The sequence below is a fragment of the Watersipora subatra genome, chromosome 1 (assembly GCF_963576615.1).
Source record: "Watersipora subatra chromosome 1, tzWatSuba1.1, whole genome shotgun sequence".
Classification (NCBI taxonomy): domain Eukaryota; kingdom Metazoa; phylum Bryozoa; class Gymnolaemata; order Cheilostomatida; family Watersiporidae; genus Watersipora; species Watersipora subatra.
In genome coordinates this window covers 2,691,878-2,814,430 of record NC_088708.1, presented here as the reverse complement: position 1 = coordinate 2,814,430, position 122,553 = coordinate 2,691,878, and the positions used below count along the sequence as shown (strand labels likewise).

Below are 122,553 nucleotides of genomic sequence, written 5' to 3'. Positions count from 1 at the left end.
ATACCACATCTTGTAACCAAGGGCCTAAAGATATGCTGGAACTGTTCTACTGATGGGTTGTTGTTCCAGCCTCCTGAAATAATGACAGTTATCCTTTGTTGCAATTGGAAATAAAATGGAAATGGTGCTAAAATATGGACTGAATAATAATTATTTTTAAAAGAAAATTGTTAGGCAGGTAAGGTATCGGCCAAAATGTCCCCATTACACTCAAATATACCAAGAAAATAGATTCATAGTCGAGCGATATCATGGTGTCCAATAATATATGAAATGATTATAGTGTATTTAGGTTTTGGCACCCATTATCTTGAAGCTTGGTGATATCATTTGTTATATCATCCTTGATTTGGCCCACTTGATCTATTTTGCTTGAAAGCGGTGTGTAGTCTGAAAACCTATATCCAGCAGGTGAAATCACATACTGCAAAGCATAATATGTGGGTTTTCAGCTATACTTGAATGAGATGAATTAACAAGCACTGTACTACATACCACACCTCCGCGCAGCATTAAAGAACAACTCTAGATGGTCTTGTGAGAACTTGCACATCAGCAGGTAATCTAAATGACCAGGCTTCAGTAACTTCTCAACTAAACCGAGCACTACATCAGCAGCACACACCAATCCAGTATAGCAAACATGCCTACAAACAAACCCCCAAAATATGTCAATACATCAACATTGTTAATTTTTTTACTGTACATGAGGGATGCTCAAATAGCGGCCTGTGGTGGCCAACTATCAAATTTAACGTGGCCCATTTTACAAGGTCTCCAAATAATTACTTTTTTCACATATTTGGAATGCAGCCCATTTTAGGCTGGTTTGTAAGGCTTTATGTAGAGTATTTCTCTATACAATTGGCGCACATATTCTGTATTTCATATTCACTAAAAACAGCTAAACATAATTTGTTATTGACATGTGGATGTAATTGTAAAGTAATATAATATATATAGTTATAGAAATACAATAATGTTCTTAAACTCATATACAACTTCAGTTCATATCATCACACATCTTGTGGCCAAAATTCTCCAATATTAAATATTGGCCCTCAATTAACGACTTTTGGGCACCCCTGTTGTACATCATTATAAGTGAATGAAAGCTTATAACAACTATGCACTAATATCGCACCACATTACATGATGCAGCTGCTAGTCTAGAAAACTAAAAAGCAGAACAATACTTACACAAAAATCATAAACTAGAAAAGGGAACAATAAACGAAGAATATTTAACCATAGAAACAAACTGAAATATTGTGAAAAGATAACCGACTATGTCAGATCACTAAACAGTAGATCATTACTAGAATATTATGTGTGTAATTCTGATTCAATCCAAAATTTGAATTAGTATTTCAGTCTACTTCGACTATAGCGAAGAGCAAGGAAACGAACAGTAAAATAAGCAACAATTTTAACAAAAAAATGTAGTACCGCATAGTGTTGTATAAAGGTGTATCATCGTATCATCCATTGTTCTCAAACTCATAAGATATGTCTTTGTGTCTAGTAAAAACGGAGTTAGACACTCCAAGACTAGACAATCATATAGGCCGTTTATAGCCACGGCCTGCAACTGACCGACTATTGAGTATATCAAATAGTCTATCAACTTTCTGCAGAAACACAACAAAAAACCACATTTACTAATATTGGCTGAATTTTAATATCTGCAACTTATATAAGTTAACCTAAATTGTTCAAACTGTGATCACACTGCCATGCATGACATCAAAATTTCCAATAACAAATCTTTGCATTATTAAACTGCAGTTACACATGGGAAAATAGACCCACACGCACTAACCTGAATGAACTCAACTGTGGCATCACAGTCTTGAAGCTGGCAAATTTATTATTATTATTATTATTAAGAATATTTATTGAGGATTGCAAACCAAGTATATAAACTCCTACAGAATAAATAAATTTTTGTCCTCACAAAAAAAAACACAATATGAAAGATATGTTACGAAACATACAGTCAACGTAATTGTCAAAACAATACAATAATACAATGCTACAATACAACTCAATGCAACAATACAATAATACAATGCTACTAAGACTATGTGCTACAAATACCACTCAGAGCATATGCAACACCTAACATATACTAAGACTATATGCTACACTACATTACACCAACTATTGCTAACACGATATAATACCAAAAAGCACAAGAGACCTGAACAGAACGATTAAGCGGAAATAATCCTAGGTGACTAGAAGACAAGAGTATTTGGAATGAAGGCACTTATATAGGCATTTAAGAATTATCCTTTGAACAGAATGAGTATTGAAAATGATTACAATATTAAGAAAAGCTTATAAGAGACCGCGGGTCAGAGTAACCGGCGGATAAAAAGAGGTGATATTGAAATGGGAAGGAGCTCTTTCTAGTGTTTGAACGCACGTAGGGCTTGATAACTTTATGGCTACTCCGTAAAGACATGTTGTGTGTGTGCATATCACTGACCAGTTTCACCAAGTAATTTGAGGCTTTTCGTTTTTGCGCTTTGTTTTGGGTAAATTTTTTAAATAAATACTGCCTACGGCTAGCAATTGTTTGTAAATTTAACAGTCGGCGACCACAATTTACTGAGAGCTGAAAGTATAATACGTATTGCTCGATTTTGAATTTTTTCAAGAGATGTAGATTTTGCTTGCGAAATAGTTAAGAAGAAGGAAGAACAATACTCTAAAACAGTCCTTACTATGGATGTATATACCAGCTTAGCTTGCTCTACAGTGAGGTATTTTCTGAATTTAGACGAGAGGTAAACTAACTTGTTCGCTTAACTCAAGTTTTCAGGGTAATTAGAGAAGCAGCCACTGATGCAGATAACAATTGGGTAGCAAGAGCAACCAATAAAAGTTATAAGCATACAGATAAGCACACTAGCTAAACTAAATTGGCTAACCAGCTGCTAGCAAGCTTCTAACCAGCTACTAGCAAGCTTCTAACCAGCTACTACTAGCAAGCTTCTTCTAAACGGCTACTGCTGTACTAGTGCTACTAATGAAGGAAAAAACGCTAAACTCACTTGTAAAATGATATATCATTAACCCTCCGTGTTTCAGGGTTGTCGTGGTGGTAGCAACTAATAGCAAAAACACTGATTTTCAGCAGATAAATAAGTTTTTTTCTTGGGATAACTATGATCAGCCATTTCACTAACTAAAACCGGAAGCCCATGTAGCATTTTTCAAGATGGCGCTCAAATTGTCGCACGGAAGTTCATTGATTTAGATATGCCAATGCCATTCTAGTGGTAGTATAATTCAGTGGATATGACCGAAGGTCAGGCTACTTTTGGGGTTACTTCTATGTTCTACTCAGATTAACGCGAAGAAGCTAGGGCGAGCTACAGAAGTTACCGAACACTGCGAGATTACATATAGGCCGTAGGCCAAGGCAGTTTATCTTGCTATTTTGCTATTTTCGTTGGCACCACTTTTCAGTGGCAATTTTTTGCACTTAGTCGATAGATTTGATGGTTCAGAATTTATATCCAATGAGTTGCTATGCCTACCATTCCCACTAGTAGGAGAATTTTCCCATTTTAGGTTAGGTAGGTTTTAAGGAGTTGTCTCCTTTCATATCAAAATGTAACTGGCTTGTTACGGAGTGAGTCACACTTTGGCCAACTATTGTCGAAGTCAAAGCATTGTCTGCTGAAATTTATTTTCTTGTTCTGCATTCATGGTTTGAGCTTTGAAATGGTTCGTGTAGCCCACATAAATGGTCCTCAAGAAATTAATTTAATAAACATTGACTAAGCACACAAGTCAAACACCTAGTCACTGTCTAGAAAGCTAGAAAAACACTTTTTAAAGGGCCTGAGCGATCTGCTTCTGTTGTATGCGCATGTGTCTGCCTTGTGCCCGCTCGTATTGCAGAAACTTAGGTTACGTATGCCAGTCCGATTTTGAGAGGTCGCACCGCAAGTGCGTGTGCCTATAGGAGTCGACCATGTGGACGACTACGGAACCATATAAGCATGTGACGAACTGCAGACGCGTCTTTTCCCTTGTGGAATATTTGGTGAGTAAACATATATAACAGTTTCCAATGGGGTATGCCTTCAACCTGTCTACAAGGCTCCCATATTCACAGGACATGCTATCAGAGGCTGACTAACAACAGCAAGATTGAGGTTGCTAGGAAAAAACACAGTGAGGTGAGTGAGTATTTTTTTAGACTTGTTATACTTTACCACTCGAACATTTAAAGTAAAATAATGTCACATATAATTATTCTATAAAATAATTATTATGTAATTTAATTGCATAATTAATTATCACTGAGATGGAAGAAATGCTGACATTGTAATCTGTACAAGCCAGTAGTGGTGGCTACTGATCAAGGTGCTTGTATTAAGTTTGAAAAATAACTAAATTGCAATATAGCAAGGCATTAATCATTAGTCTTGCCCTTTTTATGAAATGGACAAAGCACGCATGTATTCACTCTAGTTTATTGGTCTAAGCTAACTAAGTGATAGTAAATTCTCTAGTCAATGTTGTCCTGGCATTCATTTAGCCACATGAAGAGAGTTGCAAACCCGCTACTCATGATGCACCTCGTCAAGATGAAGATGAGCGACTAAAAAAACTTACAATGATTCAATTCAATTCACAATTCAATGATTTGTGAGAAAAAAGTTTGGTAATACTCACACAAATGAAATACTTGCAAAGCTGTCCTTCATGTCGCCAAAACTGTGTCTGCTGGTCCATCTATGCTTAAATTAAACTTAAAGGTTGACTTGCAACAATAGTTGATGAGGAACAATAGATAACGATGAGGCTACTCATAGAATTAAAGGTTGACTTTCAACAAAATTCACATTACAGTTATTTGGTATCAAAAGATTCACCATGTCTTACTCTGTTGTGTTGTAGGTGCAAAATATGTGGGAATGTGATTACAAACTCTTAAAAGCTCAAAAATGAACAGTTAATGGCAGCCACACGAGACCGCTGTAGTTTGGATTCTCTTTCCAAAATGGCTCAAATATGACGTAGCTGTGGTAGATGGTTTCGGTTTAAACTTTCATGCAACCATATTCGTCGAAATATTTTCACAAATATACTTCACGCATTCAGTAAAGCCATGTCTATTGTTCTTACGCGTCTGTTTTATCGTCATTGTAATGATGTCACTTTTAGCAGTGATATCTTATAACTTACTGTAAAAATTCATTTAATTTTTTAACCTTACCTCAAAGGCGTACGTATCATTATCTGATAATCATGATGAGCCTGTTGGTCACCTGTGATAATCGGAAAGTGCTGCAAAAATTATTTTCGAAGTATTTGGTCACATGATCAGATTACGACTTGACGATTAGTTCAAGCCGAAACAAAACTGTAAAGTAGCGAGCATCTATATTTGATATGGGGTCTTCAGTAAAACCCGAAGTGTTTGTCATAAACTAGTGCTACGATAAAATTATATTGAGCTTTTTATTGGCCTTTCATTTCACGTGAGAACATCACGTGACAAGACAATAACCAAACTGTCATGGCAACGTCAAAGAAATAAACGAATTCCAATCTACGGCGGCTTTGTTTTTGAGCTTTTAAGAGCTTGCAATCACATTTCCACATATTTGGCACCTACAACACAACAGAGTAAGACATGGTGAATCTTTTGATACCAAATAACTGTAATGTGAATTTTGTTGCAAGTCAACCTTTAGGATATGATTTCTTCAGTTGCTTTGGCTATGAATAAGTAATTGATAAGCAATTGATAAGCAGTGCCCTGTATTGTTTTGCAGTTCAACTTGTACTGGTACTGCACCAATGATTGGCATCATATAATCCAACTATGGCGCACCACAACTGATTTAAACTCCTATCGACATGTTCAAGCATGGTTCCGCATAAAGAACTTTGGTAATTTTGTGAGTGGGGCACCTGCCCACATATGCAGATGGATTGAAGAATCCTGCTACCATCAAACAGGAAGAACATGTAAGTGGAGAAAATATTGATCAATCTTGCCTTGACAGAGATAATTAAAAATATTGTTCCCCACTTACCTTGGAACTTGTTTTGTAAAGGGACAACCAGAGAGCTGTGCCTTTAACTGTAGTTTTTTAATATTACAGCTCAGGTTCCCAGAGGGCAACTGAGTTAGAAATCTTCTCAGAGGACCAGTTCATATCTATGTCAGACTTGATCAAACTACCATAAATGAAGTGACTTCAAGCTATTGAAGATGTGGGGCCATCCTTACGGATGCCATGGTGCTTATCCAAGCCCTGCCTGCCAGTGCCATTCCTTCAACATTTCGTCAACTGGCTGATACCATTTTTGACGTGCTTATTGCTCATGCTAAGAAGCACAAGGTTGCTTGTGTGGATTTTGTGTGATCGACAACTATTGCAAGAATAGAATCATGGGGAGTAAAAAAGTGAAGGTGAAACAAAAGGTGATAAGAATCTACAAAGCCATCTTCATTTTAGTAATAAAGCTGTGAAGGTACTAAACTGAAAAGCCTCTGTAAAGTCTGGAAGCAACATATGATGTTTGCATTCATTGTTTCACACTGGAAGATTACAGTCAAGCATGATACCCTGATACTTTACACTATAACAACAATATCATGCTACTGGCTTAATATTAACCCTTACGCTCACCCCACCACCAAAGAGGTGCCTCCTTTGGCTTGCGATTACAAGGAGGCAGACACGCGTCTCGTACTGCATGCATCTCATGCTGCTGACGGCTATTCACAGGCAGTGGTCGAATCTTTTGACATTGGGGTTGCTATCATGGCACTTGCCCATGGTAAGAACATTAATTGCCGACTCCGTTTTTCTTATTGGACAGAGAGACTAGAAGTGGCTATTAGATGTCAGTGCAATGGCTACTAAGCTCGGAGATAATCTACCAATGTAAAGATCTCATATTTTTGCACGGTTTATCTGGCTGCGATGCAGTTTCATTCTTTGCTGGCAAAGGGAAAAAGAGTCATAGGAAACTCGTCAAAACAGAAGTCGACCTTCAGCAGGCAATGAAAGGACTCTGAGAATCATTTGAGTTTCGGCGCAACTTTATTCTCGATGTGAGACTGACACATGCAACTCTATGGCCAAAAAAATAGCACTCAGGAAAATGGCACAGACTTCAACTTACTAAGGTACAGGCTTTTTGTGTCCAGGTCTGGGGCAAGTCAGTCCCTCCCTTCCTGCCTTCAGTCGCTGAAAGAACATGTGCATTGTGCCAACTATGTAGCAGCTACCTACGTGTATATGGGAAGAGGCAACAACACAACTTGCCAATGCACCATTTCCTTCTTTACATGGGTGGATACTGGGTAAGAAAAACGATGAATATGCAGTAGTGTCATATTAGAATCATTGTCCCACCTGGTATTCTACAAGCAGTTCTAGGTAAGTGTCGAAAATCCAGCTGCCGAGGGAGCTGCCGGTATTATAGTAAAGCTGCCTTACACAGAGCTTTGCACATGCATGCGCTGAAACAAATAAAAACTGGAGCAGCAGTAGTAGAGGATGCTGATAGTGAAGACAATGATAAAGAACTCAACAGATTGAACAAATGGTTAGGGTATGCGATATTTTGAAATAAACCAGCTTGTTTTGTAAGACTGTTGATATTAGCTACTAATAATAATACTAATAATAATGCTTGCAGTGTTCTTATTATTGTCTTTGATTCATCAGTGTCAAGTTATAAAACATAATTACAGTATTTTGAATTTTTTTTCAAAATAAAGCTATTAAACCTTATGTAAAAACATGTATTAAAAACATGTATTAAACCTTACACATGTAAAAACATGTATATACATATATGTATATAGTTTACATGTACATGTAAGAATCGTAGGGTATGGAATGTTAGAAAATAGATAAAAGATAAATTTTGATTTTACCACTGACATCCTAAATCACTGCAAAATAGTTATGAGACAAAGTTGAAAATCTGATACTTCTATCGAAGTAATCCTATTTACATGGGAGATAAAACCGAAAAAGTCAATTTCATTAAATTTTGTGATAGAAGTGGAAATGGCAGCGGCGGCACCGCTTCAGTTTTTAACTCTCCACACCAAAATTAGTCTAAATCACATCCCAAATTGCCACTAAAAGGGAGCGCCAACAGAACATCATTTCTAGAGCTCTTTTGCCTGCTCAGCCCTCAGCCTATTAGCTGCAGAAAGGAAAATGCTATTTAGTTTATCGGACCATTAGAAGCGGGCAATCAGTGAGTTCTATTACTGGTTGTATACCTGTGCCATTATACAAAACTTATGACACGACTCAATCGATAGATTACCGTATATTGTAATTAAGTAAGTAAGAGTAAGTTAATTTTGTCTCAATTGCTTTAACACGCTGTGACAAATTTAGTTGAAGTGATAAGTGTACCTCAGATACTCATATCAGTTGTTTTTAAAACTTTTACATATGGACGGAGACCACAAGCACCCCGTTCGGGCCGATAAGCACGGCGGTGAGACGGATGAGCAGAGGATAGGACCATACGTGGTACTACAGGTAACACATACAGGTCCATCGTCACCCTCACTGTTGTTGGGTACAATAGCTGTGAGGGTGACAAAAACCAGGCAAAATAGCTGTTGGTTTTCATATACGTACTCTGAGGGAAAGCCAACTACTTTCTATGACACATTACAGGTTCACATAACAATTATAGTCTCTAGAATGGAAATGTTCAGTGTCTCAGATCTCTTTTTGCTTACCAGTTTAACTAGCAAGCTATTAATCAAAGCTGCTAGATCATCATTGCCAAGAGATCATGTGACCCAAGCCTGGGCATGGCTCTCGTATGGGAGAGAGAGCCTGGGACACATAGCAAAAAAGGTAAGATAGCTTCTGCAAAACTAGCGACATATATTACATATGACGCTCAGACTGATACTAATGGAAGCGTGTCGTTAGATTCAGATCTCACGATATATTAGACGTGGAGTGTTTAAAAGTCTATCGTCATGGTCAAACGTTGAACTACTGCCTTTTACTAGATTGAGCCCCCCCCCCCCCCCCCCCGCGAGAGCCATGCCCAGGCTAATGTGACCCCATCCATGTTGCAATGCTATCACACCTTCTTGCCAGTAAGAATTATTCTGCCACAGGTAAATATCTCCGGCTTTCACCATGACCACATGCATTATGTGGAGCAACCAGAGAATTATCTCCCCCTAGAGTGATAACTGTGTCTTCAACAACACAAGCGTTTCTGGTGCCAACAAGGAGCGTTTAGGCCGCGCCCCTTTTTTGTGCTAGTCAATCGTAGTGATTGATAGAACAATAACATCAGCCATGAGAATGATCATGAATTTCCACAGTTAAGATAGTAATTATTGCTCATATTAAAGAAATGATGATTATAGTTTATTACTCTAATATATGCTTATTATTTAAAGCAATTCAATACCTAGTATTACCTACGTGACTTGCAAAGGCACTGAATAGATAGTATTAAGCAAGTGAGTTAATGCAATCAGCTACTCCAATGATATACAGCCCTCACACATGGTGCCTGTATATCATTGGTTACTCATAAATAAGATAGATAGCCATACTGGGGTTGTATTACATTGGTGTGATGGGAAGCTAATCGACTACCATCAACTGAAAGTATTGACATTGTATGGTGATAGAGTGATTAATTGACACCACAGTCCACAAACAGCCCTTGCATGTAATATTAGAGTTCATACATATCAATCAAATGCATAGACTAGCTTGAAGCAAAGATGTCCACTAGTTAGTGGACATTTTTACTTGATGTAAGCAAGCAAAAAGTTTGAAAGTTAGAGTGGCAAATGTTGTTATATGTTAAATAAAAATAAATTATACTTAATCATACTAAATTATAGCTCTTTAAAAATAAAATAAACTTTTTTATTATTTTATGTATTAAATAATTTTTTATTGTAATCATAGCAAAACAGATTATATATTTAGCCATTACCTGCTAATTATTTCACATTTACATTTAAACACATTTGCAGTCTCATTTTTCTTCCTAATTTATTTCAACAAAACACTTCTTTCATGATATGAAATTTAAAAGTTGTAGTTGTTTGAAAAAGCTTGAAAACTTTTACAGTTATTTTCCTTTTCCTCTTAATTCATTTGTACTGCTTAAAAATATTTTCTCATGATATGAAGTTTAAAAGTTAGAATGGCAAATGTTATATAAAAATAAACTTTCTGTCCAAAGACTTTTTGATTACTCGGGCAACTCGGGTAGTACAGCTCATAGTTGATGGCAGTCGATTAGCTTCCCATCACACTAATGTAATACAACCCCAGTATGACTATCTATCTTATCTATGAACAACTGATTGCATTAACTCACTTACTTAACACCATCTATTCAGTGCCTTTGCAAGTCATGTAGGTATCAGGGATTACGTGTATGTCACAATTTCCATTTCCATAACATTTCCATAATTCATTTCCATATTATTTCCATTTCCATAACATTTCCCTACTTCATTTCCATAGTATTTCCATAACATTTCCATAATTCATTTCCATATTATTTCCATAATTCATTTCCATATAATTTACATAACATTTCCCTAATTCATTTCCATATTACATGTATTTCCATTTCCATAACATTTCCATAATTCATTTCCATAATTAATTTCCATATTATTTCCATTCTCATAACATTTCCCTATTTCATTTTCATATTATTTCCATTTCCATAACATTTCCATAATTCATATCTATATTATTTCCATTTCCATACTATTTTCATATTTCTAAAATAAAATTTTCATATTACCAGGGGGAGATAACTCTTTAGGAGCAACCTCCACTGCACTGTTATGCCCACTACCAGTAGGCATAACTTAACTTCTCTTCACTTCTTGTGCTTAGTCACATTGTCCTTAGGTAGGCTTTCTAGTGATATTGACTTAGGATTTGCAATTGAAGTAATCTACAACAGACTTGGATGTCATTAGTAAATAGGTACATATTCAGATAAGAACATAAAGTAAGAAAATTTGGAGGTAAAAGTGATGACAATTTGTTGATCGATGTAGTTGGTTCAGTCTTGAAGCTTTCATAAAGGAAGCTTCACTTAATGCCAGTATTTATGTGGGTTGTTAATTGTTATAGCACCTGTTCTAGTTTAGGTTTGAACCGCTGAATAGGTCTCAATACAGATAACGCTTACTTGCAAGCAATCTTTGAGGATTTTCTCTGCGGTGAGATGTCAAGATGATGACTACAAGATCAAGAAGAGTATTACACTCACCACGAGTAGCAGAGATGGTAGGGTGGTCATCTGGTCGCAGTTCTCCATGTAGGCTACTAAGCATCCTGGGACGTTATGACATCATTATTCTCTGCTCTTGATTGAATGACTTGGCATTGTCTTAGATGTACTATCACAATCCATATTAGTCCTCATTAATTTCGATTTCTGTATTATCTAACAACTAATACCTATCATTATATCAGATGACATTGCCATTAAATGTTGGACAGTCAGCTAGGTACAGGCTCCTAAAGATGTATTAATTAATACCTTTCATATTGAGCACGTGTGAAGACCTTTCATATTGAGCACGTGTGAAGACCTTTCATATTGAGCACGTGTGAAAACCTTTCATATTGAGCACGTGTGAAGACCTTTCATATTGAGCACGTGTGAAGACCTTTCATATTGAGCACGTGTGAAGACCTTTCATATTGAGCACGTGTGAAGACCTTTTGTTAACAGATTGCAACTGTTTGACATGTGTTAGTAAATGTAGCAACTGCACCACTGAATAATACTATACAATGGGGCAATAGATGATTTTGTAGGTAAAAGTTTTGGTTTTGGTTTCAGCTGCCCTTGGTGTTCACATTAACATCAACAACCCCCGATTCACTTTATTGCATACTGAATATACTGTGTATAGAATATGGTTTTCAGGGATGAGAAAGCGTTTATCACAACTACCAAGTACAGTATGTGAAGTCTATGTCTGTATTTGAATCTGTTACCAGTTTATATTGGCACTATTAATTGAGTAGCAGAAAAAAGCCTGAGCTTAGCGTTTAGATGCACACATAGCCTCACTTTTGGTTAGATTGTATAATGTGATAGTATTCAAGGTCTTCACGAAGCAGCTGCTGGCCTATAGGTTTAGTGATGGTTCAATAGAGTAAAGCATCAACAGCAAATAAACCTTGCTCACTAACATACGAGATGCATTCATGTCTTTTGTAAATATTAAAATAAGATGGTGGTCTAAAAGAAGCCCTTTGGAACACCTGGAAATGTGTGAAAAAAATAGTTTGGCAAACAGAACTAAGAAAAGCATAGTTATTTAGCCAACTTTTTATTAACTTTTTTGACAAATGAAGGTTTACACTTTTGTGTGTTTGTACCTGTTTAGAAATGTTCAAGACATGAAGGGCTTTTAAAGCATCTAAAATTATTGTATCGGTATCTACATTACATCAAAACATTAGCACATCCAATTGTGATGTGTACTTATTTGCAACTCGCCAGACGCTTTGACGACCTAATGAAGCAACAAGTTTATTTAGGTGCTCATGTATGTAGTGAGAAATAATGTACCGTATTCAACTTGTTTAGATAATAAACTGGTTAGAAAAATCGTGGGAGATATTGGGGTTGGCTATGCGGCCTCCATGTGTGCACCTCTATTTCTCTCAATTTGGAATGATAATAGCTGAATGTAGTAGGCGTATCTATGCAGTTTCAAAAGATAATGCAATGATAACAGCAGAATATCTGGAAATATACAGTGGTTAGGCTTTCCAAAACAGAGTCTTTTTTAGGTCAAGATTTAGAAGTATTCTTTCAACACCAGTACTTATTATGTTATATAGAGCATAGGAAAATACATTCTCATCTAGAACCCACCTGTAGTTGGTAAATACGGTAGAGATCACATTTCAAATGTTTACAAAAATGTAGTAGTAATAGTGTTGCAGGTGCTACGCAAGAATAAATAAAAGCGAATTTGTCATGTTTATACCAAAACTATATTTCTATTACTGTTCACTAGCGAGAAGTGCTAGAGTAATTAAACTGTGTTACTTGGAGACTATTTGTGTAAAAATTAGAAGAAAATTTACATGAGAGGATGACTTCAAATAAGTAATGCAAAATAACTTATACAAAAATAAATGGATTGATACTATATACAAGGGTTTAGGCCTGAAGGCTGGATTCTCTATGAGTATTGATTGTGGCAAGATCGATTGTTAATTAATAATTGGATGACTATAATATGGTCTGTATCATCTGTCTGTGTAAGTATGATTGATGTTTACTTCTATGGTTTATCTGCAGTGGGTTAATTATGTTTTCAATTGACTCCGTGCTTTCATGTACAAATTCTAGCAGATGTTGATAGTTATGAGGGTTAAGGAATTTTTTTTATAGATTGGTGTAATTCCTGCATCTGTATAGGTTATGGTCTACTGTTTCGTCCTCATCCAGGCATGTGCATGTTGGTGTACATATTAAACTGAGTTTGTATAAGTGATATTGTAAGGTTGTGTGGCCTGTGAGGAGGCTGGTTAAAATTGATATTTGTCTTTTTGGTAATATAAGTGGAATAGGTTTTTTCTCAAAATGATCTGTTTCTAAGACTTATAATAAACTAGTGGAACAGTGTCCTGTTATCAGATAAGTTTTCCATCAGCATTGCCAATCATTAATTAGTTGTTTTTGAATAGTGGATCATCTAAAATGACTTGCTGACATATCTGCTATAGTTGTGTGTTTACCATTTAAGCTTACAATGTGAGAACGTATTTTCTTTTGAAGTTTGCTTTTTGTAGGTAACAAAGTTTTTGCGAAATAACTCTGTCCTATTGCCATTCTACAGTATGTGTATATGTCTCTGGAACATAAAGACTCAGCTGTAGGTATGTTTGTGATATGGTGGAATACTTCCGTCGAGGGATTAGTTTTTACTCCTAGTATGTCTGTCAAACAACTATGGAGAGATGTCAGCTTTTTAATCCCATAAACATAAAACTATTGAAAAACACTTTCGGTACCATGGTTGATTCTAGTATCTTTTTAGAATAGTATGGCTTAAACCCTGCATTGATGAACGGGAGAAGAAGTCTCCATTTTTTGGCCAATATCGCTTTTGATTCTTTCTTTGTGTGTTGAATGCTAACTTAGAGTCTAGGGTTAAACCTAAAACTTTGGTAGAATTGATAATGTTTATGTTTTTTCCGCTGACTTAAATTTGTTTTGGGTTGCAGTTGAACCAAATAGTATCTGTCTTGGAACAGTTTGCTTTCACACGCCATTGCTCTAGCCAGTGTGTGAGCTTCATGCAGTTGCATTCCATTGTTTCATATAGTTGTTCTTCATTTGATCTTGAGCAGATAACTGAACAATCGTCTGCATATTGAAGTGAGGTTCCATTCCATGAGTTCAGCATGTCTCTGTGTAAAGTATAAAAAGTATAGGGAATAAGAAACTTCCTTGTGGCAGTCCTATTTCACATTGTTTTGGCTGCGATAGATGGTTGTTAACTTTAATTCTGATTGTTCGTCGTGTGAGAAAAATAAATGTTTTATTAAGGAATGGTCCATTTATTCCTAATTCAGCAAGTCTGAACAACATTTCTTGGTTTAAACCATTTTTAATAAAATTTTGTGTTCCTTTTTAATTATAACTATTAATTTTTACTCTAGTGATCTAGGTTTGGTTACTAAAACTCAATTACTAAAACCAATCAGGAGCCAAGATTTCACTGCCATAAGTAAATCTGTTTGGGAACAAGATTTCGACCCTGGGGGCCAGACTTATAACATGTCTGATGTACACGATCGTTCGAGAAACAATTTAAACTCGTATCTCAAGTTTGTACTGCAATTCGAAGTTGTCTACTCGTAAAAATATATGGCGACAATATCTATAAATACGTTTGTCAAGAATTTTGTTGGTCCGTCCAATGATATACAGCCCTCACTGGGTGCTGTATATCATTGGTCTGTCTAACTTCTATATCTACTTGTTTCGTGGCAGCACTGCTGTAATAAACTACAATCATTATTTTCAAGATTTTCCAAGATTGGTTAATAAATAATACGTAAATACAGCCAAAACAGCTTGTTAGCAATGATATACAGCCCCCGATATACAGCCTCCCAATGGGGGGGGGGGGAGGGCTGTATATCACTGCTGTTAGTACGTGTGTATTGGCCTGTATTATGTACATTGTTACAGAATAGCATCCTATAGCATCAGTTGAATATTATTTGCAATCATAGTTTATTTAACAAAAAATATTGAGTTGAAAGCGTTGATATTGATTTGAAGAAAATTGATTTGAAAGTACAGTAGGATACATGTACCGGTACATGTAAAAGAAGAGAAATAGAACTTAAGATTGGGTAGACAACTCTTAAAACAATTACTGATATCCGTCGCGGTTGAATCAAATGCAATGCATGAGAACATGTACATAGATATACATGTAAGTACAGCCCATTAGTTGCTCCAAAATCAAAATTATTTATTAAGCACACAGTAATTAAAAACTGCAAGTTTTTAATAATATTGTCAAATAATAAAATATGTTCTCTGTATAGGTATACGTAATGTAACTGTAAAATTCAATCATTATGCGCGTATTTTAATAGCGCATGGATCAAGTAATTTGGTTAGTATTGAATACGTAATTAGGTTGACGCCAGCCTGTATAAAGAGAGATAACTCCTTGCTTTAATTTAACGTGCTTGTGTGTCAAGGAAAACTATATTTCGAACAAAACTATTTCGATCTGTAACAAAGTCATGTATGAACTTGACCAGTTAAACATGACAAGCTTTTTACATAGGTAAGACATATTTTGCTATTAAGATGATGTACATAAAAATCATTTAAGCACAATGAATTTTAATTATACACCAATTGACATCATTTTGTATAGTATCGGGCTACGGTAGATTCTCAACAGTGTTGAGCCAACTATGTGTGTTTTTTAAAATCCTGTTATACACAATTGTTCTGCTTCAACACGTAAATCGAAGTTGCTGAAGCAAATTCAATACATTGAATTTGCTTTGTCAGTTTATTCTTGTGTAAACTAATTTGATTAATATTGGTTCAGACACTATTGAATGTGCTAAAGTATAAGCAATATTATTATTTGTCAGTAAATGATACATCTTTATTTGTAGAAATTCAAAATATTAAATATTCAAACTCACAAATTTTAAAAAAACGTTTTAAAATTTCACAAAAATATTCAATTGATGAAAGTTACACCTTTACGCGAACAGTAATTGTCTACGGTTTTTGCTCAGTCTTGTACGTCTACAAGTTTCGACAAATAAAAGAGAGGCATCTCAGTTATATAAGGAACGAGGTTCAACAGTTGAGAAAGAAAGCTTCTTAGCTGTCAGCAGTCAAAAGAGGTAAAGCCATTGGAGGTGTTCTTTTTTATAGATGTCTCCGTTATACTGAGAGAATATGTTTATGAGCCCTGGTTCTGTTTTTATGCTGTGTATAGTTGGTACTTGAGTGGAACTATATTGAGTACACAATGGAAATGTGCTGGTAGAAATGATGACGAACTCCTGTTATTTTGGTATTGTCGGCTAGCGGTTGACAGAACTGTGTACTTGTCATCAACTCAAATTTCCTTTGGTGGTTTTATGATATGCCAAATGACGCATCGTCTTCAATTGGTGTTTTTGAGGATCCTCTGATGTCCGAGATGTTTTGCTAATTGAATAAATTGCACGTATTTCTTGTGACTCAAACTATTTTCTTTTTTTTGTATCCGGTTTTGCTGATATATACATAAAATAGTGTAGGCCTATTGGGAGCCTAACAAGAAAATTGTCCAACAACCTATTATTCTCTAATTATTATAGAGGCATTAAATGAAGTAGATAATATGTATGTTTTTTGCTATTACCAAACATTTCAAATTATAAAAAGTGTAGTAAATTGCTATAATAAAAGCATTAGTACTATGCATCAAATTTTCAAACAGTGTATCCCTGTAGCAGTGGGTTACTTCAGTCTGCTACAATTTTATTCATTCATATAAATGTGTAGCACTAGAAAAACTGCCACTTTGACCACGTGACCAGCACGTTTAGCGAATTGCGGGAGATGTTTTCCGAAATATTTTCAATATTAACTCATTTGGGCTCATGTATCATCTAGTAGACAACTAAACTGCTCCAACGTATAACTTTATTGCGACTGGAGGATGACCTTTTGGGTTGGTTAACGCAAGTATAGAGTTGGTTTTGTGCAAGCTGCTGGCATTCGTCTGCGGTGTCTTCCGTCAAAACTTACGAAATTTGGGTATAAATATCTGTATTTCTCTCTTCTTATTTTCGAGTGGACTGTGTCCTAAGATGTGCAGCATGTTTTTTGTCAGTTTCATGTACATGTAAAGTTCCACTTTTGTCATAAATGAAAATACATGCTGCATTTTCAACTCCTCAATGTTAATTATACCTAAAATCCTGTCATTTAAGTTGTAGTGAACATCACCTAAACTGTACAATACTCTTGTCCAGACAAACCTTATTGTTTACTCATATGAAACCTATCATCATGTGACACGAAAAAAATATGATATTGAGTTTTAACATTAACTGAAAAACTATTCTCTTTTGGTCATTTTATATTTTATCTGAACACTTTGCCCAACTATTTCAAAAGTTATTGAGCTAAATTACAAAAATGTGAATTAAAAGGATCACGATCAAACTTAGTTTAAAAGCTTTTCTGCAACTTTCCATTTACACTTGAACTTTCTGTAGCTCGTAAGTAGCCAAAAGATCTTTCTTAAAATATTTAAGCTAGTTTGCCTTTCTGAGTAAATCGTGATATTTGAATGACCAGCAGCAACTGCTTTTTGGCTTAACCAAAAATGTGCCATTTTATAGCATAATTAGCAAATTGTTTGTCATAAAAAGCTAGCAATTAGCAAAATCTTTGTGTTTTGTTGCTTATGGTAGAATGAGTAGTTGATGGTTGTTTGAGGCACTTTGGTTATAGATGTAACAATAATGGCTTGCGAAACTTTCTGATTATTAAACCAAGGTTGGCTATCATAGAACCATATATATATATATATATTGATGTCACAAAAGGAGCCTTTGAAAGCATTATTCACAATTGAGCCATTCCACTTAATATATCAATATGCAGCCAGCTTGTCTTTTCAGGAAATAATATAAAACAAATTTATTAACAACACAATAAAGAAAATTTCTCTAAATTTCTTCACTGAAGTCTCTCAACAGCTTTTCTATTGTTAGCAAAATTTCCAAGGTTTGTGAAAATCATGGTATTTATGAAAGTTACTCTCTTGTAGTTGGACCAGTACTGTCATTAGCTTTAAGAACAATCATTCTAACAATACAATTGGATAAAGGTTTGTTATCAAAAACATACCAAAACCTTATGGAATTACAGCATTTGGAAAAATTTAGTTGATTATCTACAGCTGGTTACTGAGAACATTTAGCAAGCATTCACATGAAAGAGCAAAAAAATTTTTTGGAACAGTGTTCAGTGGTGTCACACAAAATTCAATGCAAGGTCATATTTAGCCTTCGGCTTGCATAGTAGCAAACACCAATTCAGTAAACATGACAACTTTGATCAAATCAGCGGTTGCAGCTGAAATTCTATGTAGAGCAAAATTTTGTTTGAAGCCTCATATTTTTATTTACATCGCCAAGTTTCAAATGCATGGGTCTAAATTACTAAGGAAAGGCCATGGCTTACACAGATTGCATGAATAATTTTATTGTGATTTGTACAAGGCTAGTCTTTTGTCCTGGCAATTTGGTCTTAGCAACCCTATTAGCAAAGCTTTGGGTTTGGTTGTTCTTAGTTGGGGTTCAGGTGATGGTGTTTAGTGAGATGAGAATGAGCTCATTGAATGAGTTTTTCTGACCTCCTTAAAACAAGTTGCAACTCACATTGTTTTAGAAATAGAAATTAATTTCATAGAACCTTGATCTTGGTTATGGAAATGTGAAAATTGTTTTTAATTTGTCAGCTTATCATTTCTTAAGAAGTTCCAAATGTTGACAAGCCTATGTGCTTTCAATTTGCTTGAAAATGTCTCATAGCCGGGCTTACGGATGCAATTTTTTTTGCAAAATATTTCTGTGGTGGTTAGTCATGGCATACTCATGTTTCTTGTTTATAGTTTCACGATTAAAAAAATCTTAACTTTGTTGTTTGCAGTTTATTTTGTCACTTCACTGACACCTTGAGGACTAGTTGCTTACTTGTATTGGTAACCCCAGAGCCTTGGTGCTTTTGCTAGCTTTACTAAGGCCTTCAACCACTTACTTTTTTGAATAAATCATCATATCTACACATCATTTGAAACTTGAGGCTTGCTCTAAATGAACACTAAATCACCGAAGCTTTAGAAACGATCATCTTTTTCATTTTATTTGTAGGCATTTTCCTGTTCAAACTCATCCATTTGCCCTTAGCAGTGTCTCAAGGCACAAAGTTTAAAAAATATTACAGTATTTAGCTCAAGCTTATTATCATGAAACAATAAGGTTCAATTCTGAAGTGGACCTTTAGTCACAAACGTTTTTTTATATCAGAGCTAAAATCTCATTCTAAATACCAGAGATTTACATTATTTATTCAACCAGAAATGAGTTCTTGAGAGTCACAAAACTAAAACTTTGATTGGAAAACTTTAATGGGCCATTTGACTTTATATACAAACCAAAGCGAGTAACAAATACCAATAAAAGTAGTCACAACATAAAAGCTAAGATGTTGTATTGATCATATATGATCACAGTCTGAGCATGAATGTATAAAATGAGAAATGAAACGCGTTGACAGTTACCAAATTGAAAACGAAAGATATAATGTAAGAAGAATAAACCTTGTGTTCACAGCATAGAAGTAAAATTAAACAGCAAGTATTGACAGTTGACACAGGTAGTCACAAATTTAGGATTAAAATGTTGGGTTTATCAATTAAGAAGTCCAAGCATGACCAATTATGAAAATTTAATGAAATGAATATTCACAGCCGCAAGACGGAAACTAATCTTTGAGTGCTCAATAAAACTTAAAACTTCTTCATTTGTTGCGTGAGCCACTTCATCAAAACTCACTCTTGTTTCTTGTAGGTCTCGTTTGTTATCAAACATAAAACACTGGGCAATACACTTGACTGAATGTTATCATTTTATTAGAATAAGCCACAAGCTTTAGCCAATTAACGACTAGTGAGACGAAATAAACAAAAAAGTGGCTTACAAATTTCCATGAACCTTGATCCATACTTAGAAATTTCAGTTATTCACATCAATATCATTCGTGCGCTGCAAAACACAAGTAATGTTCTTATGGTAATTCTTCTGTCTTATAGACTAGTTTGAGAAACTCTGAATATCACTCTCATCAAATATCGAGCTATCCTAATACAATAAGAGTGGACTCGGATGAGCTACATCGAAATTCACGCTTGAAACTTACGTAAGTTTATAAAGGAAAACTCCTGTCTCAAGCGTTCTCAGTTAACGACGATTTTCCACCTCCATTTCTAGTAGAATAGCTAAAGAACCAGTGGTCACTCTCTACATTGAGGTCACTTCTAGAATCACTCAATTTTACCAACAGCTCCCGATGCCATATTTTAAAATACTGGAAGCGATTAGCCTACATGTCAGGAGAATGGCTTGTTTTTAAAAAGTCAGTCTACATATAAACAATAGTGACAGGGCGTTATTGATCTAGATTAAGGCTAAAAGTCTACTGTTGATGCTTGGAATAAACACGTTCTTATTTGGTCAATAGGAGCTAAAATATTGTTCTGGCCGTTGTAGTTTTACAACATTATTATGCCCTAGAAAACCTCAATGCGTGATGTTTTGGAACATTGTTGAGCCTCAAACTGTTAAAGGTTGACTTGCAACAAAATTCACATTACAGCTATTTGGTATCATAAGATTCACCTTGTCATAAGCCTGGTTTCCATATAACAGCGCAATGATCAGGCGCGGACCAGTGATCGTGCGCAATGCATTTCTTGGGCTGCGATGCAGTGTTTCCATATCGCGCGTAGGCGCCCATGCTTGCATTGGACAAGGTAGATATTTTCCTTTTTCGTATGAAAGACATATTTCTTCGGAAAAACAGCCCTCTGTTGCGAAATTGCGCTGTCATATGAAAACCAGGCTTACTCTTTCGTATGGGAGACCGATTTCTTCAGAGCCACAGCCCTCCGTTTGAATTGTGGGATAGGTTGAAAAGGTCTAGCGGTGTATTGTGGGATACATCATCACACGCACCCATCGCAAGGATCCATTCTGTTGGATCCTTGCGATCAGCGTACGCACGTCGCGCGATCGTCGTGCACTGACGTTTCCATATCACAGCTGGCCTACGCACAGCTGCGTGCCTTGCACTGTCATATGGAAACCAGGCTTTACTCTGTTGTGTTGTAGGTACAAAATATATGGGAATGTGATTACAAGCTCTTAAAAGCTAAAAAACGAACAGTTAATCGCAGCCACACGAGACCACCGTAGTTTGGATCCGCTTTCCAAAACGGCTCAAATGGGACGTAGTTGTTACAGGATGGTTTCTGTTTACACTTTCATGCAACCTCATTCGTCAAAATATTTTCACAAATACACTTCACGCATTCAATGAAACCATGTCTATTGTTCTTACGCGTCTGTTTTATCATCATTGTAATTCTGTCACTTTTAGCAGCGACATCTTATACCTTGCCGTAAAAATTCATTTAATTTTTTAACCTTACCTCGAAAGAGTACATATAATTGTCTGATAATCATGACGAGCCTGTTTGTCACCTGTGATAATCGAAAAGTGCTGCAAAAATTATTTGCGAAGTATTGGGTCACATGATCAGATTACGACTTGACAATTAGATAGTGCCGAAACAAAACTGTAAAGTAGCGAACATCTATATTTGATACGGGGGTCTTCGGTTAAACCCGAAGTGTTTGTCATAAACTAGTGCTACGATAAGTTTATATTGAGCTTTTAATTGGCCTTTCAATTCACTTGACAAGACGATAACCTAACTGTAATGACTACGTCAGAGAAATAAAGAGATTCCAATCTACGGCGGCTTTTCGTTTTTGAGCTTGTAAGAGCTTGTAATCACATTTCCACATATTTGGCACCCACAACACAACAGAGTAAGACATGGTGAATCTTTTAATACCAAATAACTGTAATGTGAATTTTGTTGCAAGTCAACCTATAACTATATATGTAGGTTGAAAAGGGATTGAAAATTGAAATGCTTTCAAACAAATTCAACTATTAATTTTTTAATGAGAGAACAATTCTTTAAATTTTAAATTAAAATTGTTGGTATTTAAATTACTTTACGTACTATATCTAGCTGTTAGGGACAAGCAATAACAGGTACCAGCTTGATGTTGTTGCAAGCAGCAATACCTCTGTATCCATATATAATTGACTTCTGAATGTTGCAGATGTAGATCCTGCCTAGGACTAATAATTATATAATTAAAATCAGTGCAGTGACCTAGTGATTGACAAACTTCATCTGTCATTTCAACTAACCATGTGTTAAGGGCTAAGTGAGTTAGCATTGTGGAACTGCTTATTGAGGCAGTTATTTTAACTGGAATTTGTTTGATAATCGTTTCCCCTAGGACTCAGCTGCTTATAGTGACGGATGTTATTGAGACGTCTACTGGCTTCTGATTGGCCTTTGTGAGCTAGTCAATTGCTAAGTTTTGCACTTTCAGTATGCTTTTCATAAAACACCAAAATAGCCGTTTTACCAGTGCTTCTTGTACAAAAGCAGATCAACTCAATCTGACATCTCTGCTATAAACACTAATTTGCAATTATTTATTAAATGACTTGGCTTAGCAACATGTTTCAAATTACAGTATTCACAATGTTATGTCTAACTTCGTTGAAAAATCACTTTGAAAAACTATTTCGGCTCCGATAATTTCAGTGTTATTACAAATCCATGAGATATAAGCTGTGTGTCATGGTGTTAATTCTGTTTATGCATTCACATCAGAGGTGCAGATTTGTTCAACACCATTCTTAGCTCCGCCATCAACAATAAGGCATACACATAGATTAGATGTAAATGCAAGAGAATAATAAGCATTCATTGTTTACCTACAGTTTACAACTGTTGCTTAGCAGCGGTAAGGCGCTATCAGCAGCCAAAGATTAAGCAAAAACAGGTTCACAATTTTTTTAGCAACGCATTTTGTATAAATGGGATGAATTGTAGGGGATTAATTTATTACTATCATGTGAAAGCATTCTAAACATCTTTTAAAATACCATATCATTAGTGTTCCTTCCCAACCCCAAAAATGCTAGTTTGTCTTGCTTGATCCAATCAGATAAAATATAATCTCTGCTTATGCAATTGACAGAAATTCTGTAAAAAAGTTCCATTAACTTGACACAGTAGTAACTTCACATACTTTCAGTGTATGCTTTAAACCACTTTTACACTTGTTTCTCATAGCCTCATAGTCCATATGATGGTGCGTTCAATATCCTGTTTTCTATGCATAATTCATGTAAGCGTATATATGTATATTGCATATATGTACTGTATATTGCATATATGTATATGGTAGCTAAAAAATTTTAACAACCAAAAGTAGTTAATTTTACACAAAAATAGAAGATGAGAAAAATAAAAATGGAATTATATTAAACATTGTTGGGCACTTGTCACTACTTGTCACAATAGAGAATAGGGTGTTCATGATGCATTGTGCACATCAGTGTACACTGTAACATTGTAAGGATGGCAAGCTAGATTATTATAACACTGATACTTCAAATTTGTTATTCACATCTGCCATTGTACCTGCGCATGCTCATACAAGTTGCTTCATGAGGACATAACTCCTGATTATATCCCAAATGCATAGACTTCACTGTTGTCCCTCCTTTGATTCTTGGCTCTCATTAGACATTCTACGTGCTGTTGAAGTGCTTCTGCTGTAAAAGTTTTTTGCATATCTTGCTGGTTTGGCTGCTCTGTAAACTCACTGTCTTTGTATTTCGCATTTAGCAATATCCTTAATCTTGGATTTACAGGGTCAGCATCCAAAATAATTTGAACTAAACTGTGATTCAGACTAATACAATTCACTGCTATTTTTCTATGCAGTTGACAGCTGTGAGGTTGTCCTTGTCTGTTCTGTTGGACAGATAGCCATCCATTATGCCCATTTCCCAAAGCTAGTCTTACGGGTAGCTGCGGTAATGTTTACATTATATCAAGGCTAGGTTGATATTTGAAATAGGTGTGTCGATGCATTAGTATTATTTGTTTTGTGCCGTTGTGCGCGGTGGCTAACAGTTCACTGATCGTGTATTTATCATGAAGGACACAAGTTTATGTAAACTTGAATTGATATTTCATATAAATAACAAAGTTAGAGTTATTCGTTTATTTTCTATTGAACTTGGCTGATTACAGCTTTCAAGGATCACCGTCATGCTAATTGCTATTGAATTAAATTTAACAATAATGCATCCAATATATACAGGAGTCGAATGGCTGGAGAATGTCTCAGTAAAATCATTTCTTTAAACTTTATCATATTATCATATCATACGAACGCAGCGTTTTTTGTAGCTAAGCTTGTCTCTTGCAGAAAATCAGCCAAATACAATTTATGAGTGAGAAGAGTACGAGCACACAGCCTGGCAAGACCCCTGACCAGAGTCTTGAATCTAACAAGATATTTTATGCTACTTAATGGTAGAAGTAGAAGATGCTTCCACGTTAACAGGTTTCTTATCCATCTTGTTTAGAATTAGCTACAGGAAGCAGAGCTGACGGAATATCCTTGTATAGTGATCGATTTGATAAATATTTGATCAACTGTATAAATTTGAGTGGGTGAACTGGCAAGCAGCTATAAGTTACAATACAATCATGACTTGGGCGACATTAGCAACTACTAGGGTCTTACTACCTGCCAGTCGAATGTTTCATTCTTCATGACAGCTTCTTTCTTTATAGAACCGCTTCTACCATAACCAAATATGCCATTCTAATTCCAGGTTCATAATTTCTTATATTATTATAAATTATTCTCTGTGTGGTGTAACTTTTTACATGTTAGCGCATTGTAGAAAGTTGGTCGCACTTTTTACTGTTGGAGTTAAGATTACTGATTAGACTGCACGCATTTCCATAAGGTGATTTATTCGCTGGTTTTCTAGACGTGTGTACCAGTGATCACCTTCCAGAAGTGGAACTAATCTCTCTGGTCACTGAAACTCTTCCAAGATACAAGCTCAGGGCTGATTCAATCACCGACTTTGGAACATACAATCACCAAGATTGGGGCATCCAAGAACCAGTTATTCTCGCTGAACATCTCCAGCTCTCCAACGAACAGATTCAAGAAGTTTTTAAATATTTTTGTAAGTACAGTAAAGTAGGTTACTAGTGTGAGTAGTAATTGTAAGAGTGTTATTTAACAGGTGCTAGCCAATCATTATTCTGATTTTAAAACACAAAGATTACTTTCTGTTGAACTCACACATGATCCTGTAAAGCGTCTTACAATATATTCCAGCCTCTTGCGAAACTCAACCGCAACGTACTTTATGATTCGCTGGAGCAGGAACAAGCAGGTTTATATATACATGTATATATGTACTGCGTATTTATGTATGGGCCAGTTTTTCCTTTTTTATTTTCCTAATCATACAACACAGTAATATACAAATTGCACACATGTGTCGGTGTATATATGATAAACTCTTATTCAACTGACCTTCTGAGTAGTAGCCACCCTAGCCAGTGTACATGAGAGTCAACAGATGTAACAGTGTCATCATGGAACAACTGTACATCATGTTGACTTTATGATGCAAAGAGTGTAATGCTTCTTTCTAAGACTCCATAGATGTATGTATACCATGTTGTGTGGCTGCAGAGGATTTGGGAGTCAGAGATGGACAGCAAGGCGGCATGGGACCTGTTCAATAAGGGTATAAAGTATATGGGTGCTGCCAAAGCTTCAACTCACTAACTCTTCTGCTGTTTTAGGTTTACAAGCGTTATAATCTTATTGTTATAATCCATTCTATTTTGTTCAATTGTTTTGTTTGATTCACTGCTTTTCTTGAATTTACAGTTGGTGTGATAGATTCACAGCGGGTAGGCTTGGCTAAACAGCCCGCAGTGCTCGCTAATGCATTGAATATAATGCTGCAGCTGTAACAGTCAGTTCTTGGCCGGCACCATGCCTCTGACCAGCTTTATTGTGCACATTCACATTGTATTAATGTGTCACAATGTATATGCTTGTTAGCTTTTTTTATATAGATGAAAAAATCTCTTAGTGTGTCTACAATATTGCATGCGTCTCTTTGTTTAGCTACCAAATACTACATGTATATGGGCTCCTTAATACTATATGGGCTCCTTCATATCTGATACCAAACGGCATAAATGCTGTTGAGTTATTCTTTCAGACACAGCGATCAGTCAATGTTGAAATGCAAGCTATAGCAACAAAATTCATAAATCTTCTAGCCGATTTGGCAATTCTGGAGTAGTTCCTCTTTTGGCTTTTATGAGTAAAGCGTGTCAGAAGTTTTGAAGCTGCTGTTTCCAGATCACTGAACAGATCTGTAATAATCGTTTTGTATCAGCGGCTTGTCATCACTTCAACAGGCTTCAACAGTCTCGCTGATGTGGTTGGGAAAAGGCTATAGTTCAGAGGTCAGCACCTAACCTCTGACGGTTTGGTTCCATATTTGTATGAGGCCGGTGCTTAGTCGTAGCCGATATACCATTAGGTGTCGACACCTATGCTGTGTAAGCAGCTCTCGCTGGGTTCACTAGGCATGCATCATTCAGGTTGTTCTACTATCACTTAAGAATGATCATCTCTATCTTGCAGTAGCCTGTGGTGACCGTGTTTGTCAGATGACGAAAGTATATGATGACATAGAGGCTGTCACTCATCTCCTCGAAGAGGTACGGATCTAGCCTAGTAGTAACTTAGTATCACTTTTGACTAACTGGACTGCTTTTGTCAATCGCTCCCTCGCTAAGGAGTGGTTAATGGTAGAATAGACAGCGAGCCTACGTGTTAGTCCTCAAGTACACTTAGCGTGAAAGGCAATATCCAGCTGCTGTCTTATCTTCCATTTTGTGATTAGGCTGTAACACTTAGTGTTTCATCTGATGTAGCTATAAAACAGCATAGTGTTTGCAAAATTCCTATCACACTCAACCTTGTGATTGCTTGCAAACACGTTTCATTTGTATAACTTGGAAGCATTGCTGTTTCATCCAATTGATTTTACGCCATAAGAATCACTGTGCTTCTAAGCTTAGAGGACATGCTCCGTAGGAATCATTATTCCCTTGAAGACATAACGGTAGGCTGGTTTTCATACAGTCAGAGAAGATAGTGTGCAAGATAACGTGATTCTAGTCATCGGCTGAAAGTAGATCAGATTCATTAGCGAATAGAATGAGCACACTTCACTGGATATTGAGGTGCAGCTAAAAATGAGAGAAATTTATTTTTTGTTTTTATCATATTTGAGTAAGTTGAACGAAGGCCATGTCAAATTGAGGAGTATTAAGCTTTATTGGTATATGGCAATAGTCCTGCATTATAGCAATAGTCCTGTGTTATGGCAATAGTCCTGCATTATGGCAATAGTCCAGCATTATAGCAATAGTCCTGTGTTATGGCAATAGTCCTGCATTATAGCAATAGTCCTGCATTAAGGCAATAGTCCTGCATTATGGCAATAGTCCCGCATTATGGCAATAGTCCTGCATTATGGCTGGTATGCATGGTGCTGTATGAATGCTATTCAAACTGGTGCTGACTGTGACATGGCAAATTTATGCTTACATATATATATACAGTGAAACATGGATAACTCGTCCACGGATAGCTCGAACACATGATTAATTTGAACAGTTTTTTTGGTCCAATCCCACGTAATGATAAATTGTTATAGATAACTCGAACTCAACGCTGTTAACTCGAACTGTTTTTTTCCCAACGGCTACCGAAACAGTTGTTATCGCTTTAGAAAATCACTTTATTCCAAGCCATAGAGGCAGTGTCTGAAGTGGAGAGAGATTCTTGGGGGTACTCTCTGTCATGCCAGGAGGGTAGTGTCCAGGGCCAACGGCCCTGCTCGCGGCTCACAGGGTGAGTCTGAGAGGGGCGTGGCCTCTCTCAGTAGAGGGAGGTCCGGGGGTACTCCCCGAAATTTTTTTTAGCATGAATGCCCCTAAATTATGCTGTTTTCCATAACTTAAAACCCTGAGTTGTGTTCAGTAAGAAATTAAAAGTGGGCTTAGTTGCGCAACCTGTGTTCTCTATGACTATGGAGACTCCAGGTTGTGATGTGAGTGAGTCAAAAAACCCTATGGGCAGTCCACACAGACCCCAGACACAAGACAGTTCCATCTCCAAGCCACCATGAATATTATTATATGATAAGCTCAGTCACTCACTATTATTTTAAATACAGACTCTAAATTCATGGCAGTCACTAATTCTTACTCACCTTTAAATAAGTTATCTATTGGCCCATGCTGTTTCATTATGAATTCATAGAAAACTGATTGGTTCTCAGGTTTTTAATAAAACAATCTAGTTGATCAGCTATAATAGCACAAAACTGACTGAAGAAATTAAAGAACAGTAGCGTAATTCTCTCATCCCGAACACGCGCACTGTTTTCAGTGTAACGAACTCGAGCTAATATAAGTTCAGGAAGAAAAGAACAAAACGCGTGAATATTTCACTTCATTCCTGTTTTACCGCATTTAATAAGATACTAGCTGTGCCACCCGGCGTTGCCCGTGCAATAGAAGAGTATTTGGACAGAAAATTGATTTGTATTTAACATATTACAACATTTGCCATTCTAACTTTCAAACTACATATCACGAGAAAAGTTTTTTGTCTTATAAACAATGAGAAGTAGTGAGAGTTTTGCTATTAGGCAGCGAGCGAACAGGTGAGCGAACAACTTCTCGTGACGTTGTGCTATGACCCACGTCATACGCAAAGCAGTTAGGTATTGCTCTAATATAAAGCCTTATATTGGATTGTTAGCAATTTGACTTCCATAGTCCAGTGGTCTAGGTGTAAAGGTCCGGCCACACGTAACGAATTATTCGTTCAATCTGACCGAATCCACGAATTTCACAGAATTCACAGATCTATTCTGCCGAATATCATAGATTCGTCTGAGCTGTGCATGCACACCGAATTCGTTACCGAAACGCGTTTAATTGGCTAACCAATTTTTTTAGCGAGCACGATTCTATTAGCTTTGACAAGTGATATAGTCCAAGACACGTACGACGACACACAATAAAAGTATCACCGCGATATGACTTGATACATACGATGCAACTGCCTATATGCGCTAGAGATAGCGACTGTTTTTGCGACGGAGCTTTTGCTGCATAAAAAGAAATTATTATTATTGAAAAAGAAATAATTCATGACTTCTAAAATATCTAAAAGAAATTTCTGGATACACGATGAGAAGTTCCTGTCATGGTGAACCAACGAGAGAGAACCAACAATAGCGCATATAGGCCGTTGCATCGTATGTATCAAGTCATATCGCGGTCATACTTGTATTGTGGGTCGTCGTATGTGTCTTGGACTATACCACTTGTCAAAGCTACTAGAACCGTGCTCGCTAAAAAAATTGGTTAGCCAATTAAAAGCGTTTCGTTAACGAATTCGGTGTGCATGCACAGCTCAGACGAATCTATGATATTCGGCAGAATAAATCTGTGAATTCTGTGAAATTCGTGGATTCGGTCAGATTGAACGAACAATTTGTTACGTGTGGCTGGACCTTTAGACTTGTGAACGGCTTGGTCCGAGATCGAATCCACTTTGGTATGGAATATGTGTTTCAAGATTTTAAGATCCCTGAAAACCAGTCATATACTGGTATACGATATGATGACATACTTAGAGAAATATATATAGATGAGCAACCTGAAATGAGGGGGTACGCGTCCTAGGGAGTACCCCCACTAATTTTTCTTAGGGGTACGCCGTACCCCCATTTCGAACACTGCATAGAGGTAAGCCTCAATTTTTCGTAATTCATAGGCGTTGTTATTACCACCATCCGCAAAATATTTTTGTCAACGACTTTTTTAAAGGTTTGGTGAAATTTGATTTATACCAAACATCCGCTTATATTAGCGATATTATATTAGCGATCGCCCTTTGGAAGCAAGGTAAAGTGAGGTAATCTTTGCATAAACTTCAAGAAAAATCGGCAAAATTGATCGTGGGTAAAACGCTCAAAAGAAAAAGATGTCTTTTCTTTTGAGCATTTCAACAACGATTAAGTTTTGCCAATGTCAATCTAAAAAATGTCCTGGCACTTACGTCACCTCAAACAACAAACCAATCTCAAGTGATAGAAAAATCTCTATACTTTTTGATAAAAACGTTTTAAACTTAACATTAGAAGCATTTAATTTGAAACAAGCCATTTGTGCTTTTGATTTATATTATAGTTTGTATATGTACATGTATCTACTAATAAATAAGTAAATACATGGACTTGTGACAGTGCTCTGATAACTTGAACGCTCTGATAATTCGAACACTTTCGCTCGGTCCCGTGAAGTTCGAGTTATCCATGTTTGACTGTATATATATACTAGTTGAATGCCCGGCATTGCCCGTGTAAGTCTGCACAGAAAATTTATTTTTATTTAACATGTAACAACATTTACCATTCTAACTTTCAAACTTCATATCATGACGAAAATGTTTTTTGCAGGTCAAAAAAATTAAGAAACAAAATAAAACAATTATAAAAGTGTTTAAATGTAAATGTGAAATAATTCGCAAGTAATAGCTAAATTAAGTCTGTTTTGCTACGATTACAATAAAAGGTGATTTCGTAATGATACAGTTAATACGAACTGAAAAAACAAAATAAAAATCCTGAATATGTTAAATTAATAATAACACTTTGTGCATAGAGGTGTGTGTATAAAAAAATTACTGTTGTTAAAAAACTTTGAATACGATGATACTGGTATCTCTCGATACTGGTGCAAATGTAAAAATGAGATATCGGACTGTCTTTGTCTGATGCTTTGTCTGACCGAATGGAGAAAGAATGTAGAGGCTATTCCTACTCAAGATAATACAATTGTTTTTGTGAAAAGTATTAGCCTTTACTGATTTAGCAATTGAACCTTACGAAAAGCCGGAAATAAAGTTCAAGAAAACAAGTAAAAGCATCATGTTTCATAGAGTTCATAGAGTTTCAAATAATACGTCATTTACTATTTGGATATAAGGATGTCTATATACATGTCTATATACATGTATATATACATGTATACATACATGTATATATACTTGTATAATATACGTGTATACATACATGTATATATACTTGTATAATATACATGTATATACATGAATATATACATGTATATAAATGTATCTATACAAGTATACCTATATGTATATATACATGTATAATATATACATGTATATACAAACAAGTTATAGAGCGACTAAAATTTATTGCACTGCAATATTGCTTCGTATGGTTTACAGTAAAATCGAAAGCACAGCTTCAAATCTGAGCAAGCCACACACGTCAGGTGCTAAAACCATACTAAGTTAATGCAGTTGTACATATCAGCTACCAAGAGTCAAGCCTAATGTTTAAACAAATTATGTGTTTGTTTAAACATAATAAACAAATGCGAATCTAGATTTTGCCTCTAACAATATACTTTGCACAAATATTGTATGGATTTCAGCTGGCACAAAAACTTGTTTTTTCTGAGGCAGTCCCTTTTGCAAATGACTAGAATTTACATTATGCTGATGATGGAGTTCAGCCTTCGAGCTGGAACAGGCAACTTGCATGAAAGATATTATAAAATATATCTAGTGAGGAAATGTATTGACACAGGGAAATTTTTTCTGGCATAGCTATTTGTGACACCTACATCATCACAGCCTAACCTCTACATATGAAGTTAATTTGCTTTAATATTTGTTTCATATGTTGAATCTATTGTATATTGAACCTATTGTATGTTGAATCTATTTTATGTTGAATCTTGTATGTTGAGTCTATGGTATGTTGAATCTATTGTATATTGAACCTATTTTATGTTGAATCTATTGTGTGTTGAACCTATTTTATGTTGAATCTATTGTGTGTTGAACCTATTTTATGTTGAATCTATTGTGTGTTGAATCTATTGTGTGTTGAACCTATTGTATGTTGAGTCTATTGCTCGTTGAATATATTGCATATTGAATCTAATGTATGTTGAATCTATTATATGTTGGAGCAATTATTTTTTGAGAATGTATTGGGTTTTTTAATTTGTTTCAGTCTTAAAATAACTAGAAATTCCACTGTCATACAGCCCACGACCTTATAATGGAATAAGTGATAACGGAAAAAAGAAATGGCAGTGCTGGTTGTTGAAAAAATAGTTGTCAGCAGGAATTGGCAGAGTATAGTCTGTATAGTATAGTAATATAGTATAGAATCGCTTCACTCGTGTTTGGTCGTGGGAATATTAATTAAAGCTGTAGGCCTAACCTACTGTAATGTATGTAATTTAATAACAACAATAAGAAAATATGTTTATTATAACTCTGAAATGTACAATTAGAAGTAAAAGGGCAAGCTACTCTGTACTATACACAGTTTGAAAGTTACAAAGACTTGGTAACATATTTAAATAGGCTTATATGTGTTTTGTATCGTTATTATACTTTAACGACTCTACAAAACGATGGTTAAATTTGTTGATGAGATTTCGAAACAACAATAAGGAAATATGTTTATTATAACTCTGAAATGCAAAATTAGAAGTAAAATGGCAAGCTATTGTGTACTATACACAGTTTGAAAGTTACAAAGACTTGGTAACATATTTAAATAGGCTTATATGTGTTTTGTATCGTTATTATACTTTAACGACTCTACAAAACGATGGTTAAATTTGTTGATGAGATTCCTTAACAACAATAAAAAAATATGTTTATTATAACTCTGAAATGCAAAATTAGAAGTAAAATGGCAAGCTACTGTGTACTATACACAGTTTGAAAGTTGGTTGTGTTGAATGTAGAATGGTTTTGATAGCGATCTTTAACAGAAAGCACGTATGAGCGTTTACGCGTCTGGAACCTTTCTGCAAACTGCAGCAAAATAAAAAACTTTCTCGTCATAAAGGGGCTTTGTAGTTCGTCCCTAGCTTGTACGTAAGTTGTAAAGAATTTCGGCTAACGTTTTAAATAATTTAATGAAACCTTCGGTGATTGGACAAAAAAACATAGGCTGATAAACTGTGTACCACAATTTCGTACCTGTAAATCGGTCTACGCCTCAAACGGTCTACGTTTATTACAGAAACCTTCGGATAATTTCGATTACAGGTAAACAATGCCATAGACTGGTGAAATGGGCACGGTTTTCTCGTGAACTGCGCACTGCTAAATAGTTCTACTGGATAGTAAATAGTTCTGCTAAATAGTTCTGCTAGATAGTTCTACAATCTGTCGCACGGCTTTATTGACGTATCGTAGGCCGGTCTTAACTTTTATTAAACCAAGCTTTTCAAGCGTTTTGTGGCAATTTTCGGCCAAATTAATCTGTCTATTTGTGTATAATCCGATCAGATGGGTAAGTTTTAAGATGCTGTCGACAATTTGCAAAGACTTGGTAACATATTTAAATAGGCTTATATGTGTTTTGTATCATTATTATACGTTAACGACTCTACAAGATGATGGTTAAATTTGTTGATGAGATTTCGAAACAAGGGTTTGCGACATTGTTGATGGATAATTTTCGTAAGTTGTGTGTACTTGCATTTATCATAAAAACTCTCAAACTTCGCTCCGCTCGTTTGGTCGTGGGATGATAAGTATTTAATGTAACTACATGTAGAGTTCAATCGAACCTGGTATATAGAGCTGCTAAAGAATCGGATGTAAAAGTCTCAATCTATATATTTCTCAAAGTTTGTGTGTGTATCCGTGTATTCGTCTGTCTGTGTGATTGTCTAGCTATTGCTATTAAAATCTTAGATGGATTTGAACTCGCGGAAATTGCAACCATAAATTTTCATTCCACGCGCTCTACCACTAAGCCACACAAGGCCTAATGATCAAAGGCACTATCATTTATGGTATACCGTATGTGCACGCTTCTGTGAATTCATGTTTCGTGTTTTTTTCTTTTTTGTGTTTTCTTGAACTTCTATTTTCGGTTTTTCGTAAGGGTCAATTGCTAAATCTGCGGTCAAGGCCAATTCTTTTCACACGGATAATTGTATTAACTCCATAGGAAGAGCCTCGACATTCTCTGACCGTTCGGTCAAACAGAGACAGGACGTTATCTCATTTTTACATTTGTACCAGTATTGAGAGGTACCGGTATCGTCATATTCAAAGTTTTGATGGATAGCTTCTGCTGGAACAGTAACCTTTTTTATATACGCACACACTTCTATGTTTTTATATACGCACACACTTCTATGCAAGGATTGTTATTATTAATTTAACATATTCACGATTTTATTTTGTTTTTTCAGTTCGTATTAACTGTATCATTACCGAATCATCTTTTATTGTAATCGTAGCATAACCGACTTAATTTAGCTATAACTTGCTTATTACTTCACATTTATATCTAAACCCTTTTATAGTCGTTTTTTTGTATTTGACTTGCACAAAACATTTTTCTCATGATATGAAGTTTGAAAGTTACAGTTGTTTGACGAAGTTTTAAAACCTTTACAGTTGTTTTAATTTTCTCTCCTAATTTATTTCAACTACACAAAACACTTTTCTCATGGTATGTAGTTTGAAAGTTAGAATAGTAAATGCTGTTATATGTTGAATACAAATCAATTTTTTGTCCAAAGACTTTTTTATTACCCGAGCAACGCCGGCCAGCACAGCTAGTTATGTATAAGAACTAAATTAATAAAGTAGTGAAAAGTAAAATGATGTTTTTACTGTTTATTTCACTTCGGAGAGAAATGAGTAGAAGGTAGAGCGATAAAATATGCGATGTAAATAACTCCAACTTATATTTACCTTTATCACTTTTTGTGCTTTATGGCTTTTTGCCAGCTTGTTTTCTAGTCATTACAGAACCTAATGTTTTTCAAAAACTATCATATGTCGGAAATTATCCAGGAAGTCAACCCAAATGTATGTAGGAGTAATCTGCAGCAGGCAGCTCCCTCATGATCTTCTCCAATAGTTTGATCAGATATTTCATGAATTTTCTTAGGCGGATTCTGAGGTGGTTTCTCGTAGCCTGCCTCAGGTTTTCTGTCAGAGTTGTCGCCCTTAGCACATGAGCAATTTAGGACTGGCTGCCCTTCTTAACATCATGTGGCAGGTCTCAAACCTCTGACCTGTCCCTTGGCAGTCCAGATTAGCAAATGCTGCACCGCTGCTCAAATATAGCCTGAAATTTTATATTATTTGTCGACAACTTTGCAGAGGTGATCATAAGCTGAGGTGTGACCGTATTCATTTGTTAGATGCGCTCTTTATGCATACATAGTGCATATTCTACCACTGTTTACGTACTCAGTCAGTTGAAGTCTGCTAAATGAAATGTAGGAAAATTCAACACGTAAATTAATATTGGTAGCGCTTTGTAAAAATATTCAGAATGTTTTAAATTAATTTAAATATATAAGAAGTATGCTGTAATTTGACTACAGTGATACCATTCGACATTGTCATATTTCACATTGATTTACTGGTTTGATAAAGTTATTGTAAATCAAGTGCTCCTCTTTGCAAATTGCAATGCAATGCACAACAGGCGTACGTCTACTCATCCATTGTTCACACCTTAAATATTATTTACTGTTCATTTGATGTTCAAAAGTCATATATTATGAACCTCGCTTCAAATATGCTTCTTAGAGGGAATCACAATTAGATATATCAGTAGCAGGATTGCTCCCTTTTTGTTTATAATAATTAAAGAGCTAGTAATAACATCTTGTAATAAGTTCTATGAAGATCTGGGTTGTAAAGACCATGATAAACAACTATAATCTATTCTACTAGGGAGCAACCATCGATTAAAATCCATTTGTCTGTCTTGTAACTGCTTTGACGAAATGCATTGCCTTGTGCCTTGCTAGGCCTCGTTTAAGATAGTATATTTTAGTTAAGATGGTCTAATTTTTTGGTCTACTCTAAATTAAAATTGGGCACTCCATAGCAATAACAGATGTAAATTATTTGAGACCCTGAAGCACTACTCCATAGCAATAACAGTTGGAAATTATTTGAGACCCTGAAGCACTACTCCATAGCAATAACAGTTGTAAATTATTTGAGACCCTGAAGCACTACTCCATAGCAATAACAGATGTAAATTATTTGAGACCCTGAAGCACTACTCCATAGCAATAACAGTTGTAAATTATTTGAGGCCCTGAAGCACTACTCCATAGCAATAACAGTTGTAAATTATTTCAGACCCTGAAGCACTACTCCATAGCAATAATAGTTGTAAATTATTTGAGACCCTGAAGCACTACTCCATAGCAATAACAGTTGGAAATTATTTGAGACTCTGAAACACTACTCCATAGCAATTATAGTTGTAAATTATTTGAGACCTGAAGCACTACCCCATAGCAATAACAGTTGTAAATTATTTGAGACCCTGAAGCTTAAATGTAAATGTAGAAAATGTTTTATTCGTTTGGCCAAAGTCGACGTCACGATGAATCCAAGTGAAGGTTTTATTAAGCCTACCGATTCCTTTGTTCACACAGAAAGAGAAGGACTTGGAGTTAGCTGCTCGGATAGGTCAGACTCTGTTGGAAAGGAACAAAGAGCTTGTTATCAAATGTGAGCAGCTAGAGTTAGAGGTCACTGCCTTCCACGAACAGGTACATCTTCATTTTCCTTTGTAAATATTAGCAACAGTAAACGTACCAATAACTGGATGTACTCATCCTTGGATAGAGGATGTTGTTAGCACGTTCTTTGTTTTTGTTTTATTAATTTAGTTTGACTTTGTAATTCCCCGAAGAATGCGAATTGTGTTAAGAATATTTTTAAAAGTTGAAATTGTTAGGTATATCTGTAGGATGGTTTTGGTAAGAGATTAACTTTTCACATTAGTCATTAACATGTATATCTCTTCAAGTCATGTGATGTCCAAGTAAAATAAAAGAGACCGCGTATAGCATTAGTGTCAAACTTATGGGGGTCCTCCCATGTTTTGTGACGATTCTGACGACCCTACGACAGGGATATTTAAAAAGTGACAGACGAGACGACCATTTATCAATGTTGATGACGAGGTGACGAGGAATGCGTAAGTAGGATTACTAAAGGTATGGCTGCACGTAACGAATTTTTCGTTGGTTCTGAGTTCTGGCCGAAATCACGAAAAACGCAGAATTAATCGGTCGAAATTCACAGAATTATTTGAGCTGTGCATGCCCACCGAGTTCGTCGACGAAACGCTTTTAACAGATTAAACAAATTATTAGCGAGCATGATTCTAGCAGCTTTAGCAATTAGTATAGTCCAAGACATATATCGCGACACACAATAAAAATACGAAAGCATTTCAACATAGAACACACAATGTAACTGTTTAAGTCGCGCTATTGTTGGTTAGTGAGCACAACTCTAGCAAATTTTAAGATATATGTAGTCCGAAAACATAATGCGACACATAAGAAAAATATTACAGAAAGTTACCATAGTAAATACGATGCAACTGACTTGTTTGCGCTAGAGATGTCAACATTCTCTACCACAAAACTTTTGCTGCTAAAAAGGAAATATAATTAAAAAATAAACAAATTTTAGCTATAGCGGCCAAACAATAAATACATTCAATAACGCAATCTAAGCAGTTGCATCGTGTGTACTATATTGATTTGCACTTATACTTTTATTGTGTGTCATTATAGTCTCTTGGACTATACTAATTGCAAAAGCTGCTGAGATCGGGCTCGCTAGCACGATTCTAGCAGCTCAGAATAATTCTGTGTTTCAATCACTTCGTGATTTTGGTTAGAACCAACGGAAATTTTGTTACGTGTAGCCGTACCTTTACTAACTTATTATTTGTTCATAAATCACCACGGTCAACCGAAACTTCACTAGTTTTGGTTTGAAGCATCTGGCCCAGCATTTATAGACTGCCAAATAATTAAAGCAATGAAATGCCACGACATTGACAGCAAATCCGTTTCTAAGTCTGTGACTGACAGTGATTATTAAAGACAATCTCGGTCTATTTTCCCTACAAGAAATATAGCTCTAAAAACCTAAGACGGCTGTCACTCTTTGCGGAGTAATCAGCAACGCTCCCAAACATCACTAATATGTTTGTGAAAGTCGCTGGTTGAGCCATGCTTTAGGTTAGCAGAACTTCAAACTGAGTGAGTTTCAGATTTTTAACGCAACCCAGTGCCACCAGTATAGATATTTGTATTAAAATAACGAATGTGAAGAAAGAGGTTGTTTTGGTTACCAACTTGAAAAAGGTGACAGTGATTTTAAAAGTGACGACAGTGATTTTAAAAGTGACTATTCTGACGACAGCTTTGTGTAGTAGGACCCCCACTTATGATAATCAAATATAGCATAATGCTTTGTAATAACATACTTTGTGTCATGATTTTACAAGCTCAAACCAAAGAATGTTCACTCAAAACTAGGCATTGTTATTGTCACACGGTGTTTGTGAATAATTTGTGTGTAATAGATGATAATCAAATGATATTTATATGTCAGCATAATATTAATAATACATAATAGAACATGAACCACCTTTATTTTATCAACTGCCTTTGGTAATAGTCATATCTCTAAGTCAATGTTTTACACTTTCCGGCTGCCTATTCGTGATAACACATACATTTATGTCGCGTTATGTGGAACACTGGGGGGGGGGAGGGTAGGACATACGAGAGGATTTTTTGTGCTGCTTTTGGAATGCGCACCAGTCCTCTAGTTTGCTTCAAAATTGTTGAACTATGAGTGGCCTCTCCTATGTAAGTGATAAAAGTGGTATTTGCCTTTGTTCTTTAGGTTATGAGGTGATTTTGTTGTCACATGTTGGTTTTCATTCATACTAATCATTATGGAAACACTGGATTTCCGGCCACTGAACCAAGTGAAAAAACGCTTCATATTGGCATTAGAAAGTATACTGAGGCATATCAACTTGCAGTGCCTATTTTATGACAAGAATTATGTCATATAGAGGAGCTAGCTGAGAGCTCTCACTGTGTCAAATTCTGTTAATTAGTGGCTCAACTGAGGATCTGCTAGTCTTTGCACCTCTGAGCCTTTCATGTAACAGCAATATGGCTGAATCATTAAATAATACCACATTCATGCTGATGAGTAGGTAAGGGCCGATCCGCTAGTGTATGGCCTTTGTCTCTCTGATAGCTATTTCTTTGTATAGTTGAACTCACGGTGATGCAATGCTGTATTATGGTTTATTCTGCAGACTGCCCAGCTCAAGCATGATCTCTTGCAGAAGGAACAGCTCCTTCAATTGCTCTCCGCTGATGAGCAGAAAGAAAACACAGCTTCATCTCCAAAGTTTGTTATGCCAAATTTTAATTGTATTTTATTTTTGAAATTCACTTGTTCTAAACGTGTTTCTTGTTCGATTTTGTTTGCCTGAAGGTAGCGCGTGTACCTCTTGTGCAGTTTTTTCATTTGCGATTTTATTATTCAAATATTTCTCATTCTTTCTGAAATTGGCCTCAATTTTATACAGAAGCACCATTTTGAGAGTTGTGCCTATTTTATTCACCTAATAGGAGACGGAGTAAAGATAAGCGAAGATAAGCAAAACTGTTTCGTATGATTAGAATGATTATATTGCTTTGTAGTACCGAGTTTACGAGCAAAAAGTAGCATATCTGCCAATCCTAGATGTTTCTTCGCTAAATAAAATCGATGGCGACTCATCAACTGTGCTAACTTACTAGGTAAATTGAAGCAATAGGTTCAGTGTAATATTTACCTGATTGTCACACAGACCAGGAAACAAAGACTACTCAATTCCTTAAACGTCATTGATTTTACATGAATATATTGAACCGCTGGGAGTGTTCAAAAATTTTTTTTCAAAGGATGAAAGCGATTGAACACCATCCACAAAGTAGTTGTTTGACACCATCAATGTTTGCCGTGGCCCAAAAGTTTGAAAAAGTTTACTCAGGTCATAATAGGGGTATCTTTATTATGACAATATTCACATTCAAGTCCTGTCAGTTTCCTTTGAGTACTGCGTGTGAGCTAAGTATAGAGAGAACAAACATACCTAACTTTTTGTTGCATACATGTACTTCATCATACTCTGGAGAAGCTGTTGTGAGTGAATGTAGTTTAACTGCGACACAACTGTTCGAAACTGTTCTTAGTGGATATATATCGAGAAGGTCACCTTGTAGCAGTAGACAAACTATAACCAATGCTCGGTGTGTCTAGTTGAATGTTACTACTAGTTGTCTAACACTCGGTTATTAAATACAGAGATACTACCAGTCCACAACTGATTGGTAGGGAAACCTTGTAATTATGTGTTATTTAATATATAACGCATGTCAAGATTGTGTTTGATGTATGGATGAGTCAGAGATAAGAGTAAATCCTGATCTTCACTCGGGCTATTGTTATTAACTTGTTCTCAGACTCTAAATCTCCTTTTCTGCAGTGAGGACGGCAACTCCAAGTATGTTGAGCTAGTTCAAAAGAAATTGTCTTCTCTTCAAGATGAGAATCGGCAGCTCAAGGCTGCCATTGAAAGTCTCACAGATGAGACACAGGAAATAGAGCAGCATGAGAGGCAACTCACAACTGACTGCATCAACCAGCTCAGTAAGGCTATTTACATACAAGTCTAGAGACTTGCAGTTTAGCTCTGATTTGGACCAAATGAGAGGATCCTGTGGAACAACTTAGTACCTAAAGAATTTGGATTCTACAAGAGTAATTCACAATCATTTCTATAGGCTGTAGCTACAAACTCTTGTGAAATGTGTTGTTTATGTAGCTGACCGATGCACAATGCAGTGTCCAACCACCTACATGTTCGTTTTATCAGCTCCGTTAGCAACATATGCCTCCATGCCTGACTGATCAAATGGATACAATTGGATAAAATTCTGATTCAATTTTATTCATCTTTAGCTAAAAGCATTATCATTTTAGATTTACTAAATAGTGATGGTAGATTCATCATCATATATACTTTTCTTGTTTCCTCTTTGTTATTCCAGTGTAAGTATTCGTTCAAACCTTCATTATGAGCTGTTCACATACTGTGGTCGAAATCTAGTGAGTGCCTCTTAGTTCCACTGGTCAATGTATCTGTCAATATCGTGTGTCACTGTGTGTAACCATAGCGGATATCTTTGCTGTGTACAGTCTCCAGACTTTTTGGGTTTGTTGCAAAACAGTTGCAGCTGAGAATGTGCAAACTTATAAATTGCGTCAGATGTTTTATTCAGCCCCATATTTCTTTCCACTAATATGTAAGTTGTAGCTATTATCATTTTAGAATTGTTTAGTGTGATAAGACACCTCGCTCCTTCCTGTACAGCTACCATTCGTTTGTGTTCTTGCTGCTTATTCACCCGTTGTTACCACATTTATGTGCATTTTTATCTCTTTAGTTGAGGGAGTTTATTTTATAATAATTGTCTGTGTCATACGTAAATAGGTCATTACTAGCGAGACAATATATTATGAATTTATAAACCTTTTGCTATTTCTCTGTGGTCTCACACTACACTCTATAAGAGCTTATAGGATGGTTGAGGCATATATTTAGTTTTGTGGGAAGACTGCCTGGTGATCATGTTCAAGGCTGGTTCACACTATATCCCCATATCTCAGCCCTGGTGATCACGTTCAAGGCTGGTTCACACTATATCCCCGTATCTCAGCCCTGGTGATCACGTTCAAGGCTGGTTCACACTATATCCCCGTATCTCAGCCCTGGTGATCATGTTCAAGGCTGCTTCACACTATATCCCCGTATCTCATCCCTGGTGATCATGTTCAAGGCTGGTTCACACTATATCCCCGTATTTCAGCCCTGGTGATCATGTTCAAGGCTGCTTCACATTATATCCCCGTATCTCAGCCCTGGTGATCATGTTCAAGGCTGCTTCACACTATATCCCCGTATCTCAGCCCTGGTGATCACGTTCAAGGCTGCTTTACACTATATCCCTGTATCTCAGCCCTGGTGATCATGTTCAAGGCTGCTTCACACTATATCCCCGTATCTCAGCCCTGGTGATCACGTTCAAGGCTGCTTCACACTATATCCCCGTATCTCAGCCCTGGTGATCACGTTCAAGGCTGGTTCATACTATATCCCCGTATCTCAGCCCTGGTGATCACGTTCAAGGCTGGTTCACACTATATCCCCGTATCCCAGCCCTGGTGATCACGTTCAAGGCTGGTTCACACTATATCCCCGTATCTCAGCCCTGGTGATCACGTTCAGGGCTGCTTCACACTATATCCCTGTATCTCAGCCCTGGTGATCATGTTCAAGGCTGCTTCACACTATATCCTCGTATCTCAGCCCTGGTGATCACGTTCAAGGCTGCTTCACATTATATCCCTGTATCTCAGCCCTGGTGATCATGTTCAAGGCTGCTTCACACTATATCCCCGTATCTCAGCGGTTACTTCAGTGATCGTCGATGATAATGTTCACACTATCACAAACCCATCCGTGTTTGCATCAGCAAATACTTCGTGAAGCAGTGTTATCATTTTTTTTCGAAGAAACCGCTTTGTTTTCATGTGCTTAAATCAAATACTAGTACTGCAAGCAACTATCATAAAAGGAAATAAATAAATTACGCTATCCACGATCGCGAATTACTATTGCCGAAATGGTTCACATTGTACAGGCGGTCGATGCTCGGCGAAACACCCGGAAAGTTTGACTCCTGCAAACTCTCCCAATATATCTGTGTTGCTTCATCCATGCCATCAGTTTATGAATCACATAATCGACGATAAACCCCGAAAAGGAAACGCCGACATACGGCGATAGTGTGAACCAGCCTTTACTCAAACAAAGGCAGCAGTTTGCCACTTTGTGCTCTTTAGCAACACAAAGTTGTGAGGCTACCTTCTGTGAATGTACCAAGACTACATAGTTCATTCACAGAAGGTTTGACAACTGTCTAGGTCGAGATAGCACTTTCTGGCATCTGTCTGGCAGTACTGTAGGTGAGAATGCTTGCTCTCAGTGAAAGTTACTGTGTAGGTGAGGCTCACACAAGACTGAGGGAGCTACAGACAGAGCTGGACACGAAAGGAATTGAGCTCATCAAGTGCCAAGAAGAGAGTTCAAGTGTAGTACAGCAGCTAGTCAGCGGGCAGCAGAAGCTCAAAGAGCTCACTATACAGAATCTTGATATGAAAGAATCCATCAAGACTTCTGACGAAGTTCAACAAGAACTCGTGTCTGAGGTGAGATAACTGAACTGCTCTCTGTTCTGTATTTCTTTAACGCTCCTATCATCTTCCCTGACAGTTTTGAGCTCTTCTCTATCACCAGCATTCTACACCGCTAGCGCTCTACACCCCCAGCACTCTACTTCCCAGCTCTCTACACCACTCGCACTCTACACCGCCAGCACTCTACACCACCAACACTCTACACCACCAGCACTTTACCCTACCAGCACTGTACACCACCAGCACTGTACACCACCAACACTCTACCCCACCAACACTCTACACCACCAGCACTCTACACCACCAACACTTTACACCACCAACACTCTACGCCACCAACACTCTACACCACCAGCACTCTACACCACCAGCACTTGACCCCACCAGCACTTGACCCCACCAGCACTTGACCCCACCAACGCTCTACACCACCAACACTTTACACCACCAACACTCTACACCACCAGCACTCTACACCACCATCACTCTACACCACCAGCGTTCTACACCACCAGCGTTCTACCCCACCAGCACTGTACACCACCAACACTGTACACTACCAGCTCTCTACACCACCATCACTTCACACCACCAGCACCCTAGTCCACCAGCACTCTACACCCCAAGCACTCTTTCGTACCACACTAACTTTTTAGCGTCATCACTTAACTGCAAGAGCAATTTCATGATATTTTGTAGCTCTTTGAGTTGAAAGAAAAGTACAAGGAGTGTAAGGATTTGCTTGATTGCTCAAAGCATGAAGTAGAGCAACTCAAAATTCAATCAAGTCCCAGGGCTGCAACTCGCCGATATTATACTGGGCCCTGCTACATACCACCAGAGGGTTCTTTTGCAGCAGAACTGGAATCTTTAAATGATGCGGATAAAAATATAAATCGGTCAGTATCGTTTTCTAGTCCTTCTACTGTAGTCACTAGTACGCTGACAGTGCCGTGCTGGCATTGCCGTACTGACAGTGCCATCCTGACAGTGCTGTGCTGGCTGTGCTGGCTGTGCTGACAGTGCCGTGTTGACAGTGCCGTCCTGACAGTGCTGTGCTGACAGTGCCGTGTTGACAGTGCCGTCCTGACAGTGCCATGTTGACAGTGCTGTGCTGACAGTGCTGTGCTGACAGTGCTGTGCTGGCACTGTCAGCATTCACATCAGTATGCTGACAGGTGAAATAATAATTTATTTTACCTGCCAGCACATGCGCAGTGCTGACAACACGGCTCGCCTTTATGGTGCAGCTTTGTTTTGCCATACTATAGTAATTACTATCATGGTAGCCACTGTAAACTTATGATCGGTTGAATAAAAATAGGTCTAGTAACAAGCATAATCTTTCTTGGCCATGAGTAAACTTTCAAAAATTTTAGCCAACCATGTAAAATCTAGCAGCCTTAGGATAGTTACAGTGTTGGTTTTTTCTGTTTGCATCACATCTGTAAATGGATACTCTTTGTGATGAATGTATCAGGCACATATATTCATGTTACTGCTGTTTCCTTGACATTAGAATACTCGTTGTGATGAATGTATCAGACACATATATTCATGTTACTGCTGTTTCCTGTTTCCTCAACATTAGAAGCCATAAAAGTATGTTAATAGAAAGACCTTATAACTAGCTAAAATTTCAAATGTGTAAATAACAAGAATACAGCTTTCTGTCATGAGTATGATAGAATATATCGTCACATTCTGTCATAGTATGATAGGATATATCGTCACATTCTGTCATGAGTATGATAGGATATATCGTCACATTCTGTCATGAGTATGATAGGATATATCGTCACATTCTGTCACGAGTATGATAGGATATATCGTCACATTCTGTCATGAGTGTGATAGGATATATCGTCACATTCTGTCATAGTATGATAGGATATATCGTCACATTCTGTCATGAGTGTGATAGGATATATCGTCACATTCTGTCATAGTATGATAGGATATATCGTCACATTCTGTCATGACTATGATAGGATATATCGTCACACTCTGTCATTCAATAGTGATACATGTACGTAAGTTAATAAATAAGGCTGAAACCTTGCTAGTTACTTTTTTTTGACAATGAGTGTGTCAAATCTTTGTGTTATTATCTATTGAAGATTTTAATAAGTGAACATCACTGGCTCACTACTTAAGATTCAAGTAGTATCATTGTGTTTCCTGTTGCAAGCCTGAAATTGCAGATAAACTCATTACTGATTCTATAGGCATTTTCAAGATCTTAGACCCATTCTTTTTTTCAATTATTTTCTGGTTATATTCTCTCATTACCTTCTTCCTAACTGTAAGACTGAACTTGAAAATAAAATCGGCTAATTTAGTGAGATGCTACACTCATCAGCATGAAGCCTTGCATATGTTAGCAAAGAATAGCTTCCTCCATTACAGATCAGTAAAATAAAATGATGGTATACTTTGTAATCCACAAAGGAGCTTTTAGTGCTACCAATGTGACACATATTGAACTAAAGCAATTATTCTGAATTTCAAGCTATGTAATTGTGTCTAAATGTACTTCATTGATGTTCTAGTTATGACTGTATGGGCGTGTTTATTGATCAGATTCTTATTTTTCAGGAAGTCAAATAGCAAAGTCTTAGAAACTGCTCAATATGTCCGCAAACTCTCTAGTAAGCCAAGCAGCATGGTATCTTCCATATCCAGTAATTCTGGTAAAATACCAAAGTTGTCAGCCAAAAACATTTTACTCTCTGCCCCTATACCTGGCTCCCCAATCACCAAAGCTTCAGCGATGCCTACACAAGCCAGTTCCATGGGTGGGGTGACACCCACATCGAAGTCTCCTCGTCATTCTACTGGTCCCTCATCCCAGTTTTTTGATGAAATCGAGCGACACAGGTATACACTTGTATTAGCTATCAAACAAATGTACAGTATTAGGTGATATGTATTGCCTTTTCAAACGTTACTCCCTCTAATCAACTACTTTATATGACCGGCTCATATGATATACGTAATTGTCATGTATCTTAACAAAGAGATTAAGTTGAGATTAACTTGTTTCAAATGAAGCACTTAACTCATATACAAAGCGTCGTCTACATTTGTGTCGTCATTAGACAATTTTAGTTTGCTTCACAAATTGATATTGTTGAATTTTATTATTACTTCTCATTCATAATCAATTGGCAACTTTTTGGCTCCCTAACAATACATATACGCAATATATAAATTGCAGGATGTGTAAATTTAATAGCCCTTTTATTGTTGTCCCTTTATGTTAAAGTGCTTCATTGCGCTGCAACAACATGAAAAAAGAGTGTGTCAAAAACATCGCAAACCGCATATATATTCTACATTATAGTATATATGCATATTCTACATTATAATACCTTTTTTAATTCTGGTTCACACGATCTGGCTATTGATCAGCCAGCTGTTGGATTTGTCTATCCTTGACAGTGTGGACACAATTCTATACAATTTACAATACAGTCAGTCATAGTCAAATACCTAATGTACATGGAGATTTAATAGCTCATGGTATCGAATATATCATTTGCATTGCACTTGTCATAATTGCCAGTGATTCATCATCGGTGCTTGGATAGAGCATCTCATTCTACTAGTGGATTGCCATTTTTTTTAATTATCATTGACTTCTATTGTAGTTACAAACAACATTTTTGTTCATCTAAATTTTTACTTACTAATAATTAATTCCAAGAATAAAATGTATTAGAATGTTAATCTACTGGTATTTATCATTTTTGATTTTTCGGTAATGGGTTTTATTTTAGTATTAGAAGTAAAACAAGCCACATTACAGATTCGTCAGTGTAAATCACCTGCTCATTTATGTAATTATTGTTCATTGTTAGTTTTCAATCATACTTGATGTGTATGACATGTAAAATTCTGAATTGCAAAACTAATTAAGAAATGAATGAAAATGTGACTGAAGTTCTTTTTATCTACAGCAAAAAAGCATTTTTCTGTAAGTAAAATACCTCATGGCATTTTCATCAGGAGATTCTTAGAGTGCTGTGTCAAGAATTTTGCTTGCGCAGGCACATATACATGTATAACGGTGTTATGATGCAGACAAAAGCTGGGTCGACCTGGCATACCAGGCTCCAAGGATTTGGACACAGCTCTAAAGCGCCTCTCTCTTCGAAGACAGAATGAGGAGAGTGAACAGAATTACAAGGAGAGGGATCGACCGATCTCTGGTCTCTCAGCTTCTACTGAGTTTCATTCTCAAGAAGAGTAAGTTGCTCTACATCGCCATAAGTTAAGTCTCCTCGTCTTTTTATGGTTCAAAGTATATTCAATTAATCTACTTGGCTTGGAAACATTGCTCACTGCCACTTGAATTGTGGCCTTCACTGCTAATGACACTATTGGCAGCAGCTGCTTATTATACATATTAAAGATTGACTTGCAACAAAATTCACATTACAGTTTATTTGGTATCAAAAGATTCACCATGTCTTACTCTGTTGTGTTCTAGGTGCCAAATATGTGAACATGTGATTACAAGCTCTTAAAAGCTCAAAAACGAAAAGCCGCCGTAGATTGGAATCCGTTTATTTCTCAGACATAGTCATGATAATTTGGTTATTGTCTTGTCAGGTGATGTACGCATGTGAATTAAAAGGCCAATATAAACTTATTGTAGCACTAGTTTAGGACAAACACTTCGGGTTTTACCGAAGACCCTGTATCAAATATAGATGCTCGCTACAGTTTTGTTTCGGCTTGGACTAATCGTCAAGTCGTAATCTGATCATGTGACCTAATACTTCGCAAATAATTTTTGCAACACTTTTCGATTATCACAGGTAACCAACAGGCTCGTCATGATTATCAGACAATGATATGTACTCCCTCGAGCTAAGGTTAAAAAGTTTAACGAATTTTTACAGTACGTTATAAGATATATCAAGGCTAAAAGTGACAGCATTACAATGTCGATAAAACAGACGCGTAAGAACAATAGACATGGTTTTATTGAGTGCGTGAAGTATATTTGTGAAAATCTTTCGACGAATAAGATTGCACAAAAGTGTAAACAGAAACCATTTACCACAACTACGTCACATTTGAGCCGTTTTGGAAAGGGAATCCAAACTATGGCGGTCTCATGTGACTGCGATTAACTGTTCGTTTTTGAGCTTTTAAGAGCTTGTAATCATATTCCCACATATTTTGCACCTACAACACAGCAGAGTAAGACATGGTGAATCTTTTGATATCAAATAGCTGTAATGTGAATTTTGTTGCAAGTCAACCTTTAATCTAGATATGAAATTATGCCATAGTAGCCTCCATTTTATATAGTCAAATCTAAATTTTGGCTAAATAAGTCTTTTGACGTAGTTTGTAATTTTACTGCCAGCCTGGTATAGCTTTTAATAATTCTATTTTATAACATGTACAGGCTTCAGTATTAACAATATTACATTGAAAAGAATCTTTAGTCATTTTTCATACTGATTGCAAGGTTAGCAACTGTGAATTCTAAATAGGCAGTTTTAATTTGTTAAATTTTTTTAAAAACTCAAGTAGCTCCAGAACTGATGTCTTTTCACTCGAAAGTATTGGAGTTCAATTTAAAAAGTCCGTTTACCGGCCTATAAAAATAGGTAAAATCATGTGAAGTTGAAGCTATTGTTTATTGATCTAATTGTTTTTTTTTATAAGGTGAGAACTGGTTACATGTAAGTACTATATCTTTTCATGTAGCTCATCTTCACATATCTATTGGGCCTATGTAGGCCTAAACCTCTCCAATTCCATTGTGAATTTAGCCCATGTATGATATTTCATAAGTTACGCAGGGCTTGTGAGCTAACTACATGGCTGAAATTTCATTTCTGGTCAACCTCATGTAAAGCAGATATTTAAACTGCATTAATTATGACATGCCAATGGTTAGAAACACAAATTTATCGTTAAGATAATCAGTTGTTCAGTCACAATGCAATTAGGTTAATTTGTACTAAATATAAATCACCCACTAATAGGCCATTAAAGTGAAGCAGTTGTCTTAGAGAGTCTACTTATCCGCTATTAACATGAACTGTTTAATTTATTTTGTATATTTTAGTATTGCTGTAAACATACTTAAGAGGATGTTCTATTATCCATTTTATTAGATCACAGTCTATGTAAAAATCTATTTTAATTAAACTCTCTCAGCAAGATTTGAAGCAAAAATACTGAAGAAGGATAGACATTAGGGAACACCCAATTTAACCGCCAAGATATTTTCAACTATCTCACTGAATCCCTATAAGAAAGTTATAAGGTAGATGTTTAAACAGAGTGTTTGTTAGACTCACACAGCGCATGAATTGAAAAAACAAAATTTTTTTTATATTTTTTCATGAATTATTATATTTGTTTCAAATAAATAATAGCCAAACCTTGACTCAAAATATCTTCTACATACAGATTTTTAACATACAACACGAGTAAGAACAAATGTTTGTCTTGAAGTTCTAATGTATCACAATAGCAATTTCATTTTAGTAGATTTGTGCTCATGTAAAGACAACGGATTCACAATAATAACTTAATAAAGATAAATAGCAATAGTTGCTTTTAATTTCAGTACGGAGTTAACCTGTCAACCATATATATCGAGCAGCTTCCTGTAGCATCTAGTGTATCCGCTTGATGTAAATCTGCTCATGGTAGTCCCTCATGTTGAAGATTGTTGAAAGAATTCTAAAGTTGTTGGTAATAACTGAGAACTAGCGACTAGCACTACTTAAATTTTTAGCAATCAAAACTATTACTAGTAAATGTGTTTTAAAGTAAGGCTGGTTTTTGTTTGTGATTAAATCAAATCACACTTGCCAATTGTTGAAGTGTTATTTAATTTGTTATCATAATCGCATAGCCCATTTGAAAATTGGACATAACAGTTTTTTGTCTGATTATTCAACAGGTTTCTGGTTGTTTGATAATCAAAGATTGCTTTGAATGATCGGCTGATGAGATTTTAACAAAAAGCAACTCAATTAGCTAGAGTGCAGACAGTTTTAGACTAGCTTTGTATCTATATCACCACCTCTACCTGTGCACTCTGTTCATCCCGGAAGCGCCAGGGCTACCTCTAAATTTGCCTGTTTCCACCATAATCGCCAAGTGCTAATATAAATATTTTGATTTATTTAGCTTCTCACATATTTAGTTTGTTAATTCATTATATCGTTTAATATAATGCATTGAGTTTAATGCTACACGTATATATCATTACTTTATGTATTCATCATTGGGTTTTTGAGTTCTAGAATGAATAAAAAATACAGTGCGCATATTCTATTGAAAATATTTGCTCCAATATGCAATGTTTTCAACATTTGAAGCAAATATCGGAGCTAATAAACTTCTTATGTTGCGGTTTGACTGTATTTGATATTGTAATTACCATGGCTAAAAGCCATTGTAATGGCTTCTTGTGCATTTTTTAAAAATATATCGCCACTAAACATGTATGCATGCATTCACTACCACTACTGAACACCATGCTTGTTGTGCTTCACACAGGGAGTGGAGCGGTGCTACTACACCGATGGTCCGTAGTCCTAGTCCAGAATCTGAGCTCTCTGGCTATGGATCGGCCTCTAGTTTTGGCTATCGCATGCCTGAAAAATTACAAATAGTGAAACCAATGGAAGGGTCAGCAACATTACATCACTGGCAGCGCCTCGCAACCCCTCACATGGCTGGCATTTTTGAGGAGAGAGATGGTGTACAGATCAAGCATGAGCAGCCTTTCAATGAGTTGGAGAACACCACATACAGTGTTCTGGATGTCGAAGAAGAAGGTACAATTGTCGAATACTTTATGATTTTCCATACAATAAATTTTTGTTGTGCTGTTTTACACATTCTGAAAATTGTCTAGAAGCCTGTCATAAGCTGACCCATTTGTGTGAATCAAACATACTTTTGTTGCCTCAACATAAAGATAGTTGGCTTTTTTGCTGTAGAATAAACACTCTTGTTTTGTAGTATTGCCAGTGCTGCCATTGGCTCGAAGCATGTTTACCAATACGGTTACAGATGCTCGCGTGATGCATCCATCTACGACAAGTTATTCTGTGCCCTCCACTACATGTGTCCCTGCTGCGACTGTAACATCTGCTAGTGGAAATCCAAGGTATGCCTCTGGCATCATTTCAAGGTTTGATGCACTGCCTGGCTCTGTCTTCGCTTCACCCCAACGAGTGTTGAATCATACCTTCTCTGCCTCCGTACACTCTCCTCATGTCAGTTCTTCGTATACACCTGAAGCTTCTTCTATTTGTACGCCTACAAGTACCTCTGTTGTGGCATCTGCATCCCTTGTGCAGCCTCGAAGTAGTTATATCAGTTTCTCAGAGACAATATCTACAGCTACTAGAACAAGCTCTTCAATGAATTCAATAGAAAAGGGATCGACCTGTATAGGCTCTTCCTCATCAACTTCGGCAACGAATAGTCAGTCATATGGTATACTTGCTAATATATACAAGTACATGAGGCCATCGTTGAGTGTATCTACTACCAACTCTGGTTTAAGTTCTATCGTATCTGATGTAGCTTTAGGAGAGACCCGTGCTCCTCAAGGACTATATGCCAGGTGGCAGAATACTTGGTAATAACTGACATTTTCGACTTGTTCTGTTACAATCGCATTTCTCTGTTCATCCTTACATGTGACCAGCACAGCATTCAAGCTACTAGCGTACTTGTGGCACGCATTTTCTTTTTTATTGTAAGATATATTTATTTCGATACCTATATTTTAAGCACTCTTTGCTCTTTTGTTGCCTGCCCTCTTTGTTCATTATTTTCTACATATTTCATTCTATTACTTAATAGATGTAGTTATATTCACAAACATATTTAATTATAGGAATGTTAAATATATTTTTATAGCTAGGTGCATCAGATTTTGTGCAAGCACACAAAATTTATTATTGGAGCTGTAGTTGCTACAACTCGCTTATTTCTATTGCAAATGCCTTCTGGTGTTGTGATAATATATTGTTCCACTGGCCATTCTGTTTCTATGTTCTGTATTGAGCAGCTGCAGGGCAGCACACTTCTGCTCATGCATGTCATCATGGCTTGTTAAGTAATATTTTGTGTTCACTGACCTTTTGTGACATGGCATGCATATAACCACTATAAAACACAACCGTTGTATGGCATAACAAATTACTACCAAATGATCAATTACATCACCTCTCACAAGTTTTTATTTGTACTCTTCGATACATCAACTAGTAATTAAGTTGGTTTTTGGGCTGCTAAGTATTACCTTGCCAAAAAAATCCTTGCAATCTTGGTGTATACAGATGTCGCAATGGTTAGGAAATTTAAATGCAGCCAAACAGCTACTTATTGCCTAGACAGAAGTTCTCCAACATCCATCGTAGAATTCCAGTGTATATACATGTATAGAACTACACATTTGATAATTTTCAACATAACAAACTAAGCTCTTTGAAGCGGAGCAGTTTTGCGACGGAAAGTGAAGAAGCAAATAATACTTATAAATAAAAAATAGCAAAATTAAAAAAAAGTAGTAAAAAGAGTCCAGGCAAAATGAGTTTAAGCTTCATCCCGGTCTCACCTACAGTATATATCTCAGCATGTTTCCAAGGTGGAGTAGAAACCTGTTCATGGATTGTTACATTGAGCTTCGTACATATGAGGTAGTTTCATGAGAGGCATCTATTTTAATGCCATGCATAGAAATATGTGCTTCAACACGCGACAATTTAAACATGCTAAGCGAATCTCGGAATGGGAGGACTTCACATGTAGAGGTTTGACTGTATGGTGCTATTGCAAGGAACGTACTTGTAGGCATAGTGGGTTTTATTTGCTGCGTGCAAGAAACTATGTTGTAAATGTGACTTGATGCCAATCTTCTAAAAGGGATAGAGCAAATTACTTGATTAGGTTGGTTTTTGCTGTAATCGCACCTATATATAACTCAACTAATATTCGTTCAAGGTCGAATCAGAACTCAACAAGTACATTCAGTCTATCGATGGGGCTGGCTTCCATCTTACGTGAAAGAGGAATATCTGCTGCTGGAGTGTCGCAACACAAAGATAAGAAAATTACTTCACCAGTTAGATACGGATACATGGTTACAGACAATGTTGAAGTTTTTAACCCGACTACACTCTCTACAACCTCCACACCGCTTTTTTAGATCATCCATTATTTGGTGTGCAAGTAACTATGTATAGCATATGATTAACTTAAACTTAAGTAATATTTATACACTGTTAAAATTTTACTGTGTTATATGTTGTTAACGGATGTGCTTGGTAACTAAATATTTTGCATATATTCACAGTACTATGGTAGCTTTGCACCTAGCTTATCACTGGAGCTGTTGATTATCCTTTAGCATCAACTTTAATTTAATGATCCTATGTTTGCGATCACAGTGAGATAAATACAATCTATGTGACTGATTAGGGTGTATCTGCTAAAAATGACAACAGGTTTATTATATATGCAAAAACTTGCATCAATATTGCATCAACACATCAATATTTTTTCCTTCAGTGCAGTCCCAACTGATGAACCATGCTAAGATACAATGCTAATATATAAACATGCTGTAAAACATTAAATTGTAAAACAAGCAGTTCTATGTATATTTCATTCGACCTATAAATTTGCAGTAGTTTCTAACAGAGCAGCTATTGTTTTCACAAGATGGCCATCTGATGAACTACGCCTGCCACTGCTTACAGATGTTTTTTGTAAACCATAACCGAAATTATTTACAGAAACACATGCACAACAATGAAAGTTACAGCTTAGTGTACTGGTGAATGCGAAGCAGCACAAGAGTATACATTGCACACTAATGTCAACCTACGCATGCCTATATGTACAAGATGCCAACCTATTAAGGTCTGTTACACAAATTGAGGCAAAAGCAGTCAACATCATGGCTGGAATTTTCCTCTGGCTATTTTGAATCAAAGTAGAGCAGCAAATGAGGCATTCCGCTCAGAGACAGCATAAGAGCGATTAGGCATTATTGACCATCTTATGCAAAACAGATTTACCTGTAATGTCATTATCATAACTAAATCACAGCAATTTGATTTAGATGTTTTTGTTCTTCGATGACTTCATATTTTAGTCAACTTGATAAAAAATTCGCAGTTTAAAATTTTTTGTGTAGATTAGGTAACAAATATGCAGTCTCAATCGTCCAAACGAAGCAGAAGTGCACAATTTGGCTACCTACACTTCAACATTTTTACCTATAAAATCTTTCAGAATAAAGCTTTGACAAATGAAATTCAAAGCGTAAATTTTAAATCAGAGTTCTATATCACTCATTTCATCAACAAAGTGGTTAACTTTTCATCACCTCTAACGTAAATAGAAACTGCTGAAAACAAACGTTATGGTATGGACGATGCATGACTAGACACGTAGTAATATTTACTAGCAGAACCATATGTAATTGTTATAAACGTATATAATGTAGTGGCATTATTAAATAATCCTTTTTTCATTTGAAGAATTTTCAACAACTGATACTAAATAAGCAAGTGATGAAATTTGATGATCGACCTTGACCTTTGGTGACATTTGCTATCCTCGAACAAAATTCACAAGATATTTTTGTTTTATTTATACAAGAAAAATCATCAAGCTTGCGATAGAACAGTTAAAGGACTGATAAACTAGGTTCATTTCTATCTACATTCACAGCAGCGATTCAGGCAATAAGACATTGACTAGTCAGCGCTTATGAGCTAGACTAGTTTACTGTCAACGCTCAGCGAACAGTTTTAAAGAACAATAGCCTGAACACATTACAGCTGACTTGCATAGTTTTCCATCTTGTTCAACAAGTCTGCTCTTTTGGTAGCTGCCAGTTCTTCTTGAGAAACGTATGCATCTTTGGTCATTTTACCTGCTAAGAGCTTTTCTGCAAGCGTAAAACTGGCCCTCACACTATCCTTGTACACACCATCCATCGCCTAAAAATGGTCAAATGAAATAGTCTTCAATCCTGACATCTAGCAGCTACCAACGTTTTTCGAATACATCTAGCATGATGGCTGCTACTTGGGTGACTAACTGGACAACATTACTTATCAACAACTATAAAAGCCTGGCTACACGAGGCACGTTTTTGGTATTTCTAATAGTTGATTAAGCAGTTATATAAACTAAGGTGTTTATATCTTACCAGCTCTGAAAGATACATTATGAAGTTTAACATATGGTGAAAATTATTAACAACTTCAACCTGGCCCCAAGAGACATTCTATCCACTATGAACCAGCTCTCTATGGCAATTCACCATTGTAAAATTAAAAATCCTTAATGTACTAAACATGACAACTTTTTGTGACAGCCATTTTGGATGCCTTTCAGCTCATTCTAACTCATAACACTTGTCTCCAGAATCTGCTCTATTTCCGTGAATTTCAGAATCGCCAACAATTTTCAGCTCAAATAAAGTATCAAATGTAGAGCCATACGGTATGGGACTGAGACATGGGCTGAAAGTGAAGAGACTGCATGCACTCTTCAACTGGCAACTGTGCAGCATTAAAAATCTCTCTGGGAAGGATCAGGTGAAGAAAACAAAAATCCTAAGATGAGTAGACCTTCATTTTATGGCAGACATTGTGATAGAAAAATTAGCACACGCACAGCATGGATTCTGAATGGTTGCTAAAATAGCTATTTTGCTCGTAAAACTGTGAGGACAATGGGAACCCAAACAATGATACAAGATGTAGACAAGTGTAACAAGGATGTCGAGAGATGCAAATACATAGGGATGGCAAAAAAATCGAAGCAATTTGGAGTCAGGTCAGCAATAAAACTGAAACCAGCAATTGATGAATGACCGATTGACCGCAAGAGGTAGGGAGGGGTTACAAAAAGGTGCGCGATAACAAAGTCGGGTGAGATCAGTTGACAATAGATCAGTGCGCATGTGTTGGTGCATTATTAAAAGGCATGGCCAGAGATACAGATCACTGAATGCATGGCATATAACAAATGCGTTGGATATATATTCTAAACTGTTTCTAGTAGATTCACCCACAAGTCATCCACGAAGTTGCAATCATTTCAGACGCCTCTCGTTGAAAGCATAACGTAGAAAGAAGTTTATGGATACATGCAGGACTAAGTAAATACTAATAGGGTACCCGATTCAATAGAAATTTGTTGATACCTTTTGTGTCATCCCCTAGGGTACATGGGGACACCATACACACACCCCCATAGGAATACACATGAGAAATTACATATGGAATACATATATAAAGATGAGTACAAGGTTTCCTTTTGAGCAAGATTTATCAGATGTTATAAACTCCAACAGGTTTTTTAATGTAGATTATCTTCCCTGAACAGAATTAGACTTAGACCTAAGTTTGTTGGCAAGGTGACTCAAGCGAATGCTTTCTGCTAAACATTTGAGAACTCATCCACACACTCCCTTAGGATCTTAGCTGTTGGCACACATAAACACCTCTAGAGCTGGTTGATGAAAACTTGTCAACACGATATCTTGGGTGTTTGCCACGGCTCACTTAGCTAGTCTATGAATGACCAATTGAATGCAGTGCAAGAGCTAATGAACGATTCACAAACACAGCGATAAATGATGACTCAAAAAGTTCTCCCCAGAAGCAGCAATTCTATCAGCTATACAATGTACAATTTCTACTAATAATTTTGTTGTTAGTAGAAACACTAACAACAAAATGCTGATGAATAGTTAGCTCACCTGAATCTCAACTAATTTCTCAACCGCTGCATCAGCGCCTTCAGACTTCAGTTGAGATTGAAACGATGAAAGTTGGGCTGTAAGCTCAGTATGGTCGGCATCGACTTTCTTACGTTGAGCTTGATAGGCAGATAAATCCTTACTCGCCTAAAACACAAAGGTGGAAGAGCATAAAACATGTGTTGTTAGCCGCTGTATATGGCAAAAATTGGGCCAATACTAGAAAAATTGTAATATATCTTATATCTACATATATACTTCTCAAAGTTTGTGTGTATGTCCAGCTATAGCTATTAAAAGCTGGGGATTAAAATTCCACATTCTGATGGATTTGAACTCCCGGAGATTGCAGCTGCAAGTTTTAAAATCAAGGCATTCTACCACTGAGCTATATAAGATGTATTGATCAATGACGTTATCATATAGTGTATAGCGTATGCACACGCTAAATGACGTATTATTTGAATCTCTATGAAATCCGTTAATTCTCTGAAACACGATGCTTTTTCGCGTTTTCTTGAACTTCTATTTTTGGTTTTTCATAAGGTTCAATTGCTATATCAAGACCAATATACTATGCCAAGACCAATTCTTTTCACGCGGTCAATTCTATTATCGCCCTAGGATGAGTCTCAACATTCACTCTCCATTCAGTCAGACAAAGACAGTTCGATATCTCATCTTTACATTTGTACCAGTATCGAGAGGTACCAGTTTTGTCGCATTCAAACTTTTGATGGATAGCTTCTGCTGCAACAGTAACATAATTTTTTATAGACAATTCTATGCACGAAGTGTTATTATTAATTCAACGTATTCAAGATTTTCATTTTGTTTTCCCAGTTCGTATTAATTGTATCGTTACCGAAACATCTTTTATTGTAATCGTAGCAAAACCGACTTAATTTCGCTATTACTTACTAATTAATTCACATTTAAACATTTTTATAATTGTTTTATATTTTTTAGCTTATTTGATCTGCACAAAACATTTTCCTCATGATATGAAGTTCGAAAGTTACAGTTGTTTGACAAAGTTTGAAAACCATTACAGTTGTTTTTATTTTTTCTCTTAATTTATTTCAATTACACAAAACACTTTTCTCATGGTATGTACATGTAGTTTGATAGTTAAAATGGTAAATGTTGTTATATGTTGAATACAAATCAATTTTCTGTTCAAAGACTTTTTTATTACCCAGGCAATGCCAGGTAGTAGAGGTAGTATTATATACACACCAAAATAATAATTGTAAGTGCCACGCTAAAGCTGCATCCAAGTTTTTGGTCAGATATTACATGATTACAGTGACATCAGCAGAGACAACTCATTTTACAAAAATGATTACTCACAATACTTTACTCATGTGTAATTTTCTTTATGTAACCACTTCTAACCATTCGATAAACTTGCCGACAAGGAACCCAGGTCAATGACAAACACAAAGTCTTTTTATTATGACTATGCATGTAGCCGACTATCTATCGATTAACATTTAGCCTAAATAGCCTAGCCTCAATAGCTTAGCCTACGCAGGCTAGGCTAAACAAAGTTTTTTAAAAACTGTTCAGCTTAGTCTAACTTCTATCATCGACACAAATTTGGTCATCCATGTAATCAGTGTTTTCAGATATACAATCGCTAAGAAATAGTTTCATGACGTGCTTTTGTCTCTCAATATGCAAAATATATAGCTATTGCAATAGCAAAAAATTCAACAATATTTAATATTCATTTTGTTTTTATCAAATTTATTGAAATGCTTTGAAAACAGTAGATGCAATTTCATTTTGTTTTTAGTTGTCTTACCAATAGGAAAACAGCTAAACTGCCTGCATTTTTTTGCTACATGAAGTATTGCATACTGGGCAATTAAAAGGTGTAGTCATCAGCAATTTAACATCTAATTACAAGGCAAACTAAGGTAGGCAATAAATCGAAACAAAATCAAGAAGCTAATAGTTATTACTGTATGGAGTTATGAAAGGTCCATATACCAATTTTTTTAAACGGACAAATCTTAAAATTGCTGACGAGAATTAACATCCGCGTATAAAAATAATGGTAAGTTTTTCGCATTTTGTTAGTTAGTACAGTGAATTGGAGTAGTCACCTTATACTTATTGACAGCATCATCATACGCCTGATAAAGAGCAGACCGCCGATCCAACACACTTTGCACACTTTCAATGTAGCTTGCAACCTTCAATTTGGATTCTGCCGCCTCATCACGAGATATTGAAAAGTCGAGTCGTACATAGATTATGACGAACAAGAAGATAAGATAGAAGAAGCCAACAACCATCAATGGCTCTCTCAGCAAGGTCAGTTTATTGAAAGAGTATCTGCAAAATATAAAAAATAACATATAATATTAATGTTGCACCAGGTAAATTAAGTTGTATCATTTACACTTGGTTGATTTTGTGTTAAATTTATTGAATTTTTACACAAAAAAAACCATAAATTCTTGCACCAGTAAATAAATGCACCATACCAACATACAACCTATGCAACAGCGCGACTTTTTTGAGCAACTGAACATTAATAAAGTCAACTTTTTTAAATATACATCCTACCTCAATTACATAATTCACTTGAGACAAGTAGTATTCAAGGTTTCCCCCAGCAACCACCAACAACATGTCCAGCTTTATTAACCAGTTGCAGTATTCAGATATATACCTCAATGCGAAATCCTGTATATGATGGTCAACTAGGTTTTTCTTGGAAAGAACAATGACTGGCCGTCCAATAGTATCAAGATAAGTATACTGGGCCTCATCAGTATCTCTTTGAAATTCAAAAGGTACTTTGATATCCTTGACCTTGAAACACATTACAGACAAGTAAGCCTATAATACTGTTCACGCATAAGAACGTCATTGGAAGTCAAGTTGCATATTAAAAATACAGCATATATGCCTACATAAAATCATATTTCGATATAAAATATTGCTTTAGATATCGGAAAATTCCACGAACAAAATAACAAAAACATTTTTGGTATGAGCATAACCCTCCAAATATTAGTTGGTGTCTCCACTACTTACATCAGATCCTTCAGGTAAAATTATCTTCACCGTCATATCATCCACTACTTGATTGTCAAAAATGTGATCAACAAAGGGCATCTTTAAGGAAAAATCGTTTCCACCATCAGTCCACAAGTATTGATAGCTGGGTACGTTGTAACCAATGACATAGTGTGTCTTCCAGCCCCCAAACAATGGAAATCGAGGTCGTAGCTCTAATTCTACAGCGTCATCCATTTCTTTCATATTACTTGTAGAAATATTTCCAATTTCATCTCGATAATACACATCAGCAGCTGATGCAGGAAGTACAGTTTTGAACGATTTGACAGAACCAAATGTGCTTTGTTGCCGCTGGTAGTCATACCGAGAAAACGAACCTTTTAGTTTGGCACCTGTATGGCGGATATTGTAGGTTTCTTCTACAGCAATGTTACCCCAATGACTGACTTCAATCACACGAACCATAGAGGTGACCGCCAAAAATGGTGTATTGTTTTCATAATGAATCGTCAGATCAGCGTATTCAAAGGCATCTTTGACAGTCTCAAATGGTCCATAAGTAATAGTTGAATCCGACTTGGTACTCGGTTTAGTTTTGGTATACGACTCCACTGTTGCAGACGATAAAGAAACAACAGAAGTTTGAGAAGACGTAGCGTAAGGCGAATAAAAATACAAATTTCCAGAATACTTGACAAGCTGTTTTTCTGCCTGCTTAACTTCAGCAGGGAATGGAACTAACACATGAGAAAAGTAAGCAGTGACAGTGATCTCGGCTGTCTTACCAGAAGCAACCGGTTTGGGGAGGGATATTTCATAAAAATGACCCACGGTTCCTTCCACTGAAACTGATTTTGTAGCCAGTTGTGTGCCATCATCTCCAGACTTGGTTGACGCAGAAATTGATGCTAGTGCACCATGAAATTCGTCTTCAATAGCAAAGATGTAAGACTTAACTGCTCCTTTACCGGTGTTTTCCATGGTGATTTCATTTGTAATCTTTACAACAGCTGAACTAAGATCAAGCTGCCGTTGCACATCTTTGTTGACAACGGCGCTGAAACTTTCACTATTCACTTTACAATGAGCCAAAACAAACACCGACAAGAACACAATAACACTCCTCATGGTAAAACCACAAGCGGAGACTTTTCACGAAGAAAATTTTTTAGGTAGTCAATGAAAAATGCCACCCGCTTTTTCTCGTGCATCCGCTTTGAAGAAGCCACGTAAGAATGATGCGATTGGCTGTTCTCGATTAATTTATTTTGCAAAATAACGACATATTAGCATTTATGTTTATTAATTAAAGTTTCATTTTTAATAATTAATTAAAGATTTTTTGCAATTTTTTGGCTTAATTTTGAGTCTACGATTAACACTACAGCTATTCCAATTAGTTTCTGTTGTGAATAAAAATCTTATGTGCGCCAAAATACATGTAGGTAGCTTACAGCCGCTGTATTTTTATTGAATCTCTACAATTCGATCTAAACGTGCAACAAAAACATGGAACCTTCCGAAGCGCCAGGAGAAAATGTTTTCAGCATGTTAACAAACGAAGAAGTATTGCAGATACCCGAAGAGATATCTTCAAAGCTGCGAGAGTTTCTTAATAAATCTAATACTGAAAAACTCAAACTTTCCTCTATGAATGAACGTCACAATGTTGATCTAGGTATGAAGAAATATTTCTTTTTTTGCATTCTGTTCAAATATCAAAAGATTTATTATTGAAAGATTTATTGTTGTTTAAATATAAATAGAATTGCTAGATTGTTTTACATTTCTTTTTCAATGTGTGCTATGATAAAACTTTCCATTAAAAAAATTCTCTGGTGTGAGGTAGCATGCTAAGGATTTTTTCAAAACTCGACAACATTTCAATTTATGATACTTTGGATAGCTTAGGTTTAGGGAGTGGCACAGCTTGTAGGCTGTTTGTATTTAACAACTACAAAAAGTGTGCCCTCATCGCACTCATGAGATTGATACAACAAATGGTGACCTTCTTTGCATTGTTCATCTTTTTATGCTCTGTTTTTTAAAACGCATAATTATGGGATAATAGTTTTTTTTTAAATAGCTCAAAGCTCAATTTTCCGATTTGTGTTTAAATCTATTAAACACAAATTCAATCCAATCTGATAATCTAATTCAATCTGATAATCTAATTCAATCTGATAAGTAGTAACCAACATGGTTTCCGCAGACGATATCGCACCACAACTGAACTTTTTGATGTTATGCATACAGGCTCTAACCGAAGAAAAGGCTTATCTTATTTTTTTCCATTTTGCTAAAGCCTTCAATAAGGTGCCTCATCTACTCATCAGTAAAATCAAGACTTATGGATTTGATGTTCATGAAGTGCAGTGGGTAGAGATGTGGTGGAGGGACTGAACTTCGTTTGTTGTTGCTAATGGCACGAGGTTTGAGTTGTTTGCTGTTCCCTCATGAGTCTTGCATTGATTGGTTCTAAGCCCTTTGCTGTTTTCAACTTTTGTAAACAACATGCCTCTGACTGTAAAACTTCTGCCATCTTCATGCAAATGACACCCTATTAGGCGTAGATATCGGCTAGTACAGGGCTGCTGGACTTCAGAATAACGAAACAGCACTGTATGCCTGATCTGTCCAATCAGACATGACTTTAAATGTCTACTAAATGTGTTCATATGGAGGTTGGGAAGAACTTTCTCAGTTTTACTTTAGAGCTAAATAAGACTCCTATCTCACAAGACAACGGTAGAAGATACTTGGGCGTCTTTATAGAAACTAATTTTAAATGGCTTGAACGCATCAAACATGGCCAGAAAAGTTTAAGGTTGACTTGCAACAAAATTCACATTACAGTCAATTGATATCGAGAGATTCACCATGTTTTACGCTGCTGTGTTGTAGGTGCAAAATATGTGGAAATGTCATTACAAGCTCTTAAAAGCTCAAAAACGAACAGGTAATCGCCGCCATTACAAGACAGTCGTAGGTTAGAATCTCTTTCCAAAACGGTTCAAATGGGACGTATTTGTACAAAATGGCTTCGGTTTACACTTTTAAGCAACCTCATTCATCGGAATATTTTCACAACTATACTTCACGCATTCAATAAAACCGTGTCTATTGTTCTTACGCGTCTATTTTATCGTCATTGTAATGCTGTCACTTTCAGCACTGATATCTTATAACCTACCGTAAAAATTCGTTTAATTTTTTAGCCTTAGCTCGAAGGAGTACATATAATTGTCTAATAAACGCGACGAGCCTGTTGGTGATAACCTGTGATAATCGAAAAATGCTGCAAAAATTGATCACGAAGTATGGGTCACATGATCAGATTACGACTAGACGATTAGACCAAGCCGAAACAAAACTGTAAAGTAGCGAGCATCTATATTTGATACGGGATCTTCGGTAAAACCCGAAGTGTTTGTCATAAACTAGTGCTACGAGAAGTTTTATGTTGAGCCTTTTATTGGCCTTTCAATTTACGTGAGAACATCACGTGACAAAACAATAACCTAATGTAATGACTACGTCAGAGAAATAAACTGATTCCAATCTACGGCGGTTTTTCGTTTTTGGGCTTTTACGAGCTTGTCCTCACATTTCCACATATTTTGCACCTACAACACAGCAGAGTAAGACATGGGGAATCTTTTGATACCAAATAACTGTAATGTGAATTTTGTTGCAAGTCAACAATTAACAAGACTCTGGCCTTGATAGGAAGTCTTTTTAACACTTTCGTAAGACCAAACTGATCACATATAAAGTAGTTGTGAGGCCATCTTTTGAATACGCCTGTCAGATGTGGTCGCCATATCGTTTAAGTCCTTAATAGGTAGATACTATTCATGAGTGTAGATACTATTAATAGGTAGATACTATTTATGACTGTCATTACTATAGCATACTTTATATGCTAGCTACTATTCAGAGACTTGCCATTAGATGGATTTTCAGACTAGGGCAGTCAGGAAATATCACCAACTGTATGAACAAACATGCTATAGAATATAGATCTTACATTTGAGGCTTGGTGACAGGAGTGAATTGAACACTTTATTAAAAAGATTGAATCTGGTCATTGTCATAAATGACTGTCTCTATTAACAAATCGTGTTCTACTTGAAGAGGTACTGTCGCTCCCCATTCTGGCTTGGCCCAATTCAAGTTCTTATTTTATAATAGAACTAGCTGTATGCACGGGTAATGATAAGTTTTTGTACAGAAAATTTACTTTTAATAAACATATTCAACATTTATCATTCTCATTCATTATCATTTATTTTAACTTTAAAATCAATGTGTGTTCATTTCTGTAAACTGCTATTTATGTTTACTGTGTTTATTTCTATGTGATTCGTAGCGGGAGCAGTGCCTATTACAGATCTATACTGATTGCAATAGTCTTGTTGCCTATATGAGTTTAAGCACTGTTCTTCACTAATGGACATGCTTTTTTGGCACCGGTAAGCCTTCATAGATTTGTTTTCTGGTATGGCTTTACACATAGAGCTAGCCGCAATGTTTAACATCAAGCCATGAAAGATTGGCATATGTTCAAAGTATGTGCCAAATTTCTTCCCATGTTGTAGCAAGTTGGACAGTGTAGTGTATTGGATAAGGGGATATTTGCAGAACTAAAGGTTGTGAGTTCAATTCCAGTTTCTAGCGCAGTGGTTCTTAATCTTTTTTGCCCCAATCCCCCTTTTCCAAACCTAAAGACAGAAATTCCCCCCTTCCAACTCCTTCAAATAATGCACTGCAACTAGATAGTGAACTTTATTTACATATATAACTTATATACATATATATATACATGTATATATGCATTTATTTCAGTCATATTTACATGGACTATTAAAAATGAATGTATATTGAAACTCAATATATCTATCATCGTAAGACAGTCAGCAGACTAGTGCGATTTCTGTGTTTGTTTGGAGCTGACCCGAATTTTGATGTTAGGAGTTGTTACAAAAAGGGCACACCGTAGGTCAGCTTCTACTTCCAGATGGTTTCTAGATTTGCTCTTTATGGTTAGCATTGCTAAAAATGCTGACTCGCAAAGATATGTGGAAGCGAATGGTATGAGCATCTTGAAAGCGGCCAGGCTTATGTTGGGATACAATCTTTGGGCCTGAACTCAAAAGTGCTTTATTGATAGCTCCTTGAAGTCATCTTTTAATGCAGAGTTGTTTGTCAGCTGCAAAAACTCCTCCTGAAGCTGTTCCGGAATCTCATGGACATTGCGCCTGAAAGGGTCTCGGGTCAGGCTCATCAATTGCTCTGTCCTAGGATCTAACTTTGGAAAATACCTCTCAAACTCTGCTATCAAGCTGTTCAAGTGATGCTTTATGTCGTTTAGCAAAGAAGCGGAAGGAGCTTTCTTGTCAACGAATGAATGCAGGGCAGAACTGGAAATGAAACTCTTACATTCCCAGTAGCCAGTCTTTTCACCCAGAGTTTGAGCTTGTCCTTTGAATGCCTTGATACTATCAGTTACATTCAACACATTTCTGTTTCTACCTTGCATCTTTGTGTTCACTTCATTGATTGAACAAAATATGTCAACCAGGTAAGCAAAACACTGATGGAAGCCTTCCACCTGCATTGAAGCCAGTAGTTTGGGTTTGTTACCCTACGGGATGAATTTATTCGCGGAGTTACATTTCGCGAAAATTGCCATTTCATGCATATTCGCGGATTAATTTATTCGCGGCTGAAACCTGTCACTCTCTATGAAGAGTTAACTCTATTACGTCTAGCAATAGAGTTAACCCCACGCATGCGCACATTGTGTGTTTGGGTATGAGTTTTTAAGAACTCATTGACCTCTGCTCGTAGATTAAAAAAACGCAGAAGCATGTTACCCTTTGATAACCATCGAACTTCGGTGCGGAACAATAGTGATGAGTGCACAGCATCCATATATTCGCATAACTTGTGGAAGAGACGTGTTTTCAAAGCAGAGCCTTTGATAAAGTTTACTACTTTAATCACTGAAGAAAGGTGTTCCTGCAATCCTTTGGGAAGAGTTTTTGCTGCTAGCGCTTGTCTGTGAATGAAGCAATGGGTACTCACCACTAAAGGATTCTTTTCTTTTACCAACTGTGCAAATCCAGCACGACAACCAAGCATGGCTGGAGCACCATCAGTACAAACTCCAATTAGTTTGCCCCAGTCCAGATGTTCTTTGCTGAAGAAGCCGGAAACCAGGTTCATAACATCAGCAGCTGTGGTGCTCTCTGTTAGAGGACTGCAAAACAGAAATTTTTCCTCAATTGTCTTTCTGTGTACATAGCGTGCAAACACCATCAGCTGTGAAATGCTAGCAACATCAGTGGACTCATCAAGTTGAATGGCGAACATGGGAGATGACTTGATCTTTTCAATTACTTGTCTCTTTATGTCCGCAGACATATCATCGATCCTCTATTTCACTGTGCTGTTTGAGAGGGATAAATCAGCTATCTTTTGAGCGGCTGTGTCTCCGAGAGTAATCTTAGTACACTCCAGCAGACAAGGTTCAACTAATGTTTGACCAATGGTGTGTGGCTTCTTATCTCTGGCGATACAGTAAAACAGAGCATAGGATGCCTCGGTAATGGCCTGTGCCTGGATATGAAAGCTGCCAGTGGAATCCAGTTTTGCCCGCTTGAGTTCTCTCTCTTTAGCTTCAAAGAATGTCTTTGATTTATCCATGTGTTCTGCATGTTTATTTCTTAAAAGTTGCTTAAGTTGATGTGGTTTCATAGAGTCGTTAGCGAGCACTTTCATGCACAAAACACATTGTGGTACTTCGATGCCACTTTTAATTATACAAGTGAATCCATAGTTTAGGTAAGAATCATCATATGTTCATCTTTTTGTCTTTGACATTTCTAACACCTACAATATGGGATATGCAATGAAAATATTTGAATACGTTCAATATCTACATGAGCAAAACATCATACATATGTTAGGCTACAGAGCAAATTGTCAAAATGTTATACGTTTATGCAAACCAAATCGGTAACTGAACGGGACCTAGTTTGTTACAACAGTGCATTCAGTCTACTCATTATGATTCATTTGTTTGTTACAACAGTGCATTCAGTCTACTCATTACGACTCATTTTTTTGTTACGAGTCGTAATGAGTAGACTGAATGCACTGTTGTAACAAAAAAATGAATCGTAATGAGTAGACTGAATGCACTGTTGTAACACACAAATGAATCGTAATGAGTACACTGAGTGCGCTGTTGTAACAAACAAATGAATCATAATGATTAGACCTAATGCACTGTTGTAACAAACAAATGAATCGTAATGAGTAGACTGAATGCACTGTTGTAACAAACAAATGAATCGTAATGAGTAGACTGAATGCACTGTTGTAACAAACAATTGAGTCGTAATGAGTAGACTGAATGCACTGTTGTAACAAACAAATGAATCGTAATGAGTAGACTGAATGTACTGTTGTAACACACAAATGAATCGTAATGAGTAAACTGAATGCACTGTTGTAACAAACAAATGAATCGTAATGAGTAGACTGAATGCACTGTTGTAACAAACAAATGAATCGTAATGAGTAGACTGAATGCACTGTTGTAACAAACAAATGAATCGTAATGAGTAGACCGAATGCACTGTTGTAACACACAAATGAATCGTAATGAGTAGACCGAGTGCACTGTTGTAACAAAAAAATGAATCGTAATGAGTACACTGAGTGCGCTGTTGTAACAAACAAATGAATCGTAATGATTAGACCTAATGCACTGTTGTAACAAACAAATGAATCGTAATGAGTAGACTGAATGCACTGTTGTAACAAACAAATGAATCGTAATGAGTAGACTGAATGCTCTGTTGTAACAAACAATTGAGTCGTAATGAGTAGACTGAATGCACTGTTGTAACACACAAATGAATCGTAATGAGTAGACTGAATGCACTGTTGTAACAAACCAATGAATCATAATGAGTACACTGAGTGCGCTGTTGTAACAAACAAATGAATCATAATGATTAGACTGAATGCACTGTTGTAACAAACAAATGAATCGTAATGAGTAGACTGAATACACTGTTGTAACACACAAATGAATCGTAATGAGTAGACTGAATGCACTGTTGTAACAAACAAATGACCCATGACCAACATGGAAACCGCTGTACTCCATTGCAAACACTGCTCATTATGGAAAATAGTTAACCTAAATACATGAAAACTTGTATTTATATACTACCCTAGGACACTTATATTTCGCTAGTATTTAGTTTCGTGAGTAGCACACAGAGTAAAATTTCGCTGCAACTTAATTTCGCAGCTCTGATGAGTGCGAAAATATAGTGATGTGAAAATAAATACAGGGGAACAAACAAATTAAATTCCTCAGGTCCGGTCCTCTAGTAAAAAAAGTTTTTATATTTGCGACTAGTTTGTATTTGTAACCTGCAGGTATAAATGTATGGCAGAAATCGATAATTCAACGTGATCGCTTGCTGCCATTTGTTTCTTGGACTATCAATGACGTCTCGGTCCTTTCCGTTGGGACCGATATGGTACCAATATTAGATCTCAAGTATTTATAGCAAGCGATGGCCATGGCACGTTTTGAGTTCACAATATTTCCAATTAAACAAAAATCAAATACAGTACATGTCTCATAAAAAAGAAAATAGATAACAACCAACATCACAACCAGAATTGTATAACATGGTTGGACCTGGTGAGGGTTGTTATCGTTTTTGGTTGGCAGTAAAATTCATCACTACAATAAGTATTATTTAATTGTATGACTTCACCTACCAGACTTTCATCCTCATCAGTTACAAATTCGGTGACTAAACTGATATCATCATCTTCTTCGTTTGTCTTGGCTTTTCCAAAAAAACTTGTTATCTTAATTTGCTTTGCCATGCTGCTCATTCGGTGTATTAACGAATTTACTAGAAATTTCCCAATGAGCTCAATCACACACAAAATTATCTGCATTTCTAATATCACGATTTTGTTGTGGATATCAATGAACTACAGGGCCGTATTCCCTTGGACAGCTGGCCGGCTAAGACGCCCCAACTTTTTAGGAATTTCATAGTCCAACGGCTATAGAAAGGTTTTTATCGCTGTAGAATTTCACTTTATTCGAAGCCATAGATACAAACATCAACTTTTAGTAGTTCTTAGGCGTCATTATTATCTTCATCAGCGGCAAAATATTCTTGTTAACGACTTTTATAAAGGTTTGCAAAATATCAAGTTTTAGCAAACATCTGCTTGCCCATATCCTACTTAATGAACTTGAAATAAAATCGGCAAAAATGATCTTTGTTAAAACGCTTAAAAAAAAAGATGTCTTCTTTCTGAGCTTTTTAACTGCATACAAGTTTTGCCTGTTTTAATTTTAAAACGTTTTGTCAGTCACATCAGCTAAAACAAAGCAAATCTCAAAAAATAGAAAAATGTTGATACTTGCCAATAAAATTTTTTAAAACTTCACGTGAGAGGCCCGGCTGAAGCCCTACATAAGAGAAACCTGTTGGGAGCTTACAGCACCCCCCCCCCTCCTTCTCCACACCCCAGATGTTCATAACTAGTCGTCTAACATTATCCCCCCAACTTGCAACCAGTGAATACAGGCCTGTGTAGAACATAGCTATTTAATTTCGAATTTTCGCTAGTTCGTTATGATAGTTTAGTTTCGCGCATTAATTTTTCGCGTGATGATGACTCCGCGAAAACGCGAAAGTTAGGTGCCGCGAATACTTAAGTGTCCTAGGGTACTCCCTTTTATCTAAAACCAGATTTAGTTAATCGATCATAGGTCAAAATTAAAGAGGAGTGGAAATGCAAATACACACTTGGTTTTCATAACAAATATCACATGCTAAATACCTTCCAACATTGGATTAAAACCTTACGTCTGAATTCGAAAAGCTATTGATGCAGCAGCTTATTATGTCACCCCTTACTCCTGCACTTTTACAAAGGAATGACAGGAGTATAATACACTGTTATAGATATGCTCTGGTCAATCTAACTGCACAGATAAACTCCATAAAGCGAAAAATGCTTATAGTTGGCCAGGTAAATAATGAAATATGTACTAACAATTTTATATAATGACCAAGGATAGTTGGCCATCACAGGTGGAACCACAACCAACCTCGGTTGGAACCACAACCCATCCCAGGTGGAACCACAATCAGCCACAGCTCTCACAAATGTCCATCAAATAATTCAAAAGTTATTGGACATATTATCTACATGGATACTCGGTTTGAGAGCTAACCATGAAATCACACTGATGTTTTCTTGTATCCATGGAATATAAATAAATGTTTTATTTATCCTTTTGTTAAACGTCCCAGCTAGACAGATGAAGCATTATTCACTTTTTTATCTCTATTTAACGTTATTTGTATTTATCTTCTCTCATTGGGGCTTCCATTTATGAGTTATGTATTTTTCACAAGTTGTGGAGAAAAACTGTTTGTATCATGTTTAACAAAGCAGCTTACATTACTTCATTGATTCAATATCATTACACAGAAATGCGACAATTGTAATATATAATATGTATTAAAGCAAACAATTTGAAACACACTTGTAAAGTGGTGCTGATTTATCATTATTCATATTGAATGTAATATATTATGAATATTATCATAGATAATTATTCATAATGTTTCAAGTGTCACATAAGTTGTGTGAAAGATCAATGATGCAATTGTATGTGAAATTTTGCTATGTTAATTGACATTGGTTAATATCATATGCTTGCATTTTTCATTTAATATCATTGGTAAAGATGCAGTAGACCTACTTTCAGAAATTTCAACCAGCTTTTGAATACATGCATATGGTCTTCCATTTCACAATTTACAGCGTCTAATGGGTGCTCATGAATTTTTTCTATCACCATAACTCCATTTTTCGTACAAGCAAGCTTCATAATATGTTTGATATTTTCTCATATTTTTGTTATAGGTGTATTCAAACAACTTTTCAAGCTCTATTCTCTTGATACTATGAGTCTAGTTTCTACAATTCTGTGTATGACATAAGCTCAAGTCATAAATCTTATATGGAAATTGGTTAAAAAGTGGCTACTCTAGAGTAATTCATTGTGCAATCATCTTATAGTACAAATTTTACAAAATAGTTTCCCGAAAAGGTAAAAAATTATCCAAGGCAATATTGTTTGTGAAGAAATTGGCCACTGTTTGTAAGAGAGTGGAAGGTTTCATCTGTTTATGGTAACATATGAATGTGCTGTCTATTTGATACGGTAATTAACAATCTATTACACTCCTCTTGTTCTGAGTTGTAGTGTATGGAAACAATTGCAGATGTAGCTGGTTGACGTTTCGAAATCTGCCACTTTTATATCGTGAAACTTGAAAAACTTGTCTCAACGGTTGATAGCTAATTAACCCTTGGCCTTTCCAATGGTAATGTCGTTTTTTAGAAAAAAGACTGAGTAAATTTTTAATTACGAAGGTCAGTCAATGGGTAGTGAGAATTTTGTTTTGACTGAGCACCTGCTCACTCATAGAGCAAAGAGCTGTTATAAGATTTTTCGACAATAGGTATAATAGCAAGCGCCATGCACAGTAGAATAAAAAAATGGAAAGCAGTATGTCATAAAGCAGCTGCTATAGGAGGGTTGATGAATTCAAGATTGGGAAGAAACCTTACTGATGGCCCAAATAGTTGTAGACCAGTGCGTGTTTATCTGAAGTAGAAAAGCTGATTAATTCTGGTAGAAGACTCACTATAGATGATGCTGCTGAGGCTGTAGACATGGAACTGCACACAGTCTAGGACCTTCTGGCACAGACTTTATAGAGCAGAACTTTTTCGCACTTCTTAGTACTGCCATTTTTACACCAAAAAAATCATTTATGCTTATATACAGTAAATAGATAACATGATGATAATAACAAGAAAATGCAGAAACATTTTATTCATAAAACTTCGCACATACCTTTTTTCAAAATGCATCAAAAAGATTAACTGAAATTTAGCAATTTATCTCTTAATTTAACTTAAGTTATGTGCTAAACCTTGAGGGTATTCTAAAGGTTGTTTTTCACCGTAATCAGACACTATTCTCGGCAAGTAAATATTTTTTAAGTTTGTGTTGCGGGGAGTGTCTAGCCAGTAATGCCTCATAAGCCACATTTTTTTGTTTTTTTATGTTCACATCGCCAAAATATGATTAGAGGATATCGTGAAGTACATTTGTCAAGTACGTAAATGTAGCCATTAGGTACCAATTTTCTTTTTAATTTTTAATTAATGTTTGTCGACCACAATTCACAGTGGGAGATGGATAAGTTCTGAACTTGTAACCTGCGCCAGAACATCTGTACCAAAAAGTCCCATTGCAAACTGCACACAATATTATCCATGAGAAGCTAGCCTTCAACGAAGGCAGCCTACGCTGGTTGTACACTATGCTGACTGATGATCACAAAGTGCCGCGTGTTATGGCTGTCAGAGAGTGCATGAGAAAACTCAAACTGGAAGGGAATGCTTCCCTATCTAGAATTGCAACCACAGATAAAACCTCGGTGTATCGTTACGAACTGGAATCAAAAAGACAATCAATGAAGTGGAAGGATACGGTTTTTCTTGTAAAGAAAAAGTTAGAGAAAATTTAGTCTCAGAGAACGATACGGAAAGTGATGCTCACAGTATTCCGGGATGGAAAGAGTCATATAATTTTTTAAGAGCCAACATAACACTGTCAACCCTCAAAACTACTGTGAGCTCCTGGCTGTGGTGAAGTCAGTCATAAGGAACAAGAGAAGAAGCCTTTAGGGTAGAGGTGTCGTATTTTACCAGGACAATGCTTGTCGATACACTGCTGCCCATACAATGACCAAAATAAAGGAACTGAGCAGGGAAGGTGTTAGTACATCCTCCTCATAGTCCAGGCCTGGCATCAAGCGATTTTCATCTTTTCGGACCATTAAAGAACCACATGAGAGGCAAGCACTTCACTACTGATGCAGCTGTCATTGAAGCTGCGTGTGAATGGTTTAGAACCCAGCCACCAGAATTTTATTGTACAGGAGTTGAGAACTTTGCAGGAACGTGAAACAAATGTATAGAAAAAAGAGGACTATGTTGAAAAGTGAAAAAATGTAAAGCCATATTTTATTGTTAGAAAATATTATGACACCAGTCCCACTACGTACTCCCACTACGTACTCCCACTACGTACTCCCACTACGTACTCCCACTACGTACTCCCACTACGTACTCCCACTACGTACTCCCACTAAGTACTATCTGATTCTCATATTTATTAATAAACCAATTTTTTGGAATTGTTGGCTGCACCATTTTAAAACGAGGCCAGCGATTCGTAATAATGATCCGAAATACCACTAAGGTGGAGCTATCTAGCTGCTGATTTTATGGCTCATCAAACTTTTTCAAGTTTCCTATTTGAGATAGCAGATAAAAACAATATGTTGTAGCCATCGAATCAACTTGCATAAGTCATTCTGTGAAAACATTGTTTTTTTCTTATGAAATGTCTTAAATAGTCCTAAGCTAGATACTCCAGAAAGGTTCAAGCTCATTTTAGCTATGCATACAAATAACACCCCTGATCTGAACACTTTGAATTTCGTAGAATTTAGTTTTTCTTCAGCTCCACTTGCTCCAACCACTTGGCTTGGAGTAATTGGAGTTGAAGTTTTGGAATTTTGTGCTTGAAAATTGCTGATATCTAATAAATTTTTTTATCTTGAAATATGATTTTAAATATGTATGCTGTATTTTTGTAATGCAATTTGACCAACTACTTGGCCAAGCCAAGTGGTTGGAGTTGAAATCCAAATGAAGCTCCATCACTAGGAAAAGGTCCACGGTTGGCACTTGGCAGATTTTATTACTTTAATTGTGCTGTTTTATAAAGCAAATTTATTCTATTAACTTATTTCCCCGACAGATTCTCGAGATCTTAGTTCTACAAAAATATGAATATTCCTAATGAGGTCCTGTTTAGAAAAACAAGGTATTTCTGTCACATTTCAAAACTACTTGCAATGGGATACCGCCGTACTGCCATAGTGCAATAGAATATGTTTGCATTCAGATTGGAATAGTTCTTATAAATATTTATTTTGCTGCATCACTGCCCTTTTGTGGTTTTTGTGATTGATAGCATGGTGTACGCAATAATCTCCAAACAATTACAACTTGTAAATAAACAGCCATTTACAACATTATTATAGAGGAAACATCTCTGGAGCTGCAAACTTCACAGAAACAAGTACAAATTTTGGAGTCAACCAAAGAATCACTCTGTAAGTTACCTTGCACATGGCATTATATTAGTATTTGTTACATGGATATAACATGTTACATGGATATAACATGTTACATGGATATTACATGTTACATGGATATTACATGTTACATGGATATTACATGTTGCATGGATATTACATGTTACATGGATATTACATGTTACATGGATATTACATGTTACATGGATATTACATGTTACATGGATATTACATGTTGCATGGATATTACATGTTACATGGATATTACATGTTACATGGATATTACATGTTACACGGATATTACATGTTACATGGATATTACATGTTACACGGATATTACATGTTACATGGATATTACATGTTACATGGATAATGGCGGATAAATGAACATTAGCAAATAATTCTAGTTTATAGTGAACTCAATCAAGACTCATTTAGTCTCACTTTTGTTAGGTTGCAAATCCGCTCAGCTCTCCAAAGGAACTCTTATTCATCTAGTTTTCCAGCTCTCTGTATCTTTGTATTTCAATGGCAATGCTATTTTGTTATCGCTAGAACATTATCTTTACTGTTGCAGCCAATGAAAATGCTGCGCTACGATCTGCTGTTGCCGAGCTGCAAGCAACCAAGGTAGTGTGGAAGATAATCACTTTGTTTGTGTTGTTATACAGTATGTTGAGTTACTATGCTGTTGATTCAGGTGGCTTAATAGCTTGTAGCAAAGCTGAGGAGTTATTTTAAAGTGCTCTATGTTGCAGACTAACATAGAATTGAAACTGGGTGACACTGAAAGTAATCGTGAAACGTTAACATCACTTCTTGAGAAGAGGGAAAAAGAGGTGTCTGAGTGTAGAGGTAAGTAGGATTGACTCCGTATTATGCACCTTTGTCTCACCAACAATAAATTTACAGATTTAGGTTTCAGGACAAAGGTCTGAGGAAATCTGATGACCATATGTCTCCTATGGAGTAATCCTTCCTTGATTGTTCATGTTCCATAATACCGACGAATCAGTGAACTCCTCAGCTCGTGTTTATATGCCTTAAAAATATTAACATTTATAATTATTGTTGCTCTTCATACTACGTGTAAGGAATTGTACTTTATTTTTGAACATTTGTTGTTTAGACACGTTTTATAAAGTATTTGTACACATTTATAGAAACCAAAGCGCTAAAACACAAATTGTGACAATTTAAATCGAGGTGTCCATTGATGTATCAGAAGGGCTAAAATTAAGGGTTGCTACGTGTTGCTAAGGAAACACTTATAGTTATATATCAATCAAAAGTGATGATCGTGAAATGAGCTAGTGACTTAGTTATACAAATTTATATATACAATTATATAATTTATATATATGTCATATCCGTATATAGATTGTTTATTCATTGAACGATGCACATTATAACTCACTTGCTAGATCACAATACATATATACGTAGACTCACTTGCTAGATCACAATACATATATACGTAGACTCACTTGCTAGATTATCACAATACGTATATACGTAGACTCACTTGCTAGATTATCACAATACATATATACGTAGACCGTCTTCGTCTTCTCTCAATGTTGAATTTGTGTAGTGATGTTATGTAATATGATTTAAAAACATCTATAGCTGCTATAAAATAATGATTTTAGTGAGCCGCTGGCTGAGCTGTTAGCCAATATGACTCAACAACAAAGCAGCTGCAGTAGTCTTGCCATATTTGTCATTTGTTTTCTATACTGATAGCCATTCAATAGCAGGTCAATATAGGCCATAACAGCTCCTAGGATGACACTCTCATAGATTTCTTTTTGCACAGAACAGTTCTGGTTTGTGTCGTCAAGTTTCATTTTGTCTGCTCTCAGTGAGCTAGTTTTTCTGCTGACTTTATTGGTGCAAAGATACTTGTTTGTTTCGCTACACCTTGTCATACTTATGACATTCCTGTCTCTGAATTAGTTTGAACTTTTACAGATGAGCTTGCTTTGATGAAGAGCAGATGTGATCAGCTGAATGCTGAGCTAGGTGATGCTCGTATCAAGCAGACAGATGCTGAGTCGTCCAAGGCGCTGTTTCAGGTTTACCTATTATTACTCATCCTACTCACACCTTTCCTTGCATGTTGTCTGTTCTGTAAAGGATGGTTCACATCTCGGAATCAATTGCTACTCCAGGTTATCAATATCTAGCAATCTGGACAGTTTGTTGCGCTGTCCCCAACTACGTGGACAGTCCATTGCGCCGTCCCCGACAATGTTGAGTTTATTATGTGAATTCTGTCAAGTGTTTTTGTCTATTATTGCATTGCCAAAGTTAGAATTTTGAAATATCACTAATATTCTCATTTGTACCCCACCGTTCACTAATAAACAAAGTTAACAGATTTTAATGCTAATAAGTGTTTGTGTCAGCTGATTCAAGGCGGCTTTTTCTAATAATCGCAAAGTATCAAAACATTGTATTAGGTTAGGCTTGTTTAGTTTACGTGAAGGACCTTTAAAGAACACACTGCCCCATGTTCAAAGGTGCTCAGTGTCTTTTGTATGCGTTATTGCGCGTGTTCTATAATTCATTTGTGGTTCCTGAACAACTCGGTGCTTTTGGGTAGTTATCATTGTCAATTGTACCACTTTTGACATTTCCACCTAACACCAATCATGGTTCTTTTCTTAGCTCATATCCACTTTATCCACTTTGCTAACTTTTATGCTCGTATTACAGTCGCAGCTGACAAGGAAAGAGTCGGAATGTACACAGCTCATGGAGGAGCACTACAGAATGGACTCGGAAAAACTAGCCTATATGAGACAGATTAGTCGTCTTCAAATGGACAAGGTGAGCTTTAGCCATATTTGGTCATACTGCGTTTGACCATCCCTTGAGCTGTCTCTGTGAGGTTGTCTCAGTCGGCGGGGTCGAGTCAGTCTTACTCGGCCATATTGTAGAATGCGGAGGTGTCTAACCATCAACACAGCGTAGAGACCATAAAGCATGATCTCTCTAATACTCGCGAGCTAATGGAGACTTACAAACAACAGTCTGAAAGTCTAACAGAACGACTAAGGCAGGAACAGGCCAGGCACAGAGAGGTCTGTCCAATCTCCTTGTTTTATTTTTCCCTGGTCTACTTTCATGGCCCAATTGTTCTCTCTTGTTTACTGATGTTCAAAACTCTGAACTCTAAAGGGTTTTCTTTCCTCAAGCCTTTATAGACCTAATATAATAGACATGATTTAATCACACTTCTAGCGATACTAGAGACAATTTGGCAGGTAAATATGTTCTGTTGACAAATACTAGGTATCTTGGCATCAACCATCTCTATTCCATCGTGCGATATGCCGGTGAAAAAGCATAAGGTCGATACACCGATTATACATTTATATCTGTTGAATAATGTTTGTATTGACTATTTACTTATCAGTAAAAAGAATGTTTCAAAACTGTGTGTACCTTCCGATGCGCTACAACAAATGCAATAGTGCTGTCAGTATGTAAAGGTACTACTTTGCACTGCCTTACTTTACTGACTGTTTTGCAATGTATTGTAATTTGTGCTACCATGCAATTGGTTTGATAGACCTGAACCACAACCATTGAGTGATTTTGAGTTAAGTCTCTCTGACTTACACAAACTGACAATATTCAGGGTAGCGTGTAAGCGCTATGTTGGTAATCCTCATCCTGTTGTGTGCATACAGTGTCGAGACAATTTCATAGCTGCTGAGGAAGCCCACAGACAGGAGTTATTTTCACAGAAAAAGCTCACCAATATGTACAAGGTAGGATATCGGTTCAATAACTAATTTTCAGTTGATTCCTTATTTGAAAGACACCCCAATTTCCTAAAATGTATTCTTCATTCATATTTCATCCCTATTCAAGCACCAGATGCAGTCTTCGATGGCATCAATTATTCCAGGAACTAGTTGAGTTCTATGAACACTAATTTGAAAATGGGAGAGTGGATTTTGGAGACACAACATGCTTTAAAGTTTACCCATTTTAATTTTTAACTGCGAATAATTGCAAATAAAAATCTACTAGCCAGACAGATATACAGATACACATTGTCTGGAGTGATTTTATGTCATCTCTCGGTTCACCTCAGGAAGCAGAGCATAAGGCTTCAAGTGAGCTCGAGGACATCCACAAGACAGCCTCTGAGTACAAGGAATGTTACCAGCAGCTCACTGCCGGTAAGTGTGTAGCACTCTCAGGTAGCAGCACTCTCAGGTAGCGCAGTGCTGTACTCTCAGGTAGGGCAGTGCTGTACTCTCAGGTAGCGCAGTGCTGTACTCTCAGGTAGGGCAGTGCTGTACTCTCAGGTAGTGCAGTGCTGTACTCTCAGGTAGCGCAGTGCTGTACTCTCAGGTAGCGCAGTACTGTACTCTCAGGTAGGGCAGTGCTGTACTCTCAGGTAGCGCAGTGCTGTACTCTCAGGTAGGGCAGTGCTGTACTCTCAGGTAGCGCAGTGCTGTACTCTCAGGTAGGGCAGTGCTGTACTCTCAGGTAGCGCAGTGCTGTACTCTCAGGTAGGGCAGTGCTGTACTCTCAGGTAGCGCAGTGCTGTACTCTCAGGTAGGGCAGTGCTGTACTCTCAGGTAGGGCAGTGCTGTACTCTCAGGTAGCGCAGTGCTGTACTCTCAGGTAGCGCAGTGCTGTACTCTCAGGTAGGGCAGTGCTGTACTCTCATTTAATCTATTCATTATTAGTTGACAGCAAAGCCTCTGGAGTCTAAGTGCTCGTCAGTATATTCTCTGTTTTCTTATTTTATTATGATATTGTATTATTATGGTATTGTATTATTATTATTGTATAGAACACGAAGCATCACTCGCCGAGAAGCAGTCAGAAATTGATGAGATCAGAAACCTTATTACTAGCAAAGGTAAAGTTTCTCTCGGTTACACAAAAAATTAGCACATAGATTTTGAAGTTTGGTTTATAAATTCTTCTACAAATACCAAATGCTGTGTATGTAATATTTAAATTTTAAAATAAAATATATGCTTAAGAAGATAGTCGGTTTCGATTTGAAGTTTTCAAAGTCAATGGTTAGGATATAACTTTCTGTCCTATATTCCTATAACTTTTTGTTTTACACATTTTGTAAAAAAAAACTTAGCGAACTTGTCTAACTAAGCTCTGACTAGTGTCTCTCCTGTCTCTTCTCATTTGAGTAACTTCTGGCTAACTACTGGCTCTCTTCCATCTCTTAATTGATTCACTTATGATGACTCTTGATATAGACGAGCACATCACCCAAATAGAGTCCGAGCTGAGCAGGATGGATGAACTTGTGAAGGAGAGCTCCGAGTCACCAGATGTGACAGCTGAACTAGCCAAGCTCATCAAGTCTGGCCTTACTTACTCGCAGCTTTACCACAAGTATCACCAAACTGCTGAGCAGCTCACTCTCTCCAGAGCCGAGAGTAACAGGCTTAACGAGTCCTTCAACACTCTAGTCAAGGCGAGCTACAGACTTCCCTTTTTCAGTACTCTCTTGCTAGAGTCTGTCGCTGTCCAATGTCACCATGACCGACTATTACTTATTGTGGTTATTTGTTTTGTATAATTCTCTAAATCTTTTTTTCATGCCTCCTTGAATACGTGCCTACTAATTTTAATATATATTTAATGCCTGTAACAGGAAATAGATGTGATGAAACCACAAGTTGTCCAGTTGCGTGCAGCTCACGAGGCCTCTAGCGGTATGGTGCAGAAACTCAGTGATCAACTAAGGCTAAACTTGCAGGTTAAGAACATTCATCAGACGCTTTTAAATGTACTAAATGTTAATTCTAGTTATCTCCTTTGACATTTGTTATGTTCTCTACGGTTTGTCACTCACACAGCTATAAAGGTCTTATGATGTAGGAATGCAGGATTGAGCAGAGTATGATATTTGTCAACTTATTGGTAGAGCCTTGACGAAGAAGCCCAAAAAGCTAACGAAGCTAAGAAACAATTAATCTATCACCAGAAGGAGTCTCACAAGTTTGCCATTGAGAATGAAGACCTCTCTACGCAGGTTAGTGAGTTGCCTATTCTTTTAATTCTCCAATTGGATGCTGCTGACTTGTTAATACACTTTAAACAGCGGGTCTTGTTTTCTCAGATGTCTTCAAGCTTGCGTGTGAGAGTCTAACCTAGCTTTGTAAGATTTTAGCTGATTACTATTAAAATATATTAAAATAAAAGTCATGTTTTACTTCGATTGTATATATTTGGAGCGATGTTTTGGCTGCCATATCACTGACAGCCGCAGCAGGTTTTCTACCAGCATATTGCTATTGTATACAATTGCTAGTTGCTTTTGTAGATACAAATACTTATAAAAGAACTACACATAGCCAAAGGTGGGACAGTTATTGACAGTGACAGTTCTACACAGGTGACCTCCACCGATCAGTACAATAATTCAGCTGATGTTATTTCTACTCAACTTGTCTCTTTTAGGTAATAATAAGATAAGTACCTGCTATGCGTATCAAATATTGACAGCAGCTTCTCACGCCCAAAAATATGTTATGAAGGATTTCACTCTAGTCATATATTCATAGTTCATTTTAGCTTGGTTGTTGGTGTCTCAACACAAACCAAGATCACTTCTTGCTCTAGTTGGTTTCTTATAGTCTTTACTTGCAGGTATGGTAATAAAAGTTATATAAGGTTTAGCCAGTTTAGAAAGGTTTATGTTCAAGAATATGCCCACCTCTGTAGGCTTTCAAACGACGTTTGCAGGCGGTATATACTAGTGCTGGGCACGAGTACTTGGTCAACGGCTTTAGACCCGTCCCCTTCTGTTCGGGTTTTTCGAGTATCGGGTAGCTAGTAGTGCTAGGCTCGGGTATTTCTTTGCCTACGGGTTTTTCGGGTATCGGGTTTTTTGATTTAGATTTTATGTTTAAATTTTCTAAACAGATATATCTTCAAATTTACAAAGCAATTATATTTCTTTTCAATTTATTTATCATTGTTCACAGTTTTTATCAACTGACATGCGTACTCGCAGCGTTAACAGGTGGATTGTTAAACAGTCAAGATAGTCTGGGGCTACAGGGCATTTTCATGTCAACAGGTGGCAGAAGATAGGGTCTATGGTAGCTTAATACTTAAGCATGTTCTATGGACCTCTCTGACTTTTTGTAGATGGTGCTCCAAATCTCATAAAAAACTTTACATTATCGGCTTTTTCCGTTAGTAAGGCTTGTTGGCTTAGTAAGACTTGGTTATAATGAATTATGTAATCCATAATAGCTAGCTGTGGTAATCAATTTAAACAGAGTTATTAAATTTTCACTGCTACTACCAACGCTGATGGCTGTTTCTAACAAGGCGATAGCGGAAACAGACTAAGGACCTATGTGTTATCGGTGATAGCGAACACGCACCGTATTAAAAACGGCATAGATTTGTTTACAAAGCCGATTTGGCTAATTGCGCAAATAAAATTTTATGTAAGTATTTCTTCTCACCTTTTAATGACAAGTAATCACTGCTTGACTACAATATTTTTAGTAGGTATAGTAAATAAGGTATGATATGTTTTATTCTATCTATTAAATTAAAGACTTGTTAAACCCCATTGTCATGCCTCTTTAGCAAAAATGACACAGAAATGCCCTGTGGTCCCAGACTAAGAGTGCAAGGTGCAATAGACCGAGTTTTTGTTAACATTACCCGACGGATCCGTGTACCAAAACCCGAACTTGAAAGTCAAAACCCGAAGGACCGGAATACCCGAAATCTCTATTACCCGATACTCGAGAGAAGATAAACCCGCGAGTTCAACGAGTATTACTACCCATGCCAGCACTAGTATATACTTATACTAGGTGAATGTCCAGAGTTCCACGCGTAATAATAAAATTTTTTGCACAGAAAATTTATTTTTTATCAACATGTACGATATTTACCATTTTCACGTTTAAATGAAGGTGTTTGGTTTATTTCCGTGTGTTGTGTTTGTTTCTGTGTGATTATTACCGTACTGGCTGCTATGCCTACTATAGCTCTACATTAATTGCATTAGGATTGCAGCAGTCTAGGCCATGTGAGTTTAAGCATTTTTTCTCTGGTGTGGCTTCACGCATAAGGCTAGCTGCAGTGTTGAGTGTGAAGCCATGAAAGATTGACATGTGCCATAAGGATGTGGCCAATTTATTCCATAGTATAACTAGTTGGACAGCGTAGTATAGATAAATGCCTGTCTGCGAAACTATAAGTTCTGAGTTCAAATTCAGTATGCAACGAATTTTTAATTCCTAAAACTTTATCGCCATGACTAGGCAGACGCGCAGACCGACAAAAATTGAGATATGTATATAGGTAGATATACATACTAGTGAATGCCCGGATGATAACAAAAGTTTTTACACAAAAAATCTATTTTTGTTTAACATATAACAACAGTTACCATTCTAACTTTCTAACTTTATATCATGAGGAAAGTGTTTGGTGCAGTTCAAATAAATTAGGAGAATAAAATAAAACGACTGTAAAGGTTTTCAAACTACTGTAACTGTTAAATTTTATATCACGAAAAAAAGTGTTTAAAAAAATAAATTAAGAGAAAAAATAAAACAAGTGCGAAGGTGTTTAAATGTCAATGTGAAATAGTTAACAAGTAATAGCTAAATAAAGTCTGTTTTGCTACAATTACAGCGAAAAATTATTTTGTATACAATTATATGATTTTAATTTTCTTTCGGTGTTGGCATTGTAAGGCGAAAATATCGCATAGAGTGGTATAGAAATTCATAGTAATTATCTAATGCAAACATCCACTGGTAAGATTCATCAAATTTTATGTACGTACTGTACTGTATATATTAAAAATATGTAGTCTTTGAGTTCAAATCCATTACGAAGTGCATTTCATTGCTAGATTTTAATGATGACAGATTTTAATTCTCAACTGACATATGATGACATATGATGACATATAATGACATATGATGACAAACAAATTTGGAGGTTTAATTTATACATAGATATATACATGTATAGATTACGGAATTGCTGTTGGAACGGATTAGGCAATTTACATGTATTTTACTGTTTGTATAACGTAAATTCCCTAATCCATTCCAAGATCTTTTCAAACTCACTCTTTTGGCTATGCAAAAAAGAAAAAAGCTTAACTTTTCAGTTTGTTGCTGTTCTGTAACTGCAGCATTATTGGTTTGCATCGACAACTTTTTACTATTTATTTTTATGTCTTTTTTTATTCATGATTGCGGTATTTTTGCAATAAGTACATTTTGGACGTCATTCACAACGATTTGTTTATTGTTTTCTAAGCAACGAAGTCTATTCTGCCAATGAAAACAAATTACAAATATTTATGCGTTTACAACAAAGTAGATCCAAAATATATTTTTCCTATAATAAGAGCGGTATGTGCCTGTCCATCGTCTATTTGTATCTAGAAGGTCAAGGTTAGGATAAAAGATATTTTTCCACGATACTCATAACATTCAGATTGGTAGGCCCTGTAACGCCTGCACCAATCGATCAAATATTTCTGAACAATTGTGCAGCTACTTTGTCTTTATGTTTTGTCGACACGTCTGACGATCTATCACGATGAACTAGCATCTCATGGAACTTGTAAATGTAACAGAGATAACGCTATACATACATCGTTTTGTCTCACAAGTGCGGCAAGATAACTACAAGATTATCATTATTCAATTCGAATTTGAGAACATGCACCGATTTGACAAAAACGGAGCAAGTTCTTAAATTTGTAGCATGAATTCGAAGCACAATTCTCAAGTACGAAGCAAAAACTTTACATAAATTTTTTACGTTTTGTGGAATTCATGTTATAGGAGGTATATGTTATAGGATCATCTAATGTAAATATATACATACCTGCTTGCCTCGGCAGATAAAGACAGTAAACTTGGCGAATGACTCACTTGGCTAGGTTAAATTAAGTGTGTTAAATGAATGGAAAAATGGAGGGTACGGCTTATACACTATGTATACCTGTAGCTCAAAAAGCATCCTTCAATGTTTGGGGTGGGGTTCATACACAGTAGTGGCTTATACACGAGGATTTGCAGTACTATATGTATGATAATTTCATCTTCTAGGGACATCCAAGAGCTGCAAAAACAGAACCAGCAACTACGCGCAGCGTTGAGAGAAGTTTCCGAGGCCCATGACAAATCTGAGAGGGATGAGGAGAGCAGTCAACAGTCCGCCAAGCACGAGCATGAACTGGCTAACTACAGACAGGAAGTAGAACACTTGAAGCAATCGAGGCTGAAGCAGGAGGAACTTGTACAGTCTGTAATAAAGCAGAGAGACATGTACAAGGGTCTGGTGGCTGAAGGAGCTATGAAAGAGGTGGGTTAAATGTTTGTATTTAGCAGAATATGGTTTATAGCGATATTCCTATATACATGATGTGTTTGGAATATGCGGAGCTGCTAGTTGATTTCTGGTGGCGCTGGATTGGCTAGTTGTCTGATCTAAAACAAGCTCTTGCATTATCGCCATAAGGAAGTTAGTTTTGTGATTTGAAGCTTTTCTTGATATAGTATATGAAAAGACGGAGAGCAAAGAGTACTTCTTGTTGCATATTCCTAGAATGGTTGCAAATATATTGTTATACTGGTAGCGGTAGTTACAGTAATATGATTTTATATTTTGTCCTAACAGTAGCCTATCGTGTGCATGGCTGTCATGTACTCCTGCTATATCCTTAGACTTCATGACCTGTATCATGCCTCACATTGATCACAGCTAGTTGACCGAAGTGTGCAACCTTCGTCACATATAAAACACTTGTGCAATCGGGTCATGCTGCATGTACCTGTAGCTGCATGTACCTGTAGCTGTGTGTAACTGTAGCTGCGTGTACTTGTAGCTGCGTGTACCTGTAGCTGCGTGTACCTGTAGCTGGGTGTACCTGTAGCTGCGTGTACCTGTAGCTGTGTGTAACTGTAGCTGCATGTACTTGTAGCTGCGTGTACCTGTAGCTGTGTGTACCTGTAGCTGCATGTACTTGTAGCTGCATGTATCTGTTCGGAAAGTAAAACTATTATTTTCCAATTCACTGATGGGGTTATTCATATTGTATTCCATGAAAAACAAGACAATATATAACCTGGTTGTCTGGAAGGTAGTAGCAATAACAGTACTTACCCGTATTACCTTCTAGCAGGTGATGAATTATGTTCTCATTCAAGTAAAATATTTGGTTGCTTGCCTTCAGGCTCAGGCTAAAGCATCACCTCGCAGGCTTATGACTGAGGTGGACAATGAGAAGCTCAGGTCACTTAATGATGAACTCAAGACTTCAAAAGCGAATGAGGCGCGAGTTGCAGAAGAGTTGCAAAAATGTAGGAAAGATCAAGCTGCGAATGAGAGGTGATCCTTGAATTGGCAATCGCTTACTAGTTACTATTACTACTGTTAGTACTACGACTACTGCTGTTACTACTACTGCTGCTACTTGCTGGCATCATTATGATTTTTATGTTGGTAGGACTAACTGCTATATAAGTCTCTTTTGCAAGATTTGTTTGCTTTGACACACGTCACATTATTTGTTATCTCTATTGTGAAGAAGCGTGACAATTTTATTTCTGATTCAAAATAGCCACTGCTGACAGCCTGTTGTGTAATCTCAAAGTTGAGGGCTATCTACTCACCTGTTGCTGTTTACTCAGTCCATTTATATACATATACCGTAAAACCTCTAATTGAACTCCATGGCGGCGCTCTACTTTTCAACTTTTTATAGTGGCGGTTAAATAGAGGCTGGCTGTATTTTTCAAATGGCTCATCAGAATTTTGAGAAGATAAATTTAGCCCTTTTACAGATGATGCGAATGTCGCCTATATTTTGCACTATTTTTCTGGTGGAGCGACATTAACCCTTTTGGAGGCAATAAATCTGCTCCTACCTCCAAATTGTCAAAGATCTCTTAATTAATATGCATTGAGAAGCCGAAAAATATATCTACCAGTTGATATCTGTCGCTTGCAATTAACCTGCGATGATATTATCGCCTGTCTCCTGCTTTGCACTTTGTTAGGGCTTTCAATTTTTATTTCATTGTAAACTCGAAGGCACATTTTTATTTTATATTTACATAACTAGCTAGCAAAACTATCTTTTTATGTGCAATAGAAGAGGAGTTACGAGCGTTGATCCATTGTAAGATGAGATTACAATGGATCGACGCTATCCATTGATGGTATCAAATAATATGCTATAAATCTGCAAATTTATAGGTTATATAGCAATAATCTATCATTTGCTACAAATATATCTTCATGAACAAATGACCTAAATGAACCATTCTTACAATACATGCAGAAACAAAAATTGACGTTTCTGAAACAAAAATACTTGCATCGTTTGCTCAGTCAGTTGCATTCTGGTTGTTGCTTTTGATGGAATCTTCTAGTTGTTCAATACTTTTCACAATGTCTGTTGACCTCAACTCTTCGTCTGCATGGCTGAACTAGTCGATATTAGCGTCGAAACATTTTTTTTAGCAGAGCAAAACCTTTACGCGTTGCATTTTGCAGTAAAAGTTTTGCTTGCTAAGCACAACCTTTAGCCTAAAACTAGTTCATATACCATCGTAAATATAAACCGTTTTTCACATGTACATCCAAGTATTAAGACCGCGTTAAACAAGGAACTACTATTAGTCTGATACAGTTATTGATTACTATGGCGTTGCTTTCAAAGTTTCAACGAAAAGAAACGGAAAGCCTTAGAGTTGGACAACGAGAGCATTAACTGTTGTTTAGGTAAATGATACGTTATAAATACGATTTTGTGGACACTTTTCTACTAATCACTTGCTATTACGGTTTCGTAAAGATCAAAGAATGTCAGAATGGCGGCTAAATGGAGGTGGCGTTCAATTAGAGGGTGGCACTCTATTGTTCATCCCTTCTCCCATAGTGGGGGTCAAATAGAGGTGGCGTTCAATTAGAGGTTTTACGGTACATGCGCAGGCTGATTAATTGTCTAGAATATTGGCTCTAGGTACATGTATAAAAATAGGAATACTTTAGTTAGCTGTTTTAATGTTGCATTATATGCTATCATGCTCATGTTTTTAATTTTCATCAGTTCACATCTTTTGAAAGTTTATAATGACCTCCGGTGATCTATGTACATGTGTCTAGCTGGTGGGGTCATGCCCCTTTCAAAACACTTTCTCACTGACTCAGACTGTAACTTCATTTATAGCAAACTCTATGATCAGATTTCTGAGTTGAATAAAAGTTTGACCGAACAGAAGTTGAGCAATGCTAAACTCAGCACGCAGCTTGACTACTCTCTCGAAAGTTCAAAGGTCATTGAGAAGAATGTCACTGGTTACAAGCAAGAGATTAGTGCTCTTAGGGCAAAGGCTGAGCAATATTCCAAACTGCTCGCCAAGGTGAGACAACCTATGCGCTACTATTGCCTCCATCTACCTTTTTTTTCAGAAAAATGCTGTAAAACCTTTATTTGAACACCACGGAGCTCTTTTTCTCAACCCTTTATTTAGATTGGCGCTTTATTATAGGTGGCGTTCAAATAAAGGGTGGCGTTGTATTTTTCAAACACCGCATCAGAATATTGAGAAGACAACATTAACACTTTCGCAGGCGAATCGAAAGTCGCCTATATTTTGCACTCTCCTTCGGGTGGAGCGACATTAAGCTTTTGGGTGGAAGAAATTTACCAGCTTATCCGCAACTTGTCTCTAAATAAATACACATTAAAAAGCCGAGAAATATCTCCACCAGTTGATATCTATTGCTTGCAATTAACCTGCAATAATATCATAGCCTGTGCCCTGCTTTGCAATTTTTTGGAGCTTTCAAGTTTTGTATTTCATTGTAAAGTTGAAAATATATTTTTATTTTATAAGTATATTTAACGATGTTGCATAAAAGCTCATTTCAGTCATAGATTCATGTATCATTGATTCATTCATTGCTACAGTTCGCAGCCAAAAATGTAAATGTAAACTATTGCTCCTCTATTGCTGTAAATGTAACTCCTCTTCTATTGCACATAAAATGGCTTTTTATGTACAATAGAAGAGAAGTTACGAGCGTTGATCCATTGTAAGCCGGGTTCATATTACCGCAATGATGATATCAAATATTACGCTATAAATCTGCAAATTTATAAGTTTATAATTAATGTAATAATTATAATGTTTATAATAATGTACCAAATGCTACCAATATATATATAGAACAAGTGTCATAAACAAACCATATTTATAATACATTCAAAAACAAAAGTTTACATTTTAGAACCAAAATTAACATTTTTAAAACAAAAATATTAGCATCATTTGCTCGGCCAGCTGTGTTCTGATTGTTGTTTTTGTTTGGACCATTTCATATTCTTCTGACTGTTCCATACCTTCCACAGTGTCTTCTGACCTCAATTCTTCTTTTGCACAGCTGAGCTAGTCGATATTAGCGTTCAAACAATTGTTAGCCAGAGCAAAACTTTGACGTGATGCACTTTTGAATACATGCACATATACACATCTCACGCAAATAAAGAGAAACCGCATGTAATCAAAACAGCCTCGAAATACGTAGTAGCACATTTTCCATTGTAAATGCGAAAACATTTTCCCACATTGAAGTATCAAGGCCGCGTTAAAAAAGGAACTACTATTAGCCTGATACAGTTACTAATTATTATTTTTATCGTGTTGCAATCTAAGTTTCTAACGAAAAAACCAAAATACTTGAAGTTGAAAAATGGACTTCAATATGAACAGAAACAACGAACGAATTAATTGTTATTGAAATAATCAAATCATTATTAGTATGGTTTTGTGGAAACTTTTCTACTTCTACTGACCACTTGCTATTGCGTTCAAATAAAAGTAGCGGTCAGATAAAAGTGGCGTTCAAATAGAAGTGGCGTTCAAATAAAAGTAGCGTCCAGATAAAAGTGTAGTTCATATAAAATTCGCGTTCAAATAGAAGTGACGTTCAATTAAAGGGTGGCGCTCTATTTTTTTAATCGTTCTCCCACATTGGCGTTCAAATAGAGAGAGGTGGCATTCAAATGAAGGTTGCGTTCAAATGAAGGTTTTACGGCATCTTCTGCAGAAATGGAATGTTGCTAATAAATATATTTTGTTTATAAAATATTTCTAGAATTAATTTTGCTACTGTATGTATGAATGTCTGCATGCCCATCAGTTTCCTTGTTCGTATCAATATCCGTGGACATGTACCTCGTAGTTTTTGATTTATCGAGTTTTTGTTTCCACAGAATGAATCAGTTGCAGCAAGTCTAAGGCAAGATGTAGCACGAGTCCAACAGAGCTCCATCAAGTACGAGGTGGCTAACAGCGAGCTCCGGAATGAGATAGAATTGCTGAAAGTGGCAAAACGACGACTCGAGGTTGATGCTGATGCTGCCAAAAAAGACTATAATCTTCAGATGCACGTGCTGGCCAACCTACAGACTATTCAGGTAGGCATGGTAGTTGTCTTCCTGTTAGTTGGTTGTCTTCCTGTTAGTTGGTCGTCTCCTTGTTAGTTGGATGTCTTTCTGTTAATTGGTTTTCTCCTTGTTAGTGGGACGTCTCCTTGTTAGTTGGTTGTCTCCCTGTTAGTTGGTCGTCTCTCTGTTAGTGGGTTGTCTCCCTGTTAGTTGGACGTTTCTTGGTTAGTGGGTTGTCTCCCTGTTAATTTGTCATCTCTCTGTTAGTGGGTTGTCTCCCTGTTAGTTGGACGTATCTTGGTTAGTGGGTTGTCTCGTTGTTAGTGGGTTGTCTCCCTGTTAGTTGAACGTCTCTCTGTTAGTTGGTCATCACCTTGTTAGTGGGTTGTCTTCCTGTTAGTCAGTCGTCTCTCTGTTAGTTGATTGTTTCCCTGTTAGTTGATTGTCTCTCTGTTAGTTGGTTGTCTTCCTGTTAGTTGGCCATCTCCCTGTTAGTTGGTCGTCGCCCTTATTATCTGGTAAATATTAGGTGCAATCACCGGTGTGAGATTGGTTACAATCTGGCTGTCACTGCAGGGTAGCATAGAGGCAAGCAACAAGGAGGTAAAGGCACACTACCAACAAAAGATAGAATATATGCAGACTGAGAAGCAGGCTTTGGAGAAGCAGTTGGCTACCCTTAAGGATGACCTCAGTGTTGCCGAGAAGCACCATTCTGCTAAGGTCCTCACTCTCAATAGTCAGACAGCATCCCTTGAACAGGAACTGAAGGATGCCAGAGAAAAGTTGTTTAAGTTAGAGGAACTTAACCGACAGGTAGAAAACCCCTGATTTTGATATAAGTACTTACGGTTTGTTAAATGTGCAAACTTGGATGAGCATACATAGACCTATTAACTATACTAGACTGGGCAATCTGATGCATCACTATGTTGCTATGAATGTAGCTATTTATGTAGGACACCATGGTTTTGCATTCCCCAGTCTAGTACAGTTCATAGGTCTATGTGAGCATAGGTCAGCCGAAGTGAGATCTTTGTGTGGATTGTATGACAGGATGTAGCACACCATGACATCTCATAGTATCGCATAACACAAATGCGCGGCCTTCATGTATTTTATGTGGATGGTTTTATTTAGGCAGATTTTACACTCATAACTTTTGCTATCAAAAACATCTACAATAGCAGCGAGTGGTAAGAACTTGATGAAGTCATTGGGCTATCGCTCTCAAGCAAACCGCCTCTTGATTATTCAGTTTGGTCAGATTATAAATTAACATGAGGTCTTATATAAGAAACAGATTATTGATTTACCACCTTGGAGAAGAACTATCTTTTCTTATCATCAAGGTGTCATTGGTTCATTATATTTCTCTGGGACTGAGCTCCTATGTCAATTTACTATTTCAAGGCACGATTTTCTACATAAAATAACCAAGTAAAAATTAATTCGTCACCATATTATGAAAAACCACCTAAAGAGGATATTACGATAGAAAAAGTGTTTTTAGTTGTTATAATTCAGTACCTACACTAACAAAGTAACAAATACCTATTAAGTTGTTATGATCTGCAATAAAAGGTAACATCACTATGTACCCTATTGAATGGAGTTTTATCTTCGAGACAAATATTGTTGATAACGGCAGTCTGAGCGATGCTTGAGAGCAACGCGTTCGGTACTCTAAACATTTGTGAACCAACTTAATAGAAATTTTGAGTTTAACTTCAATGAATTTAGCTTACTTACTTACTAAACACCCACTTCAAGCGAAGTTTTAATCTTGTACTAAACTTTAATTTTGTCGTCATATTTTTTAGTATCTGTTTCCGGTTATTCGCTTTTCCCTCGCCGTTCACTATAACTTTTAGCCAACCTGTTAAAAACTTTTTCAAACTGATTTGAGAAAAAAGTCACCTCTCGCATACTTGACCATAGAGTGTGGTGATCATCAGGAACTGGCTCGTATCTAAAATATTATTCGTATCTCAAGGGAGAAACTTGTTAGAAAGTCTGCTTGTATCTTGAGTTTCTTGTATGTTGGGCCACTCGTATGTAGATGTGTGACTGTATTATGGTTGTCAGCTGATTCAATACCTAACCAAAGACCAAGCTTAGCTCTTCAGCACTTTGTACAAACCTCTCATAATCCAGTGTGTTCTTAATTCTTCACTGGAGATCGTTGATACTGGAGATTACCTTTGTCTCTAATAGATTTCTTCATTTTATCTTGTGTTCTATAAGTTAAAATGCATTCACAACCATGCTTTCAATTTTATGTGTTTTATGTTATCATCTGCTGCTCACTTTTAATACGGTTAGATGTCCCATCTAAACATGCATGAGTTGGGTCATGCATGTTGGGTCGCAGCAAAGAGCTCTAACTACGATAGTAAACAAACTTACCTGATTATTGAACAAGGATCTTTGGTGAAATTACATCGATTATATTGTCCCGAGCATCGATATATTAGTTATGCAAGATTCTCTTCAAACGTTATGTCAATCACTAAAAAGTTTTTATCTCAAATTTTACAAGATTATTCCCGCCTCATGTTTGACTCTTTCTGCAAGTTATTTGTGTCATGGTTTTATTAAATCTTTAATGTCTGGTTACTTTGTTGATTTAGATGCCGGTTATTGGAGAAGATGAACAGGTATCAAAGGAAAGGCACTCGGCTGAGACAGATGTCGGTCACTCGCAAGACCTACAGCACGCCAACTCCAAAATTCAAGGTAGCGATATCTTAGCTTCATTTTTTATTATTGTACATGCAGTAATAATACTCAAAAACTAGTGGTCACTAGCAATGATACATAACTAGTGATGATATATAACTATTATTGATATGTAACATTTTGCAGCATTAGAAGACCAGCTGCGTTTGAGTAGCGAGGCGTGTGATGAATACAAAACTGTTGCTGACAAGTTGGAGCTGACACTGAGGGAGCAGGCAACTGCTAGTCAGAAGATGCAGGAGAGTTTAGAGCTGAAGAATAATCAGCTACATGAAGGTGAAAGCGATAGCCTTAGCGTTAGCTTTATGAATTGCGTTGCTATATTCAGCTGCGGTTCACTTATAGGGATTTTATCCTCTTCGCACACGCCATGACCAGGTAAAACAGTTGACGTTTGAATCAGACTTTGACGAGTTAAGAACAAAACCTACTCTAGATTAGAGTACCTGAAGTTTGTAGAAATACTATAATGTGCAAATTTTGGCTACGCAGATGTGGACAGGTTAACGACGAGAGTAAAAGACCTCACGCACCGATATGACACAACTTTTGAGGAAAAATGCATCGTGGAAACTGAGTTTGCTGAAATGAAGACACATCTTACATCGAAACTGTCTGACTTGGAGGCAAACCTCAGCGTTTATAAGGAAAAGCTGGAAAGCAAGGAAAGGGTAGAAGCTCAGGCTCGTGCTGACCTTCAGCACGCATCAGCCCTCAACGAGGAGGTTTGTGTATTATTTTGTGCTAAAAAGGTGCTTCTGGCTGCTTTTATTCTATGTGCGCAGATTATAAATTTATAAATAGTTAGTTGTTTAGTTGTACCTGCAAACTATTGCAGTAACTTTCTTGCTTTTCTTGCTTTGTGGAGCCAACAGTAAACGGTTAAAATAATTTTACGAGTTCAAAGATACTTTAAAAATAGACAGGTTTCACAGCCTTTTGGGACAATTTCAATTGTGGAATTCTCAGCCCTTACAGGGTCATTTTTACTTCTAAAAGCCATCGTTTAAACCCTTTGAAATGGCTTAAATTATATTGATTTCTCTTCTGCCAATGTTTTGTAAAAAATACTGCTACATCTACATCACCTAGGATTTCACATGTAACAGATACCATGTATAACCTTGCCCAGTCATGCAACAAATTAGCACTTTGGTCTAAATAATTTTTAGGGGAATTTACCCTAGTGACATGATTGGCTATGCGCATGCTGAAGCCATGCGCATAGCCAATAGTTGTGCGATGATGAAACCTTATTATGTCACTTAGAAAATGTGAAAAATATGATAATTTAATCATCTATAATCTGAACATCTCATTACTTATAATGAACCAAGTATTACTCAAATACAAATAGGAAAACTTTCAACTTTTGTGCTGATTTAGCCAAGAAAAGCAACCCATCAGTTTAATTATTTCACTAGCACCATTACGCAGTGCTACCAAAATAGGAGAAGCCAAAAAGAGGTGTCATTTGAAAGAAAGCCGGGAGAGATTTGTCAAGTCATATCAACCACAATAGAAGCTCATGAAGCAAAACAGTACCAGAGCAGATAAGAACATGTAATACACTGATATGTGTAAAATAAGGGAGCTGATGTCAATGTGTGACCAGGGCAAATAAGAACCTGTAATACACTGATATGTGTGAAATAAGGGAGCTGATGTCAATGTGTGACCAGGGGAGATAAGAACATGTAATACACTGATATGTGTGAAATAAGGGAGCTGATGTCAATGTGTGAACAGGGCAGATAAGAACATGTAATACACTGATATGTGTAAAATAAGGGAGCTGATGTCAATGTGTGACCAGGGCAAATAAGAACCTGTAATACACTGATATGTGTGAAATAAGGGAACTGATGTCAATGTGTGACCAGGGCAGATAAGAACATGTAATACACTGATATGTGTAAAATAAGGGAACTGATGTCAATGTGTGACCAGGGCAGATAAGAACCTGTAATACACTGATATGCGTAAAATAAGGGAGCTGATGTCAGTGTGTGACTAGGGCAGATAAGAACATGTAATACACTGATATGTGTGAAATAAGGGAGCTGATGTCAATGTGTGACCAGGGCAGATAAGAACATGTAATACACTGATATGTGTGAAATAAGGGAGCTGATGTCAATGTGTGACCAGGGCAGATAAGAACATGTAATACACTGATATGTGTAAAATAAGGGAGCTGATGTCAATGTGTGAACAGGGCAGATAAGAACATGTAATACACTGATATGCGTAAAATAAGGGAGCTGATGTCAATGTGTGACCAGGGCAGATAAGAACCTGTAATACACTGATATGCGTAAAATAAGGGAGCTGATGTCAATGTGTGAACAGGGCAGATAAGAACATGTAATACACTGATATGTGTAAAATAAGGGAACTGATGTCAATGAGTGACCAGGGCAGATAAGAACATGTAATACACTGATATGTGTAAAATAAGGGAGCTGATGTCAATGTGTGACCAGGGCAGATAAGAACATGTAATACACTGATATGTGTAAAATAAGGGAACTGATGTCAATGTGTGACCAGGGCAGATAAGAACCTGTAATACACTGATATGCGTAAAATAAGGGAGCTGATGTCAGTGTGTGACTAGGGCAGATAAGAACATGTAATACACCGATATTTTTAAAATAATGGAATTCTGAATCAGCATATCTCATTAGTGCAGTCATAAGCCTCTCCAAACTGTTATGTAATTGGCTACAATGTTCTGATTTGACCAATCATGCATGCTGGTAAAAAGAGAAACATTGGTTAGCGCCTGTTTATTGGTAATATAGTGCAGGAAGCTATGACTAATAGCAGCACCTTTCTAGTGTAGATACATGAAGTCGTATCAATTGTTTCAGCTAGTCATTTTAATACCTGTTTCTGCACAAAATATTCTGGTGTCCACAGATAGCTAGTCATGTCACTCATGTTATTTTTGATAATTATTTAAGCTATACTGCTATTTCATCTTTACTGACCTTTTTTGTGCGAATTTCAAGGTTATTCATTCTGAAAAAGGGTTGTCTGAGAGGAAGTAAGAAGACTTTCCCTCAGTATTCCTTTTCAAGGTTCTACAAATGTTAGTTAAATCATGAAAAAGGGTTGCGTAATACTGAGAAAACAGTTGAGTTGTTTAAATGAGCAGAAATGGGATAAGAGCAACTTGACGATATTAATATTAACAAGCATGAATATGACCAGAGGTTAAATTTGTGGCATTGCACAGATACTAATTTTCTTTTCAGTGTAGCAGTTATAAGGTGTAGTTATGTACAATACATGGTTGTCGGATAGAGATCAGTGACTATCGAACATATATTTTAAAGATATTCAAACAGTACATGCGATGTTTTGCACTGGTTGTCCTAGTGTAAGAGCTGATAACTCCCAAATTTATTTTTGAGAGCTGTTAAATTCGTCTATTGACTGCGTTTAAAATATAATTTTTTAAGATTGAGATTTGTTGTTTTGCTTTTTGAGCTCAGGTGCTATTTTATCGCGTATGAGCTAATATCTCTCTCCCTAACTCTGAGGCCTCTAGTTTTTACCTCATTACAGCTAACACGTCAAGGCCAGGCTGAATTGGAGCGCTCTTCAAAGCTCTTAGAAGAAGTAAGTAGCATAAAGGAAGAGAGGGATTCTTTGACAAGAAAGCTGCAAGAGCTTGAGAGCGATGTGATGAAAGTCGAACTGCAGTTGCAGTCAAATCACGTAAGTCAAATCTCTAGCTGTACTAGCTGCCAATGTATTAGAGTTTCCCCGATTTTAATATTGAGATAGGTATCGGTGCCGATATGGTGTTAAGTATCTGAATTGGTATCGGCCGATCTTTTCTTAAAAATCGGACACGCTTTGACTTATAGCCGGCATTTTGAAAATTTTTTAGCTGATCCGACGAGAAGGATCGAGCGATGCTGTTCCCATAAGTTCGGCACACTAGTATCTCAGGGTATTACTGCATGGTGTAGCTGGCTATGCGCTGAAAATTGGGCATTGAATATCTGGTTTTGCAGATTCTCAAAATGATACATTAGCATGTGTACAAAAATACTATTGTGATCTGCAAATTCTGCAGCAAGACATATCTTTATAAATTTGACTGAATAAGAAACACCTGTTATAACTATAATCAATAACCAAATTACGTTACTCATAAGCATTATTAGCTCCACCTAATACACTGTGTCTACGCATACATCTAGTCCATTCTAAGTAAAGATATCTTTCAGCGAAATCTAACTCAGCGGACCCTGAGTGCTCATTTGCTAGTTGTTATGTTTAGTTGAATAGAATGTCATCGCTGTAGGCATCCTTTGAAGCAAGGGAGAAAGACTACAAGACATCCTTACAGTCACTCGAGCAGGAGCTCAGTAATGAAAAGGGGCAGACAAGACGACTCCATGAACAGATTGAATACGTAAGTTGGTCGGTACTATCAGTGGTTGGTAGATTTAACTGTTATCAGGCTCTATGGACTCGCAGTTCTCGGTTGATGAGACTGTTAATATTTTATGTATTCAGCTTTACTGCAACTTTGGTTACAACTTCCATCCTGTAAATTTTATTGATCTTTGAATAGAAATCAATATCAAACACTGAAATTCCTCAGAATTACTAAGATATTTGTATCACCTGAAATAATACATTATTCAGAGATACTTCTATTTAGAAATAGCATTATTTGAATGTCTTGTGATGAAAACTTGTTTTCAACGAATTAGGCTATACTAGTGCTGGATAACGATTCGAGTCCATTCGGTTTTTCGATAGTTATTCTCTCCCGGTTCATCGATTCAGAAGGAGAAGACAACTGCGTATGAACAGAATTTTACATCACGATTCGATTCAGTGTTTGCGCATGCCCACGCAGCAGCTTCCTAAACAAAGTTTCGTGAGAGCATCGATCGGTCAGCAAATGTGTTTAGAGTTTTTTTTTCATCCAAATTGTAGCAATAGTCTTGACTCTTGCCAAATTAACTCATGTGATGTTTTGTAGTTAAGAGACTCATATTTGTAATATCTTGTTATGGTATTAATCTTCATTGATTGTATTTGTCCCGAGCATATTGTAATTTTTTATGTATATTTATTCAATTGTTTTTAAATTAATTAATTTGATTTTGATTCATTAAATTTTAAAGAGGATAACATTTTTCAAATCCTATTGGTTAATTAATATTAATATAATTGAAAATGACACCATTACTTGAACATATTTTGCAAATATTAATTAATGTATATACTCAATTATAGGACGCACTTTTTTGACCTGAAAATCAGCCTACATTTCACCTGCGTTTTATAATCGCAACATACCACGAGGGGCCATGTGTTTCTATGAAGCAGCACCGATTATCAGGCCACTGCTATACCATATACCATGTATACGAGAGGGGAATGGACACTCGGTAGACGGAAGACAATCGCGGCGATTTTAACTGTTTTTAACTCCACTTATTGCTCGCAAAAATGTCTTCAGTCAACAAACGTAAGCGATCTGCATACGACGCATCTTTCAAACTGAAAGTTGTTCAATACGCTAAAACTTGTAACAACAATCATAAGACTGCTGCTGAGTTTGGAATTTCTGAAAAACAAGTCAGAGACTGGCGAAAAATCAAACTTGAATTACTTGAAATGCCACGTCACAAAAAAGCCCGTAGGGGTCTCCAAACTTCATTTCTTAATTAAGAAAATGAGCTGAAAAACTGGATTCTCAATCTTCGTCAAGAGGGTTATATTGTTACCCGCTCAGCAATCCGTCTGAAAGCCAAGGAGTTGATAGCAGATCCCAGTTTCAAAGCATCAGCTGGCTGGTGTACTCGCTTCATGTGTAGACAAAAATTAACAATTCGTCAAAAAACCAAAATCTGTCAAAAATTACCTGCTGATCTCGATGACAAAATCACGTCTTTCCAGAGATTTGTCATAAAACTCCGTCAAACTCATAACTATCCTCTCAGCCGGATTGGGAACATGGACGAAACACTAATGTTCTTTGATCTACCCAGTAACAGAACTGTTGATAGCTGTGGAACCAAAACTGTAACTATCAAAACCACAGGACATGAACGAACCCACTTTACCACTGTTCTTTCTTGCATGGCTGACGGAACCAAATTACCACCCATGGTAATTTTCAAACGAAAAACCATCCCCAAGGAGAAATTCCCACCAGGTGTCATCATCCATGTACACACGAAAGGCTGGATGGATGAGAACGGCATGCTCCTATGGCTGCAGAAGGTCTGGGCTCGACGACCAAATGGGGGACTCCAAAATAAACGCAGCTTACTCGTTTGGGCCATGTTCAGGGCCCACCTTGTAGATCGAGTCAAACAACGTGTAACCAGAGGCTACAACACTGATTTAGCTGTAATTCCAGGCGGCCTCGCCTCAGTGCTCCAACCGTTAGACGTATCCCTCAACCACCCCATCAAATGCAGAGTTCGTGACCAGTGGACCAGATGGATGTCATCCAGTGCAGCCGAACTCACTATTTCTGGAAACTTCAAACGTCCCTCTCTCTCTACTGTCGTCACCTGGGTCAAGACTGCTTGGGATTCCATTGAAGCGCCGATGATCGAAAAATCCTTCAAGAAATGTTCTATCAGTAACAACCTCGACGGAACAGAAGACGACATCCTCTGGACTGATCAAGTGAACGACACCAATGAAGACACTGATGACGAAAATGAAATCTATGACGACATACTCACCGAGGAACAAGCCAAGAAACTCCTTGAAGATTCATCTGATGAAGAAGAATTCCACGGCTTTTGAAAATAAACATTTGTCACTTTATTATGTATACACTTACTTGTAAAAAATGCAATGAATTACATATTTCTATGTCTGAGTGAGGTGATAAATAAATGGAATTATGTTTTTATTTCACGTTTTCGTAGCTTTTTATTATTGAGTCAAACAGACGCCTTTATAAGGAAGATTAAGAATGATTGCTCACTTCCAAGATATAGTCACGTTACTGACAAAAAAATAACAACCAGATTCGTTTTCAAAAGATTTATTCATGACAAACAAAAACAACACAAAAAACAGCGCATGTGAAAAGATTTATTGATTCAATTACAAAATTGATTGCCGGCAGACTTCAGTTGAATTCACTCCAGCGTTAAAACTTACCTGTCAGTCAGTCAACTGAGCCCTAAAAGTGTGAAAACAATCGATTGATCGTGCAAAAATTTCACTTGTGAAGAGATCAATTGAAGTGCGTCCTATACTTGAATTACCCTTTATTCTCAATAATTGGCTGAAATTTATGCTGCGTCTTATACTAGGGTACGTCCTATAATTGAGTATATACGGTATTAGTTTACTATTTATTAATAAATATACAAATCTCGGTTCGATGCAGTTCATAATGCCCATATGAGTAAACCGAAGTAACAAATGAAGATTCGGTTTCATTCGGTTTTCAGGAGAAAACAACTCTGAAATTGAATGCATAGTGCAGGTAGACATCGAACAGATCTAGGCTATACAGTAAACTATAAATTATTGGCTCTTGTAGACGTTTCATTTGTTAGATGTTTATTGTGTCATTTGGAGATTATTATTCTGTAGCGCAAACAACTCCGTGTTTCAAATTTGTTGGCTTATGGGAATGCAAGCTTATTCCATATATTTAAAAAACCCATATTGAAAGTGCACCAGTGCATGAAACTTAATAAAGATATTCTGATGTTGTTATCATTTCTCATGAACATGCGGCGTAGTTTCAGAGGAAATAAATGCCTTATAATATTTTCTGTCAAGCGTATTACTCACTTTTTTATTTCCTGCATTAATGTTTTTTTGCAGTTCTCACGCAAGCATGTTAATGAGACTGCTGGCACTTCTGATGAGGCGGAAGGAGTGTCAGAAGAACGGCACTCTGCCAGTCTGTTTGAGTTGGTGAAGATTCTGCGTTCTGACAAAGAATTGTATGAGAGAAAGTAAGAAGCTTTTTCCTTACTTTTCTATTAAGCGGTTCTAGAAACAGTTAAATTATGGAAAAGGATTGTGCACTGAGGCTAGCGTTTCAATTACTGCTATTAAATAGTCTTTGACCGGCTGCTCTATAAATCCAGAGCACCTGAATTTATTAGAAATATTCATCTGGCATTGCGACAATGGCAAAGGTGTTTGACTCTCCCGCTTTTTCTCTTTACCCATATTTACATAAAATAGCAATTTTTGTGACTGAGAAATCATCATTTTTTGTCGGAATGATCTGTTATCAATATTGAAAGGCTACGTATGCAGCTTATTGTTTCGTTGTAAACTCCGTGTGCAATCGCTAAGGTTTTCTATGGGCGAAATATTCTTGTTGAAAAATACATTGGTAAGAGCTACTATTAAGGCAAATGTTTAAAAACAATTGAAAATGGTTTAGGAAAATGCTATTTGGTATTTAACAGGGTATTATAAATTGCTGTATCAAAATTGTTTCAGTGACAAATGTCACCCATTATGCGCTGTATCTTGTTATTTTTGGCCCAAAAAGTAACAAGATACAGCACATTTTATCTTTACCTTCCTTAACACCCGAATACTTTCAAACCTCGAGTTTGGTCACACATACACTCATTCACTGGCAGTCATTAACAAACTTCTTCTGTGGAATTCATCAATCAGTGTCTCACCTGTTCAGAGTCATCAGTCAGTGTCACCTGTTCAGAGTCATCAGTCATGATTTATATAGGATTAGTGACCTAAGTACTAACATTTATGCTAGTAGTTTACAGTTGGGCTTTATAGTTTATCTGTATAGTTACAGTCCTAAAGTTGATGTTGCTAACAACATTGATGAAAAAATCTTCTGTTTTAGGTTAGATGTTGCTTTGGCAGAGTCGAAAAGATTACAGGCGAAGGTTACATTTACAGAAGGAGAGCTAAATTTAGCTCGTGGAGAGCTGGCAGGCGAGAGATCACAGGCCAGTATAGACATGCAAACAAAAGCTCAGCACGCGGAGCTCCTACGTAAAATCGAACAAATAAATGTGCTTACTGAAAGCAACAGAATGCTCAGGCAGGAGAAGGACAGCCTGCAGCCTAAGATTGACAGACTAGAGAAGGAGGTAATTTAGTAGAACTAGGCTTGCAACAAAATTCACATTACAGTTATTTGATATGAAAAGATTCATCATGTCTTATTCTGTTGTGTTGTAGGTGTAAAGTATGTGGAACTGTGATTACAAGCTCTTAAAAGCTCACAAACGAACAGTTAGTCGCAGCTACACGAGACCGCCGTAGTTTGGATTCGCTTTCCAAAACGACTCAAATGTGACGTAGTTGTGGTAGATGGTTTCTGTTTACATTTTCATGCAACCTTATTCGTCAAAATATTTTCACAAATATACTTCACGCATTCAATAAAACCATTTCTATTGTTCTTACGGGTCTGTTTTATCGTCATTGTAATGCTGTCACTTTTAGCAGTGATATCTTATAACTTACCGTAAAAATTTGTTTAATTTTTTAGCCTTAGCTTGAAGGAGTACATATCATTGTCTGATAATCATGACGAGCCTGTTGGTCATTTGTGATAATCAAAAAGCGCTGCAGAAATTATTTGCGAAGTATTGGGTCACATGATCAGATTACGACTTACCGATTAGACCAAACCGAAACAAAACTGTAAAGTAGCGAGCATCTATATTTGATACGGGGTCTTTGGTAAACCCGAAGTGTTAGTCATAAACTAGTGCTACGATAAGTTTTATATTGAGCTTTTTATTGACCTTTCAATTCACGGGAGAACATCACGTGACAAGACAATAACCAAACTGTCATGACTATGTCAGACAAATAATAAGATTCCAATCTACGGCGGCTTTTCGTTTTTGAGCTTTTAAGAGCTTGTAATCACATTTCCACATATTTGGCACCTACAAAACAACAGAGTAAGACATGGTGAATCTTTTGATACCAAATAACTGTAATGTGAATTTTGTTCCAAGTCAATCTTTAAGTCATCATTTAGTTTGTCTGAGTGCTCGTTCTATTAACTTGTGATATCGCTAATATGGGTTGAGCGGGAAAAAAATTGTACTTTGTGAGTGCATTATCATTCAGACTCGAAATCAATTTTTTTAGGTGTTGGAGCTGCAGACATCGTTGTCTTCACTGGAGAGCAAGTCTGCCCAATTGACTATGTTTAACCAGAATCTTGAGGGGGAGAAAGTGTCTTTGCAAAAGACTGTTGAGCACTGGAAACAACGGTCCAGCATGCTTGTCGAAAAACACAATCGTGAAAAAGCGGATGAATCGACAAAACATGGGTAAAATGTGTTTTTTTTAGCAGATGCATAAACAGATGCTGTAAAGGTTTGGAGTTATTTTTTAATTTATGGCGGTATGTTTGCTTACAATCGTTTTACAATCTCATTTTTTAGGGCAGAGATAGAGCAGATGAAGAAATCGGCTGCAAGTGCCGCGGCACAAATACAAAGGCTCAATAATGAGGTTGGCAAGCTCAAAGCCTCCATAACTTCTGCCGAGTAAGTTGAAATCTCTTAACAAAATATGGATGTGTTGCGTTCACTTACTCGTGTATACCTCGCTGCCTTTCCTCATTGATTTATGTAGCACTTGGCAAACGTTTCACACCAGCCATATGCTTGTTTATCGGTTGTCACAGGGAGGAGAAAGAAAAGCTTAACAGTGTTATGACCGAACTACAGAATAAACTTTCAGAGGCTGATGCTGCCAGTACGAAGCACAAGGAAGAAGTCACCAAAAAGGATTCAATGATCAATGAAGTGTGTATCTATCGTGCTTTGCTTTCATAGCTTTAGCCATTACCTCTCCTACTTTCCGATTTACTCCTATTCCGATATGCCCCTTTTTAGGGAGTTGATAACTCTTGCAAGGCATGTGTAATATTTTACAGATTTCTTCTTCATATGAACAGAAGCTACATTTTGTCATTTTTCACTAGACTTCATATTAAATTATGTCATGTCTATTCTCTCGGTGGAAGATTTGGTCAGCGCTCACTAAAAATAGCCTACTTATAATCATTTTCATAGCTATAATGACATAGGAATTCTTGGAGAATGAATACGCACACTATTTAGTTGTAGTCATTATTGTATAATTATAGTGGGCAGGTAAATCCTTTGCCCCTGAAATTGACAGGCATTTTATAGGTTACTTAGCGAGTACTCTGTAGTAGTAGAAATACTCATTGCTCATACTCATTTAACTCAGTTAATGTAATTCTCTTGTACAGCTTAAGAGACTGGGCAGAAGCTACAAGAACAAATATACCAAACTGCTGGATGAGAGCAAAGCTCTGACAGCCTCAGAGGAAGCTAAGACCACCACTGGAAGCGCTCTTCCCAGCACATCTGGTTGGTTCCACGCATACAAACAGGAGAGGTTTTTTAACCTGCAGTTGATGAGGATCCATTTATATGAATCTTATTAAGCTGCTGATAGTATTATTATTATTCTATCACCATCATGTTACCCGTAGCATCTGTCAACTCAACATAAATTTACTATTACGTTACCCGTAGCATCTGTCAACTCGACATACATTTACCATTATGTTACCCGTAGCATCGGTCAACTCGACATACATTTACCATTGTGGGACCCCATTAGATCAGGTAGGTCTACTTCAGCCTAGCTAACAGAAGATCATTATGTCATATGAGCTGGTTGGCGACAGTGTGTCATAGTGGCTCCTGAGTAGGTGACAGTGTGTCATAGTGGCTCCTAAGTAGGTGACAGTGTGTCATAGTTGCTCCTTAGTAGTTGACAGTACGTCATAGCGGCTCTTGGGTAGGTGACAGTGTGTCATAGTGGCTCCTGAGTAGGTGACAGTGTGTCATAGTGGCTCCTGAGTAGGTGACAGTGTGTCATATTGGCTCCTTAGTAGTTGACAGTGTGTCATAGTGGCTTCTGAGTAGGTGACAGTGTGTCATAGTTGCTCCTGAGTAGGTGACAGTGTGTCATATTGGCTCCTTAGTAGTTGACAGTGTGTCATAGTGGCTTCTGAGTAGGTGACAGTGTGTCATAGTTGCTCCTGAGTAGGTGACAGTGTGTCATAGTGGCTCCTTAGTAAATGACAGTGTGTTATAGTGGCTCCTGAGTAATTGACAGTGTGTCATAGTTGTTCCTGAGTAGTTGACAGAGTGTCATAGTGGCTCCTTAGTATTTGACAGTGTGTCATAGTGGCGCTTTAGTATTTGAGAGTGTGTCATAGTGGATCCTTAGTAGGTGACAGTGTGTCATAGTGGCTCCTGAGTAGTTGACAGAGTGATAGAAGTAGGTGATAGAAACGTAATAACATTTATTGTAAATATTTTACAGATGGAGCAAAGCTACAAACAGAATTGGCAACCCTGAAAGAGACAGTTACTGCTCAAGATGAGGAGATTAGCTCCTTGAAGGCAAATGTGGAGCAATTGAAATCACAGGCTAAAGAAAGCCAAGAACAACTTGAGCATGTTCAGCAGGTTTGACACCATCTCAAAGAAACTTTAGATGTTGTCATGTCGCAGTTTTTTTCTACTTTTTGTAGTCTCAATTTATATTCTTTGCTTAATTATGAAAACTTTAGCCTTGTTATGTCATTGAGCAATTTACAGGAATTGGCAATGGAAAAGGATAATTATAGCAAAGCTTCTGCAGAACTGAAGGACGTAACGCATAAGCATACAACACTCAAAGAGTTTGTGGGCAAAAGTTTAAAGCCTAAAGTTCAAAAGCAAAAGGACGATATTGAGAAAAAGCAAAAGGAGATATCTGCAATTCAATTAGCAAAGCAAGAGTTAGGTAATCCATTTAATAGTATTACTTAATGGCTGGGGCTGCATCCACTTTCAACCTGTTCCATTTTGTTTGTTCTTACAAAGTTGACCAGTGACTGCCATGGTTGCAGTCACGTGTTACACATGTCACACGTGACTGCCATGGTTGCAGTCATGTGTTACACATGTCACACGCTACACATGTCACACGCTACACATGTCACACGCTACACATGTCACACGCTACAGATGTCACACGCTACACATGTCACACGCTACACATGTCACACGCTACACATGTCACACGCTACACATGTCACATGGTTACATGTTTTTGTTTTCTTGTTCTGAAATGTTCGATGTTCACTCTCTATTTGTGGTCTTTTAGAACTTCAATTAGAAGAGTCACAAGCCAAGTTGTTTAGTTTAATTGGAGACAAGTCTGTCAGTGGACCCTCTGGAGGTCAGACCGGCCACACCACAGGAAGGTAAGTATTAACTGCTGTTTTATACACACTTTCTATTTTTTTGCCTATGCTGTTCTTCCTTATGCACTCTGCATATTTCAGTACTGAAACTAAAAGGTCACAAGTGCGAACCATTGAAGTGCGACCTATGTCACAGCCTCCTAAACAGCCAACTGCTACTGTCATGCCTACACCGAATCAAAGTGAACCACAGGAAGCTGTAGTTCTACCTACAACTAGTCAGGTTGAACCACAGGAAGCTGTAGTTTTACCCACAACTAGCCAGGTTGAACCACAGGAAGCTGTAGTTTTACCTACAACCAGCCAGGTTGAACCACAGGAAGCTCTAGTTTTACCTACAACCAGCCAGAGTGAACCACAGGAAGCTCTGGTTTTACCTACAACCAGCCAGAGTGAACCACAGGAGGCTCTAGTTTTACCTACAACGAGCCAGAGTGAACCACAAGAAGCACTGGTTTTACCTACAACTAACCTAAGCGAACTTCAGGAAGCTGTAGTTGAACCGCAAGAACTTTCAACTGTTCATGAAGGTAAATGCTTTTCTTTTTCGTAACATGTTTTTTCTTTTTCGTTTTTCTTTTTTTTCGGTAACAAATGCATCGTGCTATCAGAAATCATAATTTTGGATTTTTCAACTGCCATGTACACGTCTCTATATTTGTAGTGTTTTTCAATGTAACTTATTACCCATTGTACTGATATTTTTGCCTTGTTTTTGTAACTCGGTTTGTCTACAGTTGAGTCGTTCTTATATTGGAAACATTCTGCTTCAATCTTTTGGTTTCCACTTAAGTACCTCCGCTGAAGATGCCTTTAACTCGCTTATCGCTGTTCCATAATAAACCCTTGAAATTTTTCTCTCGTAAAGTTAATAATAAGTTAAAATACATCAAATATGTAAACTTGTTTCAACCCTAAATATGTTTGACGCATCACAAGCATGTTCAAGCCTAACTTCGCTAGTTGCGTGTTCTGACTTCGCATTACATTTTATTTTTGGATAATTTAGAGCCTATGGTTGGAATCGTTTCTCCTACTTCCATTGCCTCACCAAGCTCCAATGCGATATCAACAAGTGGTTCAGACGGATATCCTGTTACTCAACTGGTTGGTTCCACTCACTCGCCAGTACAGATGGCCACTTCTTCTACACCAATGGTCAGTGCAGCTTCAAGGCTCTCAGTGCAGCCCCTTTCTCCACAGGCTTCTCACACATCAGTTGTTTCCCCTCAAACTAATGCTACATCTTTGGAGTCTACAGATATGCCACCAGCTGGCTCAACTTCTTCCATTGTTCCTTTTGTAAACACTGCTTCACCGTTATCTAATGCTGTCACCACCTCAGCAGCTCCTCTACTCTCTCACGTTGCCGCAGTCGTAGCATCTCAGAGTGCCGCTCTCAGTGGCAGTGATGTGCCAGATACAGAAGACCGAAGCAGATACTCTTCTCTGGCAACTAGCAGCACACGTGAGTCGATACTAATTTCAATAATTGCTATTCTTTTTCATTTGAATTTGGCTGGCAATTAGGTTGAACTGGCTTCACGAGGAATGTCACATAGGATCTGCTGGCCTTTGTAAAAATGAAGACGAGTCTATTATTGAAATAGTGTTTGTTTTTGTTGTTTCTATTTTTTCTTGTTAACCAACAACCAAGATGTCTCCTTGCTAACCCACAGCCCGCAATTAGGTATCTCCTTGTTAAAACACATCTAGGGTGTCGCCTTGTTAAAACACATTCAGGGTGTCTCCTTGTTAAAACACATTCAGGGTATCTCCTTATTGAAACACATTCAGGGTATCTTCTTGTTGAAACACATTTAGGGTATCTCCTTGTTGAAACACATTCAGGGTATCTCCTTGTTTAAACACATTCAGGGTATCTCCTTGTTAAAACACATTCAGGGTGTCTCCTTGTTAAAACACATTCAGGGTGTCTCCTTGTTAAAACACATTCAGGGTATCTCCTTATTGAAACACATTCAGGGTATCTTCTTGTTGAAACACATTCAGGGTATCTCCTTGTTGAAACACATTCAGGGTATCTCCTTGTTTAAACACATTCAGGGTATCTCCTTGTTGAAACACATCCAGGGTATCTCCTTGTTTAAACACATTCAGGGTATCTCCTTATTGAAACACATTCAGGGTATCTTCTTGTTGAAACACATTCAGGGTATCTCCTCGTTGAAACACATTCAGGGTATCTTCTTGTTGAAACACATCCAGGGTATCTCCTTGTTGAAACACATTCAGGGTATCTCCTTGTTGAAACACATTCAGGGTATCTCCTTGTTGAAACACATTCAGGGTATCTCCTTGTTGAAACACATCCAGGGTATTACCTTGTTCAAACACATGTAGGGTATCACCTTGTTGAAACACATTCAGGGTATCTCCTTGTTAAAACACATTCAGGGTGTCTCCTTGTTAAAACACATTCAGGATATCATCTTGTTGAAACACATTCAGGGTATCTCCTTATTGAAACACATTCAGGGTATCTTCTTGTTGGAACACATTCAGGGTATCCCCTTGTTGAAACACACTCAGGGTATCTCCTTGTTTAAACACATTCAGGGTATCTTCTTGTTGAAACACATTCAGGGTATCTCCTTGTTGAAACACATTCAGGGTATCTCCTTGTTGAAACACATCCAGGGTATCTCCTTGTTGAAACACATCCATGGTATCACCTTGTTCAAACACATGTAGGGTATGTGTCTGCTTGTTAATTAACAGCCTTTTCTTTGGCTGACTGACAGATGTGGAAGGTACAGATGGCCATCCTAGAGTAAGTAATGAGGCTGAAGTGAGCAGAGGTAAAAGGAGCAGAGATGAGTATGAGGCCGATGAGGAAAGTGATCCACCCATAGTTAAGCGCTCGAAGGTCTGTAATAGATATCACCTAACTTGTTAAACTTTTTGGTGTGATTGACTGTTCATTGATAGGTGATTAAATTGTGTGTGGTGGTCCCGAAAGAACCCATTACTTTGCATGCGCGCTTATTTATATAGCCTTTTCGTGTTGGTTATATATGAGTGTTAGTTCAGATATGTGCTTTGAAATAGTTCACAGTTGCTAATATTCTTGTCTCTTTTTTATTTTGTGTAAGTGAAAGGTATAGCCTCGCCATATTCGCTTTACGGTTATTCTGTAAATGAGATTTTCAACTTTACCAATTCTCTGGTATGTTATCCTTTTTACTTGTTTACGATTAGTTTTTATATTCAGGAGGAAGAAAGCACCCAAGAAGCAGAAGATCAAACTTCGCAAAGCATCAACACTTTGCAAGTATGCCCTTCGTGTATACATGAACTTATCATATACAGTCATACTTCGACTTACGAGCTTAATGCGTTCAGAGACTGAGCTCATATGTCAATTTACTCGCATGTTGGTGCAATTTATTTATATATAGAACAATTAAATATATATTGATTGGTTTCCATACTCTAAAAAAATGCAAATAAAACACTGAAAACAAGATATTGTAACAGAAAGAACATGTTGGTTATTGTCCTAACTTACCACATGCTTTCAAAAAGCAACAAATAAAAAATAATGCAAGGAAATGTGATTAATTAAAATGTAAAATTAAATACATGCAATAGCAGCTAACGCTAGCATTTGCCAAAAAGGGGGATATAAGTTATCCTTCATTACAACAGTTGACTTTGATAAATTTGGATTTTATCAAAGTCTTAAAAGACAAACTTAGAAGCAAACCTAAAAGCAAACTTTAATTTTTAAAATTAAAATTTCTTCGGCCTTCATAGTTTTAAGTTTCTTGCTGGTTAGCTAATTTTTCCTTTGTTTCGCTTTCACAACTAGCCGGCCGTTTTAAGATAAACCTATATAAGGACGTTTGCCTTTGTCGCCCTTTCAACATGTTGCGATTAGGATGAACACAGGTGTCGTCACAAAGGGTTAATGCACGACCATTAGCCAACTTGTCCGAATGTTTATAGTTTTGATAGATAGCCCCAGCCTTTTCACATAGCATCGTTTCAGTTACGCTGTCACTGGCCAATTGTTTATCTTTTATCTAATGCCTGAGCAGTCTCTTCATCAGCGGTCGCGAAGATCGCTGCGCCGTTTAGAAACTATGGTTAGTCCTTTTGCGAACTAAATGCCCTGAATATAATTCTTCTGTTTAATAATTGCGGATGTATTTCTGTCATATTGCTGAGCTAGCTCAATCACGCATACACATTTCCCATATTTTTCAATAATTTTCCGTTTAATATCAATTGTTATCATTTGCTTTTTCTTTCCATTATCTTTCATTTTACTGGCAAACTTTCGGTCTACGCACAGTACTTTTAATTCACAAAATTCTGCTCTGAAAATCGCGCACAAAAAACATGGTGCAAAAGTATAACCTGAGCAGTTGAAAATTACAGAGTGATGCTGTTCTCATAAAACGCCTCCGTCATACTTGGCAACTGACTCACGTGCTCGTATCTCAAACATGGCTCGTATGTTAGTGCTAAAACTTGCTTAAAAGCTAGCTCGTATCTCAAGTTTCTCGTGCGTTGGAGCACTCGTATGTTGAAGTATTACTGTATACATGTATGCGCTAGTTCATTTCCTTTACTACTCTGTCTTACATACCACTCTGTCTTACATACCACTCCGTCTTATATACCACTCCGTCTTATATACCACTCCGTCTCACACACCACTCCGCTCACACACCACTTCGTCTCACACGCCATTCCGTCTTACATACCACTCCGTCTCACATACCACTCCGTCTTACATACCACTCCGTTTTACATACCACTCCGTCTCGCATATCACTCCGTCTCGCATACCACTCCGTCTCGCATACCACTCCGTCTTACATACCACTCCGTCTCGCATACCACTCCGTCTCGCATACCACTCCGTCTCGCATACCACTCCGTCTCGCATACCACTCCGTCTCGCATACCACTCCGTCTCGCATACCACTCCGTCTTACATACCACTTCGTCTCGCATACCACTTCGTCTCGCATACCACTTCGTCTCGCATACCACTTCGTCTCGCATACCACTTCGTCTTATATACCACTTCGTCTGACACACCACTTCGTCCCGCATACCAGTTCGTCTCGCATACCATTCCGTTTTGCATACCACTACGTCTCGCATACCACTCCGTCTTGCATACCACTCCGTCTTACATACCACTCCGTCTCGCATACCACTCCGTCTCGCATACCACTCCGTCTCGCATACCATTCCGTCTCGCATACCACTCCATCTTATATACTAGATATGCCCTGATTCTAAATTCATCAGCCGATTCAGATACCGATCCGATATACCGATCCTTATTGAAAAATATTCTAATTCAGATAACGATTCAGATCTTGTGTTGCATAAGCCTGGTTCCCATATGCGTCGCAAAGCACTGGCGACAGCACCGCAGGCTATTAGCGGGGAAATGGGAACCTACGCGCCAGGTACCAGCGGCAACGCAATACTTTAGCGCTGTTCAAATTTCGCAAAAGACCGCAGGCAAAATCTTCCCGAAATGCATTGTACGGGTGAAGGTCACCATCATAGTAACGGCGTGGCGAGCGAACATTTTATTTGAATACGCGATTATGTTTAGCGATGCAGCTTTTATGTGAACAGATGCCGCCGAGCCTAACGTCACAAACGTTTTGATCGATATGGGAACCCAGGCTTTAGATAGTTCATTTTATTATGCAAATAGAAACATGGTGCAAAAAAATATAACTATTGTATTTATTTGTTTGTATTTATAGCGAAAATATATATACATATTCACATACTGACATACCGTGCATGTAGTAACAAAACAGTCCATGTTTCTTGTAATTTGTAAATAAAGGTAATTACTGTTAGTGGTACAGTTCTCTCTCTGATAATGAAGCCTCTCTTCTATTGCTGGATGAACTGCTGCGCCTGTACATGTTTAGAGCAAATCAACGTCTCTTTTAATCACCATTAGTGATTCAATTCTCTCAGTAAGAAGTATCTTTTTTCTATCACTACCAATGTAGCCAGTCGTACTGAAGGGGGACTCATTTGACACAGATGATGGAGGACAGGTTAAATAATGATAATCCACTGTGGTTACCGTTTTTTATACGATACATTTTATCGTCAGGATCAAGAGAGTGATAGATAACTTTATGCATCGACTGTTCAAATTACTTTCGTAATGCTAGTAAATAGAAATATTACACTGCATTCTTGTTTCCTGTCTTTGTTATCTTTTTCGTGATTGGCTGCAATAAATCCTTTCGCTGTAATTGGGAAATACCACACTTTGTGATTATGTCCTGACTAAAGCAAAAAGGTTCCTCAGCTGTGTTGATCAGGCTATAGACATGAAATAAATTGTATGACAGGCTCTAAATTCATTAGGTAAAAGTGAGGAGCTTGCAGCTGATGATTTTTTTTATTAGTGTAGCAGGCTAAAATACGGTTTCTGCTATATAGTTGATCTGTAAAAAGTATCGAAATTCTCAGATTTTTCGAAAACATCGCACGATACCGATTCAAATACTTAACACCCATATTGGCGCCAATTCCGATACCAAAATCGAGGCAACTCTATTATATACCACTCTGTCTCACATACCACTCCGTCTTATATACCACCCCGTCTCACATATCACTCCGTTTTACGTACCGATTGCATGCATTTTCAATGTTAGTTTCCTCTGCCATTGTTTCTTTCAGGAAGATTTCGTTACACATGAATACGGATCAGAGTCACTGCCCAGCTCAAGCATCCCTCACCTCAAACTGACATCTGCTCCAGCACCAGAACTATCTGAGCATCACACCGAACAACTCGGTGAAGAATTACATGACACTTCTGCGATCGCTGGTTTTGCTAAGAATGTTCCTAGTTCAAATGAGCAGGTGGCAGACCGTAGCACAGCTGAGGCAGATGTCATTGTCATTGTGTCAAGTGACGAGGACGAAGCGGAGCCAATGCAGGTAAATGTAGCCACATTTATTGTCTCATAGTTGATTGCAACACGTCTTTCCATATATTAGAATGCATAAAATGTCTAATATCTGTACATTTTATATTCCAGAATCGTCAAGAGTTGAGAAATACTGCGATGGAGGACCGTAGTGAGGTATGCATCTCTTTTCTGAGAACAGCTGTGGCATTTATAAGAAGATTGATTTAGCAGGGCCGAGTCTGTCAATAATGCTGCTAGAGACAAGCGGCTACAAAGGAATATAATGATACAAGAGATTCAATATTATAATAGATACAATGTTAAGAGAAACAAAACTGTTACAAGAGACAGTGTGATAAAAGTGACACATGATACAGGCGGTACATTATGATATAGGCAACACGTTACGACACCGTTGACACATTTGATACGAGTGACACGTTTTAATAATGTGACATATTATGATACAAGTGACATGTTTGTAAACTAATGACATATTATGATAAAAGTGACATATTATGATACAAGTGGCATCTTATGATACAAGTGACATCTTATGATACAAGTGACATCTTATGATACAAGTGACATATGATACGAGTGACATCTTAAGATACAAGTGACATCTTATGATACGAGTGACATCTTATGATACAAGTGACATATTATGATACAAGTGACATATTATGATACAAGTGACATCTTATGATACAAGTGACATCTTATGATACAAGTGACATTATGATACAAGTGACATCTTATGATACAAGTGACATCTTATGATACAAGTGACATCTTATGATACAAGTGACATCTTATGATACAAGCGACATCTTTTGATACAAGCGACATCTTATGATACAAGCGACATCTTTTGATACAAGCGACATCTTTTGATACAAGCGACATCTTATGATACAAGCGACATTTTATGATACATTGTATTTAAGAAAAAAATGGCAGCTGTATAACAAAATCAAGCAAGCAAGTCAATTGTAATGTATGTGTATTTGTACATGAGTATAGAACAAGCGTATACGTTTAAGAAGTACTTTTAGTAGCTCTGTTATTTAAGTTATTCGCCTTTAGACCAGTATTACTCCTAGAGTCATCTACAAACCTTATGTTGCTGTTTGAGGTGTATGTTGGTTTCTTTCCATCAGCGTGGAATAACAGATAGCGCGTTATAAATATCAATTCCTCGATCTCACTTTGCAGTCTTGTCTTTGCAAATACAGATTGCGCTATACTAGCTTTCTTATACTTCAGTCCGAAATGGAACCCTCTACCGAGGGTGAAGATTCAAACTCCGAGTACGAGGAAGAGCAAGATGTGCAAGGTGAAGGGCTGGCCTCGGAAGAAGAAGATGGAGGTGAAGGAATCGGGCTAGAAGAAGAAGAAGCCTACGAAGAGGAAGATGATGATGGAAGCAGTGATATTATAACGATCGATGAGCAATCCTCCAACGTTGGTGTGTAGTAATACACGCTTCTCTTAAACCTTTACTAGCCTGTCCGGATACCTTTGAAAAATAGTCAGCAGCTGTTCTCCAACGCAGAGCTGTGCGTACAATCATTTGTAACGCATTTGCACGTGTTAAACGTTATAAAGAAATAGTTTGTTCAAAAATGTAAAAATTTGAATTTGCAGAATTAAAAAATATCTTCAATTTTTATGTGTTATTCAGACACTATTATATTTAAGAAAAATGTTTACGTGTCTATAGATAAATTTTTAAAAAAACAATAGTGTTATATGGTTCACTTAGGGCTAATCACTTAAAAGCTTGAAATATAATCTGATGGAACAGCAAGATATGGTTTCATTATACATTTTCAGGTAAACAAGGTTTTTAGGTAATCAGATTTATGGTTCGTAATACTTAATTTTATTTAATTTGTTGACTGCAGCTAATTTCTTTATTGTCAACTATTCCGTATTTAGTATGGCATTTGTTTTAAACTGAACAGAACTGAGCATGATGGGGACAACTGGTCTCTAAATTCTCTCTTACATCATCTGCGGAGTATTATGGAATTGTTGCTTATTTAATCTCAATGGGGCAGTAATGTCTGTGAGAAGTAAAACTTGGTTATGAAAAAAATTACCATATATTCCCCGCGTATAAGCCGACTTTTTAACGCAAAAAAAATTCCTAAATTAAGGAGTCCGGCTTATAACTCTGATTGAAAGCAAATGAAATGACATTATGCTAACTTAATTTCAACAACTTCTACTCGAACTTTTATTAACTCAACTTTATTAATAAAAGCACAACATAACAATAATGGTTACCACTACCATTAACTCTATCGTTATCAAATAAATTTTTTATGCAGACACTCGCATATTTGGTAAAACCAAATATTTCATATTGCCGCGGTTAAAACGTCATACCATTTGACCAAATTAATTAGCATAAAGTTTTACATCATCTGATGCCAAAAATGTCACAAAGGTGTTGCAGAAACAGTTCGGACACTCTTTTGTCCTCTTCATACTATCGGGGTTGACAAGCTCAGCAGGTTCCAAGTCAGATGAGTTACCACTATTACTATAGTTTATTGCATTATTATTACTGTTAAACATAAACTACACGTACTATTGGCCAATAGATAATCAGAAATTCATTGATCTACAATTTGTGAAACCTATGGAAAGGAGCTGTAATACTCCATTCCAAAGGATCATCTGATCATCACAAAGAAGCGATGATGCAAACATGTTTTTCATTGGCTCAATGCAAACAGATGATTGTTTCCTTTCGATTAAGCGGAAATTGGTAATTTGCTAATTTTACAACTTCTCAACAATCAGAAACATTTTGTTTCATTTCCGCAACTTTCTACTTTGCTAGGTATGTACTATTACGATTTATATAGTCAGCTTATATGTGAACTCTTACAACTTTTCTGATTTCAGGGCGGTTTTTCTAGATTTGCTTGTATTTGAAGGTATACGATAACAAATGATAACTAAATGTTTTAGCTTCAACTGAAACCTAGCAAAACCATTTCAGTTGTTTGGTCGGCTAATGTTTCAACATATTCCTGTGTTAGGATGCCTGGTATGTTTTAGCTATATTTTTACTTCCAAATCAATGTTGTAGAGGAATTTAGACGGATCAGTTGTTTTGGCTTGTAGCCAGTTGGTCAGATGTGCTATCCCACATGGCTTTTTAGTTATTATAGCCTAGTTGACTTCAAGACAATATCTCTTTTGATTCTACGAGTGCGGTTGATCATTTCTGTATAACATGTGCTCTTCTGAGTGTTGGCCTAGCACCATCCTTTTTTCACAATGATTTTGCTGCGTGACAGTTATTGATCCAATTTCCATATTCCTTTGAGACCACTTGAGACAGGCAATGGGTAGTTATGACTAATCTACATTGTATATATACATGTATATATATATATTTCTCAAAGTATGTCCATGTGTCGTATGTCATATGTCTATCTGCATTCCGGCTGTAGCTATTATTAGAATAACTGCAGCTGGACAACAATGCTGACGCAATGTTATAGAGTACCATCATTAGAAGCCTAGCAGCTTACTGCAATTTTCCATTGGCAATGTGCCAGGCTAATAGCTTGAAAGTTATAGTTGTTTGACAAAGTTTTAAAACCTTTACAGTTGTTTTCATTTTTCTCTTAATTTGTTTCAACTGCACAAAATACTTCTCTCATGATATGTAGTTTGAAGTTAGAATGGTAAATGTTGTTATATGTTAAACACAAATCAATTTTCTGTCCAGACTTTTTATTACCCGGGCAACGCCGGGTAGCACAGCTAATAACTCTAATAAAGGTTACTTGCGTGGTGCTCATACAGTTACTAGCCACTGTTACGGCAGACGCTGAAGGAACTAGCGCTAATACTACTACATAATGAGGTGGTTTCATCCAAACAATTAACAAAACAATAACTTCAATAACACCATTTAATAAAAAAAAGACATATGAGACAGAGAAGCAAAATTAGTCTTACGTTACCTCATAACCTCTTCTTTAAATACAGCACCATGTTCTCCAAATACCTAAATACAGCACCATGTTCTCCAAATTACTAAATACAGCACCATGTTCTCCAAATTCCTAAATACAGCACCATGTTCTCCAAATTACTAAATACAGCACCATGTTCTCCAAATTCCTAAATACAGCACCATGTTCTCCAAATTACTAAATACAGCACCATGTTCTCCAAATTACTAAATACAGCACCATGTTCTCCAAATTCCTAAATACAGCACCATGTTCTCCAAATTCCTAAACACAGCACCATGTTCTCCAAATTACTAAATACAGCACCATGTTCTCCAAATTACTAAATACAGCACCATGTTCTCCAAATTACTAAATACAGCACCATGTTCTCCAAATTCCTAAATACAGCACCATGTTCTCCAAATTACTAAATACAGCACCATGTTCTCCAAATTACTAAATACAGCACCATGTTCTCCAAATTCCTAAATACAGCACCATGTTCTCCAAATTCCTAAACACAGCACCATGTTCTCCAAATTACTAAATACAGCACCATGTTCTCCAAATTACTAAATACAGCACCATGTTCTCCAAATTACTAAATACAGCACCATGTTCTCCAAATTACTAAATACAGCACCATGTTCTCCAAATTACTAAATACAGCACCATGTTCTCCAAATTCCTAAATACAGCACCATGTTCTCCAAATTCCTAAACACAGCACCATGTTCTCCAAATTACTAAATACAGCACCATGTTCTCCAAATTACTAAATACAGCACCATGTTCTCCAAATTACTAAATACAGCACCATGTTCTCCAAATTACTAAATACAGCACCATGTTCTCCAAATTACTAAATACAGCACCATGTTCTCCAAATTCCTAAATACAGCACCATGTTCTCCAAATACCTCCAGCGTTGCAAAACGTATTGTGGGTTGGCAGTAACAATCGTGACTGTAAAATAGCAACAACTCATAGTACTTATTTGATTTGTTTCTGGTAACCCTCTAGGTTTCTTGAAAAAGTTTACCAAGACGGTTTAAGCATATGCAAAACAACAAAAGAAATGCATCGCTTTGGCAATGTTACATTTGAAATGCTGTACAGCAAGTTTACACTAACCAGTTTTTTAGGCTGTTGGTCAGTATTGCTCTACCACATGGCTTTCTGTAATAAGAGCTTGTTGTTTCGTGTAGGCAGTGCATCAGCCTCTGTATCGAGCTCTCAGCCAAGCATGGGCACTGATAGAAGGATGACCTCTCATTCAGCATCTTTGCATTATCAGGTATGTTGTCAAGCACTAAATAACCCCGCGATTGTCCATGGCTGATCTAATTCTATGGATCTACCATTCTCTTCACAATGTTCTTGTTCAAAATACAGTTTCACAATGAAGCAATTGGGTGTCATTACTTTGTTTTAGTCGCAGGGCACCGTGTCAATGGAGAGTAATGCAAATGATGATGGGATAGTCCCAAGCACCCCAACTCTTGCCCTACCCGTTTCCCGTAATGATGGCTTCGCTGTAGCCGTTAGGTATGTGAGCTGTTCAATCAGAATTGACTGTTTGACTAGCTTACACCACTGAGTATCTTGTAAAAGTTCATTACTAAAATCTATCGTTCATCTTCATTTGACTTAATATGGGAGCTCTATTGACCTTCTTTCACATCTAATTCTTAATTGATTAATTGTATTGGAGCAATCCTGTTTCGTGTGATTCTAATTCATAGAATGGTTCCTTGTAGCTCCCCCAATCCTAGTCACGACCCTTTTATATTCGCCTCTTCCGCTGTTCCATCAGCTGGCTTTGGAGATCTTGCTCAACAAGGTAGGTATATATATGCTATATATACTACCTCGTACTAAACCTACCACAGTATATCTAATTAAATAAACTATTTTACGCAACCTATCAACATATTGCCTTGTTTTCTGACTTCGACATTATTTTGCAGCCACTATTATGGATGATTTACCACAAATTGGTGATTCTATAGCCCCGATGGCTGTGCACAGTGAACTGGCTGGCCAAGAGTCAGGTGCAACTGAAGGTGCCAATCGGCCAGTTGGCAGCACAAGCGCCCTTAACCCTGTTAGAGCTGAGGTGGACAGTGTACAAATGGTGGCTGCCGGCACAGATGCAGCAGAGATTCTTCCGGACCGCATCGCTTCGACACCATCTATGGTATTTTGTCGAGATACCATAGAGATGCCCACAGAGAGTACAAGCGTTGTCATGGAAGCACCGACCGGGAGCCCGAGTGTGCAAGAGCGGGCAACAACGAGCACTAGTGCCATGGATCTGCCAACAGCTAGTACAAGCAGTGAGCAATCTAATGTTGTCTCGACTGACTCGGATTTGGAGCTGCATAGCTCTGCACATTCGAGGAGCACCACCGAAGAAATGGTATGTCTTCTCCATTAGCAAGTTCTATTGCACTGGTATCTGCATGCTAGTAATCACAGCCATTTCTATTTGTGAAAAGTAAATTTGTAAATTTATCGTCAGTTTCACTCTTTTGGCCTCAATGGTTGGATGACACATTTGCACATATTTCATATAGTTACTAACTTATATTAGGATGGGGCGAAAACAATCGCAGCCAGGATGTTCTGTTACTTTGTCACAGTGCCATTTCTAACAGACCACAACACATTCACCACTTCCTTTCATAACGCAGTTGTTAGCCTACAGCTTGTTGGCAGGTTTCATCTTCGGAAGCAAATGAAAGGGCAGATTCCGCTGGATCTTTTCTGAGAAGTGAAACTAGCCAGTCTGGTGGCCCTGACATGCCTTCCAGCTCTGGCCAACCGAGTAGGTTTCCAACAGCGAGAAGGGGACGTGGTCGCACTGCCCGACTCAACAGACCAAGTTTCAATAAGCCGAAGTAGCTCAGTGAATAAACTCTGTATATATTCTGGGACAAGGGTGATGGGTTATGTTCATGACTGAATCTTTATCACTTATAAAGCATTGATAATAAATTGATATTGTCCACATCTTTCTTATGTTGTGTTAACCATCGTTGGCTGTACATAAACACATTTGCGTCAATAAGTATGCTAAAGATCTGTTCTAATCAGGAAATGACTTAGAACAGATCGGTATGGGAAAGTAACACTGTCCTATGCTTACATATCTTGTTTTATTCATTTTGGTGATAGTCTTTATCATTAATCTCTATTAACAAGATTAACATCACGGTTTCAAAATGTAAAAAGAAAACATTCTTCATTCAAAAATCTTCAGCTCCACCTAGACTGATGATTATTTTCACCAAGCTGTATACCTACCATCGACTTGAAGGTTTGAGTAATGATTTGCAAATCCTACAAATGAATGTTAATATAATTATGGACATTCTTTACCCTAGCACTGGCATGTGCAGCCTTGAACGTTTATGATCACAATAGTAGGTGGCAGCTTCTATTAGCATGGAGATCTGCTCTGACATGGACTCCGACATTGGCCCATGTGTAAGCTCTCCAATTGTTAGATATTCTTATCACCGCACATACCTATACGCACTAAAATTCTATAAACTAGTAGCCTATTGTATGAGAAACTCTAATACAATGTATATAGAAAAACAAATAGCAAGGGGAATACTTTAATGTGGAGAAGCTGAGACCTTTTGAATAGGCTGACAGCGCACTTAATAATTCCCCTAACACACTGATAGCTTTTTATACCAAATATGTGACATCGATACGATGTACTGTACAGTATTTACAGAAATATAATATACATGTACAATACTTGTCGGTTTAAATGCCTGTTCATAAAAGGTATGTATGTAGCTGTGCTACCTTCTCCGCTAATTAGTCATACGAAATCAATTTCTTTTGGTAGGGAAGCTATTATTCGTCCGTTAGCTAGTTTTACATGATGTTCTCTTTCTATCAATTTAATGTAATATTACTGAACAGGCTCTACATTTGTCATTCCATTTCTTAACTGAATACTTCCGCCTGCAATCTCTACTTTACCTTGACCTCAGTTTTCACTGCTGCCTTCAATAAAACTACAAGCATCAAACCACGAAGAACAAACCTCTCATCTTTCAGCTATGGATCTTTCAGCTTGTCATGTGATTCTTTTGTCACATATCTTTGTTATCCATATTATATCTCTGTGTTTGTCTTTTTATTAATCCCTGTGTCCAGTTATAGCTATTAAAATCTATCAACGAAACATCTCCGCGGCACCAGAATTGATCTTGGGCCCTCCAGATTTACAGACAGCGAACTTTTCTATTAAGCTACGCGGAATACAATGGATTCATTAGGCGAATAGTCATTACATCGGTTAAAATACGCTTGAAGGCTTGCTTAGGGTTAACTACTAGCACTGTTGACTGTTAGGTGTAACGATTGTTAAGCTGACCCAAAAGGCCAGTATTGTTTTAGTAAAGCTCTAACTTGTATTCAAAGTTACTCAAATTCATTAGATAATTATTATATTACCTGTGCAACGCCGGGCCTTCGTCTAGTTTGTTAATATTGCTGTTTGTTTTGAGCAAGTAATGCTGATATTACAATAAACCAACAATAAGTTTTGATGGAATAAAACCAATATCGTTGCTCACATACACTTGCTTCTTTCCAATTTAAAATTTCAGTATTTATAAACACAAACAAGCCGAATCCTTCAATTCATTGTATGTTTAGACAAGAGCCCTCCTGTCCTTTTACTAATTTTGTCAAATGCCTGGCAGGCTTGGCTCGGTTTAAACCAGCCGGAAAAACCGGTTTTTTCATTATTTTTTGGGAAAAACATATTTTAAGCTCCTAGTGGTTCATGTGCGGTAGAAATGCAATTATATGTCATTATCAGCTGTGGAGGTTTAGTTAGGACAGGGTAGTAAAGTGATGGCGGAGCTCAAGTTGAAACTACATGAAATCCTAGCACAACAATGAAATAGTGAATTTCATTTTCAATTGGTTTTTTCAAGTGATATGATGATCTCTTTACTGATGAAATATAAAAACCATGTGAAATATACTAATCCAATCATCGTCTCTAATAATGAATGAATACTTTCTCAAGTCTGGCCAGTGAGAAAAGATTACTTATAATTAGAAATTAAAACAATAAAATCCTTTTGAGTAAAAGCTTCAGTTTGCAAACTAATATGTCATTTATTGGGCACAAGCCAAAGTAGTTCGATTGTTAAAATTCAGTTTATTAAGTTTTTTTGTGGTTTGAAAAGTTAAAGTTGTGCCTCAAATTTCCAGCATGCCTCGCAAACAGAATCCCGTTTGGCAGTTTTTCACTCAAACTGCAAAAGGCAAAGCTTTTAAGGCACAATGTAATAGGTGTGCTGTCAAAACGCGAGGTCACGCAGATAGGCTTAAAGCTCACGTAGCAAAATGTCAAGCTGAAAAC

General features: G+C 37.0%; 3 protein-coding genes across 4 annotated transcripts; 2 read left to right on the top strand and 1 right to left on the bottom strand.

The window, feature by feature from the left end:
• The first annotated feature begins 15,742 nt into the window (after positions 1-15,742).
• Positions 15,743-52,635, top strand: LOC137396026 (trafficking kinesin-binding protein 1-like). 2 transcript variants are annotated; one of them, XM_068082275.1, is made up of 14 exons: positions 15,743-15,871; positions 20,423-20,529; positions 24,705-24,842; positions 25,279-25,482; positions 26,973-27,049; positions 36,902-37,018; positions 39,610-39,704; positions 40,828-40,991; positions 43,408-43,613; positions 44,301-44,500; positions 46,200-46,481; positions 47,688-47,852; positions 51,144-51,424; positions 51,612-52,635. In XM_068082275.1, exons 3-14 carry the CDS (start codon positions 24,809-24,811, stop codon positions 52,238-52,240), a joined length of 2,454 nt encoding a protein of 817 aa, XP_067938376.1. In that variant the 5' UTR covers positions 15,743-15,871; positions 20,423-20,529; positions 24,705-24,808; the 3' UTR covers positions 52,241-52,635. The 2 variants fall into 2 exon arrangements, with proteins under 2 accessions (XP_067938376.1, XP_067938375.1); XM_068082274.1 differs by lacking the exon at positions 20,423-20,529 and having other exon boundaries at positions 15,755-15,871.
• Positions 52,636-54,127: 1,492 nt separating this feature from the next.
• On the bottom strand, positions 54,128-61,636 carry LOC137386054 (dolichyl-diphosphooligosaccharide--protein glycosyltransferase subunit 1-like). The gene is made up of 5 exons (XM_068072714.1): positions 60,442-61,636; positions 60,074-60,216; positions 59,502-59,733; positions 57,388-57,534; positions 54,128-55,615 (listed from the first exon to the last, which is right to left on the bottom strand). The coding sequence occupies exons 1-5, from the start codon at positions 61,552-61,554 to the stop codon at positions 55,448-55,450; spliced, it is 1,803 nt and encodes a 600-aa protein (XP_067928815.1). The 5' UTR covers positions 61,555-61,636; the 3' UTR covers positions 54,128-55,447.
• Positions 61,637-61,971: 335 nt separating this feature from the next.
• Positions 61,972-120,155, top strand: LOC137386112 (nucleoprotein TPR-like). Its single transcript, XM_068072812.1, has 45 exons — positions 61,972-62,104; positions 74,688-74,759; positions 75,319-75,371; positions 75,500-75,596; positions 76,716-76,819; positions 77,463-77,576; positions 77,687-77,830; positions 78,443-78,523; positions 78,853-78,940; positions 79,564-79,632; positions 79,994-80,214; positions 80,395-80,499; positions 80,668-80,775; positions 81,067-81,203; positions 84,851-85,106; positions 85,978-86,132; positions 87,979-88,171; positions 90,028-90,231; positions 90,778-91,017; positions 92,835-92,940; positions 93,070-93,219; positions 93,436-93,668; positions 96,520-96,672; positions 97,268-97,378; positions 100,786-100,919; positions 101,795-102,044; positions 103,063-103,247; positions 103,362-103,466; positions 103,607-103,727; positions 104,201-104,321; positions 105,289-105,434; positions 105,567-105,753; positions 106,117-106,216; positions 106,298-106,746; positions 107,226-107,684; positions 108,982-109,106; positions 109,452-109,511; positions 112,925-113,188; positions 113,290-113,334; positions 114,430-114,631; positions 118,358-118,446; positions 118,585-118,697; positions 118,910-118,992; positions 119,120-119,571; positions 119,871-120,155. Exons 1-45 carry the CDS (start codon positions 61,975-61,977, stop codon positions 120,054-120,056), a joined length of 7,200 nt encoding a protein of 2,399 aa, XP_067928913.1. The 5' UTR covers positions 61,972-61,974; the 3' UTR covers positions 120,057-120,155.
• Positions 120,156-122,553: the final 2,398 nt, after the last annotated feature.

Coding starts and splice junctions, on each gene's coding strand:
- LOC137396026 (XM_068082275.1), top strand. CDS start 24,809: ATGGTAGAAGTAGAAGATGCTTCCACGTTAACAG. Junction 39,705..40,827: donor AACACAGCTTCATCTCCAAA/GTTTGTTATGCC, acceptor CCTTTTCTGCAG/TGAGGACGGCAACTCCAAGT. Junction 47,853..51,143: donor GAGTTTCATTCTCAAGAAGA/GTAAGTTGCTCT, acceptor TGCTTCACACAG/GGAGTGGAGCGGTGCTACTA.
- LOC137386054 (XM_068072714.1), bottom strand. CDS start 61,554: ATGAGGAGTGTTATTGTGTTCTTGTCGGTGTTTGTTTTGGCTCATTGT. Junction 59,734..60,073: donor ATACAGGATTTCGCATTGAG/GTATATATCTGA, acceptor TATATTTTGCAG/ATACTCTTTCAATAAACTGA. Junction 55,616..57,387: donor AGAAATTAGTTGAGATTCAG/GTGAGCTAACTA, acceptor GACCATTTTTAG/GCGATGGATGGTGTGTACAA.
- LOC137386112 (XM_068072812.1), top strand. CDS start 61,975: ATGTTAACAAACGAAGAAGTATTGCAGATACCCGAAGAGATATCTTCA. Junction 103,248..103,361: donor GATGAATCGACAAAACATGG/GTAAAATGTGTT, acceptor CTCATTTTTTAG/GGCAGAGATAGAGCAGATGA. Junction 118,698..118,909: donor GGCTTCGCTGTAGCCGTTAG/GTATGTGAGCTG, acceptor GGTTCCTTGTAG/CTCCCCCAATCCTAGTCACG.